Consider the following 144,179-nt stretch of genomic DNA (forward strand, 5'->3'; position numbering starts at 1 on the left):
TTTAACCCTTCCAGGGTGCTGCCTGTCTGACAAACATTCAAACAAACCGTTTAATACCATCTAGTGGTCGGTCAAGGAACTGCAGAGTTGCATTATAGCCAATGAAACATGTTATAAGAGTGGCATGTCTCCTTTAAGAAACTGGGCAGTGAGTGTGTGTGTGTGTGAATGCTTCTCTTCTTTTTCTGAATATTCAGGTTGTGTGTGGAGTAAACTGATTTTCTTCCATTCATAAAACACTCCTCTCTCTCTGCTCCTGTCTCTCTCTCTGTCATCTGTTTAGCTCATTTTTCTCTCTGTCACTTTGTTTCCGAGTGCCATTAATCTCACTGAACACACACTCACACACACAAACACACACACAATGCTGTGTATCCACCACTTTCTCAGGACATCTCATTGACTTACATTCACTTCCTGGAGACCATAAACACAACCTTTAAACAAGTCCTCAGATTAACATGTAAAGATTTATGACGAGGCACCCACCAACAATGAGAATGTGTAAACAGATTTATGTCCCCACAAACTGAGTTATACACTCACACACACACACAGTCACACAAACACACACACCAGGGTAAACTCCTGGTGTGTGTACTCATGCTGTGATTTCCCATGATGCTGTAGGAAAAACAGTGGAGTCATTTATCACTGTGGATGAAGTGTAGAGAGAGAGAGAGACACACTTACACACACACACAAACAGTGCTGTCGGAGCTCTGGAGCAAGTCGCTGGTTTGAATCCGTGCTCCGTTCAGTCGCCTCCTCTCCTCTCGCACTTTGTCATGGATATATTTTTGGAAAAAGTGGGCCACCTGACACTCATGCTGTTTCCATGGCAACCAGCAAACTACCATCAACAGCACATCGATGCACATTCAGACACGCTGCTGATACTGAACTTTACTACGGCGCTGCAGTCTGCATGAATTAGTCATCCTCTGTGTGTGTCAAGAATAACATCAAAGTGAGGTTTAATCATTAAGAGTCAGAAAAGGAGGCTGTGGTGGATTCTCAGAAAAAAAAAAGCTGTGCGACGGCAGCTGGCAGCAGGCGGAGCGTCCAGCAGGGGATGAAAATCAGACAGCAATATTAACAACCTCACCATCATATGTATGCATGTCATGGCACAGGACAGTTTTAAAGCTACTTTCTTTCTTACTTGTCTTCATCTCTCACCTCACTCATCTGAATAAACCCTGACGCATCATCGGTCATGTGATCTGTGTTCATCAGGGTCTTCAGGTCTGGCAGCATCACACGCTTTCTCCCAGGGGACCCTGTCGGAGCTGATCAGGGCACCACCGAGCAGCAACCTCAGGGACTGAAAGATGATGTCAAAAACCGCAGTTCTCCTCTTGACTACGACTACGACTACGACTACTACGGGGGCCAGGGGCATTTAAGACCCCATTCACACTGGGGAAATCAATCCGGTTAGAGCGGTATATAGCGGGATATATCCAGAGTCTGAACAACCTGAATCCGGATATATCCAGATTGATTTCAGTCCACCTCTCGGAGGTGGATATAGCTGGATTGGCTTTCATCTGGCTCAGGTGTGAACGCAAATGCAGCTAGCGAATCCCACTAGCGATGTGATACTTCCGGTTCACAGGGACAGTGTCCGGGTCGTGTACAAAAGCCGCATGTAAACAACCGTCAACTACGACAGCTTTGCCCCGAGTTTAATTTTTCACAGGGCTACAAAGGAGACGCATGCGCACACGTGGTCCTATCACAGCCTAAACAGACTCTGTATATTACGAGGTGCCACCTAGGCCCCGTTCACACTGGAGAAAGTCATTCCAGCTAGAGTAGGATTGAGCCCAGACAGCCTTTAAACTGGATGCAGACCTATTTTCAAATCTGGCTAGCACACACTTGTGTCCACACTCAATCCGGCTTCATCCAGCATGTTTGCGGTCCTCCAAACCACTAGGTGGCACCTCGTAATATACAGAGTCCGTTCAGGCTGCGGTAGGACCGCATGTGCACATGCGTCAAGCCGTTTTTTTGTCCCGCGTCGCACCCCGTGAACCGGAAGTAGCACATTGCTAAACAGAAGTAGCATGTCGCTAAACAGAAGTAGCATGTCGCTAACCGGAAGTAGCATGTCGCTAGCCGGATTCGCTTGCCACATTTGCGTTCACACCTGAGCCACATTTGAGCCAATCCGGCTAGATCCACCGACGGGAGGTGGATCTAGCCGGATTGGCTGAACCTACGTGATTGAAATCAAACTGGATACAGCCGGATTCGAGGTGTTCACACTCAGAAAAAAACACATCTGGATTGATCTGGATGCGGCCGAATCCTGCTTAAGCCACATTTTTATACCCTGTTCACACTGAGGAAAAAAATGTGGCTAAAATGTAGTAAAATGTAGAGGTTTGGAGGACAAACAAGAGGATTAAGCCGGATTGAGCACGGACACGCCTGTGTGATAGCCAGATTTGAAAATAGGTCTGAGTGTATCCAGCTTAAAGGCTATCTGGATTCAATCCTACTCTAGCTGGATTGACTTTCTCCAGTGTGAACAGGGCCTGAGTGCTGTTACAGGCAACTGAATTAGCATGTAGCACAAACACGATCCACCAAGTTAGCAACAGACATTAAGCAGAAGAGCTGAGACTCTGCTGAAGTTTGGTTGTTTCTTCCTGTTTCTTTTGGAAATCATGAAGTCTGGATCAGCTCTCCTCTGTCCATGTGTGGACCAAAGCTGTCCTGTCAAATGTCTGTGGACGCTGCAGTCAGAGACTCCAGCAGCTGTCCATGCCTGGTTGGTACCAGCAGCTCTGCATTCAGGATTTCAGCCGGTAAATGAAGCTCTATGTGATAAAAGAACCAGAAACAGGCAGATAGAAGGTTAACCATGTTTTTAATGTCATCCAATCAGAAAACACAAGAAACCCAAAACAGGAAGTAGGATTAAAGTCTTCTCTCTGACTTCCTGTTCCCTTCAAATTTTTGGTCCAAAGGCTTAATCTTCATCATCATCATCATCATCATCATCATCATCAGGTTGTGTATTTTACAGTGTTTGCTGTACACGGGGCAGGTTTGTTGTGTGTTTGTTGTGTGCTTTATGTCTGTAAACCAAATTTCCCTGACTGAACAACAACACTTCAAAATGCAATAATTAGCATAATAATTTTTTTCACATCATCAACAAATACCATCACAACTTCATCATCATCATCATTGTGCTGCCCTGATCGTAATCACAGTAATTATTTTAATCACGACTGTCAGTCGTCCTCATCTGCTGTTATCTTCATCATCATCACACACACACACACACACGCACACACATCACTGGACACACGTTGTATAGAAGCAGGCAGGCCCATTAATTCATATATGGCTCAATTATTAACATCAAAGCTGGATCTAACAGAAGAGGAAAAACTTCATAAAGTCTCTTCAGAATTCTTAAACGATGCGTCTGGATGGCGGACGTGTTTTCCCTCCGGCCGTGTTTGACTCCACAGTTCAGCATCAAACTCTGAATAAATCCAAGATGCAGGCGAGTCCGTCACGAGCCTCATGTTATACTGTACAATCCATGCTGATGGAAAATCCAATCATTGTTTGAGCTTCCATCAATCTGAAATCTGTCACTCAAACTTCGTCAAACTGAATGTCCCTCACAGGGCAGAAGTCCACTGACATCTGTCCATCGTTTGTGTGGCAGACTTCACCGCAGCCCAAACAAAAATGTTTGTGGTAGAATCATTTTTTAAATCCATGCAGGGCTGATTCAAACATCAGACTTTAGACTGAGTCAACCAAGGACAACTTCAGTTTTTCAACACAAGAACATTCTCATGTAAACAGCTGCATCTTCTGCGTATCATCACACACGCCTTTAATCTCATCGTACCGTCCTCACAGATTAAAACCTAACCACTGATTGGCTAAAAAAATATCTGAGTGTCTGTTGTGTTTGTTGTCCAGCAGCTGAGGCTGATGTGCTTCACCCGACATGTTTTCTACTTTTGTGCTTTGTGAAACCAGAGTTTTTATTTGGTCAGTCAGAGCGGCTGTCAGATTTCTGTTCCCCTGACTCGTCTCAGGAAAGATTCCAACATCCGTCTGTCAGTTCTTTTATTCAATTAGTGCATCTCTGGAGGTTCTGTCAGCTTTTATAAGGTTTCCAGATAAGCAGCAGATTCAGGGGCTGAGGGATTTTAAGGTGGAGTCTGTGGGAAGTCTTAGTAACCCTCTGAACTCTGAGTTTCTGTCTCCTCTGCAACATGATCAGGTCTCATTGCTCGCTGCTTTACAAACTCCTGCTGCTCCACTCAAGCAGCACGATCATGCTAACAAGCAGAGAGAACTTAGACACATCTGTGTGCAGATACACAGTGACAGAAATCAAACTTTAAAAAACAGAACTTTTCTTCTAAAAGTTCTTCTTTCTAACTGACAAAAATCAGATGCTCTCTAAATGTTTGTCATGTAACTCCTCGTCACCTGTGAGTAAATCATGGCTCTGTTTTTATTGAGGGGTGCAGAACTTCAGTTTTTTTTAATACATACATTCATTTTTTTATTGTAAATGGTGTGGTTTTGTAAGTGTTTTAAGTTGGGATGAACAGTTTCAAATTTACACATAAAGGATCCTCAGAAGTGTGAGAGTGGGGTTTCTGTTTTTGGAAGCGAAGTCCAGAGGGTTTTAATAAGTGTAAGTGCACCATGCTAACGTTGGTCTGAAACACGCTGACAAAGTGTAACCTGCAAATATGTGAAACCGGAAGCCACCACAGCCACCACAGCCACCACTAAAATTTAAATCAAATTAAAATTAGATGGATCAGAAGTGTCATATAAAATATGTTCAGCATCCTGATTTATGGTAAATGCTTTGTGTATTTGAACCCATGGAGCGTGGTGCTGTGACACTGGAACAATGGAAAAAGAGGGGAAAATGGTTGGAGATAAAAATGGGTTAACGAATGTGAGCTGGTGCTCAGTGTAAGGACCGTAAAACACTGTCATAAATGAACAAACTGATTACATGTATGGATAAATCATGTTTTACTCTGTTTTTTATGTGTACCTCATAAAGTAAACATTTTGTACAAAGTATTTATATTAATATATGATTTTTTTTGTCAGTTTCTGCCTCCATGAGTGCTCTGCTTGATGCTCTCTTGCAGCCTGAAGCCGTGCTTGTTAAGCTGAAAACACAACACACCACCCGGCTCTTCACTTAGCTGCTGTTCTTCAACATGTGGTGCTCTGCAGCGTTTCTACTCACAGAACATTTCAGAAGCAGAGGCCCAAACAAAAGGCCGACAAACCCTCCGAGTCTGTCATCATGACAAAAACACAGAGCTGCTGTTGTTGTGTGGAGTTAATGAGTGTGAATGAGTCCTCTGAGCGCTGCGATCAGAGGACGGCGGGTTCGCATAGTGTTAATTACAGCCCTGTTCAGTCATCGACACGCCACGCTGACTGCTGGGAAATCTGCCTTTCACTGTCAGTTGGGTTAGTGCAGCCACGCAGGACGGTCCCGTCCAAACCACGTCGGGCGGCTCGTTAACGAGCGATTTGGATCAAAGCCAACAAAGGCTAAAAAACACATGGGCTACATCTTTCATCGGCCTATCAAAATGCACAAAATGACAGGCAGAAGAAAGAGCTCTCAGAGCGTTTTGATTTTCCAGTTTAAAAAGCTGAACCTCAAACAGCAGCTTCTGATGATCAGACTGTGGTGTGAGAGCAGTACGATCATGGCTGCAAGCAGAGAGGGCTTTGTGCAGAACAAGTCCAAACGACAGAAATTTAGACAAAAGGAAACATCACATTTCTTTGATTTATTTAGTCTGGTGGTTGTTTGTTATTTTGGAGACAATCAGGACTTCCTGGCTGTTCTCAAGAATGCAGAATGTTTCGTATTTGTTTAGAATCGTCTTCATGCAAACAGTGTAGAATAAAGTGGTGAAAATATTTTAGTTGGTATTTGTTTTTTTTTTCAGATGCAGCTAAACATTATACATGATGCATTCAAGTACAGTCAGAAAGTTCAGATTCAGATCCTTCCTGCTTTTAGAATGAATTTGTGAAAAATGTGTTTCAGATCTACAGGACGTTAAATCACATCACAAACCAGGACAGAAGTGCCAAATTATGCAGTTCCTCCAGTGGCCACTTGAGGGTGTCAGTGCTTGCGTTGCTTTGTATTTATAATAGAGACATGCATATTAAAATGTGACCAATAATGGATGATGTGTGTGAACTGAATGTTTCGTGGCAACAAAATTAATTTTTTGATATTTGCATCAGTGCGTTTTTTTTGACCTAAAACAGAAACATAAAATGGTAAAGGTGAGTCGTTTTCCTTTGTTTCAGCTGTCACTCCTTTATGACAAGTTTTGTTTGAAGTTAGCTACTAGTTAGCGATGATTGAATGGCTGCTAACTAGCTCACTCAACTAAATGCTCTGAACATTTTCACAGCACAAAAACCAGATTTAAAACCACATCAGCCGATCGCTGAGGACAGAAAAAATCTGTCAAGACTAAAAACTGAAACGAAGTCTGTAAAAACAAAAGCAGAAAAACTCCTCATCCAGGAGGTTTTCTTTTTTAACTCTTTCTGACTACATCTGTAAGCTAGCAGTGCCTTAGCTCAGCTGTCAGTCTGCAGTCACTTCACACTTGCTAGTCGTCATAACGTTAGCCGAGGGCGGAGCTTGGAGGCTTGCGTAGCCACTGGTAGAACTGCCGCCGGTGGAGCCGGTGCCAGCGCACGTTGCCCTCGACAATCTCCAGCGCCCGCGGCAACGCAGGCCCCGCCCCCACGCCGCTGGACTGGATGAACTCCTTTAACTGTGGAGGAAAGCAGAAAACAGGAGGGGAGGAGGAGAATGGGAGGACAGGGAGGAGGTTAGAGGAGTGAGACCCGCCGTGTGTGGGAAAAGAAGGAAGTGTATCTGAAAGTGTCCACAGTTCAAGATGGAGAGGCCTAAACTGACCTTTGACCTCCAACACTGGATCAATTCATCCTCAAGGACAACACCAGGGGGCGCTGTTTAAGTTAACCCTTCCTCTCTCAGGCAGGAATGTCCTCTCATCACTAGAGCTTCAGCACTAACAACAGGTGACACACCTGGATCACAGCTGGCTGGAGGTCGAACCTCTGAGGGAATCCTTCACCCGCAGGGACTTTCAACAACCAATCAGACGCCGAGACACCACGGTAAGAAAACCAGGGCCATAACAGCAAAGTGTGTTTTTACCAGCTGTTCATTAGGAGCCAGCTTTGTGTAAAGGCTGATAATTGGAGGTGCACTTCCCAGAATGAAAGTGGAAATATATTAAAGCAGTCGAAGCTCCTTTTTTGTCTGAGGACAAACTTTGTCGAAGGAGCAGAATTAATTAGATTCTTTTAGAGTTAAGGAGCAGAGAGGAAACTTTGTGTTGTTCAGACTTTGACAGGTTCAGCGGAGCGCAGGACGAAATCCATCCCCAGCGCTCGCTCTGCTCCTCTTACAGTTAACTCTGTCCTCAGGTTCGACTAGGTGTGACTCCCACACACTCCCAGTACAGAGACACCTCAGTCTGTTCATTTGTAGCTTCTTCTTTCTCTTTTGGTCCCATTTTAAATCATGATGGCTGTTATCTGTTACCATGGCAACAGCAAGGCAACTATTCAGCACAGAGAATTTTATTCAGAAAAGTTTTTTATATATTGTCTTTTTGTTTGTTTGTGAAGCGTCTTCTCCTGCTGGGAGCTGATTAGAACCATTAATCAAGCTCTAATTATTGTTATTATTTTTTATATGGAATATTGATCCAGCCACAGGAGCAGCAGGAGTCTCATGTTAACGTGAGGAGATTAATTTGAAGATCTTAGCTAACCATTGTTCTACAGAACAAACAGCGGACGGCTTTCCTGCTCGGCGTATTTTTACACCAAAGCGTTTTTTTAACCAGTTCTGCGTGATTAGAAATAGTTCGACTGACACCTTCTGGCAGATTTGTTGCACCAGTTAGCATGTAGCAGATCATTATCCATGAATGACAGATAATTAGGGACAAAAATGTCACTGGGGTCCAGTGGGTCATGCTGTGGTAAACAGGAGGCTGTGGAGCCTCAACGATAAAGCCACCATGAAGGCTGATGTTTGCTAGCAACAGTCCTAAGTCCTTATATGGACATACATAAACATTTCAGATATATAAAGAGGTAAACATGACAGTTAGCTCCAGGATCACCTGGACCATGTTTGTGTGTTTTTACCTCATTGAGTTCTTTCTCGGTGTTCAGGAACTCCGTGACACCACTGATGAGCTTTGAGTTCATGAACAGCGCCTCACCATACCTGGACAGAGATGACGTGACCGACGGTTAAAACACTGAGACAAAACCTGGTTAAGACAGACCTCCTGACTGCGCCACTCACCGTGAGTTCAGGATGTCCCACTTCTCTCTGAAGTACTTCCAGGCCAGGTTTCGACCCTGAGGGTTCCTGCCCACGTGGATGATGACGTCAATCACATCCTGCTCCGGGACCAGGTCTGAGGTCAGAGACAGGTTCAACAACCTGGGAGACACAAAGAGGAGGACATGCTCAGTGCACTTTACATTTACTAAGTCCATGATGGAGCTGGATGACTGGAGCCCATGTGTGCTAGCATATTAGCATGCTAAAGAATCACCAGGTGTAGCAAGCTAACTTATGCTAGATATGAATATTTAGGCTAGCAGTTAGCACACTAAATTGTACCTAGCACACTCAACATATCAACTGGTAGCTTGTAGACTGTCCTTTTGCAAAGTAGCTACGAAAGGTGTGTGTAACATTTTAGCATCCATACAAAGTCATCATCAGTGCATTAGGCTAACAGTTAGGTCAGGCTAATGGTAAAATGTGGTAAACAACATTTTTGCTGTTTCCGTTTCTGTGTAAATCTACCGACACACAAACAAATGACTGCATGTCTGTGTGTGAACACACACTGCAGAAAAGGTCAAGCCATCTGATGGAAACTGATATTTTGTTGTTTTGTCCGGCCGCAGGCTGTTTCTGTCAAAACATGAATCGCTCCTCTGAAACTCTAACATTTTCAGTGATTATTTGAGAATTCACTCACACACACACACACACTGATCATGCAGACACACAAATGCATCAAGTTTGTGAAGAGGAGAACAAAAACTAAATATGGCATTCAGACTTTACCTTCATCTTTTCATCTGTGTGTGTTTGTGCGCGAACGTGTGTGTGTGTGTTAGTTGTTTGTAGCTGCCGTCTTTTCATTAAACCCCAAAATCAATTTTCTCTTTTCCCACAACCCTCTGTGTTGAAACCATTTCCTGTGTGACCAATCAGTGTGTTTCTGCACTGTGGTTTTTGGATTCTCCTGTGGGTGTGTGTTCATGATAGCCTCTATCTGAACATGCAGTACTACCTCTCTGATTGCAGAACAGTTTACTGTGGCTGGAAAATCAATACCTGACAGACACACACACACACACACACACACACAAACACACACACACACAGCAATCTGTCTTACTGTACAGTCCTGAGTGTATGAGATTTGTCCTCACTACTTTTCTCGATCAGAGATAGCAGCAGTTAGCCTCTGATAAAATACTCTGCTTACAAACACACTCACACACACACAGCAGGCTGGATTTACGTATATGTAAGGCCCCGGGTGTTTTTTCCCTGCACCGCTCACTCAGGCTGTGTTCTCCCTCTTCTGTCAGTGCGTCACAAAAATCAGCTCTCAGACCTGAACATGGCCGCAGGCAGGATTTAATCCCCCCCGTTTGATTGGTCAACATTTTGTTCCTGTCATGAGATAATGAAGCCGAGATGGCAGACCTGTTCTAAAGCTGCGTCTGATCCCAATACACACCAACTGCACTGAAGAAATGAAGCTAATTAAAGCTACCTTGAGACACACTAATCAATATTAATGTTAGGAATGGATCAAAACATGAAGACAGTACACACGGAGTGAGTTTTTTGAAGCTCACGGTTTTGGTTTCAGTTCAGTCTCTCAGCTCTCGTTCATCTTGTTTCCAGCAGAGGCAGACTTTCTCACCGACACACTCACCCTGCTTCAGCCGGCAGGGAGGAACATTAGTCTTTGTTTACCTTCAGAGGCGCTCTGACCATGAGAGGCTCCAGATTTACCTTCAGTCATAAAAGCCTGATCACATTTACAGGAGGCGAACTGCACATCATTCCACTCATAACTCGAAACACCTTTTAAGGCTGAATGTTTTGTTGTTGTGAAGCATTAAAGTGTCTAATTCAGAGTCTGCGTCCTTCGAAGGCTGCATTTGAAGGCCGACTGTAAATGACAGGCTGCTTCAGAAGTGGCTAAAAAAATCTGACAGAACTATCCCAAGGTTGCATGATTGCATTTCTTTTCAAGAGAGTCCATGACACATACTTTAAAGCCAGAGGAGTGCACTCTTTAATGTTAGTATCAACCGCTGTTGTCAAGGAAGAAGAAGAAGAAGAAGAAGACATCATGACAACTGGTGACACATCCTGCGGACCTCAGTGGTTTCTGGAGGCTGGGCCGCTGCAGGCCTACAGGCCCGTGGTGAGCTGCAAAGTCCTGGCCACATCCAACAGTTACACCACCATCAAAAGACCCCCATGTCAGTGGGCTGGCCTCTCTGGTGGAGGTCGGCTCGATCCGGGTAGCTTTCACTTAGAGTCTGTTGTTTCATTGAGTGTGTTAAGCAGCAGAAGAGCAGCTGAATGGATTAAATAAGCTACTGTAACAGTGTCTACTGAGTCAATGTCCAGATCAATGGTATTGATCAGCGGGGTTTTAGCAAACAATTTTCTCACCGAGGATGATGTTTTTGTGAAGACACACAAACAGAGAGTGGAGTGGAGCTACCTGTTGAGGAGAAAGGCATTGTCGGAGCAGGTCAGCGCCTCCAGCAGGATCTTCTTCTGCGAGACGGCGTTGGACGAGTGGAACTTCATCCAGATGAACTCCCACACGTCCTCGTCCATCAGACTGACCCCAGTGCAGTACACGATGTCCCGGATGTTGGGAGGAATCCTGCAGGGGGACACAATATCAAAGTGGACACATGTTTTGGAGATGTTAATGAGTGTGTGATGTGCAGTCAGAGGCGGGATGTGAGCGGATGATAAGACTGAAAGCCTTGATCAGATGGTGGATTAACGGGGACGCTCTCTGGGTGAAACATTCATCTTCCATTAGGGAGATCCATTAACATCTCCCCACTTCGAAATGCAGATATGATCGATTTCCATCAGAAAACTCAGATTATCGGTTAGTTTAGTAACATGCTGCCCAGTGATGAGTCACATGACTTGGTTTGTTTATAAAACCTGCAGCAGAGCTTGGAGATGAGACTCCATCTGAAGCAGCTGCTGTCAGGACTGATTTTTGTTGCAGTGTGTCACCGTTTGCAGGCAGAGGAATAAAAGTGGAACCAGTCGGCCGACCTGCTGGACCCGCTGCTGTCTCACAGGTATCGGTCCGCCGAGGACGGAGGCCTCAGCTGTGACAGAGGGTGAGCGATAAGGAGGAGATCTGCTGCTGAAACAAACCTGGCTCGTCTGTGGCGGCACAAACCATCAGAAAACCTTCAACAGGTGTTTGAGTCAGTCTAACAGACATTCACTAAGATGACACCACATGTTTGTTTGGTTTTAGAGCCTATGTTGATTTTTTGGTGGAATTGTGGGAGCTGGCAGCTCAGAGTCGACCTGCTCAGCCTGAGTTTATCCTTAAAAACCAGCATTTCAGGAGGTTTTTTGCTCCCAGACAGCAGTTTGACTCATGAATCATAATATCCACAGCAACTGCTCTGAGTGAATATGTACCAAACATGTGATGTACATGAGTAATGAAGCCTCAGCTCTTCACGGCAGCTGTTTAAAAACCATTAAATGTCTGAAAAAGAAGCTGTGATGGTGCAGTTAACTCTGCACAGCCGTCAGCACTCCCGCTCCTGACGGCTACTTTAAATGTTTGATAAGTCTGGCGGAGTGAATTCCAGAATTCAGAATGACACTCAGACTGCAGACAGACAGACATATGGACACACAGACAGAGCAGATGGTGGACGGCCATGTTTACTGTCAGAGAGGGAGTCTGATGCAGAGGAACAACGAGAAGGAGGGAGAGATATTTCAGGAGAAAGACGGCGCTTCAGGACATAAAACATCCTCCACAGACTGTTAAAACACACACACACACACACACACACACACACACACACACACACACACACACACACACACACACACACACACACAGACTGTGTTAGTTAATGGGATCTGAGCCATCTGGAGGTTTCCTGAGACTCCATCTTCTGTTCTGCAGACAGGAATGCTACATTATTACTGTTGTTTTTATTAGAAATAAGCGCCGCGGCCGGAGCTGCACAAGTGATAAAATAGTAATAGTGAAAAGTGCTGCAAGGCCTAAAACACACACTTCATGTTTTACATGGCTAATCACCGGGAAGAAGCTTATACATCATGTTGTCTGCTTGAACACACACACACATTCATAAATACACACAGTTTTTGGCAGTCATTGCATAAAGGAGACCATTGCCAAAGTCAGCAATAATGTGGAAGTTAGCCAGTGTGTGTGTGTGTTGAAGCTTACTCTTAAGTGGAGCATCTCTAAAATGATTTCCCAGGTCGGTGAATGATGTAATTGTCCCTGCATCACTCACTCTGCACACACATAATGTATAAACAAACAAACCCACACACACACACATAACATATAAACAAACAAACACACACACGCACACACTGTGTCACAGGTAATTTTTTGCTGGCAGCTGAGCTCACTCTATTGTGAGGAAAGTTTTTAGCTCTGGTTTATTGAAAATTTAGGTCAAGTACACACACACACACACACACTATCATGTGAAGGAAATGTTCACCTTATTGCTTTAGTGATGATTCAGGCCAATAACCAGCTGGGACAGTGTGTGTGTGTGTTGTATAGAGTAGCAGTAGTAACTCATTTAGCTGGTTGACTGTATTTTGAGGTATCAGTTGACACCCTGAAAGGTAAGTCACATGACCTTCATCCACTCCACAGCCAGCAGCTTTGAAAATGTTGCTTCCTTCTTTTCTAGCCAACAATCACTAATTAAATATGATCGATGAAAAAACATCTGGACACAGGTAAGTGTGATAAAAACAAACCAGAAACCATCAAAAGTAAAATAAAATAAATAAATATTTGGAGAGGTCTTTTGAGTTTCTGTTGGTCCCCTCCACTAACATGAAGGAGGCGGGGTTTATGACCTCTACTGCAGCCAGGGGGCGAGCCAGATGTTTTGGGCTCACTTTAGGGGAGTTGTCATGTCATCCATCTTTATCTCCATTCTATAGTGTACACCCACCAATCAAAGCTGAGAAATGAGTCATGTGACTGCAGCCATGTGACACAGAGCCAATCAAAAGGCTGGTGGGTTTAATTTACAGTGTAATCAAAAGTAAATGGACACCATGAGCAGGCTTAGCTAGAACTCTTAATGCTGCAGTCTGCTAGATCTGTAGCTAGTGATTTTTTTCCATTATTAATCGATTGTCAATGATATTGTGTTATGATATTGTATCAGTGTATTCTGACATTTGATGGACAAATCAGTGAAAATGTTCCTGTTCCCAGTCTTTAGAGCAGATCATGAGGATATAGATGATAACTTTGTGTGTCTGTCTGCACAAAAAAAGCTCAAAGATCTTCCTCATCCTCCTTCATCAGACTTTACAGAGCTAGACAGGAAGCAGGTGGGTGTCCACATACCTTTGTCCATTTAGAGTATTTTGGAGGTGACACCAGATTGTCTGAGTGGACTCAAGTTTCACCAGCACATGTTGCTAGTAATAATAATTAAATCAGCAGGGTGGGGGGTTTGAATGGAGGCCCGGCGGCTCCCTGTCGCCCCTGAACCCCCCCCCCCCCAACAGGTTAATCCTCGTGTTACAAGAGACACATTTAAAAACAGATCACATTGTGAAACCGTGCAGACACTTCATTTACAAAGAGAGCCCGGCGGGACATGATTAATATTCCACAGGGACGTGGGCTGCTCTCTGCAGTAATTACACTGTACACTCATTGTTCAGGAGGACTCACATTACAGCAGGCACCTTTAATGCCCAGATCTGCAGGCCGGCTGGTTTGTATCAAAGAGTTTGTGAGGACGTTCTTTATCTGCTGATTGTTATTGTAGTGTTCTGATAATTAACACTGGCAGACATGTCATGGGATTAAAAATCAATGAAAGGAGCATGAAATATTAAAAAGTCACCCATGGAGAGATTAATCCTGCATCAATGTGGGTTTATCCAACACTAAGACTTCATAAATATGCTCTCAGATTTAAAAGAAAAAATGAAGTTAAGAAGCAGTGGCTCACAGGAACACGTGTTGGACATCAGCTCAGAAATCATTCATAGATCCGCCTGGTTCACTTACTGCCTGTTTCAGTTTGGCTCTTATTGCCGGGCTCCCTGCCGACCTATACAGAACACCAGCATCTGTTTCTATTTAATTTGCTGTTTGAAATTTAATTTTGTATATCTCGTTAAGGACCCGGTGGGAGCGAGGCAGCCAGGAGCACACGACAACAATGAGGAGAAAACCTGAGAGAAGAAGAAGCAGGAAGCAGACGGATGGATGTGCATCGGACTCCATTCACTCACCTCACATCACATCACATGTTTCCACCTTTGACCTCTCCACGGTCTCACACCAGAAAAGGATTGTTCTGCTCCAGCTACATTTAAATGAAGGTTTTCAGGCAGAGATGGTAAAATATTGAAATCAAAACGCCGCATTCAGAGGAGCAGCTTTACATCAGTCGGTGGTTTGAGCGGAGCTGAGCTGGTCTGTGGCACAATTAGCACAAATATACGTGTGTGTGTGTGTGTTGTACCTGTTCTTGTTGCTGGAGATCCAATCAGAGATGTAGGCAACGGCCTGACGGTGGCACTGTTTGTTCCCGAAGCTACATGCTAACATGATTAGCTCCCGCTGCAGCTCCCTGCAGACAGACAGACAGAGAGGAGAGCTACAACCTCCAGTCCTGAGAGTAAACACTGTGGATCCATTTAGCCTAGCTTAGCATAGGATCTGTTGACCAGCAGTGTGTGTGTGTTACGCACTCAGTCTGGTAGGATGCTTGCAGGACGCTGCCCTCTGGTCCGTTTGTTGGCCAGCCCATCTGATGGTACCGTGACGCGACCTGCTTCAGCACGTAGTCCTGTTAACGCACACACAATTAAGGTTAAGTCACCACATTAATGATTGATTGACTGATGGATTGATTGATTGATTGATTGATTGATGTGCAGATGGACTGATAGTGACTGAGTGTTTACACTGAACAGCCTGTATTCGTCGGTGCGGTCCAGCAGCTTGTCCAGCTGGTACAGTGCTCGGCTGGCGGCGTGCCAAGGCAGGAAGGACATCTCCTCCGGCAGATAGCCAATCAGCTGCAAGGGGACACCCTGTGGGAGGTACCCGGCCCTGAGAGAGACACACACAGATACACACTGTGTGCCCAGATGATGTGTGCAGATGGAGGTGCATTCTGGGAAATGAAGTCTATGTAAAACAATATCCTGATGTGGATTTGATCTGTAACCCACAGGTGTAACCTTCCTGTGTGTGTGTGTAAACCTTCACACAGTCTTGCCCTCTAAATGCCACCGCAGCTATTTAGCAGACTCTGGGTTACATCCACATCCTCATGCATATTAACAAGCCTTCTTTGTGCATTCATTAACATTCATGATGTTTTTAGGTGTGTGGAGGGGTGTGTGTGTGGTGGTGGGGGGGTTCACCTGCTTCCTGCTCCGACCTTCAGTCCCACCCACAGCTCATGAATATTAACGAGGCGGGGCAGGTGAGGACAGAGAGTGAACTGAGAGCGGCGCTGTTCGTTTCACTGGCTGTGTTTGGATGGTGTGTGAAGCGTGGCAGGCTGAGGCTGAGCGCTGACCTTTACTGAAGGCCTGTCAATCACAGTGAGTGACACGTGCACACTGCGGAGGTGAAAGGATTTAATGTTCTTTCACTGAAGCGACTGTTTTTTAATTTTTCAGGCTGGCAGAGAGAGACCTGCGCTGGAAAGTTAATCTGTGTGAGATAAGAGTCTGCAGCAGCCGGCGAAGCTCCACATTCCAGACCATCATATTTCCATAATCTGCCTCATATCGGACCCGACCCACCTCCACACATTCATCTCCATTCCCATCATGCACCTGGCCTCTGGGACATTACCATAATCCATCCAGCCTGCAGAGACTTCCTGTTTACAACCAAACACTGTAAGGACTCTTCACGAAGGCAGGGGGAGGAGGGGGGAGTGGCGGTGGTCGCCATGGCAACAGCAGCCAGGCCTCAGCTTCCTTGTTTATTCATCTTGTTTTCCTCTAAACATCATCAGTCACCTGTATCAGACCAAGCGTGTTCAACCGTTTGCAGGGAGCCCGTTGCCATGGCAACGGCTGTCAAAATAATACATATTAATGGATTCTATTTAAAAAGCAGTTTAAACTGACTTTTTTTTAAAGACATATTCATAAACATATTCATATAGAAGTGCACTGTCAGGAAAAGCCAGCTAACACATCCAGCACAGAAGGATCAATACTCTGTCTTCATTTCATAATCATGATGCTAAGGTCTCATTTTGTTGTTTAAACAAACTTTGAAACAAATATTTTAAACTCTGAAAGAAATGTGAAAAATATGAAAATATAAAGTAAGAAGTGTGTTTGTTTGCAGTCCCTGTGAGACTTAGATCAGTCCCATGGTTGATTGTTAAATATGTAGCTAGGCTCAGTTAGCTTAGCTTAGCATGGAGACTAGCTTTAACCCATCTTCTGAGAAATTAAGTCAGCATAAAAAAAACAGAACCCGCGGCTCAGTGTCCACTGCACTGCCCACCGAACCTCAAAACGTCTCTTAAGAAACAAATGGGTGACATCACGGAAGCTCTGTCCATATCTTTTACTGTCAATGGTCAATCACAGACCTCCATGTTAAACTCAGCAGACAGAAACATGTTCACAAAACCGTTTCGTCCTAAATATATCCTTATTATTGTGCAAAAATTACATCAGGCTTTGGTCTTTGAATGCATCATGTGGGATGTACCTGAATTAAAAAAATGGAGTTTGCAATAAATTCTGAAAAAAAAACAGAAAATTCTGCACAACCAGGAAGCACATGACAAAAACTCAGAGGCTGTAAAATGATGGTGCTGAAACACACTGATTTCACTTTATCTACATTTTTGTGACACCAATAATCAAAGCAATCCAACAATGTCATGTGTTATAATTGTGCTATAGAGAGTGGGAGAATGTCTCTGATCAGGAGGAGCATCTTTCTTCTTTGAGGATCTTTGTAAAGACCTCGACGTTCCTGCACTCCAGAGGATCCAACCTTTCTACTACTTTGATCCTGTGACTTTAATCAAGCCCAGAATAAACCTCCTCTGTGTTCATACACCCCCCCACCCCCCCCCCCCTGGGAGTTGCTGGCGGCTTTTACAGTTTTTAGTCCAGTTCTTCTGCTCACAGAAAGTGGATTATAGATTTTTAATTTTCGCTCTCAGTTACAGCCTCTGTGTGTGTGTGTCTCCTCCAGTGTTGTCGACTGAACGAGCTCATTAACTTGTTAACATCGTTAAGGGCCAGTTAATTGTTTGTCCATTAGCTATTAGCAAGGCTCAGTGGAGAGCTAACGAGGGACGGCTGCAGTGTCACACACACACACACACACACTGCACAAACATGCACCCACAGTAAAAGAGGCGACATCCATCACTGTTTAAGTGCATATTCACTGAGACACCTCCATTTATTACTGCTAAAGCAGTTACACACACACACACAAGCACACCGCCCTCCACCAATCAGCAGTCAGCACTGTGTGGATTGTTCAGGCTTCAGTCAATCGAACTGTGAGCAGCAGAAATTAGAGATTAAATATCTGTGAACAGTTGAGTGAGCAGAAAAACGCTGAAACAACGGATTTGTAAATAAGACGCATTTTTGTCACAGCGAGCCGGGACGGCACTCAAAGAGCAGACCCACCCTTTTCTCAGTATCTTTGTCTGAGAATCAGTGGCTGTTTGGTTTTCATCCTCATACTTTTAGCCGTCAGTTCTGCTGATAATGACAATTAGCCACTGAAAATTAGACAAAGAGCAAATCTGTCCAAAAGCACAGACAGAAACACTGAACTGCTGGGCCCGTTACATAAAAAAAAACTTTCTTACTGTTAGTATCTCAGCCTAGATGGGTGCTACACTGGTTGTTCTTGCTTGATCGTATTAAATCAATTGATTTCGCAGTAAATCACGTAAATCAAGTGAGCAACAGGATGCTAACTGCAGTTCCACTAATGGCCACAGGGTGTCACTGTTAACATTTTTTGTGTACAGGTTAAGCTATTACACCACCTCACTGAACTACTGTGACTAGAAAAATAAAACAAATGAACAAAAATAAAACTTGCTTCTGATGCGGAGTCATGATGTTACCATGGCAACAGATGCAGTGTTTTCTGCTGTCAGTATGAATATTAATGGGTCTGTAGTTTCTCTCTGTACAGATGGAAACCTCCGGCTGAGCTCTAACTTATCAAAACACACACACACATGGAGGATGACAGCACTTTTGTGTGGAGCTACTGCTCATTCAACATGACAGAGGACAGATGGCTGAGAGCGGCTCACACAGAGGGGGGGTAGATTGAGTTATAGGGCTGGTGTCACAGTAGATTTTGGTTACAGTGCTCAGAGAGCTTCAGGCTGAAAACATCACCATGAGGAATGACTCGCTCTGCTCGCCTCCTCGTGCTCTCTGCCTCATTCATCACACACTGTGGCTCAGGTTGTGTTTGAATTTCTCTGCACAGCGCTCTCACGCAGACAGTTACTCTGAACGCAGAGACGAGGAGCTCCGTGTCGCCAACTCTGATGTGATTCTCAGAACTCTACTTATTAAACGTGTTGGAAAAATGTGCCTTCTGCCTCGGCGCGTCGGCAGTGACACCGACTGCAGCATGAAAATGATTCCGATATTTGTGTTTATCATGCTTACGAGGCTGAGAGCCATCAGACCGAGCTAAAGTGTTGCTAACGCACTGATGTCACATCCTGAAACATCAGAGGCAGAAACTAAAAGCAGCTCCAGTGGCTCGTTTTCAACTCAACCTAAAGCAGCTGTGACATTATACATGATGTTTTTTAATGTTTGCAGGATCTCTACAAACACACGGCTCCAGGAACAATACAAAAACAAACCATTAAAACCAGGATGTGCAGAAACACTGCTGTGTAACTGGACAAAAAACCGATTATACTGAAAAACGTTCTCCACACATTTTTGAATTATTTTGACCATTTTTTTGGAGCATTTATGGTCAAAAATTTTGACTGATTTTTGACCTTAAATGCACTGTATGTAATGATATCCTTTCAAAATACAATGTAACATCAAATAAACTTTAAGAATAAGAGACTAATCAGTGAATAAGATATGAGCAAATAATAGCACCAAATTGTGGAATTTTTCTTAGCCTGATGCTAATGCTACACAAACAGAAATCTTCTTCTCAGGTCTAAAACTGTGGCTTCCATTACAGCACAATGTTGTTGCCATATATGCCCTTCTGGTTCACATCTGTTGATAAATGTAGTCTTTCAGTGTCTCTTCATGTTTTAAACTTCTCAGGGATGTGCTAATGGAACATTTTAACAGGTAAAGTAAACGCCACATGCACAGGCATCAGTCATATCAGAGTATAAAGATGAGGAGGCCGATGTATAACACAGAAAGATGCAGACTCAGAAAAAACCCTGCTGCTACAGAGGCAGAGCTGCTAATCTGCCAGTAGCCAAGCTGCAATCCAAAGCTTTGTGTATGAAAAGCCAAAGGTCTAAACTGAACTGGATAAACCTCTGTGCACAGCTGACTCCACACAGATGACCTGGTTTGACCTGACAGGTCAGGACCGCTCTGAAAGATTTCTGAATCCCTTCCAGGCTGTCCAGATGAACTCTGTTTGACCAACTCACACAACACCACAAGAGGACACTCACCTGGCCAGGTTGAAGGCGTCATCGATGAGTCCCGCTCGGTTTCCGACGGAGATGATCTGAAAGAACAATTAAAAAAGGATGAAAAGAATTAAAGCACAGAGCAGACACAGAGACGCTCGGATGGACACACATGTTTTACCTGAGGATTGGAGTGGAGCTGCTGAATCAGAAGTTTCCAGTTCTGGAGGTCATAGTTCACACGGAAGTAGCCTGTTTGATTGATGTTGCCTAGCAACCAGGTATTGTCATCCATCGGACCCATCATGTGGGTTTCTGTGATTAAAAACACACACCAGGAATTTGATCAAATCATGGACACAACCTGCCTGATAAAAAAAGAGCAGAAAAAAAGCGAGCAGATACGCAGATGACACCCCTCACGCGTAAAGTTTGATTATTATGACCTCATCAATATCAAGTCATTTATATGAGAAGATAGAGAGAGAGAAATAAATGTCCACTGCAGGGAGGTGGAGGAATAAAGTCCAACTCTACCACAAACATGGTGTTTGGTGCTGTAGTCAAAGTAGCTATATTTCTGTGAGATTAGATTTATTTTAGACTTGTAAATGATAAACAACTTTTACTGAAAGTGTATTAAACACCAGAACTGGAAATGATCTAAGACGCCACCTAGAAATGCAGAAAAGACAGAAAAGCTGTTTTCTGAACTTCCTTAGAACACTGAACTGAATAAAACGGAAAGAACCTTCTTCTCCTCTGGGCTCCTACACACAGGTTGCAGCAGCAAATATAAAAATAAATATCAAATATAAGCTGCCAGGACCGCGCAGCCTTTTAAAAGCAGCATCACAGAAAAGCGTCCTCAGAGGAGGTGAAATTAGGTTGTGAGCTGAACAACTGGAAGGATGTTCCAGGTGAAAACAAGGAAAGTAGCTGCTGACCCGGGTCTGGCCCATTTCCCTAACGTGGTCCCTCTGGTTGGAATTAAACCGTCCTGAACTCCAAGACTCCTGCTGCTGCTGCTGCTAACATTACTGTCTACAACCAGAGCAAAGCTTTACTTTCCAAGAAGCAGAAAGAGGAGCTGAGCAGGAGCTTAATTTATTGTAATCTGCTTAATCTGAAGCAGAGCAAATTTATTCTAGGAGCAGGACCTCAGAGACAGGTACAGTTGAGGAATATAATCTGACAATTCCCTCTAAATTAAACTAACTTCTGCTACAGCAGAACCAGAAGGAGATTTTTTTTTACATTTCCACAACTTAACTGCTTTAGTTGAAGGTTTGAGGGAGAACAATGTTCCTAAAGACGGATCCACAGACTCTTTTATTCCACATCCAAAGCACAACAAGCTTTTCTACTTACTTCCTCTCCCCACCAGCAGACCCACATACAGCCGCTCTGTTCTTTGAAAGACAAACAGCGATCCAAAGCAAAGTTTGTTCTACTTTTATTCCACTCAAATTTATTCATGAATCATTTCCACTCACCGTTAAAAGTACACGGCAGAGTTTCAAATGTTTAGACTGCAGAAGACATAAAGCTACAGGGATGCTTTCCTCCTCACTGTCTGACCTCTGACACCTCTGTCATATCTTCAGCTTTCACTTCATTAACCACCAATCAGGAGATAACGAGATGATTAATTAGAGATTATGAGATCATTTTTTGCTCGTTATCTGAACAACAGCCTCACGTGGCGTCAGACGAGCTGTGTTTTACTGTACCTGTCCTGTTGTTGATCCAGAGAAGGCGCGCTAAGCTAGCAGCGGAGGCGTTTCCTGCGGCAACCGTCAGTGGAACCTGCCACTGTAAACTGCAGAGAGAGAGAGAGAGAGAGAGAGAGAGAGAGAGAGAGACTGATGTCAGTAATGGTCAGTGGAATTGGATTGGGCTTTATTGCCTCAGTTATCAGACAGAGAGGCATTAAAGAGAGAGAGAGCGATGGTCAGCGACCACTATTCAGTATCATTCAGCTGGAAATGGAGCAAGCAACACCGGCCCTGTTATAGAGAGAGAGTAATAGCTGCAGCGGCCGGAGGACATCAGTCAGAGGAGGTTATTGTCTCTTTCAGATGGGTTAAATGTCCAGTGACAACTGTGTGTGGGCGGTGAGTTCGGTTTGGCTAAAAGAAGCATAAACCCTCCATCCAGCCCTCCGACTCTGATAGGAAACAACAACATCATCATGACTTGATGATGGAAGGAGATCAGACTTCATTTCAGGACTGGAGGTAACCTCTAGTGGACACTCAAGGAACTGCGGTTTTAGTGCACTTCTGTGTTGACTAACTCTAACCCAGAAAAACTGTAGTTCCTAAATAACCATGTGTGTGTATAGTCTGCTTTTCTGTTTTACATAAAATAACATCAGACTTTGGTCTTTAAACGCATCATGTACTGTTCTGTCTGAAATTAATTTAAATTCCCCAAAATGTATAGTTTAAGTTTATATATATAAAGTTTATAGTTACACACACACACTGCAGCAGATTAAGTTTAATCCAAAGTGAGCACTAATGAGTCTAATGAGCGTCGCTAAAGTGAGTTTTAATTAAACTCATTTGAACCAAGCTGATTTTTCTTTTAATTAGAAACAACAAACCAGCAGCATCACATTCTGCCATCAATCCGTCCCTTTAAGGAGAGACACAGTGTGTGTGTGTGTGTGTCATATCATTGTAACACCATCATCAACAAAAATATCCATTCACCAATCTTTTAACAGGCATTTGTCACCGCGGGCAACCATGGATCGATATCACTGCCTCGCAACCGATCTGATATTTATATCAAGGTGATTGGCAGCAGTGAAGCACCATCACACACACACACACACACACACACATTTACACACAATCAGCAGCATGGAGGGCAGAGTGTGTTTATTAATATTGATGTGTGTGTCCTCAGAGGAGATGCTTTATTCATCAAACACACTGCGAGTGGAGGTGGAGGAAAGAAAGGGAGGCCGTCCTCTCCTCCGTCCCTCCTCTTCCTCTGTTAAAAAAATCTTTGACCTCATTTATCCTCCTCCATTCAGTCTGATCAAATCAAAATTTCATCTTCAGACGTGCACCTGCAGCTCCGCCGCAGCCATCAGAATGCAGCGCGCCCACCTGATGGCGGCTCCACAGACGGCCACTGTCAGGAATGAAAATGAGGGCCAGCTGTGTGCAAGATGACCTGATGTAGCATCCGACAAGCCAGTGCTGGATCTGGGTCACCTCAAAACCTCCAGACACAAAGATCTCCAAGAATACACACAAAACACCAAAAATACTGCACAACAGCCAGAAAAGCAGAAAATCACTCAGGACTGCACAGCTGCTCGTCCTCAGATGCAGTTTCACTTTCACTTTAAATCATCCTCAACCTGTCCGAACGGGGATTTACTGCTGAAAGAGCACATCTGCTCACATCTGCTCAGACTCCCCTCACTTCAAATTAACCCTCAGGTTGACTCCTGTTCTGGTTGCGGCCATGTTGTGAGCTCTCATTGGGTGTTGTGGGTGTTTCAGTTGGAGGAGATTGCTTGAGTATTATTTGGACAGATTATCATTTGTGACAAGCTAGCCTCCACGTTCATGTGAGGGGGGGAGGAGCTGGAGGGAGCTGCAGGCAGGTCTGGGTGTGTCTGCTCCACTTGCTGCGACCCTGATGGATGAAGCAGTGTGGAGAATGGATGGATGGATGGATATTACCATTAACCCAATGGTAGTTAAATAGGACGGTCCATTTATTGTGTTGTGCTGCTCCTGTTGCCTAGCAACCTGTAGTTTATATCGACACTCAAAAGTTTACTCTTCAGCTGTTAGTTTGTACAGTCAGCTGTAGAAAGAATCCAGACATTGGCAGTGTGCAGTGGATCCTGGGATAAGTTGGATCCACCTGATGAGTCTTTGGTTAACAGGGAAGGAGCCGTAGAAATGGTACAGTCATATCTGTGTGCACAATGAGGGGCTGCGTCATTACATTAAGTCACCACGGTGTGACAAACCTGTCCCATTTCAAAGGCTCCTTCACATGCAGACAACAAAACTGGACTCTGCTTGACTGTCTCCTTTAGCAATGGACCTGCGGAGGACTCGGCTTTGCAAGCGGCCTACATGATGGCGGGATAGCGTCCAGTTTTGTGTCCAGTCATTGACTTCTTTAGTGAGAAGTAGGCTTGTGCAAAATCCTATCCTGTGCAATTAATCGTCAGAAAAACTGTCACCGATTAATATTTGTCACTTATCGATTATGGCGATTAGTGTCTCGTCATGATGACGCATTTTTGTGTGCGACGTACTCTTACCATCACGCAAGTGCGCACGTAATAACAATAATGGCGGAAGGCAGTGGCATTCAGTTAAACGATGCGAAGCAGCACGTTCCTAACAGAGGTTCAACGTCTATCCCCATAAGCTGGAGCCTGAAGAAAGCGCGACGAGGACACAATGCCGGCTACAGCTGGAGTATATAGTGCCGCTCATGCGCAACATGCATTAGGTGTGAAACGTGGAGCATTGGTTGTTGCCATAGTAACTGGATGCTCGCATGAACTCCGACTGGAGAAGCTGCCTCCCGATCTTTATTTATGGACTCAACAGCAAGATAGGAAAACATTACAACAGCGAAGTCTCCTCCAGCAGATATTGGAAAGAATTCCACTGAGCCGAGAATCCGCGGTATGTTTAGTCATTGTGCTGCTTACGACCAAACTAAGCGCTGGAAGGAAGTAACGCAGGTTGAGTTGCACAGACATACTTTTAAATGTGGAATTGTCTGGTTTGTTTGTACTGTTTTTTCTGCTGCTGTTCTACAGTATGAGTGAAAACATGCACTAGTGTGTGACATATTACAGTCACAGGTTAATCTGTTTTTTAAACTTTAATAATCATTGATGTGACTTTATTTCTGAACTTATTTGTCCTGTTTAGTTTTAATGTTGATATGCACTGCTCTGTGACCTTAAGATAAGAACATTTGAAGATTTACTTTAAATGTTTACTTCATTATTATTTTGAAGCAGTTTGTGCATCTGTTATCGATAAATATTTCAAACATGGCTAGTTTGTGCCTAATCACTACTTACCAGCTTAACCTGTTAGAATAAAGTAGTTAACTTCACTGATGATTTGACAGTATCATTTTAGATACAATGTGGTGATTTAGAGTCCAAAACATGTAAGCGCAATTGTCATCAATTAATCGTCAAATTAATCATTATCCCCTCCATGGACCGCCACCTTACTGTGGTGGAGGGGTTTGAGTGCCCAGATGATCCTAGGAGCTATGTTGTCGGGGGCTTAATGCCCCCAGCAGGGTCTCCCAAGGCAAACAGGTCCTGGGTAATGGGCCAGACTAAGAGCGGTCCAAAATCCCCTTATGAAGAAAAGAAAAACAAGGACCGTGACGTCGCCCGGTATGGCGCAGCCGGGGCCCCACCCTGGAGCCAGGCCCGGGGTTGGGGCTCGAATGCGAGCGCCTGGTGGCAGGGGCCTTTCCCTACGGGGCCCGGCCGGGCTTAGCCCGAAGGAGCGACATGGGGCCGACCTCCCATGGGCCCACCACCGGTGGGAGGAACCGTAAGGGGCCGGTGCAGAGTGGATTGGGTGGCAGTCGAAGGAGGGGGCCTCGGCGACCTGATCACTGGACACAGAAACTGGCTCTGGGGACATGGAATGTCACCTCGCTGGGGGGGAAGGAGCCTGAGCTTGTGCGGGAGGCCGAGCGGTACCGACTAGATATAGTCGGGCTCGCCTCCACGCACAGCTCGGGTTCTGGAACCCAACTCCTTGAGAGGGGTTGGACTCTCTTCTATTCTGGAGTTGCCCATGGTGAGAGGCGGGGGCTGGTGTGGGCTTGCTTATAGCCCCACAGCTTAGCTGCCATGTGTTGGAGTTTTCCCCAGTATGTGAGAGGGTCGCCTCCCTGCGCCTTCGGGTTGGGGAGAGGTCTCTCACTGTGGTTTCGGCGTATGCGCCGAACAGCAGTGTAGAGTACTTGACCTTCTTACAGTCTCTGGGAGGGGTGCTGGATGGCGCCCCAACCGGGGACTCTGTCATCTTGCTGGGAGACTTCAACGCCCACGTGGGCAGTGACAGTAACACCTGGAGAGGCGTGATTGGGAGGAACGGCCTCCCTGATCTGAACCCGAGTGGTGTTTTGTTATTGGACTTCTGTGCTGGGCATGGTTTGTCCATAACGAACACCATGTTCGAGCACAAGGTTGTCCATCGGTGCACCTGGCACCAGGACACCCTAGGCCGGAGGTCAATGATCGATTTTTGTAATCATGTCATCTGACCATCGACCTTGTGTTTTGGACACTCGGGTGAAGAGAGGGGCTGAGCTGTCAACTGATCACTACCTGGTGGTGAGTTGGATCCGTTTGCGGGGGAAGAGGCTGGACAGGCCCGGCAGGTCCAAACGTACTGTGGGGTGTGTTGGGAGCGTTTGGCCGAACCCTCCGCTAGGGAGATCTTCAACTCCCACCTCCGGGAGAGCTTCACCCAGATTCCGAGGGAGGCTGGAGACATTGAGTCGGAGTGGACCATGTTTTCCACCTCCATTGTCGATGCAGCCGTCCGAAGCTGCGGCCTCGTGGCGGCAATCCCCGGACCCGGTGGTGGACACTGGAGGTCAGGGATGCCGTCAAGCTGAAGAAGGAGTCCTATCAGGCCTGGTTGGCTTGTGGCTCCTGAAGCAGCTGATATTAGCTGATAGCTGGTATTGGCAGGCCAAGCGTGCTGCAGCGAGGGCAGTTGTAGAGGCAAAAACTCGGGCCTGGGAGGAGTTCGGGGAGGCCATGGAGGAGGACTATCGGTCAGCCTCAAAGAGATTCTGGCAAACTGTCTGACGCCTCAGGAGAGGGAAGCAGTACTCTGCCAACACTGTATTCAGTGGAGGTGGGGAGCTGTTGACCCCGACTGAGGGGGTGGTTGGACGGTGGAAAGAGTACTTTGAGGGTCTCCTCAATCCCACCAACACGCCTTCCATTATGGAAGCAGAGGCTGATGACTCAGTGGTGGATTCGTTCATCACCTGTGCTGAAGTTGCCGAGGTAGTCAAAAAGCTCCCCAGCGGCAAAGCACCGGGGGTGGACGAGATTCGCCCTGGGTACCTTAAGTCTCTGGATGTTGTGGGGCTGTCTTGGTTGACACGCCTCTGCAACATCGCGTGGCAATCGGGGGCAGTGCCGCTGGACTGGCAGACCGGGGTGGTGGTCCCTCTTTTTAAAAAGGGGGACCGGAGGGTGTGCTCCAACTACAGGGGGATCACACTCCTCAGCCTCCCTGGGAAAGTCTACGCCAGGGTACTGGAGAGGAGAATTAGGCCTATAGTCGAACCTCGGATTTAGGAGGAGCAATGTGGTTTTCGTCCTGGCCGCGGAACGCTGGACCAGCTCTATACCCTCCGCAGGGTGCTGGAGGGTTCATGGGAGTTCGCCCAACCAGTCCACATGTGCTTTGTGGACTTGGAGAAGGCGTTCGAACGTGTCCCTCGCGGCATCTTGTGGGAGGTGCTCTGGGAGTATGGGGTCCGTGGCCCTCTGCTGAGGGCTGTTAGGTCCCTGTATGGCCAGACCAGGAGTTTGGTTCGCATTGCCGGCAGTAAGTCAGACCTGTTCCCAGTGCATGTTGGACTCCGGCAGGGCTGCCCTTTGTCACCGGTTCTGTTCATAATTTTTATGGACAGAATTTCTAGGCGCAGCGAGGGACCGGAGGGGATCTGGTTCGGGAACCATAGGATTTCATCTCTGCTTTTTGCAGATGATGTCCTGTTGGCTTCATCGAGCCGGGACCTCCAGTGTGCACTGGGCTGGTTTGCAGCCGAGTGTGAAGCGGCTGGGATGAGAATCAGCACCTCCAAGTCTGAGGCCATGGTTCTCGACCGGAAAAAGGTAGTTTGTCCTCTCTGGGTGGGAGGAGAGCTCCTGCCCCAAGTGGAGGAGTTTGTGTATCTCGGGGTCTCGTTCACGAGTGAGGGAAAAATGGAGCGGGAGATTGATAGACGGATCGGTGCAGCTTCTGCAGTAATGCAGTCGCTGTACCGGTCTGTTGTGGTGAAGAAGGAGCTGAGCCGGAAGGCGAAGCTCTCGATTTACCGGTCAATCTACGTTCCTACCCTCACCTATGGTCATGAGCTTTGGGTAGTGACCGAAAGAATGAGATCACGAATACAGGCGGCCGAAATGAGTTTCCTTCGAAGGGTGGCTGGGCGCTCCCTTAGAGATAGGGTGAGAAGCTCAGTCACCCGAGAGGAGCTCGGAGTAGAGCCGCTGCTCCTCCACATCGAGAGGAGCCAGCTGAGGTGGCTCGGGCATCTGGTTCGGATGCCTCCTGGACGCCTCCCTGGGGAGGTGTTCCGGGCATGTCCCACTGGGAGGAGGCCCCGGGGAAGACCCAGGACGCGGTGGAGAGACTATGTCTCTCGGCTGGCCTGGGAACCCCTCGGGATTCCCCCAGAGGAGCTGGAGGAAGTGTCTGGTGAGAGGGAAGTCTGGGTGTCCCTGCTTAGACTGCTGTCCCTGCGACCCGGCCCCGGATAAGCGGTGGAAGATGGATGGATGGATGGATTAATCATTATCGGCTAAATGCCACAATTAATCGTGATTAAATTTTTTGTCAATATCACTCAACCCTAGCGAGAAGCTGTGAAGACAGCGGAGCGGACAGAAGGGAGGAAGGCCTCTACCGACATGTTGTCCTGACCTGATGTGCGTGACAGCAAACACTGCTGCAGCCCTGTGCATTGTGGGTAGTGGGAGCAGCGTATTCATTCACAGAGCTGCTAAGGTCCCAGACAGCAAGAACCAAGTCGAATGAACACACACACACACACACACTGCTGCTGCTGCACTGACATGACATGTTCGTGTGTCTGTAGGTGTATAAAAAAAGTTGCTTCACTGCATGAATTATTCATTTTCCGTCCTGTTTAGCATTAAAGCTCATCAAATCAAACACGCTGCTACTTGTCCTCCAATCACGTCTCTGTTCTCCTGTCAGCTGTTAAATCCTGATTTGTTTTCGTTCTCCTTGTGTCTCTCTTGTGTTTGACACAGAAAATAACGCTGCTGTCTGTTCAACTAAAACTAAACTAGGATATTTAAAAAGTTTAAAAAGAAAGATTTAACTTTCCTGAGGATGATGATGGCTGCCGTGTTAGCTCGACAGCTGGCTGTCTGTGATGCAGAAGGAGGGACTGTCAGTTAGTTATGTTTTATTCATTCAGGAAGTCTCACTGTGAACAACCAGAAATCAAACGGCATAGATCACAGCGAGACAACAAGTCGTCATCGCACACACAGACAGACACTCTAATTAAGACCTTCACAGGTCTTAATTAGAGATATAGATCACATATGCTAAGGCCTTCGAGATGCAGCAGCAGTCCGATCGGTTCCTGTCTGTGTGAATTTATTGAGTGACACTATAATTAGTGGCCAGAGGCAGCATTCAGAATGACTATATTTGGACTAGGGGGCGCTCTGGAGACTGAGATCACTGTGAAGCTACAGAATGACTTGTGGTATACCCCAAGGGTTAAGTTTAGGCCCCCACTTTTTTCCAGATTTTATGGTTCCCGATGGATCTTTAACCAGGTTCAGTTGGTACTAATCTCACCCACACCGTCAGAGCAGCAGCCGCTGATGAAGGCAGGATGGATCTTCATGTTTAAAATCTGAGCCCACAGCAGAAACAGAGACTCATCAGGCAGGGCAACCTTTTTTTTTTCTTCTATTGTGTTGGTGAGTCCTCAGTTTGAGCCCCAGTTTTCTGTTCTTTGCTGACAGCTGCAGCAGCCGGTGTGCTCTTCTGCTGCTGTAGACCACCTGCTTCATGTTGTACGTTCAGAGACGCTCCTCTGCAGACCTAATCTGAGTTCCTGTTATCTTTCTATCAGCTGCAGTCTGACCACTCTCCTCTGACCTCAGAACTGCTGCTCACTGAACATGTTCTCAGTTTCAGACCATCCTCTGAAAACAGTATAGTGTTAACAAGCAGCATAGCAGCAAAGCATTCTGGACATGAGGCGTGATGAGCCTTGCTGGTCACTGTAGCTTTACATGGAGACCAATGCTTCAGTCACAGAAGCGTAGTTAGCCAGTAAACAACTTTCTTCTTCTTCATCTACATGTGTGTCAACGTCAAACGTTGTCATTTATCCTCTTGAGTAACTTTTGCGTCCCATTTGTGTTTTTTAGAAGCCACTGATAAAAACAAAAATGTCATGTGGAGCTTTTCAAAGTTTCACCTGGAAGCCGTTCATCCACAGCAGTTACAGTCCACTGAACCCTGAGCGATGTCCAAGGATTCCCTGTTTCCCTTCGCACAGCTGTGAGTTACTCGAGGACTGCAGCGTAGGCTGGGAGTCATCGGCCTATGTACTTTATTTTCAGAAATTCTATGTGTGAAAAAATAAAATAAAGAACATAAAGCTTAAATCAACATTGTGTAACACCATGGGACACTGCTGCGCTTCTGAACGCAGCTCCACAGGATCAAACAGCAGCCTCTGATTCAGTCCTCTGCCACACTCAGCCGTGATGCCAACTCGACTAAAAGCAACAACAAAAACAACAGCAGCAACAGTCTCTTCAGTGAACGCCCCGGGACCTCTGAGTGTGAGTGAGCACAGCCCCACGAGAGCGGAAAGAAGAGAGCTTAACTTCACCTACAACAACGGCTTCAGCTGACAAGACCTTGGAGGGACTCCAGTCAAAGACAAAAGACAATGAAAGAAGAAGAAGAAGAAGAGGAAGTGGAAGAGATGACAAAGACAAGGGAGCATTTGGTGGGACGCCGAGCGGGACAGAGTGATCATAAATGTCAGCTACAGTGCAGAAACACAACAACAACAGGTAAAAGAAATGAAAAGAGTAGATGAAGTATTGATGTAAGAGAAAGTGGGTCGATAAAAACAGCGAAGAGAATAAACTCCAGAGGTTGTGAAGAATGTGAATAAAACATGATGTGAATCAAATATAAATGGAATATAAATGTTGTAAAGGTGCTAAAGAATGTGAAGAAAAGTGCTTCTTTAGGAAAAAATGCAGCAAGATGACCGAGAGACAAAGTTAGTGCTTAATGTGGTGTGAAACGAGGAGGTCCTCCAGTGAGGAGGAGGAGGAGGAGGGACAGGAAGAGGCTGCAGCAAGCAGCAACTGTCAGGCCTAAAGGTTGATGCTCAAGTGTCAAAAACTGCAGTTCATCCAATGTCCACTGGAGGGCTGGGTCCAAAAGTCTGTCACCTCAGACATGTTTAACCACAGTGAGGGCAAACAGAGCCGAGGAAATAGCTGGCCTTTTTTGAGTGAGCTGGCTCGACAAACCTGAAGCTCTCAATCAGAGATAAACGGTACTATGACGTGTTAAAAGCTTTACTCTGAAGAACTGCAACACCCAGAATGCACTGAACATGCTGAGCTCTTTTACTTTCATTGAAACAAACAACGCCTCACCTGTTGTTTTTCCGGACTTCCTCTCCATACAGGAAGTGCTCCTGGCTCACAGTGATGTAATGAGTGGGGAGCTGCTCTGATTGGTTCTTGCTGATGGTGACGACGGGGTAGCCCATTTGTAGAGTCCACCTGTCCATCATCTCTCCGATGTTGATGTCCCGCCCCTCTGAGTGCATGGCCTGGAAACACAGCACATAAATGACCAATGACTGTGAGCAGACAAGAAAACAAGGCAAAGCTACACTGGTCAAGCATGTTACCATGACAACCAAACACCATCACCATCACTGCCCAGTTCTAGCTGAGCATCTCTGCAGCCTTTGTTAGCACTGTGTCGTTAAATAATAAAGAGCTTTAGTCAGTCTGGCTCCTCTAATGAATAGATCGTGGTTTAAACCCTGCGGCAGAGTGAAACCCTGACAGAGACCTGACAGACGGACAGGTAAGTGCTTACCTGAGACAGTTTGCTCCACAGGTCGTCTCTGGCTGCATTGCTGTACATGTGACTCAGCAGATAGTCCTGAAAACAAACACACAAAGGTATACATGGAATATGTGTAAAGTCTAAGGTGTACATGTAAAGGTCCTAATGGCATGTAAGAAAAGTCGTAGGAATGCATGGAAAGCCTAAGGCCTGCATAGATTGAATGTAAAGCCTAAGGCACAAATGGCATGTATGTAAAAGCCTAAGGCATACGTCTGGTGAATGTTTAAAATCTTTAATACTAAATGTAAAACCTATGTCATATACGGAAAGCCTAAGGCAGAGAGAACAGAAACAGCTTTGTGATTATCTATGATCATCTGTGGAGTTTCCGTGCTGGTTTTGAGTGAACGCTGCTGTCAGATCTGAATGTCCATCACTCAGAGTGTCTCTGATCCACAGAGCCTCAGGCTGTTGAGTTTATCCTCACAGCTGTGGAGCTCTTTTTGACTGAACGAGGGGATGAGTTTTCTGATTTTAAGAGCCAAAAACGTTTTTAAAGAGAAAACATTTCAAAAGAAGTGTTTAATGTTTGAAACTGTGCTCCGATAAGCCAGGAGGACTTCATTTTCTAATCTAACAAACACGCTGCAGACTTAACAGAGACTCTCCCAGTTCAAAAGGGGACTTAGTGGTGTGGTGGCTTCATTTTCAGCCTGGTTGTGTCTGTTTTGATCCCTGCCCTTCTCCCCCTGTGCAGAGGAGTCAGAAACTCATTCCCTCCGCACTGGATTGGGGGTTATAAAAGCTTAGGGAGGTTGCCGGTTTGCAGAGTTCATAATAAAACAACAAAAAGGCAGAGAAGGAGTGTGAGATAACAGACAGAACACCTACAGAGACAGAGCTGTAATCTGCTTCTCAGTGATTCCTGTTTGTGTGTGTGTGTGTGTGTCACGATGAGGTAGGAAGAAAAAGAAGAAACTCTTTATTGGAACAAGATGACACACATGATAGCAGCGCTGTGTGAGTTTGACTCTGTCACCTTCACTGAAGCTGACATAGACAGAGATAACACACACACAGCATCATACTGTAACAGCAGGCTGTTTTCAATGATAAGAGCTGTTGAGTAAAATGTGATGTACAGTGTGAGAGGAGCTGCGATCAGCCTTCAGTCTGACTATAGGTGAAAGACATGCGCTGCTGCTTCCTGTTAATGAAGGTTTGTTTTCCACATGAAGATGAGGAAGTCTTCATCATCATCATCATCATCATCATCATCAACAAGTCCCTTAGCTGTGACTCTCTGCCTTCGGCTTCCTCTTTTCTATAGGCTGATATTTAAATCTATTCCAGCATACACCGATAATTATTAATGAGTTTCTGAGGTCTGTGCCAGAATCAAGTCACGTTGCAGCGACCGTAATTACCACGTTCTGTTTTCTGTTCACACACCACATGAAATATCAGGAGCTGCAGTGAAAGCTCTTGAACTTCTGCCTCTGCAGTGACCATGTTGGAGACATGTCTGTGTCTGTGACATCACAAAGGTTTCGTTAACTCAGGACAGGATCAAAGCTGAATGAATAATCCCCATTGGGAAATTAGGTAAAGAAATGAAGAAACCCTAAGATGAAGAGTCTCACTCACTACTGACTGGGCTCATCGGGCAGATATGAGAAGTGTCCGGTTCCTGTGATCTAAACACAGTCATATTTACAGGAACCAGCTCCTTTCAGCCTCATTGGATTGGATTTACAGATCCTGGACTTCCTTCATTCCTTCATTTTTCTTCTTCACCTCTTCCTCTTCCTTTGTTCTGCTGCTTTCTGTTTTGTTCCTGATTTCTTTTGTCCTTGAATATCCAGAATGGACGTTTGAAGTTTAAAGGAACTACAGGGACAGTTTCAGAGGTTGGAACTTGCATAAAGGCGCCACCACAGAAAGCCTAAGTCTGCTCATTAACAACAACATGGCCGACTGGAATAAAGAACCTGAAGAACCAAATGAGTCGGACTGCTTTGTCTACACTGTGTATTTTTAATTTCACTCCCTGACTACTGCCCCGTGCTGGAGGACTATCTCCCTTCGTGCAGGTGCGGAGCATGAGATAATTAATTAGCTTGTTAGCTGCAGTTTTTGCAGTTTTTGCAACTGTGTCAACAGTTGGCCTTTGTTTTTAGTTCCTGCAGTGGAAAAAAATAAAATGAATTTAGTGCAATTTTTACTAAATACCTGATTAAAGAGCAGGCGCTGCAACTAATGTTCTTACTAAGTAAATGTGGTGTAATGGTTAATGCACAAACACACACACACACACACTCTCTCTCTCTCTCTCTCTCTCCTTGTTCAGCAGTGTTTTATATAGAATCGGGTTCTCAGTGTGTTCCAGGTCACTGACAGTTTCTGCAGGAGATTCAGGACAGTGTGTGTGTGTGTGTGTGTGTGTGTGTGTGTGTGTGTGTGTGTGTGTGTAGGATTCATACATATTTCTGGACTCTATTCATTCTGGAAAAAAAAATATTTAACCCACTTTGCAGCAGTTACATCATATGACATCATCCTTACAGTATCTGCAGAATGAATTCTCTTCTTCTTTGGTGCATAAAAAAGTTGCTTGTCAAACTTTAACATTAGCTGGAGCCTCATACAGCTGAATGACAAATAATGTAACAGGCTCTGTCAAAAATCAAACCTTCAGAGTGAAACGGAATATTAATACTGTGGGATTTCTACTAAATAAATATATTTCTGTGTCCCCAAACGACTCGAAGCTTTTGCTCTGATCCAAGTTTCAGCCAGCTGTTGAATTCTTTGAACTTGTCCTCAATTAAACTGTGAGGGGACTAAAAACATTATTCCAGGAAGTTACGGCGCTTCATTATTCTCATGGATCATACAGGGGATTTAGGGAAAAAGAAATATTATATTAAAAATGCATGCATGGATGTATGTGAGTATTTAGGAGTTTTAAACTGTTTAAAAGTCAAATAAAATCCTGAGTGTTTGCAGAGCAGAAAAAAAGAGCTGTGGTTTTCCAAAACTCCAGCACCCAGAATGCTCTGGGCTGGGTGCTCAGAGCCATTTAACCATGCAGTAACACATACATGTAGAACTGGAGGAAGCTACGATAACATCCAAGTGAAACATGAATCTCACAACTAAATGATCAAAACGTGCTAACATGTTAATTGAGACTGGCCCCGGATGTACACCAGCTGTAAAACAAGTGCAGAACGTAAGCGGCCCTGCCACAGCATCAATTCCCACCATACCCGTTTATGAAGCGTGGTGTACAAAGGGGCTTTTGTTATCTCTCGCAGTAATCTACTGTTGGTTAATGTCCTCTCTACATGTATCAGGCTGGGTTACAGAGCAGTTACTGAAGCCTCCATTTCCTCCATCAACTCTTTTGTTCTGGTGCCTGACTATCTGTCTGCCCAATGCGGTAAATCAACGTGTCTAAGGTGCAACACCGGAACAGAACCGGTGTGTATCTGTCGCAGAGCTACGCTACGTGGCTGGTGTGACTACTCTCATTGACTAAAATGGAAGCGTATTAACCGCGGCTGCAGCTACGCTTACGTTACACATCTTGTGTAAATCTGGCTTGAGCCGGCACTCCGTAGAAGTTGTTGGTTGTCTCTTCCTGTTTCTTTTGGGGATCATGAAGTCTGGATCCAGCTCTCCTCTGTCCATGTGAGGACTCAAATGTTTGTGGAAGCTGCAGACAGAGACTCCAGTAGCCGTCCCTGCCCGGGACCAGCAACTCTGCACCGCTCTGCTCCGAGCGCCTTTTAACTGTTAAAGTCACCTGGCAGACTTTTGCTGGTCAGAAAATCAGAAAAAGCTGCTTCAACATCTGTGAAGTTTCCCTTAAAATGATCAATAAAACACTAACCATGACCTCAGGATTTCTAAAATGCTGGCTGCTGTCCTGAACATCCCAAAATCTATACTGCAACAAAAAGTGCCTCACTGCACCTTCATGGGGATCCTTGGCTGAAGTTATGTCTAATTGATCAAATATATTGACGTGTTTAACTTGAGGAAAAATACCGGAACTCCAGTCTCTGCTGCCACAGGACACACACACACAAAAACCTCAGCAGGAAACTGCTCATGAACTTACATTTAGTCCTTTCTGGAACAGCGGTTGTCCCATTACATTCGCCAGCATCCGGATCAGTGCCGCCCCCTATGGACAGCGGAGAGAAGCACACATTTTAGCTTAACATAAAGTCAATATTACCATATTACTTTCAATAAACGTCTCATAAATAAAAGTCACTTTTATTACTTCCTCAAGCATCCACTTGGTGGTTAGAACACCATGTAAAACCGCCATCTTTACAGCATTATTAAGTCCTCAGTGATTGGTCTGAATGTTTAACCAGGTATACTTGCAGATGTGCAATGTGCAATGACTTACCTTCTTGTAAGCGATCCAGTCAAAGACTCGATCGATGTCGGTCGCCTGTTCTACTTCCTGTGAGATCGGGTGGGAGGAGCTCAGGCCATCCAACAGCATCACCTCATGGAGGACGTCAGTCAGGAAGCGTTGCTTCTCCTGGAAAAGACAAAAAAAATAAAGTCCTCATCAGCTGCTGTGACGACTGATGATGCTGAAGGTGAATGTGACCGGGCTTGGATTTATCTCTGATCGGGATCATAACCCCCCCCCCCCCCCCAACTGCCAAAGAAAGACAAGAAAACAGCATGTCTAATGGACTACATATGTGAGGCCAGCCCTGATCCACTCATAACTAAATACTGAACCCAGTTTATGCCTGAAAAAGGACCTGGATGTTTTGACCTCTTCCTGCTGCTGACGGAGTCCATGCTGGATGTTATCAGGACAGTTGAAAAAAAATGGTTGAATCCCTGATCCCCGATCAGGACTGTTTTTAGTAATGTTTGTACCCCAGCATGTGACACAATAAACCCAACAACCTCCTGTGAACGGTGCTTTCTACCTGAAAAATGTGAGCTGGATGTTTGTCCCCACATCGCTGCTGTGTAAACACAGCTCTAATGAACATCTTTAGTGAGTTCTGGATCTGGGTTTTTGGACTCCCTCCAGCTCTGCCTCTAGTGTGTGAGATAATTAGGTCTGCATGCTGTGGTCAACAGAGGTTCGGATTAATCATTGTGACCTTTGTAATGTCCTCGCATTGTTTTTATTTTCCGTCTTCTAGAACTTTCCCAGCGTCATCCCTCCCGGTGTCCTCCTGATTGTTTTTCTTAGAGCGTCCATTGTTGGTCTTTCAGTGTTTCCTCTTTCCTTTTGATCCTCCATCTTTTAATTTCGTCTCCGTCTCATCTTCTTCTCCTCTCGTCTCTTCGTTTTCTTCTCCTCCTCTGCTTTCTGCGTTTTAATAGACATCTGCAAACACGGTGAGCTCTAACAAGCTCTGTCTAAATTACCCTCGGGATCAGGCTAAATCCGGAGAAGTGCGGCTCGGTCTAATTCATGGATTATAGTGTTTACTATGGAGATTTGGTTTTAATGAAGCTCCATCTTGTTAAGCAATAGAATTGTTGGCTTATTAAGTTTTAGTCTGTAATGAACAGAATGAACAGGAGCCCCCCCCCTTATTTCAAATTAACACTATCTGCAGGGATCTGGCTAATTCTTGGCCCAATGTGGCTCTGTGTAATTTGTGGATTATGGAGTGCACTAAACTGATGTAGTTTAAATTAACATGCATCTTGTTAAATAGAAGTTTCAAAAGATATTAAGATTTAATGAACAACAGGATCAATAAAAGATTTTATTCTACGGCTTCAGCTGGGATTCGACTATTTCTTGGTAGAGGACAGCTCCTTATTGAACTGTAACTTTTAGAGCAGTGGGAGCGGTCTAAACCTGAGATCTACAGAGATTATATTTATGTTCCTGAAGATCAAAGGGGATCTGTATAATTCCTGATACTGTGTTAAAATAATGCAATATTTTTGTTTATTTAGTATGAAGCCTTGACAGAGGAGAGTGGATCTGACTATTTCCTGGAAAATGTTCGCTACTTAAAGGATTCGAATATTGCTTTCATCTGTCAACACACACACACAAACAGCTGAGAGACTCCACCACAAATTACACAATTAGTTAATTACTTAATGGCAAATTTGGATGACTTGGTGAGAAAATCAGACTAAATGAGACATCAGCTTTAATTAGCGGACACTTTAAATCACCTGGAGAGGGAACCGGGAGGAGGAGGGGGTCATTATGAACCAGATGGACCCACATGTGGAGGCGACGGGCCAACAGTGAGTGTAAACACAACTGCAGATGGAAGGACGGGGCTGCGTTCAGGAGCAGCTGCTGAACTTTCTGCTCATTTTCAATCACTTCCACCCTGTCACTCCTCCTCTCCACCTGTTCCTCCACCTCCTCCTCCTCCTCATTGCAGTGTCATTTAAACAAGTTACTCTTCCATACTGAGTTCACCCCTCCACAGCTGCAGAAAATCTGCTTTTTAATTGGCCAGTTGTTGTCTGTTATAATTTGCATGAGGCAGCAGCACCTGGGTGTCAGGTTCAGACTGGCATCTCTGAATCATTTATGAGCAGAATAGGAACCTAAAGAAGATCAAATATGTCCAGTTAGAACTGTTGATGATCATGGCATTTCTGCTGTAACAGCATCAATAACAAGTTTTCTGGGACAAATTTCCTGCAAAACATCTGTGAAAAATGGTAAAAACGAAAGAAGAGTGATGATTTTCAGAAGCTGAAACTACACACACATGGATCAATAATGTTATGTATTACTAAAGGTCCATTTCAAAGAGAAGAGGATGAATATTGATCAGCCTCTGTTCACCTCTGACCTGCGCTCTCTGTGAAAGCAGCACATCCAAGATGTGAAGCTGCTGAGGAGCCAGCTGAAAAAGGAAGCATGGCAGTCTCATTTAGTCCTCCAGCTCCTCCTGTGGGATCCTCAAGTCCTCCAGAGGGGATGTATAATCCCTCCAGCATTGTGTAGGTCGGCTCTGACTGCACCCATGTGACCTCCTGGTCAGATTGCTGCTTTAAAGCCTCCTCTCAGTGAGTTAACATGGAGCAAAAGTCACCCAGGAGGCCTTAACCCTGATCCTTCATCTCCTCCGGAGAGACAGTAAACTCTCAGAACACCAAAATCCACCAGTGGGTATGGGTCGTCAGGTTACTGTTCATCAGAGAGAAGCTTTGATGTTTTATCCAACCAGATATAAATCACCACCAGGAAGCCATGATGGGCTGACATGTGAGCAGCAGTCACATGACCAACATTCAGAGAGTATCTGCAGCTGTTGTCTATCTTTCTGTGTTATTCTGCACACAGACATGGAGGAGGGAGGAGCAGCTGATCTGCAGCGAACAGAACAGTCTGGGGTCTAGAAGGTTAATCAATCCATCTCATTGTGAAAGCAGTAAACAGTCTTCTGTGGGCGTTTCCCTGCTTGACATATTTGTATTTGTGGACTGTGTGCTGCTGCTATTGGCCCCGCAGCGCTTTGTTTTAAATAAAAACCTGCATTAGAAATAAATTATTTTATCAGGAAACGGCGCTTTATCATCATTGTGCTTGTTATGGTAGAAACACTTTGTTTCTATTAAAGCGTCCAGCCGTGCAGAACCACAGTAACAGGGATTTAAAAATGCTATGTCGCTCTGAAGCAGCCTGTGTGTGCGTGCAGCAGATAAGGTGCTTCGCTGTAACACACTCTCTATTGGAAGTAAATCACAACGTGCTCCAGCAGAAACAAAGAAGGAGTAGTGTGTGTGTGTGTAATTTAAAGTTCTGCAGATTTCACTGTTTCTCTGAGAAGTTTGCGGGTGGATTACGGGGGGTCTGGAAGTTTTGAGGAGGAATTTGTGTCTAAATTTACTGTGTTGAATCACTCGCTGCATCATTTTGTTTTTCTGCCTGAGCAGAATGAAATGAAGCTGAATCCCACCTGCTGCAGCGCCAAGCGGAAGGAGGAACCACGTATTGATCCATGCAGGCAGAGGAAGGTGGAAGAGTTCAGGGGGAGGAGGAGGGGGAGGAAGAGGAGGAGGTCAGGACTTCCTCCTCCTCAGCAGCCACTTTTATCTTAAACGCACACTGTATATCCAAATGTATTGTAAGTTATGTAAAAAAGAGGCGTCAGCTGCAGAGAAGCTGGAATATTTTATTTAAAATCCATCACGTCCTCACATGTTAACGCCTCTGTGGATCAAACTGTGTGTCAGACTCTCACCTATAGGACTGTGCATCTTCATCGAGGTGCTTTATGAACCATCTTTGAAACTACCTTGTTAGGCTTCAGTAAAGTTCACGGTTTGGATTAAACCTCAACTGCAACAATCTTCTCCACCATTTTCATGGCTGCCATGGTGACAAACGCCAAACTGACCAACGCATGCTTCCTGGATTGAGGAAGGACGTGACTGGAGTCCAGCACATACACTGTGTGTACAAGGTCCTAAAAGGCTACACTTGGACGGACGCTGAGGACGGGACAAAAACACGGTGCAGCTGGAACACAGGACAAATGTGCCCAATCAGGACCCGGCCTTAGTTTTCCTGAGGATGAGGAGGATGATGGCAAACTTCTTTCAGTGACGTATTGAGTCACAACTTTAAGGAGAAGTTGATTTCATAGAATGTGAATTAGTTATTGTGGAGTATCTACTTACCATCAAGTGAAAATAGTTCTATGATATTCAAGGTAAAGTATATTTCTGAGCTACATACATAGTTATTCGGCTGCAGCCTTGAGCCTCGGCTCTATACAACAGGGTGTGAATAGTCCTTTGGTCACTGCAGGAGTCGAGAAGAAGCAGCATCCACATAAAGTGCTTTTATCTCAGACCTGAAAGAGCTTCTAGATGTTACGTTTGAGCACAAAGGGACTGTAACTTCCTGCAGTGGAAAAGCACCCGTGAGCTAGATTAAATTAATGGTTGGTGTTCTAACAGAAACCAGGTTTTCTGTGCAGATATTACAGTTGCTGCTCAGCCTGTCTTCTGTGGGGTCTGAAGTGTCACTTTATCCAGAACAGCCTTTTGTTCCTGCCAGGTTATCTGACACAGGTCCTGCTTTATGTTCAACAGCACAACGGAGCAGAGTGCTGTTTTGTTTGTGGTTCTCAGAGCGTCCACAAAAAGTGTCCCAGTTCCTCTGGATAATCCTCAAACCTCTGTCACCTTCCACTGGGAACTATTTTCTGCCAAACAACAACCGCCGCACAGGGACGGCCTCTGCGTCCCAGCCGAAGGAAAACATTTACCACGTTTGATTTAATGTCCACACGTTGTGGTGCTCCTCTGTGTTGTATTGGGTGTCTGGAGAGTCTTAAATGTTTTACTCTAAAAGAAATCACATTCAGACCTGAAGCCTTGAGCTGGAATTCTGACTCACATGAAACACTCAAAGGACGCAGAAATTTCATTTCAGATTGAGCAGACGGAGCCCGAGAATATCAGAAAACATGCCGAGCTGCAAGCTTTATGTCCTGTTACTCTGCAGTCAGTCCTGACACACCCAGGGACACAGCCTGAGAGCTGATCAGAGTGTTCTGAGACTGATAATAGCACACAAATCAGAGTCTGAACTGTTCTCTACTCACCATGTTCCACTTTGGGAAGAGGAAGTCGGTCCCGACGTACTCGAAGAAATGAGCAAAACCTTCTTTTAACCAGACGTCCTCCCACCAGACCGGAGTCACCAGGTCACCGAACCACTGGAAGACAAAGAGAGAAAACAACCTGTAACGTTACATGTCTTGTGTCTCCAGCTGCATCCTTCCTCTGTTGCAGGAAGAAAAGGAAGACACAGTTCTTGGCGGTGTTTGGAGGAATCTTCTGAACGTAACAGTGTAACAGGCTGGCCTTTCAGTTCGGCCTGTGAAGGAGGCAGTCTCATGACATTAGCTGTGTGTTGAATTATTTGACTATTCATAGATTCCAGGCTGTGATTATGTTTGTTTTTCTGCTGTAACATTTTGAAGGTCTGTGGGGATTCACTCACTTTTGGAGCCAGCCTCTTGTGGACACTGGAGGAACTGCTCTTTTTCGACATTTCATTTCTTAACCTGTGAAGTTTCTGTTAACTCTTACCGTTTCAATATGGAGTTTTAGCTCATTTTCTCCAAAGTTCTCTTGAGGAGACAATGAATGTGACATCAGTTATTAAGACACAGACCTCCTAAATGCACCAGACAAAACCCAGGAATCTCACTTTTCCTGCAGTCCATTAAACACACACGGCTCTGATTCAAATGGCTTTACTGCGACAGAGAGGTGAAACACAGAAACTCGAATTAAGTCCAGTTGGACACTGAGAACCACCGCTGCTCCCCCTAAAGGACTGATATGTCCTCTGGGTCCAACATGACGAAGCAGCTTAGCTCATCAGCTACACCAGAGGGCTGCCGGCAAACGAAGGAAGCAGATCCTTATTTACAGGGCACGGTTCCCCCTTGATTGGACGGCGATCCTGCCTCAGAGTGTCGTCAGGTTAAACTAGCAGTGAAGTTTAATATAGGCAGACAACTGCAGACTGTAGTTCACTGATAGCAAAAACATGTGACCACACAAGGGCCCGGCTGTTTCCAGGCAACGCAGCAGGAACCAGACCGTCTGAGTCCACATTCACTTCAAACCTTCATTACAGCCATCGTCTGCAGTTTTTATACCTCAGCACTGTGTGTGTGTGTACTGCAGTGTTACTGCAGTAAATTGTCCTTCATCTGATCAAAGTCAGTTCAGGTTGTAACTGTGTGTCTCATTTGCCTGAACAAGTCCACTTTAATTCACATATAGAACAGACCGACAACAGTGCTGCCCGCTGGAAACTTAGGGCATAACACACAGGTGGTAGTTGTTTCTGATGACACTGAGGCGCAGTCGGCGTCCTCCTGTCGTGCTGCAGGGGCAGGGACTTCACAAGGCTGATCCTCAGAGACGAGCAGGTACTGCAGACACTGCAGGTCTTTTCACAGGTTTAGCTCAGAGATTGTTGACACAGCTAAATAAGAAGGACTGTAACTGTGTTAATCAACTTTGTGTCCTTTCAGAAAACAACAACAACCCTGAGGTCATTGTGTGTCTGTGGGTGTTTTACTGTGTGTTTACAGTTGTTTTATGCTTCTTTGTGCTTGTTTTGTGTCTGTGTTGTTGTTTTGTTTTACTTGCTGGCTGTTTTGAGTCTTTTGTTGTCTCTGTGTTTGTTTTTAAACTGTGAGTAATTGTTTCGTGTCTCATTGTAATGTTTTAGTCTGTTTGTCAGTGGAGTGTGGTCGCTGTTTTAAGTGTGAGTTATTTGTTTTGTGGTTTTTACAGTTTTCTCTTTGTAGTTCCTTTGAGGTTGTGTTTATGTTGTTTTTCTGTACTTTGTGGTTGTTTTGTGTCTCTTTGTGTCTCTTTGTGGATGTTTTGTGTCTCTTTGTGGTTGTTTTGGGTCTTTTTGCACTCTTTTTCTCTCTCTGTAGTTGTTTAGCGTCTCCTGGTGTGTTATTTTTTGGAGTGTGTGTACCTGCCAAGTACTTTGAAGGGAAAACATACCTTGAAGCAGTGATGCTGTTTTAAAAACTGAGGGTGGTTACACCACATATTGATTTGATCCAGTTTTTTATCTGTTTGCTGCATTTTGTATAAAGTCAGAATAAATAAATAAAAATAAATAATATTATTTATGGCATTATTTTTTAAAGCATTTACTTTGAACTAAAAACCTCTAGAGCATGAAGACAAAGTACACCAAATCATACCGCCACCTGTGTGAACACACACACAGCTCAGGGACCCTGCTGACATGTTGGAGCATAAGAGTGTGTCCAGAGGAGCACACTCGTCTCTCTCTGGCAGGTTGTGTGTCTGAGTCTGGGCAGGGATTCAAACCGACCACCCTGTGGGACCTGGCAGACTTTTCAGCTGGCTGCTGCTGCCTGGCTCAACAGACGCTGGTTCGACTCCCTGAAGCAGAGCTGCTGTCACACAAGAGTGTGTACGTTTATGGAACCGCCGGATGGAGACGCGCTCGTATGGCTCAGACTGAGAGGTCACAACTGCACAGACGTGAGGATCTGTTCAGCAGGTGAAGCTATATTCTTATTATTATGATGACATCCAGAAGCCTCATGTTTGTCACTTCCTGTTCCCTGCTGCACACACTGGAGTGAAACCGAGTGCGCAATCTGCTGATTCCTGTAATGCTGCTCGATTATCTGCAGTCTTGTGAGAAGATAAAGCTTTAAAGCTACGAGCAGCTACATGTGAGTGACATCAATATATAGCTGGGTTAGCGGTACCATGCTAACAGTAGGTTATGAATCTTCTCGGTAAACTGCCCGTCTGCAGGCTGATTCCACATTTAAGAGGGGTTTACTTACTGACAGACTGGTAGAATGGGAAATTGGTGAGGCTACAGTCAGGGTTGTAGTCTGTTCTCTGCATCCACTATTCAGCTTGACTATAAAGTGATGAACGATGAGTGTTGGTTTTATCTAAACCAAACGTCAGCCTCAGTGTGTGTGTTTCAGTGGGACTGCTCCTTTAAAAGTTCCTGGTGAGTTTGAAAGAGTCCTGATGAAACACGGAGCCTCTGCTGTGAACTGAAATCCGCTCTCAGCTCAGCTGTGTTTTTTTCCTTCTGTCAGACAAACTGCTGCTGAGCTGCTCCTCCATTAAACATGACAGTTTACATCTGATTTCTGTTGCCCTGCTTTGAAAGGATTTCACCTTTTTATCCAGCTCATTGTTGAGTGTGAGAACTTTTCATCTGATCGCTTTCATGCTGCTCCGCTTTCCCCACAAATAGAAAATATAATTAACGTTCAGTTTCTTGGTGACAGACTTAATGAAAAGAACTAATCCTGAGCAGTTGTTACGACTGGTGTGGTAATTAAAAATGACGACTTGTGTAGTTGTTGCAGCACACTTGTCTTCATTAGCTCATCTGTCACCTCTCATCCTGTTCCTGCCTCGTTAGAACATGAAAACGCCTCCAGTGGGTCGTCGGCCGTCTGCCTGGGGAGGTTGACTCGGGTCGCTACCGTTGTGCTGTTGCCGTGGTTACACGTGTGCATCGTGGGTGGGTAAAGGGGGGGGGGATTCAACAAACTGCAGGCCAAACAGGAAGGAGAGCGGAGGCAGAGGATGCAGGAAGAGAAAACATGATGATGAGTCAGTAAAGAGTGCAGGGACGCCTGCTGCTGCTGGACTCCAGAAAAGAGCTGCCGAATGTTAATCATCATTAGTGTGGAGGTCAGAGGGAGTCCCTGCTCCAAGAGGAAAATACGAAATATAATGAAACCTACACAACTATACAGACAGTGCTTTAGACAGCAGTCCGCCTACATGTGGACACTCCTCAGAGGACATCTACAGGGAGGATTCCACCAGGACACACTGCTGCTGCTGCATGTTTGATGAAACAGAACATTTGCCAAATTCCGGTGTCATTAAACTGATCTGGTTCTGATGGTTCCAGACTGCAGACAATCTCCTCCACAAATCCCCTGATTATAAAAACAGTACATGTATTATCATATGAACTGATCTGGGCTGATCAGACTGTTCTAAGAACAACAAGCTGCACTGATCAACATCAGAGGCTGGCGGTGCAGGTGGAGGTTTATCACTGTCATGCACCCGCAGGAAGGTAAACCACAAAGCATGTCGCAGTTCTACCGCACCTTATCACTACAGCTCCACCAGCGACAACTACAGCCTGACAGAAGGAAGCAGGAACAGGAAGGTGTCCACATTACGGTTGGGCGGTATACCCCCCAGTCCACATGACACCAAATCAAAAACCTCACAGAGGAAATCAACAAAAGGTGACCTTAAATGTGAGAGGAGTGAGAGTATTGGCAGGTAAAGAGGAGAATAGGATGATGCTCTTATAAATCAAAAATCTGAGGACAAAGACCATTTCCATCAATATCAAACATTGATGGACAGAGGAGGTCACCCTGAGTACTTCTTGTGAAAGCTGCGCAGGGGCCCACAATGGTCAAGAAAACACTTAACAGGGGTGGAGTGCTTGCCTGTTAATGAGGATGAATATTTGTAGCGGCAAGCGGAGCAACAACAAACAAAGGAGAGGCAAGAGCTCAACAAGGAGGATCTGCACGCGTTCATTCCCTCAGGACTGAGTGGCTGCTCTCTTCCAGTGAGGCCTCTGGTCTCTGAGCCGATCACGTTTTGTTACAGCGACACAGCAGTGTAAGGGTTAACCCAAAGAAAGCATCCCTGATGTGAAACGTTAAAAACTACTCATGCTCACGCCGACCTGCTGCTTCTCTGGCCTGCCGGCACCTTGCTCCTTCCTCCCGTCACCTCCCTCCCACTCAGAACAAAGCAGATCTGTGCCTTTGATCATCGTCTTCCTCCGCTGATAAATATTCATCCCCCGCTCAGATTTTCACTTTCTGTTTGGACAGAGCTCCTCGCAGCTCCACCACAGCCAGCACCAAATGAGTCTTGGTTGTCATTTGGCACAAACATTGTTTGCATGCACACATCTGTGGAGCTATCAAGACTTCCAGCCCAGACTGCCTGAATGTGAAATGAAGTCGACAGCTTCAGTCACAGCAAACTCTCAAACCTCCGGACTGATTACTCTGTGTGTGGCTGCGGTTCATTCTGGGTTTTAAACATGGCCGCCCGCCAAATGAGGAGAAGTTTTAATGTTGCTGTCTGGATGATGCTAAATTGCTGCTGAACAACAGGGAATGAAAAGGTCTCAGCTGCAGCGGGACCAGCTGGACTAAAGTGCAATACTCTGTGTGTGGACAAGCAGGATCTCTGCCTGCAGAGCTTGGAGCCAGGTTTGATCTGGTGCAGAATTTGACTTTTAATAGGAACCACATATGAACCAGGACTCCGTATGATTCAAAGCATTGATCAGTCTGTTCGCTGATCATCGGCCAGGCCAGCTGAGCCTTAAGCACTGCAGCGTGTTGTATCACTTGGATCCCCGCAGACCTCTTGAGCTGTTGAATCTGGAGCAATCACTGTTCTCCATCTGACCTAGTTTAGACCTGGGTCCGGGGCAGAGCAGTGACTGCAGAGTTTTCTGTACCACTTGGATCAGGACTTCTTCTGGCCTTTGGAAACTGACATACCCTGAACCTGGCAGTTCTGGACTTGGTAGAGAATTCTGGACCTGTTCAAGTTGTGATGCTGTGAACTTTAAGACTCTTTGAAGGAGGCTTTAAGAAACCCACTGTATCTGGACCTCCAGTCAAAGGCTGCCTGCAGATCTTAGTTACATCCAGGTCCAGGGGGCTTGGTGTGGAGTTCTGTACTCTGGTTGAGGAGATGTGCTCCGAGCAAAACTGTTCAAAGCATCTGGATGAGCTGGACGGGCTTGAAAGAGAAAGAGTTCTGACCAGCAGGAGGCAAGATGGCTGACGGACTCCCAAAGTCATGAAAAAAAAAAAGTTTTGTAAAATACACATGGTTTGTTTGCATTTAGAAGCAGCAGATGGTTCAGCACAGCATTCAGATCTGTGTGTGTGTGTGTGCTACAGAAAGCCAGCGCATAAAACCAATCTTGAATGAGGACGAAACCTAACACAAAACTGCTCTGTGTGTGTGTGTGTGTGTGTGCTCAGACTCAACCCTACAGTGTGTTCACCCACACAAACATGTAAACAGCATCAATAAATCATCATTCATTTTCAATAAAGTATGACCTCAGGGCACCTGGCTGAATGGTGTTTCTATGACTGAGAGACTTCCTGTGGATCAGCTGACTGGTCAGTGAACCTGTCGGACCCTCAATTTAAAACTGCTTCAAAACAGCCATGCTGGAGAAAATAAAACACCTGATCAGGTCCATATTGTAGAAGGATCACTATGAGCTAGCCATGTTTATTTGCTCCAGATACACTAACGTGGAAGCAGATTTCTGACATTATATGGACACAGGAAGGAAAGCCTCCAAAAGCCTTTAAACTAAACAAAGACGTCAGGTAGTCGGGGTGTAGGGGGTCCCTGCTCTCTGTTCCTGAAACACACACGTCTGTGTATTATCAGCTCCTAATGATAATAATAAACATTTAAACATGTTAATGGTTGTAAATGGTCTTCGTGTAGCTGATCGTTCTTTCTTTGTTTTAAGGAACAAAAGGATCATGTCTGGTTTTAAATATGTTACAAAATATAAATTAAAGATGATCAATATTTAACAGACGAGTCGTCAGCACAGCATTTAGGCAAATATTTTACACAAATGCACTGCCATGAGGAGCCGCTCACACAGTGTTAACTGAAAGCGTCACTTTTTTACTTTCCCCTGGAAACGCTTCAGCTGCTGTTTGCACCACTCTGATCGTGCTGTATTTGCAGTGAGTGTGTTGATGAAGGTGTATGACTTGCTGAGCCAGCACAGGAAGCAGCTGAGCAGCTGTTGCTGGAGACGGCTTTCTGTGGTGCACTAACACACATTATGTGGTGGAGGCCGAAGTAGGACAACAATTTAGTGCTTTTTTAAAAACAAACCATTTGTGGTCCTCAGGCTCCGTCATTGTCCCACAGCTGTTGTCGGGGACTATTTTCAGTGGTGGATGAATCCACATTTGGCTGTGTGGTGAGCCTCTGACAGCAGGACGGTCTACGTGGGATTGTGCTAGATATCATAAACTTCATTTTGACCTCCTTTTTTTTACAGTGCACAGCTTCCACTGTGCTTTAAATAGAAAATAGCAGAGACATTTTTTATGTATGACTTTATATTCACCACATTATATATATATATATATATATATATATATATATATATATATATATATATATATATATATATATATATATATATATATATATATATATATGCAATATATTAACACACACACTGAGATGGAGCATTGCTGTTTGTGGTTCATTATAGCTGTGTGATAGGGTATCATTTTAAATGTGTGTGTATAACTGTATTACTCTCACATGTTATCGTTGATTGGACCCTCCGTCCTTCAGCAGCAGATTGGAGGTAAATGACTCAATAAAACTTCTGAGGTGGCTCAGAATGATCGGATAAAACACCAACATTCATGATGTTTTTAACAAACTAAAACAGTTATTATTATGTTTACTAAATGTTTCCACATTTGTTCCACAGAGGTTCCAAAGACCAAAGACAAGAACAGAAAAATGCTTTCAGGCCGGGTTTTGATCCATCTATCTATCCCGACCTCCACCCTGTGAAGTTTTAACAATGTGACTCCCCTCGTACCACTAGAGGGCACCACCACTTCCATAAAGCTAGAGCTGAGCTAGAGGAGGACGATCAGGAACCAGGCAGAGCTCCCTCCTTAGGTCTGCATTTTCTACAGTGCTTTACAACAACTTCAGCGCATGATTAAGAAGCATCACATGTACAGATTTTCTATATCTCGCTGACTGTTCTGACAGACGGATCGTGAGCTGAATGTTTGCAGACTTTTACAAACTCTGTTTTTTTAGGGATCAACAGCACAACCACTGACGGTCAGGAAGGTCAAAGATCTGGAGCAGAGAGGAGACAACGGAAGAACGAGCTGAGCGACTGCAGACTGAAGTGATGGACGGAGACGGAGCATGAGTCAAGTATAAATGAAAAACAAAGAGAGAGAGAGAGAGAGAGAGTGGTGAGGCAGAGTGAGAGAAAACAATGAGATGATTTATGGCTCTGTGTGTTGTAATGAACTCTATGCAAACGTGGACTGCAGTAATAAATTATCCACTTTGAACCAAAAACACTGCAGAGAAAATATACAGCCTGACAGGCCTGACACACAACAACACCGAGCGTGTGTGTGTGTTCTCCGTCTTTATGAGGACCAGGTGTGTGCAGATGTGACGTGCTGATAAATTGTTTTAACTACTGAACGTCTTTTTGTAATTTTCACCATAAAGCACCTCAGTTTAGTTCAGAAGAACCTCGAGTCCTCTTCAGGATGGCAGCTGGTGTTAGACACACACACACAGAGGGGAAGATGGGTTTGTTAAGACGTCACAAAGAATCACAGTGAGCCGTTCCTTTTCCTCAGTCGCTAACAAACGTTATTGACTCTAAACTTTAGAAACTACAGCAGGCGGTGAGTCCTCACAGACCTCCATGTTACCTTTTAAAGGTAAGAACAAACACATACAAACTGAAAGTGTTGATCTATTAGCTCCCATGCTTGCTAGCTTAACTGCCACTTAGCATGCTAGCATGCTTGGAGAGGTGTCACTGCTGAAGTTTATACATTTTATTGTATAAAATGATCCTCAGAACTAAATAGCAATATGGAAGTTAAAGTGTAGGGGGACTGTTGCCATGGTAACCAATAAAATGGCTGTTCTCCAAATCAAGAGCTGCATCCTTCAGAACACTGACGGCATCACGGCAGTGGGACTGGGTGGACTACCAGGGAGGATCTGCACATTTCACATCATTTCTCAGTCCACTCAGGGATCGGGTCTGTCCTCTGCGGGCTCATGTAGTCATAAACAGAATAAATATAACGGACTTCTCTGGCCAGTAGAGGGAGCTGCAGAAGGATTGACAGTAGCTCGTCTGTACAGCAAACAAATACCTGGTAGCTGGAAAAACACACACACACACCTGAGAGGAGAGGGAAACCCACCAACCTGCCGGGTTGCCAGTCAGTCACCATGCCGTCCTACCCTTCAGGCTAAATAAGGGAAACGAAGGGGTTCTCAAGGAAGTACACTCTCAAGGAAGTCTCAAGGAACTGTGTGAACGTGTGTGTGTGTGTGTGTGTGTGTGTGTGTGTGTGTGGAACGACCCTGACTCGACTGTCAGCCCGCCAGAATGCACAGTATGTTACTTCCTCCTGCATATGGTTGAATTCAGTATGTGTAAGAGGGGAGAGAGATCAGCAGATGAATGGAGTAAATCTGCTTTCCTGAATCTGGTCCCAGTGTTTTTCTTTGTCTGTTTTAATTAACAGACAGCTGATAGGAATACACTGAGAGCATCTCCTGGCAACCAGCACTGCCCTGTGTGTGTGTGGGAGAATCACAGTAACCATTACAACCCCAGCTCCCACGCAGCTACACTAACACAAGGATGCTAATTAACGTACACTCTGCTCTAGCTGAGAAATAATGTTTGAAGTTGCTGCTACAGGATCAAACAAACGGCAGAAGCCAGTCCAAACTCCACCACCCAGAATGCACTGGGCACACAGTAACCTCTACATGTAGCACGTCCTCTTCACTGGGTGAAGCTCTAAAGATAATTTCTGATGCCAAGCAACTACGTTAGCATGTATCAAAAACATGCTAACGATGAGGCAACATATGACATGTCATACAAAAGCTGAAGATTTGTATCCAGCACTCCTCTGTCCATGTGTGGATGCTGCAGACAGAGACTCCATCAGCTGTCCCCGTCAGGTAGCAGCAGCTCTGCATCAAGGTCCTGTTTGAAGCACAAAACTTTGTGAAGCCTCTAAAACGTCTAGTGGCCATCGGTGGTACTGCAGCTGAAGACCTGTTCCTGCCATGTAAAGCTCTGTGTTCCCTCTCATCCACATGTCGTCCATCTGTTCACTTGAGAACAGCAGCATCACAGACACACTGTGGGTCCACACAGCAGTTTGATGAGCAGCTCAGTCAGTTGAGTGGAAATCCAAAAAAATAAAAATAATGAAAGGGATCCTTCAGATTGAGACGAGAACATTAAAGCAGATATCCATTTGAAATGTCTGTGAATCACTCTGTTGTGTTTGATGGATGTCGACATAAAAACATGACAGCAGCAGAGGAGGCTAATCTGACAGATGGTTACAATACATTCTCTCTGACACACACACGCACACACACATGTGTTCTGCTGCATTTCAGGGCAATGACTCACAGCCCCTTACCTGATAAAACCTGCTCATGACTAATTTTAAACAGAAAATAATCCGCCACAGTGAGGCAGACGTTTCACCCACAGCAGCATCCAGGCAGAGTCTGTGGGTTCAGACTGAAGCATCAGTGAAAACTTTGACTGAACATTGATGTTTTTAGTGATAGTTTTTAGAATAAAACCTGCAGTTCCAAGAATGTCCACTTGAGGGCTGGGCCCCAACAGTGACTCAATCTCTAACTCAACACTAGAAAAGTAGTTAGACATTTAAACATGGAGGTCTGCGGGGATTAGCTCACTTACTAATGCACCTGCAGATTTCAGCTCTTCTGAGGTTGTAGCTTTGCTAGAACTAGAAGTGATAAAGCTGATGGAGGAGCGGAGAGACGTCTTCAAGAGGACTCCACAAGTCCAGATGCTCCAACCTTCTGAATGAAGATGAGCCGAGCATGTTTAACCCTCCTAACACGGAGCTATCGCCGCAACAGAAATTGACATGTGCTGTTCAAACTACCGTAGCTCTGGTTATGTGTGCACTATTGAAAAAATCTAAACATATTCTGAAAGCTGAGAAGCAGCTCTTTTGATCGCTATTACATTCATTAGGGTACTGACCACATTGCGTGTGTGCCAGAGGCGGGGGTTTTGAGGAGCATAGGAGAGATTGAGTATAATTTTTGTAATCTCTTGTTGTCTTGTCTAGTCTTGTTGCTGTACATTTATAGTTTGAGGTTAAAAGAAATAAATCAGATGTTGTCCATCCATGGTAACACACACACGCACACAGAGTGTATTCCTCCAAACAGGATTCTGAACAAAAATTCAGTTTCCCAGTTAAAGTCTTTACAACTGAATGAACTGATTACGAGAAACTTCAAACAACAACTTTCCCTCTCGCTTTGTGTCTTTGTGTGTGTGTGAGAGAGAGAGAGATAAATGGCTTCAGGATGAAATGGAGTGCAAAGCTGCAGACAAAACATTTCTTTATCGTTTCCTTTTCTTCTCACGCTCCTCTTTAAACTCACAGAGACGATGGAGATGCTCAGAGAGACAAAAACAAACAAAAACCACCATCACTACGTTTTCAATAATGTTTGAAAAGTTAATTTTAAACTGCAGGCGATCACACACTGAAGCCTTTTATTTCATTTTTTTACTCCCAGCAGCAGCTGAAGCCTGGAGGTATGGCGAGCAGAGAGATGTGGGTTGGAGGCCACATCCTGAAGGAGCCACACTCACACTGCAGCCAGTCAGACACAGTTCGCCTCCATTTCAGCTGCTTTGTACACTTTAACATGCAAATTTGTAATTTGTGCAACCACTCAAATGGAGGTAAGTGGATGTGTGTTTGAGGCGTTTGAAGACTGCAGGAAATTCCACTAATTTCCATTGATGTGGAAAAGAGGCAGGACTCTCACAGACCTACCAACATCTGAGTGGATCTGTCCCACAGACACTCCTCAAGGACATCAGCCAAACCTTATGGAAAATAAGACCAGGTCTGTGTCTGTTAGAGGGCACTTCACTCTCATTTTGGACGTAAGACATCCAAAAAGATAAAAAAACAGAGGACCCAAACTGGAACCCTGGTGTACTCAGGACACAAACCAGCACCTCAGCGACTCATTCCAATAAAATAATCAAACCGTGGTAACTGTTTGTTACCAAGTGGAGGATGAAAGTGAATAGTCGGTGCAGGATTTGCACCCACTGTCCTGTCTGTCAGGCTCTGGATGAATGAAGGAAGACCTTGGTAAAGACATCAGTATCTGAGGTGGAAGTCGAGCTCAGAGAGTCTGTCAAACCGCTGCCAGGACCCAGAGCGGAACCCTGGGTGAGGACACGAAAACAACACTTGAAAGACTGAATCCAGGGTGAGATACTGTAAACATGATGTCGTTGTCACTAAGGCATAAAAGACTGACAAAGGCGAGTTGTGTTTGACCTCAAACTGAATTAAAAAGTGTTTTGAGTGTTGAGTGTTTCTACAGCATCTCGTCTCTTTCTGTGTCTTTGTTGTCAATTTTTCCTCTCCATCACTTTGGCTCTTCGCCTCTTTGTTTCTCCTACAATCCCCCTCTCCCGCTCTCTCCCTCTCTCTCTCCTCTGCATTCTTTAAGCTCACCCGTCCGGCTCTCGGTTCTTTAAATTTCTTTCTGCTTCATCGTGTTTGTCTGCTCGTCACGTATCGGACGTCGTACTGTACAAACAGGATCAACTCTTCTTCTGCTGCTGTTCCTGCCTGAGGAGCTTTGTAACACACACACAAAAACAAACACACAGCTCACTGGTGATGGCGTTGAAGCTGTTTTGACTTCTGTCACTTTCAGTCTGTTTACAGGCGGATTATCTGTTAAAGGTGAATTCTGCTTTTTTCCAGGATTTAAATGTTTTTTGTATTCAGGCAGTTGTGAAGACAGACTTTATGAAAATAATATGTTTTAATAATGTAAATCTGAGCTTTTTTCCACATGAATATTTAAATGTGTGCGTTTAAAATTTGATAAATATGCAAATGTTGAACATGCTGCTGATGCATTTGTGTATAAACTCAAGCAGAATCAGACACGTCGTCTCGAATCCTCACAGAAAAGACAAGTCATTTCAGACAGAGCTGTTGTAACATTTGGTGTGTGATCTGGTTTCACACCAGTCTTTGCTCATTTCAGTCAGACCCACACAGCAGCAGTGGCTGTCGTTTGATTGTGGTGACCTGAATCTAAGACGCACACATGAAGGACTGGTTTCCATCGTCACCTGCTGTTATTGCAGCACAGTAACCCGGACCGAAGCTGAACGGCTTCACCCTGAAACATGGGTTTCCTCGCATCACAGAGGACCTGCAGAGCTCAGAATGAGGATCACAACCAACAAATCTAAGGGCTGGGCTTCAGACCACTTCCCCACCCTCAGCTTTGGTCATAAAATTAGATTAAAAGATCATGATCAGCAGAAATCAGATTCACTCTCACAGATCAGGTGAGAGGTTTGGGAGTCTGGGTATGACACAGGAAATGTTCCGACCGATCACAGCAGCTCTGGAAGCAATCGTTCAAAACTGCATTGAAGAAGAGCAACTGCACCACATTCTACTAAAGCTTTTTGTAGTTTATCATCCTGTGTGTAGACCGACAAAAAGGTGTTTTCTCACTGCATGAACATTTAAGTTGTTTTACTCTAGAAACATTTGAACAGGTTTTTAATGCAGGAACCTAGCCCTGCTGGACCTGAGACCCTTTTCAGGTCAAAAACAGTTTCTAATTCAGGGCATTTACTTTGAAAAGGCCCTAAACATATGTGGCGCAGAACACTGCTTAAACCTAACATGTTGGTTCTCTTCTGTTTGAACAACATCAGACAAGACAGGAAACAGAGACTGGAAGGAAAAGTGAGAAAAGGGCCCAGTTCCTGCAGTGGAAAACAAAGATGATTTAACTTTAGTGAACCTCCTGTCTGAAGGACATGTAGCGGTTAGAGGATGAAGCTCCCTGAGCTTACAGGAAGTTGCCCGCTAATCAGCCTGTTAAGCCTTCCTGTTTCAGCTGTAGATTTTAAACAGTGCATTATTTTTTGTGCTTCTTCCTTTTATCCGAACAGCAGCCCTGACAGAGGAACTTTTAGGAACAGCTCCAGTAAAGCTTCCCGACTTTCATAGTCGACAAAGCTTCACTAGCATCAGACTCGCCTCCTACCTGGTGACAGATCTCGTGAACGACCACCATTGTGAGCTCCATCTGATAGGACGACGACGACACCTCGGCGTCCAGCAGGATCTTCTGCTCCACAAAGACGCTCAGGCCCCAATTCTCCATGGCAGCGTAGGGATGTTTGGGTACCGCTAGCAAGTCTGAAAAAAAAAAACACATGACAAACTCATGACGACTCTGCAGCGCGTTACTCAGGGTGAAACACAAAGGAGGTGGCTGCTGTGACCGAATGAGTGCCAGCAGCGCCGCAGATTCCATTTTAGGTTCAAATTAAACTCATGAGTCATTTTAACAACTTGCCAAAGAACGCTTTTATCCCACAACACGGATAGATGGACTTTTTTAGATGTAACTCTGCATAAATCTGTGTGAAAGAGAGGAGCGGACAGTGATAAAGACTAAAGAAGGAAGACCGGGGTGAGGTTTAGTTTCTGTAACTGAGGACAAAGAGTCACAGAAATGATTTCTGAATGTTGTGTTTCCCTCATTTAAACATGTTCAGTCATCAACATGGAAAAGGATTAATAACAAACGGTCTTTTTCCACTTCGTGCCATTTGAGGGCAGCCAGAATGTTTGTGCAAGTTCTGAATGCAGGAAAGATCTCTACTAGACCATCTTCAGTGGATGAACAGAGCTCCTACATCACAACGTTTATTTTGGATCAGCACAGAAAAACTAAAGGGGGCGGGCTTGATACTGACAGCAGGAACTTGCCCTCAAATCTGCTTGTTGGTTCTCCACAATGAGATTTCACCATTTATCACAAGGGACGTGCAATCTCAGCCAATCAGTGTGTCAAGCCCCGCCCACAGTTTTTTATTAGGAACCTTGTCTATCCCAGCCAGAAAGAAAAAGAACTTTAGTGAAGGTTCCTGCAGTGGAAAAGCCCCAAAAATCAGCCTGTGTTCCCAGTGTGAGGGTTTTATGTCTTTACTGTCGTTTTTTTACTGCCTCACATCAGTCGCTGATGAGGAGACAAACCGGAGCTAAAACACTGTTTATATGAAGGTAAGAAATACGGCTCTTAGTTATTAAAAATGAGGAAGGGGAAGAGGAGGAGCAGAGGTGTTAATAAAAAGAAGATGAAATAACGGAGGGGAAGAGGTGAAAATGAGCTTCAACACAAACCTGTAAAAGGACCAGAGTCTCTGCAGTAAATGAAGAGATTTAAATATAAAACCTTAAACTTTGGCATTTCAGCTGTGGCGACCTTCACCACAGACAATTAAACCAGGAGGACAGAAAGATTCTTTTTTCTCTGATAAAAATATCTTGAAGTGGTTAAACGTTCCTATTTAAACAACCTGCAGAAAAGAAGCTTCAGGCCTCTGTTTGTACATCAGAGCAGACAGCTGTCAATCATCGGCAGGATCAGTGGGTAAGCATCGCAGCGCTCGCTAGGAGGTGTGACACACACACACACACTAGCTCTATGTGAGGACAAACAGTTTGAATCTTTGCTGCTGATCAAACTACCAACGGGGGAGCTCCTGTGCCTGTCACATGACCCAAAGTACTACAGAGCCATCACACTTACCCTACCACAAGCACACATAAACCAATCAGATCCGAGAGGAAACACAACAAGCTGCTAGCTAGTAGCAGTTAGCACGCCTGTTCTACTAAAAACTAAACAAACTATTAGTAAACTAGAAAAGACTTCATAAAGCACACCCTGAATGGACAGAACATCCTTAAAGGACTCTGATTGGTCTGAACCAAAGCTGGTTCCACACAAGCTCATAGCCTGAAGATGGAACTGTTGGAGCAGCTAGCAGTGAGGAGGAGCCTCGGAGAGGATCAGAGAAAGTCTGGCTCAGATAAAACAGTTTAAAGGAGATGAATGCTAATCCATGTTAGCCAACAAGCTAACACCCAGTATTGTCTGACAGATGAGTCTGTACATCTGAAGCAGAGTGTGTGTGAAGCTCATAGAGCTGCTGTATGTTGTGTTACTTGTAGCTGCATCTCTGACCTACAAACAGTTCGTATAACCTGACTCGGTTTGTTTCTGACAGCTGTGTGATGGATCAGGTGTGAAGAAAACAAAAATGTTTGAACTCTGTGAAAAAAAAATGATGATCTTCACAGCACGTCGAGAAAAAAATGGCTTCCTCACATTCCAACAACCTGAACCCATCAGCTGGACATCGTGTCTCACTGCGTGTGCATCCATGTGGACACTACCGGCCTCTAATTGGCTACATGTAAAAGCGTTCCTCCGCCGTGGATGACAGACCTCAGCTACGAGGAGGTGGAGCATGACGACGAAGGTACAATCGAGCCATACATCAACCTTACAGCTGTTACCATGGAAACGAAAATCCAAAACCAATGACACGCTCCAGCATCCAATTGTGCGCAGGCCGCTTTTTTGGAGGCTGAAGGTGATTGGCCGACAGCTCATTATCCGCACGGCTGGGGCTCTGACAGCAGAACTGATTGGCCGGCGGGGGAGCGGAAATTTAAATGTGATGTGTTCAACTTAAGGGGGAAATGCAAATGAGGCATTATGCTCAACAGACATTTACATTAAAATAAAATGAATCGTTTCATTTTACTGCAGAGTAAAGCTCCACACACACACAGTGTGAAATATAAGCAAAATTAGATTCACTTCACACTCGGCTGTCACTCGGCTGCTGTTTCACCTGCAGCCTCAGTTTTATTACTGCGTGTCTGTTGGAAAATAACAACATACATTTTGTTCGTTTGGTTCCAGCAGAGGCATCACATGCTGAGAAGGGGTGCATGAAGAACCGCCGGGTCCATCTACTAATCCACACATTAAAGGGCAACACTGACACACACGTCAGATTTAAAGGTGAGTTTCAAATATATTTTTGTCTGCACAAACTTTATAGAAGAAAGTTGTGTGTGCTTACAAAATACTCGAAGTGTAGCTGTGATGACCAGCAGAGCATTTCCACAGCTCCTGACATTATGCTGTCATAGTGTTTGTGTAATTATGCTCACTGCCAGTAGGGGGAGACACGCATTCTGCCCTGTAGCTTTAAAAATTATTACTAAAAGTTGTAGATCATTTTCTGTGGCAGTAACAGTTAAGGAGTAGATACATGTAAACAAATGTGATTGACGGTGATCCAAAAAGTAGCTGAATGCTGATTGGTTTTTCCAACAAAGCCCAGCCCACTTCACAGCAGCGACACGCCCACAGAAAAAAGAAGTTTGTCACCTCAAAGGACAAATTGCTCCAGATCTGACCGCAAGCTTTTTGTGTTCATGAAGCTCATATGTGTTGTTTGTTATCTCAGAGTCATTGTGTGATAAACGACTAAATTCAGTGATACTATGAACTCCAAGATACGATGTCACAGCATCACAATCCTGAGATAAAAAGATAAATAAGAAGAACCAGCTGTGATCTGCAGATGTCAGTATACATTACGTTTCTATACGGACCAAATGACCTTTGTTGGCTAAAGATAAGGAGACAAATCAGGATAAATTTCAAGACAATGAGACAAACTCTTCCTGACAGACTGACTCATCTGAACATCACCTCGCAGGTTTTCCGTCTGATGACCACCTGAGTGTTTTAAACTCGTCCTGAATGAACTCTGGGCGTCTGGCTGCTGTTAGCTCCAGTCCACCGGTGTCACAGTGACAGGCTAATACAACCAAAGACTCCACTGGTGTTCGCAGAGACCTGGTAAATGTGGTGTTTTTGTGTTTGCTGGACAGCTGATCCCCACAGCGAGTCAGACGTGAGTCATCCTGAAGTCATCATGAACTAAAGCTTGTTCCATACTCCGCGAAAAGTGTGTGTGCAGAACTCCTCATACGGCCCTCCCACACAGCAAATGTCACACACAAGGTTGACAATGCAATTGCATTGCAAATTGTGTGCACAGTCGTGGTTACCTGGCCTAACGAGCTGATAATGTTTAGGGAAGAGGGCGTATAGCATGACAATAGATAAAAGATTAGTATAGCTGACTGTAGAGCAGACCTCTGGTCTGTGTGGATTTAATTCTGTGAATGTGTGGATGACGATGTCTGGAATAATTCATCCCGCACATTAAACACCGTCTATCTCGATGTTTAATGTGCGCATCTAAACTGTCCATCGTCGTTGTACTTCCTCCTTCTGTCTGTGTGTTCTGCACCTGAAGAAGCTCTTGCGCTTCTCCACATTCATCAGGTCCACTAAATTCCGACCAATCACACAATTGTTCTCGCACAGCACTGAGAGAAAAAGTTCTGCCCGGGCCATGTGCACGAGAGAGCTGCAGAACAGGCGCTCCGAGTGAAAAATGACATCATTTTGTGGGTGTAACGTCGGCAGCGAGGATCGAATTCTCTGTTCTCGTGGAGTATGGATCCAGCTTAATGCTAGCTGTCCCAGCTGACTACAAATCCAGCATGGCGAACAAATGAATGAACAGAAACATGTCACCAGTTCAATCTGCAGGTATCTGAGATATAAATATTTCATTCTTTATGTTGTTACCATGGAGACGTATTAGGGTGAAGAACAGGATGAGAGCTCCTCGACATGAGATGGTCTGGTGTTTCCTCGCTGTGGAGGGAAAGCCCTGGTTAAACTTTAATGAAGAACTCTTAATGGAATTTATTTTTGTACCTCGACTCTTTGTGTTGTCCTTCGTCTCCTCATTTCCTGCTCACCCCCCCCCCTCTCCTCCTCACCACGGTTGAGCACCACTTGTCCACCAATTATCTTTAGCTCATTCAGATAAGAGCTGCTCCATATTCAGCAGACAGAGGAGGAGAAAGGCGGGAGGACAGGAGGAGCCACTGTGAATGTTAAAGAGGCTTCAGAGCCAGCAGGCGACCTGTAGCCGCCGAGACGGCCGATAACAAACATCCACAGCCTGAGCCGCTGCAGGCTGCAACATTCATGACACCTCATAATGTCCTGCACTGAAAAACATCACGCTGAGGAAGGCAGGGCGGAGGTCTGTCCTGTGGGGGGTTGATGGGATGAGCCAGGTGTCAATGAAGTCAGCCATCAACATCTCAGCCAACTTATATCCGCAAGAGATCTTTTCACCATTTTCTGTGCTACTGTGTTGACGAGGTCTCATCTAGACATGAATATGTTTACACCCACTTATTCACAACACCTTACGAGGGCATGCAGCTACATGGCTGTCAAAAGAAAACTGCAGTTCCTCCAGTGTCCACCTCAATGTTAAAGTCTGACTTTACAGCAGAAATGAACATGTTTACAGCCCGATCCGGGTCTTCCAGTACCATACTGAACCAATCATCAAAGAGCAAACACAACCAGTTGCTGATGCTCTCTGACAGCTAGCATGTAGCAGCTAGCATGTGAGTAGAGCAGTGGTCCCCAACCACCGGGCCGGGGACCGGTACCGGTCCATGGGTCATTTGGTACCGGGCCGCACAGAAAGACTGAGCAAAACATATATTATTCATTATCTGAGTCTGAAAGCTGTTTCATTTTATAAATCGATCAGATTCATCTGCCTGTGCCTTTAAGCACCTGCCCAGACGCCTGTCTCGGTCACGAGATATGGCCCCCAAAATTAAGCCCACAAGCTAGCAAAAATGAATAAAAAAACAAACGTCTTTGGAGAGCTTCCTCGGAAAGGGGAAAAGGCCTAACGATGAGACAGAAGAAGAGGAGCCTACCCCTTCAAAGAAAAAGAAACCTGCATTTAAAAGACTATATCAGAAGTCCTATTTAAAAAACGGATTTATTGCAACAGGTGATTCTCACACACCAAGTCCGCTCTGAGTGATATGTGGCGACAGACTGGCAAGTGAGGCAACGAAGCCTCCAAAACTGCGAGACCGAGCACCCTGCATTAAAAGACAAGCCATGGAGTTTTTTGAAAGAAGAAAACATGAAGAAGAAGGACAGAAGCAATTAATGACGGCCAAAATAGATTACGGAGTGGACTGGACATAAGAAACACACATAGGGTGTCATTGTCTCCCATTATCCCCAGATGGGACCGCCTCATTGCTGAGAAAGCTCAAAGGCTCCCACTAATTAAGCATAAGAGTAAGTTGTCTGTTTATGCACTTTGTTTTTATTTATTTTTTTTTTCTGTGCCGGTCCGTGAAAGTATTGATTTATATGATACCGGTCCATGGTGCAAAAAAGATTGGGGACCGCTGGTGTAGAGGACTGTTGTGTCTCTGTGAGGACAATATGAGCATAAAGTCACTTTGACTGAAACAAACTGTAATCAAAGCAGAAAAGTCTTCATGAAGCAACAGACACAGACAGAACTGACAGCACTTCCTGACTGGACTCTGATTGGACAGAACTGACAGCACTTCCTGACTGGACTCTGATTGGTCAGAACCAAACCTGGTTCAACACCAGCTCAGAGCCTGAAGCCTAAAAGATGGGACTTTTTTAACATAACAAAGCGGTATATGTGTCTAATTGGAACCAAAGTCTGTTTAAAAATAGATAAAAAAAACTGAAATGAACTTTTGCTAACTGTGGCTAACCGTGGTTTGTGGGTTTTCTTGTCTGCTGTGAGGTTTTCAAAATAAAAGATTTACATGTCTACTGGAATCTCTCTTCTCTGAAACTTAATGAGATGAACTAATCGTGTGACTGATGTTAATTTTGGTTAATAAACACGTGAAATCAATCACTGTGTGTGTGCGCTGCAGGTTGGTATAAACCAGGGAAGTTCACAGTAACAGCCTCTCAATGACACGACTAATAGGACCCGGCTGGGCGGCAAAAGTAATTAATAAAAATTAGCTCCATCTCCCATCAAAGGCCGACCTCTGACAGAACTTCTAAAAATAACATTTTCCACAGAGCGGGTGGCTAATGAGCCAGATCGGCATTAAATTCTACCTTTCCAGGTGTGTTATGATGCTTTAAAGGTCGCCTGTTAAATGTTTCTCAGATATTTATCGCTGCAGGGTAATCAAGCCCTCTGATTGGCCGGGATGGCAGGGAGCAAGGCCAATCACCTGGCCCCGGGCGATCTGATGGTAACTGTCCTCTGAGTCTCCTCTACACACACACACACACACACACACACACACACACATATGGATTTTCCACTTGTGCATAGTGGCAGGCAGAGTTTGCATCAGGACCGACATCTTCACTGTTGGCATCACTTTGTGCGACAGTGCGTGTTTGTGCTTCACCCGGCAAAGACCTCATTAAAGCGTCTCACTTGGTTTTTAAATCAAGTGGATCACAGTGATTCTGACTCTCTGCCTCTGGTTCTGACACAGCCCAGCGGAGCGATCCGGCAGAGCCTCCAAGATGAGGATGAATGTGCTGTGATAAAAACCAGGGTCACATTTACCACTCCAACACTGACAGGCATCAGCTCAGCAGGGCCGGCCCACAGAGCAGAATGGAAGCCCTTCAGAGTCTGTGGGAGTTGTTACCATGGCGACAAACCCTAATGTTTCTAAAACTGCAATATGACCACAAAACAACCAAATCCATGCAGCAGCACCTCCTGACGGGGCTCAGACCAGGCACTTTAAAGTCCACCGTGGCTGCACCACCACCACCATGACCACCACCACCTCCAACTGCTCAGCTCAGACACATGGTCTGGATCTGGTTAGAAGGTATCCTGGAATCACATGATGTGAGAGCATTGAATCATAGGTAGCTGCAGGATGGATCCTGGACAAACATGGAGGAGCAGGTGTTCCCAGCTGCTTCATCTTCACACTCAGTGAGCTTATCCTCCTCCTCATCTGTGGAGCTGAGCGCAGCAGCTATTTTTAGTATATCTGAAGGAAGACTTTCAGTTTATCTTTATGCTTTTGATAGTAAGAATTTTATTTTAAAATCTTTCTTTATTTCTTTCTGTTTTTACACTGTTGGATGGGCGCTGTGTGTGTGAGGACCTATGAAGTTTGTTTTATAAAAATGATAGATCCATCTGGCAATGCAGCAGTTTATTAAACAATCGGCAACTACACTCCGCCGCGGGACTGCAGGACAACGAACGTCTTCAGGGTGGTTGCCGTGGTCACCCCAGGCAGACAGTTGTTGGGGTCATGTGGCAGCGCTTGTCATCAGACACAGGTCACTCTACAGTCATGGCACATCTCCACCTGACGGTAAGGGCCGTGTTAGAGACGAGCGATGAGTTCTCTGTCAGCGGGCAGATGGGCTCTTTATGTAACGTCTTCATTCTGCCTCTCTTTGCTCCATCTGTGATGTCTTTCTGTCCTCTCCCTCCTTACTTCACCACGTCTTCCCCTTGTCTTCGCCTCCGTCTGCTCCTTTCTCTTCACATCGTGTCACATGGATTGCTCTTTTGCTCTGCCATCTGCTTCTCTCTCTTCCCTCCATCACGCTCGCTGCCTCGCCAACTGCTTGCGCTCGGCTGACCCGGGTCCGGGTGTGCTGACCCGCGGTAAACTCTGCATCGTGGTGGGCTGATCGCGCTCCAGATGTTTGTGACCCTGCAATCACAACAGTTTGGCTAACGATGTACAACTTCTACAGATGTTTGACCTTTGACCCTCAGAACTTAGCCCTGCTGTTTTTGGGTGTTCATCCTTCCTTTCACACAATCACTCATTATGTGGACTCATTATTCACTGCAACACATCATCCTACAACTCTATGGAAACAACACAATCCAGGCTACAAGCTGAGAGAACAGTGTTAGCACTACATGCTATATATATTAAACTATTTGCATTTTTACAGCCTCTATAAACCAGTTTTTCACTCTACTCTGCACCGAATGCCTGCAGATCAGCCAAACACTCTCGGAATTGTTGTCATGTGACTGCTGGTCACATGTGAATCCATCATGGCATCCTGTGCAGATTTTTTCCTGCTAGTGCGAACACTTTTTTTAACTTAGAAATCATATGCATCATATGCCCCACACGATGCATTTAAGAACCTCTGGAAATTTTTATTTAGTTTAGTCTGACATCCTGTGTGTGTTTTAAGGAGCAGTTTCAGTGTAAAACCACACATCTAAGAATTTAACCCAGCTTGTTCTTTCTGTTGTTTCTCTCAGGCTGCTCATGGATTATTCACATCAGGTGGGAGGTAAGGTAACGTGAGCCAATGCTGTGTCAGCATGTCGCTGACAGACACACAGAATAATAAAATGATTTCTGGCTCTTCGTGTTCTAATGGAGTCTCTGCAAACAGCCTCTGTAGTCATAAATGATTCACTTCAAACAAAAACACTGCAGAGAGACAGAAAGACCTAATGGAGAAGATTAATTAGCCTGGTTCACAGGATTACACACACACACACACACACAGGAGAGCAGGAAAGTTAATTAAACTTTTTGTTTTTGTGCTTTTTATTTAACCTGAGAGTGAGAGGACAATTAGTGCAAGTTTGTAAATTATAGGGTTAATTGTGATCTTTATATGTTGTATTTTATAGCATTAAACAGAGTTTAGACGGACGTCCAGGTGGAACCACAAACACGTTACTGCTGTAAAACTGTGCAGTAAACTGGCGTCCTGCTACATAAAACGCATCACACCTCATATCAGAGACGTGTCACCTGAACTGGCGCTCTGACCCACATTCAGCCCGGACGACACAAAGATGTCACCACTGCTGCACAATTAAAGGCTACGATTTAATCCACTTGCACGGTTAATCCTGCTCTGTCCAGCCGCCTGCAGGCTAATGATCGCTCATTATGAGGATGTCAGTGCTCAGCTCTACCTCTGTCCAGAGGCGTGTGAGTGTGTGTGTGTGTGGCTCCAGGCTGAACCAGTTCTGTCTCCAGTAACACATATCTGAACATGTTAGGTTAACCAGCCTGGAGGCCAAAGACCCACTGGCTACTCTTCATCATCATCATCATCATCATCGTTTAAACATTTCAGCACCGGACAGCTCCCCAGAAAGTAGTGTCGTGTAAATCAAATTCTACTTTTGCATATTTTAACACTGTTCTAAAAAAAATATCTAAAAAATGCACAAAGTTGTGTAAAAACAAACAATTCTGCACTCTTCAGCACAACAAGGGAGCCATGACTGACTGATATGTGAATATGTGATATGTGATTTTTTTTACTAAAGGCAAAGCTGAAAATGACGAAGTAACATTGAATTTAAAGGAAACAATATATATATATATATATATAGTTTTTTAACAAAACCGTGCTCATATTTTTATTTCAATGTTTGTCTTTTTTCAAAAAGTTCTCCTCCTCTTTTATGTTAAATACAGTTTGTGAGGGTATTGATGAGCCCTGTGACCCCGTTCACACTGGGAAAATCAATCCAGCTAGAGCGGGATTGTGAACACTGCAAATCCGGCTATATCCAGCTTGATTTCAATCTACCTCATGGAGGTGGATCTAGCCGGATTGGCTCAAATGTGGCTGAGGTCTGAACGCAAATGCAGATAGTGAATCCAGCTAGCGACGTGATACTTCCGGTTAGCGACATACTACTTCCGGTTCACGGGGAGCGACACGGGACAAAAAACTGCACAACGCATGCGCACACGCGGTCCTACCATGGCCTGAACAGACTCTGTATATTACGAGGCGCCACCTAGTGGTTTGCACAAACAAGCCGGATTAGCTGGAATGACTTTCACCAGTGTGAACGGGGCCTGAGTCACCAGGAGACACAGCAACATAGAGGTGTGTGTCAGTTGAATATTAATACATATGAATATTAAAAGTGTGATATCTAAAAGTCCTTCTGCAGCTTTAGCGTGACAATAACTTGACTGTACGTGAAATAAAAACTCCTTTCTCTTCATTAAGCGCACATTTTCCTGCTGACATGATCCCACTTTGATTAGAAACACATCAGCGCCGCGCACACACAACCAGCTGTGTCACAGTCACTTCCTTTAGATGCGGAACAATGAATCTGTCCCTGAAGGAAGAGTCCGCCGAGAGCTGATTAACACACATGAGGGAGGGGGGGTGTACATTAACAGTGGCAGTCTGTGTGTGTTTTACTTGACCTTTTTAACGCACAAAGGAAAATATAGTGAGAGACCAGCTGCATGGAGATGGAGTGTTAATGGATCAGTTATTGATGGGAATCTGAACCGACAGGTTTCTGATCAAAGATCTCCACCCTGGGACTCAGAGCAGTGCCCGTCTCCATCATTCAGCTGAGATGAATTGATAAAACCCTCATCTCCTGAATCAGAACACGTTTCCAGGACACACTAACGCCACGGCAGCTCTGACACGTCCTAATTTGGTCACTGACACGTGTCCTAATTTGTCCGTTTGGCCGTGGACGAGGCTGCTAATGAACCAACCGCATGCCGCAAGCCTGGCTGCTTTTCAGCGGCTTGTGGGGACCTTCGCGGAAACATCAGCGGCTGACACACGAGCAGAGATAAGGGGTTGGACAGATGAACCTTATAATCTCTGCAGTGAAAGGGGCTCGTTAAGATGTCACGTTAATCTAATGAGTTTGGAATTAAAGGCTCTATCTGCAAACCGAGAAACTGGGAGATATTATTGAGCTTTAAAGTGTCACATCCTCCATGATAGAACTGAGAACTGATACACATTACCTGGACAGCAGAGATTAAAGTGTTCAATATCTAGATGGAAATTTGTACCATCTTTTCTAGTTTAATAATCATCTCACTCATCTCAGCCAGACAAAAACCCAATAAATCACTAGCTTTGAACTTTCTGAGGGTCCCTGAATGCATCATGCGAGTAAATCTATCCTTAATTCAAATATCTAATCTTTTTTACTTTTTTATTCATAGACGTCTGAGTTAAACAAAATCCTACTCTGTCCTCCTCAGCAACAAGCAGGAAGCCATGATGGACTCACATGTCCAGCAGTCACATGACCAACACTCAGAGCTGACCTGCAGACTGTGGAGCTCCTGTCCTCTGTACTTGTAGCCATGATTGTGTTGCATCCACACAGCTGAAGGACTTTGTGTTGAACACTGAGATCACACTGACTGCAGGTGAACTGTACAGTCAGTGTGTGTCATTATCACCAGTAAACATAAATGATGATGATAATCTTGAGTTTTTAAACTCCTGCTGTTAAGCGTCTCCAAACATCTCTGATTGTCGTAGCTGTCTTATGTAAAAACATTACTTAAATTCATTAAGCAGCGATCACCAACCAGCTGCAGGATTATGGGAAAAGTACGCTGCATTATAGGAATGTTTGAACGTGACTACCTAGTGAACTGCTGTGAGGACGTTTCTGTGTCTTCACTATCTGGACTGATTGTAAACACGCCGCCCTCAGACTGAAGGTGGTGGTCCTGCTCAGCTGCTGCTGCTGCTGCAGCGACTAGAAGGTTCAGACCTTCATTCAACACATCAGCAGGTAGCTTCAGTCTGATCAGCGCTTCAATACAACCTGCAGCACCAACGCCGCACCAAAAAGGCAGCGAAGTGATGGAGATCATACAACTGATACATTCAATGGGTCCCTACCATTGACAGTAAAAACTATGGACAGAACTTCCGTAAAGTCACCCGTTTGTTTCTGAAGAGCCATTTTGAGGCTCGTGGGAGGCTCCGGAGTGCTCCGACCGCCGCCATGTTGGCAGCGTCACAGTCCGCCAAAACTCCAAATATGGACAAAGAGGGGGAGCACAAGCAGAGCTTAGGGGAGCGGGCGATCGTGGAAGCAGGAAACTCGCACTGTGATATGGCAACCGTCTCTCACTCAGAGCAGCAACGCCTATAATTATTTTATATATTATTTTTATATATATTTATATATTTTATATATATATATATATAATCATATTTTAAAATAAAAATCTTCCAATATCCTTCAAAGCTTGGCCCACAAAGGCCAATCAGATAAGCTGTCAAACATCACCATTCAATAATAACAACTCAATTAAAACTGCTACTGTAAAGGCTGGTCTTTGATAAACAGCTGTGAATTGACTGAAAGTTGCTAGACGTACAGAATCCCTCAGAGTACATGGCCATGAAGCAAGAAAATAAACATGAATAACACACAATCCTATTAAAAACATTAGGGTATGTTTAGACACAAAGAGCTTGGATTCAGTGTACAATGACGTGGCCTAAACTACCAAAGCTACGTGTCTGAAATATTGGTTTGACGACCAATCTATCAACTCCAGCTTGCTCCATTTAATACAACAATTTTGACAAAAAAATGAAAATTGTAATAAAAAAAATGTTCACCTCCCTCTCACACACACACACAGAAGAATTTCTTCTCCGTCTGCCAATAAAAAATTTGAATTTCACAGAGAGTGGAGAGCAGATGGATGCAGAGATGGAGAGAGTGGGAGGGACGTTACCATGGCAACAGATGTTGGGTCACGGAGTCGGTAAAAGGGCGGTGAACTCTGAATTCAACGTGTGTGTGTAGCTCTGCGCTATATATATATATATATATATATATATATATATATATATATATATATATATATATATATATATATATATACACAACTACAGAGAAGAAGTGAAACACATCGTCCTGTGCGTGTAGCTCTGCGCTATATATACAACTACAGAGAAGAAGTGAAACACATCATCCTGTGTGTGTATGTGTGTGTGTGACCTTGGTGCTGATGCCAGGGAGACTTTGAATCAACACGCTGGCAACCAGCCGACCAACATTCCAACCAGGCAGAGCACACACACACCCCTGCCCACAGGTATGACTTTGGTCGTCATGGTAACAGATCTGCGGACCCGCAGAGCTGTGGTTCAGCTGCCAGTTGAGCTCCACTGGATCGTCCTCTTAGTGAAAACTCCACCCACCTCCAGAGTTCAGGTCCACACACCCTTCTGACAGACCTGACCTCGGATGACAGCTACCTATTGTGGATTAAAACAGTCCCAGATTAATGTCTTATATCTGAGGGAGGAGAGAGGAGACATTCTGAACTCCGTGCAGAATGTCTGTCTCCTCCCTCTGGCAGGGGGAGGAATGACCCACACACTGCACATGTTTATATGCCTGCAGGGGTCAGCTGTGGCTCAGACTGTGGAACAAGGAGCTAAGCTAACCTAGCTTGTCCTTACAACCCCCAAATTCAGACCAAGGTACTGACACACTAGACTAGCCCACCTAGTGGTTGAAAGTGGTATAACAGTCCTCAGACAGCTCCGAGCTAACAATAATCCTCCACAGACTGGACTCATGTACATCCTGTTGTGTTAGAAATGCACACTGAAGTGGTGAGCTCCTCTTTGAGCCCTGCAGACTAAGGGGGTGAGCTCCTCTCTGGGCTCTGCAGACTGAGGGGGTGAGCTCCTCTCCTCCTCTCTGAGCTCTGCTTGATGCCGCTGCTGAGCAGACCTCAACTAAGGTGTCTTAAAACTTTGGTTTTAAACCCCATGAAGCCTCATTACTGCTGAGACAGAAGGATCCGCTCAGACCACCGATCAATGCTCCGATCGATCGGTGTTTCCTCAGGTGAACCGGTCTCTGTGCTACTTCCAGCGTATCTTCTGGATATCTTTTTGATTTTTCCCCCGTCTCTCCTGAACTGGTTATTTCCTTCATTCTCTGCCTTCTTTTAAATCTATTTTCCGTCACTCGTTTCACTGCTTCTCTTTGATTTTGACAGCAGGATAGCAGCACACACACACTCACAGTGCACTGCTCCTCAGTGTGTACATGAACAGTGTGTGTGTGTGTGTGTTGCATAACAAGCTCTCTCCTCGTCTTGAAGTGACACTAAAATAGCTGCTTTCTGCTTCACACTCTGTCGTCTCTGCGTCTTTAAAAGCACCAATTAGAGACATTTAATCACCACACTGGCTGTCCGGGGGCGAGTCACACTCACGTACAGAGAGAGAGAGAGAGAGCAGGGGGATTCGTTCGTCCTCTGTGGTCTCTGAGGTGAAACAGGAAGGACCTGGATGGCTCTGTGGAAACGTCTCTCCTCCACAGCAGGTGATCTCATTTCTTATGTTTGTCAGGTGCTAATGTTCACAATCATGGCTGCATGAGAGGAGCTGAGCACACGTCAGAGGCCGGTTCATCACGCTGATGGCTGCTACTGTAACATTATATGGTTCCTATCTGCTGGGCCCTGCAGGAACCAGAACGACAGCTCCAGGCAGGTAGTGTACATCCACAGAGGTCTGCTGGGGTTTGTGTGATGCAGTCAGTCAGTGAAAGTTCTCCATCAGCCTCCAAACCAGGATGATGAGCTGTGGAGAGCATCCACTGCTCCACCAGCATCAGATGTCACGTGTAGTCCAGGTTATTGTGAGAGGAGGAAGGTCAGGAGGTAGCGACTGCAGGATGAAGAAAAGCAGCTACAAACAAGAAGATGAGTTAAAAGCAACGGAAGCAACAGAGCGCCTCAGGAGGTCTGCCACTCAGGCTAACAACAGCTACAGCTATGGCTAACTGTCTCTGTTGGGCCGGCTCACCAGCAGGCATTGAGTAGGGATCGATACTGTTCAAACATCAAGTAGCCCGTCTGTGGACCCAGAATGCATTGCATGGCATTGCACAACAGCTGTGTCCAATTCAGGGACTGTGTCCTTCGAAAGAGCGATCTCATTACAAAGACGGCTGGGATAGTTCATCAGAATTCTGCAATGCTAGCTTCAGCTACAAGTTGCTAGCTTGTAGCATTTAAAGGCTGGATTCTTGTGAAAAGATCACAGAAAAATACATTTAGAACAGCCTTACTGCACCGCTGGGACATGATCAGCCTTCCAGTGGTGTCCCCCACTTAGCTATTGACTCATGAGACCATCTAGTGGATCCAAGTGGTATTACAGTCTTCAGCGAGCTCCTCACCATCCTGTTGTTGTTGTTGTTGCTCCTCTAAAGTCCATCAGCAGATCCAAACATGGCCGCTGCAGCTGCCTTCATGATCACAGGCTGCCACAGTGCCTCTCTCTCCTCCTCTCCCTATGAACCTCAGTGTAACTCGCCCAGACAGTACTGTGATTAAATGTCTCTAATTGGTGCCTTTAAAGAGTGTGTGTGTGTTTTGTATGAGCTCTGTGCTCTCTAATAGACACACACACATGTGCGCGCACACACACACACACCACACACACACACAGTAAGTTTTCTGGCTGACAGAAACAAAATAAAATCTTTTGTGCGTCTCATGTTCTTGCGACACGTTTCAGTAGTGATTAATCCGCTCTGAAGCTCCTCATCCCCGTGCAAATATTTACAGTGAGCGTGCAGCCGGCATCCAGCGGGTGGAGGAGGTGTTGGATGTGAGGCGGCTGCTCTGCTGAGGTGCTGTTTGACTTTCAAGAATGGTTGTAGGAGCCCTCAGACCTGTCTGTCCATACGTCTCCTCCATAAGTCACCGGATCAATGATGGTCTGTTTATCAGAGATCGATCAGTGCTGATTTGTCGCAGTGTTCATTTTAACAAGAATTTTTCATTTCATTTTAGTTTTAGTCACTCACCAAAGTCTGGATTTAGTTAAAGTCACATTTTAGTCTTACAGTTTAGTTTTACGTTAGTGTGTGTTTATTGATGGTGCAGTCCAAAAATAAAGGCCCATTCTCTTCAGTAATAACGGCCCATTATTAATGTGCTGCCACCTGAACACCTGTGGAGTTAGTTTTAGTTTTCTTGAAGTTTTCGTTGACAAAATGAACACTGATTTGTCGTTGCTTCACCCGCAACCACCTCCACGCCTAAAGCCGAAACCCTCATGCTTTAAAACTCTGTGTTGGTGTGTGTGTGTGTGTGTCCACTCACCCATTCCCACGTCTGCCCGAAACACATTGCCAACAAATCTCAACACTTACTCCGCACCGACCTAGAAATGCCGATCATCCTGCTACACCACGAGCCAGAGAACCATTCCCCGCTGCAAATGTGTTACACTAGCATGCCATGCGATGAAGTCACTAACGAGTCATTGAATACTAAATTAGTTGTCGATGCATATTGCCCTCGATAATTACTTAAGTACTGGACTAATCGTTGCAGCCCTAGTAGGCAGCTAACCTGAACCCAACCACACTGCACTTACCCAGCATCCTTCAGTTGATGGAACGTCCAGATGGTGTTAGGTGGTGTTGTTTTAGGTAGCGGGTCTTTGTTAGAAGGCGAGCTAGCATCACTGCATCTGATGCTCTCTGACTCTCTGAATCATGGACACTTTTTTCAATAAAGAATAGTTTATGAGCTGATACAAGCTGAGGGGGTCTCTGCAGCCAGATATTTTTCCATCTCAACAAATTTGGTCTAATAACTAATATCCTTCAAGCAGCAGCAGCAGCAGCAGCTCTCAGGGCCCCACAGCTACAGAAAACTCATTTAAACACACTCACTAAGATTCTTTGTTTTATCTGAGCTCGTTAACCCCGAATATGGCGCTGAGGAGGCTTCCTGCTGCACTCTGTGAAATCAATTCACCTCTGTATCTCCTCAGGATCTGAGACACAGAGTCTCATCTGCGGCTGTCGTCCTGCAGCTCTTTGGAAATAATCCCTTTAAACTGCTGCTCTGAGGTCCTGAATGCTTCTGGCTCTGCTTTGCTCACTGCTGGAAATAAATTCCTCACCTCTGGCTGTTTCCCAAACAGAGACTGTGTCCCAAAGAGACCCGCCGCTCATCCCCCCGTCCTCTGAACTGCACACCAGCCTCCAAATTACCTTTCAGTCGTGAGGTCGCAGAAAGGAATTGTTGCTAAAAGCCTTTGGAGGCAGATAACGGCGATAAGATCTTCATTCATTTTCTGTGTTTTGTGCCGCGGTACACAGAGGATGTACTCCAGAAGGACAGAAAAGACCTACCACATCTGTCAGGATACTCATCGGGACATGTTATTGGAGATGTAAATAATGGAATTTCTTAAAGGGACCCTCTAGAATATGAACGACTCACTATCAATCTTTGTTTTTTAGAAATCATCATGCAGTTAATAAACAGAATCTGTCTGTATCACTTTTACCAGAAGGTGGCGGTAATGTGCCAAAAAGCTGTTTACTACTTGCTATTAAAAAAAAAAACAACAACAAAAGAAGAAGAAGAAGGTGCAAAGTGCTAGGCTAACATTTCTGTTTGAACATCCCTATTGTGAGCTAACACATCTAGCCAGTACTTTGCTAACATGACGCTACACAGCTGTGGTGCTGAGCCAGTCCGTTATGATCCTGTCGCTGCTGCCTGCATTCTGATTTGTAGAAATTGATCTTTATTACCATCATGAATGGAGGATTTATTGCAGGACAGCTCACTGTGCCGCTTTAACTAATAAACACAGTATGAGCGAGTGAATCTCAGAAACCTGAAGTCCCTGAGGTTTGGAGTAGTTCTGTGTGTGATCAGAAAGACAGCTGCTGGACGGAGCAGCAGTGATGTATTTACAGCTGAGACTCGTCTCAGTGATGAAGAGCACGGCAGCAGGTGCAGCATGAGGAAGGGTCCAGAGTACACATGCTTATATTAGATTAATGCTCTGTTGTCTTCTCTCGAACAGGAACGGACCGACGATGGCCGACGTTTTCAGATAGTGGTAGCAAGGACCTGGTGTTTGCAGCCATGATAGAAACATGTGTTATTTGGTCAGATGGAAACAGAGCTCTTTGGTCACAGAGATGTTGAGGGGAGCGTCTCCCTCCGTCTGCCTCTCCTGGAGGCAGATCTTCACTAGGGGCTGTGGAGTGGACTAAAGACTAGGGTCCACACAGGAGAGACCTGCAACAGGGGGGAGTAACATGAGGGGGTGGGCACGCATAAAGGTACCAGGTCCCATCCGGTCTATGGTCCCATCTCGCTAGGAGTATAGACTGTTGTAGCCATGACAGAGTGGACGTGGAGGACGGTGAGGACACAATAGCTGTGGTCCAAGCTGCTCACTGTGCATCACACTGATCAGCAGAGGGAGCTGAGTAACTAATAAATCGATCGTTCTATAGTTTATAATTCTGATACCACAGCTCTCATAAATCCTGCCTATAGATCTTATGAATCTAATGAGGCCTTTTGTTCAGCTGATAATCAATGATATGATCACAACACACACATAAATACAGCTCTTACACTATGGAACTGATCAATATCCTGCAGTGTTTAACACAGGCCAAAAATACTGATGACTTATATAATCTTTAGAGAATATCCTCTGCATGCTCCCTTAACCAAACACATAAACAGCCCAAATATTAGCCTGACGCTTCATCTGTCGGGACCTGACGGAGCTCCGCAGGCGCTCAGGTTGGGACAGGCTTCAGTCCCGTGCTGGTCTCACCACGCAGGAGACCGTCAGATCTGGAGGAGCCGGAGAGACTCCACCAGGACTCCTCAGGAGACTCAGACGTGTTGAAAACTACACCAACACACTCCAGACTGCTCTCACACACAGACACACACCTGGCTATTAGCATCAGTGTGGCTGCTGGTTTTAAAGCTTCGTTGTTGTCTCTGGAGGCTGGAGTGTTTGTGTATCGATCAGTGCAGCATCTGACTGAATGAACTGAAAATGATTGGTTTGCTGGAAGTGTTTCAGTCTAAAGAGGCTGAAGTCAGTTTGTTTTATTCATCATTGATCCTGTTTGTTTCCTGTTTGTTAATGAGAGCTGAAACGTTCAGCAGCTCACTTCATCCTCCCACGCTCGGCCTCTTCAGTCTGACGTCTTCGGGCTCTCTGCTTTTAGAACTCCATGCAGACTTGATCAGGGTGCAGCAGGTGGAGTTTCCTCTGTGGCTGCGGCTCTTTTGTTCAGTGGGGAAACTTTTGGTCGTCTTCCACACTTTGTATGAATATTAATGCTGAATCCTTTCAAATGGTTCTGACTGAAGCCGCTGACTGGAAGAGGCTCACCGAGGCAGCAGCAGGCCGACAGCTGACTGGCCCGCAGCTCTGTGTGTGTGTTTTACTGTGGACGTGTGTGTTTCAGTTCAGTCCATCTGCTGCTGTGTGTCACCCCGAGGCGGTGGCGAGAGCGAGAGACAGAGAGAGAGAGAGATAGAGAGAGCACAGGACAAAGAGGGAAGAAAGAGAGGCGGGAAGAAAAGATGAAAAGATACACAAGTAGAGGGATGTAGGTGTGTGTGTGTGTGTCTGCCGGACCTCAGGCGGTGCTGTGTGTGTGTCTCTGTGGATCCCAGATGGAGGCAGAGCTCAGCAGAACACATTAGTCCACTTGGCGTGCTCACACACACGCTCAGACACACTCAGATATTCAGCGTAATCCTCCTGACAGCCGCATCACCTGAGCCTCCGCCCGCTCCGCTGTTGTAAGATTTCTGCTCTGCTGGAACAGCCAGCCAATCCTACGGAAGCCCGGAGAGGCCCGTTATCGCCTCCTCTGCTTATCTCCACTTCACGACTGAGCGGAGCAGGAGGAGGAGCCAGCTCCCAGGCCGGGACCACTTTCTGAGGAGAGTGAAGCCGCTCGAGTGTCTCTGAACAAACCACGTCTGTGCTGCACCAACAAAGTGTTCATATTAGGAGTAGAAAACTTTTTTAACCCTCTGAGCGCCGTGCTTTACTCAATCTCCCTCAGACAGTTACTTTATATTTAGCTTCAATATTCACTCCTCTCTGCCTGCTGATCCTCTCAGAACAGATTTGATGTTTCTCAGTGCGGAGACAGTGATGGCTGCTTCAGCTGCTGGATTCTGAGGCAGAGCTACGTGGGGAGAAGCTCCTCCACCTGCAGGCGGACGGAGACTTGAGGACTTGCAGTGGATCCCCTGCAGTCAGAGGTTTCATGGAGCAGAGGTGTTCCTCACTTCCTCTGGAGTCCGCTGCTGGTCTAGACAGCAGAGAGCAGGAGAGAAGCTGAAGTCTGACAGCTCCTGAAACGTTCTTTCTTAGATCATAACGTCTCTTGGACAGATTATTATATATTCATCCACCTTCTGTGTATGTCTGCAGGAGACACATCACTGCACATGTTGTTAGTCTCTGAGTGTCGTCCCTGTGATTGGCTGGTGGCTTATCCAGAATGTGACACCTCTCTGACAGCTGGGATTACAGGAATGAATTACTGGGGTACTGGGGTACAGGACCAGGTGGTGTAAGAAAATAAGACGAATGGTCACATTCTGCTGGGTGTCCTGGTACACAGTGACCTGACATGGTCTGCTCAGAGGGTTGATGTAGAGGGTTATAAAATCCACCAAAAAAGGGGCAAACCCTGGAAGGCTAGGGTTAAATCATGGAGAATTCTGGGCATTAGGTAAAAGACAGGCTGTAGGTACTTTCAGGTGCACAGCATGGGACAGTTAGACATTAACATCCAGCTGGCTCTGTGGCAGACGGACAGAGCTGGCACATAGGCAGTCGCTTAGGGCGCCACCTGCTGGAGGGGGCACTGCTGCAGGTAGAAAGTCTGTAGGAATCTGCAGGATTAAGTTTGCCTTGAAAAGAAAATTATTTCCGGGTTACACGCTTAAGCTGAAGTCAGAGAGGCGGAGCAAAGCATGGAGAGAGGTAAGGAGTCAACAGAAGTCCAAAGTACTGACATGTACCAGGCACAGGCTGGTCTGCACTGGTAAAACTAGCACATGGTGTCAGCAGAGGGAGGAAAGGGCCATGACTGATGATGATGAATCTATCTGTTATCTAGATATAAATCTCAACAAACAACTCAAGCCTTTTGATTTAAAAAAATAAGATATATATCACAAAATTATATACATAAAGGTAACTGAATCACACCCGGTGATCTCAGCATTTTGCCCTGCTGGCCACAAACAAAGTACATTATTCAAAACTATTTAGCACCGACTCCTTTGAACCTCTGAGCTCATTTATCAGCCAAAGTCCAAAACCTGTCACCTCCAGAGCTGCTGCACACAGCAGAGCACAAATCCAACATTTTCCACATAAAACTTGATGTGAAACTCACAGAAGACTCTAATCTAATCTAATTTAACTAGGAAGCTTCCTCAAACATCTGGAGACAAACTTCATGATCCCCAAATAGCCTGGTTCATAACCTATCCTGTGTTAGCTACATGCTAATTTAGTTGTTTGGTGTCTTTAGCATGGTCTCCTGTTTAGCTGCCTTCCCGGTTAGCATAACCTGAAAAGCTTGTCTGTGACCAGCAGTGCATTCTGAGAGTTAGAGTCCAGAACACAGCAGCCCCTTAAACATGTCAGTCAGGATTTATAAAACCAATCATAAGTCCATCAAACCACACCGATCTACTCTGTGTCACTGAGCTTCATCCAGAACCTAACTAGATGCAGATGTTGGGACAGAAACCAAAGTGTTGGACAAAAAATAAAAAGTGTCTCCATCACTGTGATGATGTGACGCTCTGCCTGTCCCCGTGCTCCGTCCCTTTAAATCTGTGTCTCCACTCATCTTTTCTCTGTGACTCTCTCAGGGGAGCTCGATGCCCTGCATGACAACAGATGGAGCCCTGAGGCTCTGGGACCACACACACACACAGGCAGACACACACACACAGTGCTGGCAGCAGTGGAGTGGGGTAAGAAACAAGCTGTGGTAAAGACTGATGTCAACATCTGCATCAGCATGAATGCACACACACAGTCCATGGTTATGTGAATATATGTAGATGGACAAACAAAACTGATTCATAATGGAAGACTGAATTCAGTCACTGCTGACACACAGTTGGAAGACAAACAGGAAGTGTCCAACTGGATTTAAAACAGAAAGTCAAATCAAAGAACACACACACACACACAGAGTTTGAGAACTTCGGGGTGCTGAGCTGGAGGACATCTGGGGACTTCAGAGAGGACTGCAGGCAACAGTAACCTTCACCCAGCACAGAGTGAGGCATGATGGGAGATGCTGTCCTCACAGGTTTGCCCTGCAGTACCATAACAATATATAACAATAGCTTCATGCATGTCAAAGTCAAGGCCTGCGGGCCAAATCCGGCCCGCTGAGCTGTCCTATCCAGCCTGCCCCACGAGATCCAAAACATGTATGACCCGGCCCGAAACTTTCTTATTGTTTTTTTCTTAAGGTTTCATTTTTATAAGGTACCCACAAGATTCCACAGAACAAAATCATGGTCCAACTACAGAGCAATAAAGGTGTTTCAAAATGAAAAGAACAGTGGACACAGCAAGTTAAGTGGAAACAAACCCACCTGATCTTAAGCCTGATTACTCAACTAAACACCAGAGACCAGTGGAGACAGACGTTTACACCAGAGGCTAACATCTCAGCAAATACACTTCACAAGATGTAAGTTCTGTGGTGAGTGAGTTAATCACCTAACATGGGCACCAAACAGGACAGGGACGGTGGGGACATGTCCACAGTGATATCCAGGGCTGCACCCCCTGAGAGTGAGTCATAAGGGTGACTTCTAAAGGGTTAAATAGTGGACTGATCCTGATGAGCAGGGCTGTTTGGACCCAGTGACTCCTGTGTGAGACTGGCAGAGAGATGAGTCAAACCTTCAGGACACAGTGGACACAGTTGGACAGGACAGCCCAGCAGCCTTCTTGTTCAGCATGTTTAGTGCAGCAGGGAGCGTCCCATCATGATGGGGTGAAATCAGTGGTCTACCTGCAGACGCTGCAGAAACAGCAGATCCACAGAGCCAGAGTGTGAGCTGGCTCTGACCCACAAACCGCCGTCAGTCCTGGCTCGGATGTGGTGGTGCACTGAGGGTCGTTTTCAAAATGTTAGCACCTGGAATCAGACCAGCGTACTTTGGCTTTCTGAAGCCTCATCCATCAGCAGTCTGGCCTGAGCCCAGGAAAATACTGACAAATTACACCAACTGCATAAAACCCTACACATTAAAAACACAATCCTCCGACACCACATCTCACAACATAGCTCCACGACACAGCAACAACCGCTGAGCAACCCGCTGTGACCCACAGGATGTGACATGACCTTCCACTCAGCGTGTCAGCATGGCTATTATCAGTGCAAAGGTGGGAGGGGGGGGTTTGAAGCGAACAGGTCGCTCAAACAAAGAGAGTGTTTAATGTGATGAATGAGCACGGACAGGAAGGAAGTGTCTGACACGTGCAATATGGAGGCGCACTGATCATATTAGCTGGTTTGTGAGTGTGAGGAGGAAGAAGGAGACGCACTGCCGGCTGATTGACTCTGGCAGGACAGAAGTGTAAAACACAAAGACACCAGACGAGGACAATCGACGGAGTCTGACTGTTCTCATCTGATTCATTAACTCCAACAGGAAGCATGGCTCCACGGCGTGGTGCCTTTACTGCTTCCAGAAGGCTGCAGTAAAATGGAAGATTTACAAAACTTTCCCTCCGTCCTATCATCACTACAAGGTCTAACTAGTGCACAAAAGATGGCTGACAAACATCCATCCAAACACTCCCACTTCAACTCCTTCAGGGCTCTAGACTAACTTTTTGCACTGGTTGCACTGGTGGGCCTAACTTTTTTTCTTAGGTGCACCAGCACAAAAATTAGGTGCACCGCATCACACTTAATCTGTATATTTTTGTATGTATGTATAATAATCACATATCATCTTAAAATGAATTTGGACCTTGTATAATGAACACAGTTAAATAAAAAGTATTTTAAATACTGATAAAGTACTGATAGTACTCATTCAAATTATGGACAAACTAGCCAACAAGTCTGCCTGTCAGAAATCCATAATGAAGATTCAAAGTTCATACAGCACTCTTCAGTTCCTTGTTTGCTTTCTCTCTGTATTTTCTGGCAGTCACTCCTCACTTATCTATCTGCCAATGTGAATTAAAAATGATTAAAATTATATACACCATTATTTATTTAATAGTTGTGATTGAGATATATATTTTGTTTTCTTCAACACGTTTCTAATGCAGCTACAGTATCTCTTCTCTCATCTTCCTCACCTCTCTTCCTCTCTGCCTCTGTCTCCTCTCTTTCTAAAGCTGAGCTCCAGCTGACAGACTTTTCATTCTGTTACAGTTTTAGCTGTATGCAGATATCATACTGGCAGACAATGGTCCACTATAGCAGGATAATAACAATACTTTTTAAATGGGCGTTCATCATGTAACCATATACTATAACTCCTTAAAACCAGCTGACTGCTGTCAGTCAGTGAATCAGCCTTCATGGATGAACTACGCAGGTCAGATGATACTGTCCGTCAGACCTGTTGTTCAGTCTGTTATAATGCTACGAGCACGTCACGCCCCCTCCCTGAACATTACCGGCTCGTTATCGTCAGTCATTCAGGTCAACAGCAAATTAGCAAAACCCGCATAGTAGCAACAAATCCTGCTCCTCCGCTGCATGTTCACCTGAACTGCGGTTTCTGCAGCGAAACGTCTTTAATACCTGTCTGTCTGTGTGCGCGCTGCGCGGTGCAGTGAGAGGGGCATATGAGTTTTGCACACACTTTTCAAAAAGTCCAGGCTGAAACGAACTTTGTTCTTGTTCCCGATACCTCTGGGAACAGATCTCTCTGTTCTCATGGAGTATGGAACAAGCTTTAGCGCACAGCATCAGCTCTGCGCAGCATATGTCCGTGTTCTTCTTCTGGATTTCCTGCGGTCTCTGATTGGTTTAGACCACAATATGAGCCTGATGTGTGTCTGTTGTTGGACCACGGGGAGACTTTTGAGAGTTGCGGAGAATGTATCTCCCTCTAACAGCTGGTCGTACCGGTGTGACCTCTGATATTTTTTGGTTGCACCTTTGAGAAATTAGGTCGCATTTACGACCAAAATGGTCGCACTCTAGAGCCCTGTCCTTTCAGTGCATTGCTGTCTACATACTAACAGAACCCTGAGTCAAACAACGAAGCGCCTTTCTGTGGAGGCACACAGCCTGAAATCATTACATAACAAACTGCCTCACTGAAAGCAAAGGAAGAGGGCGCTGACTGCGCAACACTTTATAAGGCACTTACACTCCACTCGACGTCTGTGATTCAAGTTAACCTCTAACCCTCTGCCACCGTTTAACGACTGAATGAATCACTTCTATTTTAACTCCCACTTCAACTGCTTCAAGTGCTCCTGTTTAAACCGCTACTTCAGCATCCTTCAGCTTTACCTCTTACTACCACAAACAAACAATAAAAGGATCAAATGTCTGCATGTTTTTGTGTCTCTTCAGGAAGTAATTTGAAAAAACATGTTTTTGTACTTGATTGCGAAACATGCAGCATTGTAGCTAACACTTCATCTACTTTTACAATTTATTGCATACTGAGGTATCCCTCAGATGGCTTTCAAGGATCAATCGCTACTTCGGCATCTTTCAGTGTTCTTTACACGTACCGATATAACTCACAAAAAACACAGAAACCACTTCCACTTCTGTCAGGGCCTGTGTTTCAAGTACCTCTTCAACTACTTTCATTGTATGATTCAATTACTGTTACTGCCTTTTTCCAACTGCTACTGCATTTCCTTGCAGTAACTTTCAACATGCACTTCAGTTACATTCACTGTATTATGTGTTACTTTCATTTTAATTCCTTTTATTGCCTTTTTTCCAACTGCCACTTCAACTTCTACCAGGACCTTTGGTTAAACTGCCTCTTCAGCAACTTAACTTAATGCCTGTTTCACCTGCTGTTACTGATTTTACCAGCGGCCACTTCAACTGCTTTTACTGCTCCTTTTTCTGAATGCTGCTTCAATATCTTGCAGTATCATTGTTTCAATTAGAACTGCAGCACTTATTATCATTACCCTCAACTGTTTTTACTAGCCTTCCAGCTGCCACTTCTAATCCTTGCAGTGCCTTTGTTTTAACTGCTTTTACTGCTTTTCTGTCCTACTCTTACTTTGACCTCTATGAATATTTCACTCTGAGCTACCACTGCCACTGCTTTCGGTGCTGAAACATCATGTCTGGTGCATTTTCTGCAGTTTAATTGAGTTGCTTATGTAACCGGTCGCCTGATGAGTCTTAAAATAAGCAGGATGAAGGGACACAGTAGGCGCCAAGTTTTTTCTTCAACAAGGTCTTTACTTTGAAACCGCACTTCGCTGAATAAAAAGACGCTTTTGCACGACAACACTTCATTTGACTAAATGAGCTAAAAGCCTGTGAGGGGCCAGCGTTTAATGTCAGTGACAGAAACGTCGGCGAGAGAACAGACTAAGGTTGAATTCCCAGAACTAATCACAGCTCACGGCCCCTCGACACGCTGAAGGAAAAGCAGGACAGAGTGTTGTCTTTGCCTGTTACGAGAACAAATTGATGAAACTCGCGGTGAGGAGCGGGCCTGAGACGAGCAGCGCAGGAAGGGGGACCTGTTTCCTCTTTCCTTTTTTAGACCAGCATGTGCGGTTTTTATTTAATAAAAGCTGACAGGAGCTCAAACTTCAGAGGAACATGGAGTTTCTTTCACCTACACACAGTCTGAACACAGTCTGAAAGCGTCTGAACACACCGAACCCATCCAGACACACAAACAAACAGCGCCAGCCGCCTTACCGAGCTTTGGCAGGGAGTACTGGACTTTAAAGTAGTCCTCATAAAATCCCAGAAGCCTCTTGGTGATGTGGAGAGCGTAGTCCCCTGCTCCGCTTGAAATGGCGTCCGGCCGGGCATACAGGCGGATCTGAAGACACAGACAGAGAAGAGGCATCAGGCCGAAGTTTAACAGAGACCGACCAAATACAGATACAAAGAGGAAATTAAAGTTAGTGAATGCTAAGCTCCACAGGGAAGGAAAAGGAGTCGGCACCTCTTTAACTGACACTTCAACTTCTGCCAGTGCCTTTGTTTCAGGTCCTTTTTTTAAACTGACACTTCTAACTCTGTGGCTTCAGGTTCTTCACTTCAAGTTCTTATAGTACCATTGTTTTAACTGCCACTTCCCTTACTTTTACTGCCTTTGACTTCTTTCAGTGTCTTTGCTTCAAGTGACACTTCCATTTCCATTTCTAGTGGTCACTTCAACTTCTATGAGAACCTGAATTTCAACATCCACTTCAACTTTCTTTCGGCGCCTTTTTCCCCCCAAAGGGGACAAAGACACAGGCATGGATTCAGGCTGATTCTAATAAAGATTGATCTACGAGCTGATACAAAGAGGAAATTAGAATTAGTGTATGTTCGTCTCTCCAGGGAACAAAGTGGCATTTAGCCACTTCTTTTTTTTCAAATCTATACAAAAAAAGGAAATTAAATTTGTCAGAGACAAAACAGAGGAGGATGCCCTGCATATTACCTCCACACAGGAAATAACACAATCAGCTGGTGTTTCAATGGAAATCTGCAGAGAACATAAATTACATCTGAGACATCTTTTTGTCCAAGTGTGCGGAGACACAGAGAGGACTGGAATGAGGCCGTATTGGGCAGGTCAGGTCTACAGAGAGGATCGCTGAATCAGGTCGACTTCAGATTCAGCCGTCCAAATAATGCAGTCAGGTGGTGTTTGGGTTTGAATGTGGAGCAACGAAACAAAATGGATTCACAGCAGAGACAGAAGAAATGGATGACGTGGGATCAAACGGCTGTCCGTTCAGCGAGGCTGCTGCTGTGTCGAGTCAGATGTGATTAATGTCCTTTTTATTAGTTAAATTACAGCACACACAGCACATCTGTCTCCACCAACAACACACAAGCTGGTCAGCTGACCAATAATCAATACAGGCAGGTCACATGACTGCTCTGTCCTTAATGCAGTGACCTCACTCTTGACCTCACTGAAAGATCATGCTAACAGTGTGTGTGTGTGCGCTTGTGTGCGTTTGTGTGTATGTGCGTGTGTGTGTGTGTGTGTGCGGGTGCGTGTCTGGCGTGTGTGTACGTGTGCTTTTGTGTGCGTGCGTGTGTACGTGCATGTGTGTGTGTGTTGGTGGGATTAAAATGATTATCAGTTGTTTTGAGCAATCTTCTATTATTTGGAGAGGATCACACTCGGCTAATGTGACGCTGTGGGTGACAGTTAAATTGCAGGGAGCCTCATTTCACCCGCAGAGAGTCATTTAGCTAATTAGAAAATTTAATATGCAGAGTTTTATGTGGCTGCTGTTAAAAATAATATTAATAAAAGCTCTTTTATCTTTACAGTGTGGACATTTACACAAAAAACATGCAAATGTACGGCTGACTTTGGTGCCTTTAGCTACATTCTAACATCAGTAAACTAATGTTTATACTCAGTCCCGCCCCCTTCATGCATGTCAGAAATAAAACAATATACATACATGTGTTTATTCAAGCACATGTTAATGTTGTAAAGACTAAAAAATTAGCATGCTATTTATATCTAGAAAACACTAAGGGTACAGCTAACATACGTAAATACTCAAAAAAAGGGCCACGATGGCGGCAGTGTCAGGACTTGTCATTTACACTGTTAGCATCTACAGTTAGCTTTATGACAATGAGTTTGAGAGTTGTTAGAGCTTATAAGAGTGTGATCTGGAAATCTGCTAAGCTGTTAGCTTCTTCTTCTTATGCTAACAGGCTGACTAGAGTCAGCTAGTAGCTAGTTGTCAGCTATGGTATGTTTAAGAACCTTCATGATCAGTTTATGATGGCATAAACATGTTTGGATGGCGTGTCTGATCACTGCTTCCATTATTTAGTGAAGCAGCAGCACCATTCAGAATCTGTTTATTTGGAGTTCTAACCACAAAGAGAAAAAGTAAAGTGAGCCCTTAAACGACCTTAAAAAGCCGGTTTGAAGAGCCCAGCCTGCTGAGCCACATTAAAACTCTGTAATCATGTTTTAAATGCTTTGATACAAACTCGGCTTTTTGTTTCTGTGGCATCAATCTCCGGGTCTCTTGCGATTCGGTGTCTCTGTCAAAAACGTCTCACTTCAGTGACTTCCAACTGATTCTTTAAACTCCAGTGATTCTCTGGGGCTGACAGACATCTGCTCCATCTCACTCAATTTTCTTTAACAGTTTGGAAACTGAGCCACTGCTCCAGCTCACATCAAAGCTTTGAGGTCTGCTGGGCTAATCTCTCAGTACAGTCAGGCTGTTAGCAGGCTGCTATCATCACTTCATTATTACACAGAGAAAACAATTAGTCTCATCATTAGCAGAGCAACAGCATGTTTGTCCTGAGGGTGGCGCTGGAGGAACACAATGACTCATGGACTGAGATGGAAGACTTGTTTTGGTTTTTTAAATTATACAGAGGATGTATATGTCAGTATGCTAAAGCTATGTTAGCTTAGCATAAAATCCTGTCCTGGAATGGACTCTTATTTTGAAAAGAAAGCAGCCGAAAAAGACAACTTACAGATGTGAGATCAGCTACTCCTTTCAAAGTGTTTACATCATAAGTCCCGCCCCCCTTTGATTTTAAGTGGTTGACGAGAGGAAGCTGATAGTGACAGGCCAGCACTTTGCCCATTTTGGGTTAAACTGAGAACTAAATAACGCAAACCAAGATAGAGACGCCCACATTGAGCTTCACAACCAATGTGTGATGAATGACAATGTGTCATTCAGAGCGGCCACACCCACATTTCAGAGCATTCGGAGCACATTTAATCCCAGTGAAGCTGCCCTCAAGTGGCCAGTTCAGGAACTGCAGTTCACTTTTCACACTGAACACAAATGGCACAGTTTATTGGCTCATGTTCTGCAGGTGAATAGTCGCTTATGTGGCGCACGCACACACACACACACACACACACACACACACACAAAGGTAAACATCACCGTCCCAGTAACGCCACTCTGTGATCTCTCTGAGCTTCACTTCCGCTCTAATAAATCCTGACAGTTAAAATACTGTAACTCTGCTTCTACACTGCCTGTGTGTGTGTGTTTACAGCAGTGATACAGCAGCATTGCATCATGGTGTGCTCTGCGTGTGTGTCTACTCATATTTGTCTTGTGAAAAATGATATGTGTGTATCTTATCACAGTGTGTGTCTCTGTTGTCCTTCAGCTGACAGTGGAACCACACACACACACACACACAGTTGTAACTTTGTCCTGGAACACTGTTTTATTGTTTCATTTCCTCGGGCTGATACATGCATATTGATCAGTGACATCACCACTGCCAGTCACCATGGTAACCTTTCCTGTCAGCTGACGGTGTTTGTGGGTAATTAGTCTGGTTGCTCAGACTGATTAACTACTCTCCATCCATCACACACACACACACAAACACACACACACACATAGGGCTGGCAGCTCGTTTTAAAGGGGACAATGATTTGCTGTTTGATTATGTCAGAAGTCACAGTTATAAACCCTAACCCTAACTATTTGTATTCACGAACCCATTTTAACTCTGCACAAATCAGCCAATCACTCTCTGAATGTTGGTCATGTGACTGCTGCTCACACATGACTCCATCATGGCTTCCTGCTTGTTGCTGAGGAGGACATAGTGTTTGTTGTTGATTTTCTGTCTGTATTATTGTTTCTTTCCATCCGAGGATGAAGGTACCAAAGTCTTCATCACACCGAGGTGCTTCGAGTACCTCCACATGACAGGTGAATCATGGCAAACTCAGCATCAGGGCTCCCTAACAAGGATCCTATTATGACTCCTGATCACACTGCAGCAGAGTAACATCTTCATTTCCCTGCACCCACATCACTGCATTTGTTTTTCCTTGATACAGAGGCAAATATTAAAAATGTGCATGCATTATCATATGAAATGATGCTACATGTGGATCGCTTAGACTGTTCTGAATACAACAAGGTACAGCATGTATGACAGCACTAACAATGACCAAGATAAGAGCCTGACACACACAAAACTGATGCTACTAACATTAATGTATTCTGTAATATGTGGGTACTATCCAAAATGTTAACTCTATGCTAATAGTTAATCCCTCTTTGTCCTCCTCTCGTCTCAGCAGAGCAGATTTTTCAATAAAAATTCAGTTTTAAAGCAGCTCTCGTCTTCTCTCTGCAGCTTCTCCTCCCTCCAGCAGAACTCATCTCAGTGGCTGACTGAATATCTGCTCTCAAAGTGGAGTCTTTATTGAAATCGTGGCTCCTTTCAGCAGACTGCCAGCGAGTGGCTGAATTGAATATCATCTCCTGAGGATTCCTCAAGCGCCAGCAGTAATGTTCTCCCAGGTGAGGAGAAACCCGGGCTCATCATGGTTTTATGTTTTTTTAGTCGGTGTGACGTCTGCACAACCCCCTGGGACGGTAACATGCGGCTAAAACGCGTCACGCGGCAGCTCGGCGGCTCCTGCTGCCCCTCGGTGGAAGGCGGTCTGACGTTTTAAAAGCAGGAACATGCAGGTCATCTGAAGCAGAACGTTTAAATTGCCTGAAGTGTGAAAGGTTGTCAGCCATGTTCCTGAGCTCTGTGACGGAGCGTTCAGCCTCTTTGTGCCCCTGCTGAGCAGTTTACAGAACGTTCTGCAGGATGTTGGAGCTGCTGCTTCCTGAACCTGAACATGGACTTATCACAGCTACACACCAGCAAAAGTCCAATTTCACTCACACTGCTTTGAGCGAAGCATCTTCAATGGAAATGAATCAACACAAATTCAAGCCGCCTCCGAGGTTAACGTTCTGACACAAACCAGAGTCCAGAGCAAATAAAACCACAGAAATATCTGAACGTCTGGTTCCTCTGAGAGCAGCCTCACAGGACATGAACTGACAGACATCAAAAGACACAGCACTCATGCTAGCCTCTCTGTGGATGTGCTAACAACGCCATGCAAACATGCTAAAGCAATATGTGCAGTGTTTACGATGAGATGAACAAACAGATCAATACAAACAGAGGCAGGACTGATCCTCTGGAGACCATGAACATCTGTGAGGTTAACTGAGCGGACCCTGCCAGCACACCTCCATGATCAGATCACATCCAGTTCAGAGAACACAGTGTGCTCTCTCTTGGCTCTGTTTCTCAGCACTCTGCTGCTCTGAGTTTATTTTTAACTGCGTTTCACCGTCTAAGTCCGAAGGATTCCACTTCTCCATGTGAATTAAAGTGCTGTCGATGAAAACAACACAAACATTTCAGAGTGAAATCCTTTTGAGGAGGTGAAGAGATTATTCCCCCTGAACTGCTGGGGAGCTTTTAATGTAAAACAGATTAACAGCAAACAGCAGCAGCAGCTGCAGCAAACTGGAGCGGATCAGAAACCGACGGCCTCCTTCCAAAACACACACACACACACACCATCTCACAGACCCACTGTTCAAACAAAGACAATTAGACAGAGAGCGTTAATAATAGAAAACAAAGCGGCGTCTTCACGTACATGTTGGCTCTCTGTGGCTGTCATGCTGTTTTCTCATGTCACTAAGAAAATATAATATCTATTAAATAATAATGTAAACACACACTCATCATGACAAACAATAACAACACTGAAACTGCTCCTACTCACATTAAAGTGTTATTCAAGAAGGACGATCTGACCTCCCTCATTTGAATATAAGCTAGAAGCTACATGTTGATGAAGGTTGGAGCATCTGGAAGACTTTTCTTTCAAACCATGTCTTGTCAAACCAACAACCAGCAAGCTATGACGACTAGCGTGTGAGCTAGTGAAATGATTAGCAAGATTAGCAAGTTTTGTAGTAAAAGCAACAACCAGCAAGCTAGCTACTATGACAACTAGCCTATAAGCTAGTTTGGTAAGATAAGCAGGTTTTAGCAAGGCACTATGGCTACAGGTTAAAGTAAAACAGGAACTTGTTGTCCCCTTTATTACTTTTTAGATGAGCTAACTGTCTGCTGGGGCAGCAGTGGCTCAGTGGTGAGCAGGGTTGTCCAATAACCGGAAGGTCGGCGGTTCGACCCCAGCTCCTCCCTAGTCATTGTTGCGTGTCCTTGGGCAAGGCACTTTACCCGCATTGCCTCCAGTGCACTCACTGGTGTATGAATGCGTATGAATGAATCGGCGGTGGTCGGAGAGGCCGCACCTTGGCAGCCACGTCTCTGTCAGTCTCCCCCTGGGGAGCCTGTGGTTACCACTGGTAGCTTACCACTGCCACTGTGTGAATGTGGTGTGAAAGAATAATGCATCTCAATGTAAGTGCTTTGAGTGCCTGCCCAACAGAGCAGAAAAGCGCAATATAAGACCAATGCATTATTATTATTATTATTATTATTGCTGCTTCCTTAATTAAACTGTAAGAAGATGAAGCAGGAAGTTTGAGGTCTGCTTTTAAAACGTCTGCTCATTTTATTCTCAGCAGGAATCCACTGAATGATCCAGTCAGTCAACCTGAGAAATCTGCTCTGACATTCTCTATAAACTCTGGGCATTATTCAGACTTTAGAGAGCGGGGATACAAACAGAAAACACACACACACACACATCTTCTCCGTCCTCCCCCCCGTTCTCTCCCCTTGTTATCTCTCCGACATCTCTCGCTGCGCAGACTGTCGCCCTTGGATGATGGATGGGGTGATGGATGCTCGGTTGCCGTAGTAATTTGATGGATGGTTTACCAACTGATACGAGTGGCGCTGCGACACAGACACACACACACGGTCCTTGACATTGAGATCAACAGGCCTGAGACAGGCACTACTCCCCCTGTAACAACCAGAGCTGACCCGTGACTGCGGCGCCACACATATGTCCAATCATATCATCACTTTTGCTGACGACACCGCTCTGATGAAGAGAGACAGCCAGAGCAGAGATAAGAGTCTCTGTCAATGTCAACAAGACAAAAAATGATTGTTGACTTTAGGAGGAGGAGGAGGAGGAGAAGGAGGCAGGAAGATGTCCACGGCTCCAGCTCTCATCAGTCTGAGTGCAGACTGTGAGGCGCTCTGCAGCGTGGACTCACAGGACAGGTCCATCTCTGTCCTTAAAGCCTCATTTATCAAACTGAGAGCAGGAAGTCTGCTACATCTGTTTGTCAGATGAGAATCAGTATTTATCACATGTATGTGTGTTACGCAGGAGCACAGCTGTGTGCTATTATTAACGATAAATGCCACATGCACACCATTACAGGAGAGGGCTGTTCATTTGTAGAGTTCACATACACACAGCGGTGAATGAGGGACAAATTACTGATGCTTTATTCTATACTATAAAACGCCACCACAGCCCGACGGTGCAGAAACAGGCAGACTTTGTAGTTTCTGATGGTCTCTTAATACATCACATGCAAAATGTATGAAAGGCCCTTTCATTCTGAAGCCTGGACTAAAAATAAAGTACAGAAACTTCTGGATTCTGTCCAAAACTAATAGTTCTGTCCTCAACCAACAGGAAGCCATGATGGAGTCACATGTGAGCAGCAGTCACATGACCAACACTCAGAGAGTATCTGTCTGATCTGCAGCTTTCTGCAGCTGACGGAGTGAAACATTGTAGAAAACCATTACATATCTATAGCACACTGAGCTCCCATTGGCGTCTCTGCTTGTTACCATGATTGTGCTGCTTCCACAGAGGTGCATGACTTTATATTACAGTAAAAAAAACGACAGTTCCCATGATCCCTTTGACGCCTCGTCCTGTCTGTTGTTAAACTTGGGTTCAAGTAACGGATAAGGCACAAAAATCAAACGTTAAAGTGGCCTTTTAATGTTCTAAAATATAAATCTGACCTGTAGTTTATCGTTGGTGTAGGGCATTAGTCTGACCTTTGGTGTCATTATAGAATGTTAATGTGACATTTAGACAGCTCATCCTGGCAGAAGCTGGTAACTTATTGTCAGGAAGTATCATTAATAACACCAATATACCTCAACGACACCATGAGACCACGTGTCTGTGGTGCTTACAAAGTCTCAATAAAACAGAAAGTAAACAGTGTTCTTAGTGGGGACTACTTTCAGTGGAGAATGGATCCACACTTTTTGGACACAGTTTTTGAAAGCAGGTGCAGGACTGCAACTCTGTGTGATGGAGGACATGTCACACTGATGTGTTTTTAATGGTGTTAGGGCAACACACACACACACACACACACACACACACACACACTTAAATGGCTGCTATTATGAAGGTAATAACAGTGATTTACATAATAAATGAAAGCGAGGTGTTTGGTGGAGGTTTGCTTTAATTAGATTTTGTTTGTAGCTGAACCTGCTGGCTGTGTATGAAGAGCTGTTGCTAAGGTTACCAGGACTATAGATTAAATGGTCGACCAATCAGAGAGGATGTGATTGTAGCGATTAAAGTTGCATAAACTCGAACGGAGGATGAAACTTTCAGTGTCTGAGCATGGCGCGGTGATGAAACACTGTCACAGTCTTTGGTGCTGAAGGCCTGATTGAGGTTTTTACTGGCTCAGTGGGTCATCACACACTTTCTGTTTGTTTGTTTGTGTGCTTTGTGACAGACTTTAATCCTCCCCGAAGGAAAAGCATCTCATTACAGAGATCCTGACAGACACATTATTCTGACAAGAATTAAGAAGAAAGGAATTTGACAAAGAGGCCTGGACGCCTCCCAGACTGACTGCTGCTTTATTCTGACATGTTTTTACAGCAAACGTTTTGTTAATAACAATAAAAGCTTTTTAAGCATCAACTCAGCAGGATCTTCTTTTTCTGACTGATGAACACGCGCTCTTTGGAAGAATCAGGAAATCCCTGCTGCTCCTGTCACTGTGCTGCACTCTGAACCATGCTAATGATGCTCGCTAATGGGACTAGCAGCTAAAAGTGTCCAAACAAGCCTGTTTTGATTGACAGATGGAGGGATGAATGTTTCTGTCAGAGGATGAAGGGGTGAGTGTTTCTGTGAGGATGAAGGAATGAAGGTGTCTGTGAAGGGATGAGTTTTTCTGTCAGAGGATGAAGGGGTGAATGTTACTGTCAGAGGATGAAGGGATGAGTGTTTCTGTCAGAGGATGAAGGGATGAATGTTACTGTCAGAGGATGAAGGGATGCGTGTTTCTGTCAGAGGATGAAGGGATGAATGTTTCTGTGAATGGGGTGAACGTGTGTGAAGGGATGAATGTGTCTGTGAAGGGGTTTTTTTTGTCAGGATGAAGGGGTGAGTGTTTCTAGCTGCTCTGCGCAGGCTGCAGCATCTGGCTGCCTTCAGGCTGAAACGGGGATTTTTATGAGAGCTGCTGTCAGAGACTCGGAGCCATTTGTAAATATAAAAATATTCATGTGCTGCTTCCTCAGATGGTTTTCATGCTCTGCTCACGTATTGTCTGTAAACAGAGTCACATCCTGTTTTCTGAAGCACATTATTCTCTCTGTTCATCTTCGCAGGGCGCTCTGGCTGCTGATGAGAGGCTCGCTGAGTGATCACGGTGTAACGGGATGACGAGCCAACGTGAGCTGAAGGAATGGAAATCATTTATTCATCATTCATCACTGGAAACACTGAAGTATTTGATAATCGGGAGGACCCAGTCATTCACCATGTCTCCACAGCTCCCAGCAGGCAGACCTGACCCGGTCTGAGTGTGTATTATTCTTACTGACTCATCCTGACCCGACAGTGGACTTTCCAAAAGTCCTTAAATGCATCATGTGATGTTTAGTTTTATCAGTAAAATTATAGAATTTCATCAATCATGGGTTAGAAATCCTCCATCCAACAAAAAGTTCGGCCCTCCTCAGCAACAACCAGGAAACCATGATGGACTCACCTGTGAGCAGCAGTCAGATGACCGACAGCTGATCACACTGTCAAATTACTTAGTGAGCACTTACCCAGAATGGGCTGGGAACCAAAGGGCATTATAGGTTTCCTGATAAATGTTTGTGGACACTGCAGACAGAGACTCCACCCTCTGTCCCCGCCCGGTACCAGCAGCTCTGCACTGCTCTGCTCGCCGGCTGTGGCCGTCACTTCCTCCTACTTGTTCTTCTTCTTCTGCTCATTAAACCAGCTCTGATCAGAGTGATGGGTGATATTTACACACACCGCACACACTTGTTCTGGGCTGTAGTCCCAGCTCCTCCAGGAGAGAGCTCCATGTTCTCAGAGGCCCACGCAAGCTGCAACTTCTGAGACTGAAAGACGTCCACCAGAAGTCCTTCCAGATTCAGGTTCACAGGTAACAAAACTGAGACTACAAGCTCTACTTCTTCTTCCTCAGTGGTGGTGAATGATGAGTATGTGTGTGAGAGGAGAGGGGGGGGGGGGTCAGTGCAGCTCTGGACGTGGTCTCAGCCCCTGCAGATCCAGAGACCCAGAGGCCGGGTCTCCTCATTCATCACACCAAACTTAATGTACACTGACCCCACAAGTAGTGCCAGTAGTGCTACATCACCGCGGTAATTACACACAGAAACACACACACCTCTGTTGTCTGATAGACGCTGTAGATTCTGTTTTTGGCAAGCGAAAATGGAAAATAAAGATTAATTTATTCATTACAGAGATGAAGACTCACAAGGCTGAATGTATCCACACACACACACACAGAGTGGTGCAGGCTGGTGATGGTTATAAATGACCCAGATAGGATTTGTCATTAAAACAGCATTTCACCAAAATTATCTTTCAGTAACAAGGAGACCCAGTCAGGGTGTGTGTGTGTGTGTGTGTGTGTTGGACTGCTGTCCTTGAGTTTCTGGCAGACGAGATGGATGAGCTGTAATTACACTGATAGAGAGATGATCGGAGGAGGGGGAAGAAGAAGAGGAGGAGGAGGAACAAGGTCGGGTGTGTTTGTCCTTGTGTTGGAATGCGGAGGTGTGCGTGCGTGAGCATATTTCTGTTTTAAATGTTACAATTGTTAAAAGGATGATGGCGTATCAGTCCAGCAGGAGCAGCAGCGGCGTCGATAATTCTGACTTTCAAATCAAAGCAGACATGATGGACATCACAAATACAAACAGAGTGTTAGCCTCCAAACTTGTGTGTGAGTGAAGAATAAGAACAACTGAAGTCAGTAAACTATAAAGGATGACGCTGCCACAGCTCTGACTGCTGCATGTCACCTAGTTTGATGTTTGTGAATAAGCAAAGATGGCAGAAAGGAACCTGGGAGGGAGCACAAAGGACGCTTCCACCAGCATCAGGAGAATTCAGCAAGTGTTAAGAACACCTCGCAGATGATTGGATGAACCATCTGTCAGTCATTGGGAACACAACAATCCACTGAACATCACTGACAGCTAGCATGTAGCAGTTAGCATGTGTGTAGAGGATTAATATGTCTTTGTAAGGACTCACAAACACGAGCAACACCAGCTCATAGCTTGAATTGTGGGAGTGTCATTTTTTGTAACTGGACATTTTAACATGGAGGTCTGACGGGACTGTCCTAGTAGTTTTGGATCCAACCTCTAGTGGTGACTCTGGGAAATGCAGTGTTTAGCACAGTGTTAGCTTTGCTGCCTCTGAGGTCAGTACAAGTATTGTAGGGGTAGTGTGAGTTGAGTATCTGAGTTGGTAGAAAAAGATATATGAGTACAGACCATTTACCATTTATACCATTTAGCTGCATGCAGTTAGCTTAGCATTAAAATCAAGCAGCTAATGTAGTTGCGATCAAGGTGACCAAATTCACCAACAAAACCAGGCAAGTATGAACCAACTGAGAACTGACAGCACTTCTCACAGGACGCCAACTCCTCTGAACCAACAGTTGTTAAAACACAAGCTTGTCTCTAAAGTCTGGAAGATGGAATTATGGGAGTTTGTGATGTCGTCAACACTAACGTAAACAACGGTAGCAAAGGCTACATGTGTTGCAGGGATGGGGAAGAGTGACAGTGCCACACTCTGGCACACTCAGACTCTCATCTGCTCTTAATACAAGCTCCAACAACTCAGAGCTTCACACTGAAAACTGACACTGGGGTCGTCTGAAGCATCAACGCGTGACCACTTCTGCTGTGTGATTTGTGGAGAAACATGAAACAACTTTCAAACACGTGTAAGTATTTTCAGCTCAGATGGAGTCAGAGGAGGAAAAAGAAGCGATGGCACGGCACTGACCTGTAAGGAGGCAGGCTAATTATCTCATATCTCCTCAGATACCGAGCTGCTATCTGAGGTTCACGTCTTAATTACCGTGTAAGCCTGACATAACAAATGTTATTATCTGACTTAATCACATCATCTGCAGACATTAGAGTGTTATCTTCAGAGGTTTCCCTCTCTCATCACACTTAAAGTCCTGCTGCATGTTGTTATCTGCAGATATTAAGCATTGTTTTCCTGCCACAAGTTTAATGTGTCATTTTATCAAGATGACAAACTGTGTTCTCAAGGCCGCCGTGACATTATCGCCTCATTATCTCAGGGAAAGACAGAACTCTGGCATTAAGCTGCTTAAGGAGGCACTCCAGTGATTTAGAGCTGCACTTCCACAAAAGTCAGAGGAAACACGGCCAGATTAACCCAGGCAGCACAGGCCCAGGCACAGAGATTTCCCATGATGCAACTCAGCTGGGTCTTCCAGTTAGAACTCAATCACACCCTAAAAATACCAATCAGTGTGAGAGTCAGCTGTTCCGAACAGCCCATCACTAGAGAGGCACACTCAGATCGAAACGATCAATATGTTACCGTTCATCACAGACAGAGGCGGTGATGAACAGCCTTTGAATGCATCACGTGTCTTCCACAATACAAATGTAAAAAATATTTAATTCAAATGTATTCTACACTTTCTTTATTTTAAAAGAATTAAATAAATCATTTGACCTAATAGTTCTTTAACCCTCCTAAAACGGAGCAACAGAAATTGACATCCGCTGTTCAAACTACCGTAGCTCTGGTTATGTTCATACTATTGAAAAAATCTGAAAGCTGAGAAACGGCTCTTTCGATCGCTATTATATTCATTATGGTAATGAGCACATTGCATGTGTGCCAGGGGCGGAAGTTTTGTGGAGCGTAGGAGAGTTGATGTAAAATAGTTTGAGGTTAATTTTTCTAATCTCTTGTTGCCTTGTTGCTGTACATTTATAAATGTTTATAAAGAGAAGTGTGAAATTAGTAGTGAAAGGGTTAAAGGTTCTGCACTTCACAGCACAGCCAGGAAGCCATGATAGACTCACATGTAGCATTAAAAAAATGTAAACTTAAGAAACCACTTCACTTAAAACCACTAAACATGAAGCAATCTCTATCAAGTCTCTGTAAAAAATGGCCTTTCTAATTATCCTTGAATGCATCATGTGTCATGCAGACCTCCATCAGGAAAAATGCAGCCAATCTAAACTCCATCCATCCATCCATCTTCAACCGCTTATCCGGGGCCGGGTCGCGGGGACAGCAGTCTAAGCAGGGACACCCAGACTTCCCTCTCACCAGACACTTCCTCCAGCTCCTCTGGGGGAATCCCGAGGCGTTCCCCGGCCAGCCGAGAGACATAGTCTCTCCACCGCGTCCTGGGTCTTCCCCGGGGCCTCCTCCCAGTGGCACATGCCCGGAACACCTCCCCAGGGAGGCGTCCAGGAGGCATCCGAACCAGATGCCCGAGCCACCTCAGCTGGCTCCTCTCGATGTGGAGGAGCAGCGACTCTACTCCGAGCTCCTCTTGGGTGACTGAGCTTCTCACCCTATCTCTAAGGGAGCGCCCAGCCACCCTTCGAAGGAAACTCATTTCGGCCACCTGTATTCTCGATCTCATTCTTTCGGTCACTACCCAGAGCTCATGACCATAGTTGAGGGTAGGAACGTAGATTGACCGGTAAATCGAGAGCTTCGCCTTCCGGCTCAGCTCCTTCTTCACCACAACAGACCGGTACAGCGACCGCATTACTGCGGAAGCTGCACCGATCCGTCTGTCAATCTCCCGCTCCATTTTTCCCTCACTCGTGAACGAGACCCCGAGATACACAAACTCCTCCACTTGGGGCAGGAGCTCTCCTCCCACCCAGAGAGGACAAACTACCTTTTTCCGGTCGAGCACCATGGCCTCAGATTTGGAGGTGCTGATTCTCATCCCAGCCGCTTCACACGCTGCAAACCGTCCCAGTGCACACTGGAGGTCCCGGCTCGATGAAGCCAACAGGACAACATCATCTGCAAAAAGCAGAGATGAAATCCTATGGTTCCCAAACCAGATCCCCTCCGGTCCCTCGCTGCGCCTAGAAATTCTGTCCATAAAAATTATGAACAGAACCGGTGACAAAGGGCAGCCCTGCCGGAGTCCAACATGCACCAGGAACAGGTCTGACTTACTGCCAGCAATGCGAACCAAACTCCTGCTCCGGCCATACAGGGACCTAACAGCCCTCAACAGAGGGCCACGGACCCCATACTCCCAGAACACCTCCCACAAGATGCCACGAGGGACACGGTCGAATGCCTTCTCCAAATCCACAAAACACATGTGGACTGGTTGGGCGAGCTCCCACGAACCCTCCAGCACCCTGCGGAGGGTATAGAGCTGGTCCAGCGTTCCACGGCCAGGACGAAAACCACATTGCTCCTCCTGAATCCGAGGTTCGACTATAGGCCTAATTCTCCTCTCCAGTACTCTGGCATAGACTTTCCCAGGGAGGCTGAGGAGTGTGATCCCCCTGTAGTTGGAGCACACCCTCCAGTCCCCCTTTTTAAAAAGAGGGACCACCAGTCCCTGCCAGTCCAGCGGCACTGCCCCCGATTGCCACGCGATGTTGCAGAGGCGTGTCAACCAAGACAGCCCCACAACATCCAGAGACTTAAGGTACCCAGGACAATGGAGGTGGAAAACATGGTCCACTCCGACTCAATGTCTCCAGCCTCCCTCGGAATCTGGGTGAAGCTCTCCCGGAGGTGGGAGTTGAAGATCTCCCTAGCGGAGGGTTCGGCCAAACGCTCCCAACAGACCCCACAGTACGTTTGGGCCTTCCGGGCCTGTCCAGCCTCTTCCCCCGCCAACGGATCCAACTCACCACCAGGTAGTGATCAGTTGACAGCTCAGCCCCTCTCTTCACCTGAGTGTCCAAAACACAAGGTCGAAGGTCAGATGACACGATTACAAAATCGATCATTGACCTCCGGCCTAGGGTGTCCTGGTGCCAGGTGCACCGATGGACAACCTTGTGCTCGAACATGGTGTTCGTTATGGACAAACCATGCCCAGCACAGAAATCCAATAACAAAACACCACTCGGGTTCAGATCAGGGAGGCCGTTCCTCCCAATCACGCCTCTCCAGGTGTTACTGTCACTGCCCATCACTGCCCACGTGGGTGTTGAAGTCTCCCAGCAAGATGACAGAGTCCCCGGTTGGGGCGCCATCCAGCACCCCTCCCAGAGACTGTAAGAAGGTCAAGTACTCTACACCACAGGGAGAGACCTCTCCCCAACCCGAAGGCGCAGGGAGGCGACCCTCTCACATACTGGGGAAAACTCCAACACATGGCAGCTAAGCTGTGGGGCTATGAGGAGGTCGGCCCCACGTCGCTCCTTCGGGCTAAGCCCGGCCGGGCCCTGTGGGGAAAGGCCCGTCCACCAGGCGCTCGCATTCGTGCCCCAACCCCGGGCCTGGCTCCAGGGTGGGGCCCCGGCTGCGCCATACCGGGCGACATCACGGTCCTTGTTTTTTTGCTCCATTAGGGGTTTTTGGACCGCTCTTAGTCTGGCCCATCACCCAGGACCTGTTTGCCTTCATTAAGCCCCCGACAACATAACTCCTAGGATCATCTGGGCACTCAAACCCCTCCACCACGGTAACTCACAATATTATTTATTTTTATATAATCTGCAGCTCTGTTAAAAATCCTCCATAAAAAATAAAATGATTGTACTTAAAAATTTCTGTAAAATCTAAAAGTTCTGCACTTCACTCCACAACCAGGAAGCCATGATGGACTCACACGTCACATGACAGACATTCAAAACTTCAAATTATTTTTTCATTCAACCATAATTGTGGTCACTTATCTCCCAGAATGCACTGGGATGGCAGGTGTTATAGTGAGGTGAACCTCTCAGCTTGTAGTGAACCACGGGAGGGGAAACACGTGTGAACCGCTGCTGTTATGATGAAAGCCTCTTCTCTCTCTCTTCTGTCAAATCTAAAACTATTATTCCCCCATCAGAACTTCATTATGTCAATAACTGTTTGCTGTGAGTGAGTGTTGTTAGCCCAGCAGAGGATTTAATGACAGAACCGCATCACGTTGTTCTTTTTCCCCGCGGAGGCTAAAGACAAACAGACAGAGTCCCAGTAGAGAACGGAGAAGAAGAAAGGAGGACGCACAATCAACAGCGTTTGGTCCATAATGAGAACATTAAGTCAGGATCAGAGCGGCAGTGTTTTAAAAATAAATAAGGAAACGCAGCTTAGCTCAGGAGACAATGAAGTTCTTTTAAAAGATGATTTTATCTGCATCACTTCAGCCTGGCTTCACTTTTATCAGACATCTTTATGATTTACAGTGAGGTGTGGAGTTTGGGTTCAGAGTGTGAGTCTGGACTCACCGTCACGCCGCCGTCGGTCTGTGTCTCCCTGTAGGTGAAGTTGCAGACGGCCCAGGCCAGGTAATAGGTGGACATGCGGGGCGTCCGGGCGAAGTGATTGGTCACCCAGCCGTCCTCGTCTGACAGCGAGCTGCTCTCCACGGGCATGTTGGACAGAGAGGTGTACTGCGGGTCATGGCGCAGCGTGAGGGAGAAGGTGGCCTTGTAGACGGGCTCGTCGAAGCACGGGAAGGCCTTCCTGGCGTGGATTGGACTGAATTGGGTCACAGCCAGGTAGCTAAGAGAGAAAACGGACAGGTTAGCATGTTCTGGGTGTCAGCATTACACTGCAAACCCATGGCTCCATGGCTCCTCCGGCCGCCCGTGTGTCGAGCAAGCCGCCTCCTCCTACAGCCAATCGCGAGGCCGAGTGCTACCACGAATCTACCACGAATTGACCAATGACGGAGCCGCCCTCTACCATGATTCGCCAGCTCCCGCCTACCTCCGCCGACGGCCAACCACGAGGCCGAGTGCTACCACGAATTGACCACGAATTGACCAATGACAGAGCTGCCCTCTACCACGATTCGCCAGCCCCCGCCCCTGGCAACGAGCCGGCCAATCACAGCTCGGACCACTGCTTGAGGCGGATGTGGCCCGGTCACGACGCTGTTGCTATGGCTTCGTCATTGCCTTTTACCGAGCTACGTCGCCGTGGACGGCTATCAGGATAATTTACCCCAGTAACCGTCTGCAAGATTAATTTCTACCGGAGATTCCGACGTGTCGGTGAGTGAGTGTCGTTGTGTACATGCTGGTATGTGATTGTAAAGCGCTACGTTTGTGTAGCAATGTATGTATGAACGTACCTAGCCGGTGCTCTACTGGCTAGGATAAATTCACAGTTACCGACGGCTCAGATGGAATAATTGATCATAGACTGGCCTCTGTGTTGTTTACACCTATAAAGCATTTGACTGGGAGAACGCTACATTTAGTGTGTTTTAGCAAACATTTCCATTTACAGCGTTAGCTTCGGCTAATCAGCTACAGACAAGCCTCTTGTTATTGTTAGCTTTAGTTAGCTCTCTCTTTGTCTTCAGTTAGCGTAACTTTCAATGGACTTTTATTACTGCAGTGTAGTGTAGTATTACTGTGTCATAGCATCACTGTATTGGTTTTCAATATCCTATGATCATGTAGTTGTTATAATTAAATTATTGTTTTGTGTTAAAGTGAGGAACTCTCTCTTAGTGTTCTGATAAACATTATGCTTCTCCTCCTTGTTCTTCTATTGTTGTTCTTTTAGGACTAGTTACTGACAGACATGGATCCTGAAGCTGGTGGACTACACACCACCAAGGAAATACACTGGTACAGTTTCCTAATGTCTGGAAAAACTCATTTGTATTTAGGTTTAGTGCATATATTAGTACATGACATATGATTTGATGTGTTTGTGTGTATGATTTTCAGGAGAGCTTATGGGGTGGAGTATCTATATGACCAGACAGGCTACGCTTTGCTGGAGCCAGAGGAGTTTGAGGACGGCACTGTCCCCTTGCTGGATGCTCCTCCACTCACTGGTACATCTGCCACAGCACCTCCACTCACTGCAGGCTTTATAATTGTGAATTATAAGACAGCTACTGTAATATCTGGTCATTATTTTTCAAACTAGCATGTACACTTATCTTTTACTGCTATATTTCACACTGCCTTAATTTTCCAGGTGTTTCATCGGGTCCCAAGGGCAGCCAGACCTGTTCGACTCCATTCAAGAAAACTCTACAAGTCCTTGCCTTGCTTCAATCATCTCTATGATTATGACCTGGATGACTGAGACTCTTCATCAGCATACACCAGTGTGTTGTCAACAAAGCCTGTGTGATGGCTGAGACCACCATCCAGCTGCCTGAGGTGAACACAGCAATGCTGGCATGACGGTGAGTAAATCATGAAGTATGTGAACCATGTCAGCTGTATTTGTGGAATATATTGCTTCTGTAAAACTACTGTTTTGTTGTTGTTGTTTTTTTCAGGTACAACAAGCAGAGTCGGGCTCGGGAGACCGAGGTGCTTCAGCAAGCCATTGAGTCTCCAAAGCCATCCACACCTCAGAGAGAAGCTCTCTTGACCATGGCTGCAGGGGACAACCTGCACAGCTTTACCGTGCCAGCCAATACAGCAGAATGGCCAGGTTTAAAAGGCAGCTGGTGTTTGGGGGAGACAGACCCCCATCTCTTCTCTGAATCTTGAGGCCAGCCCGGCATCTGCTTCACTGCAGCATCCTGCCACCAGCGCAGCATCTTTGCTGCAGTGTATATCAGTGTGTATATAGTGTAAACAAACACATTCTTTTGGTATCAGTTTCCCCCTCTGTGTAATTCAGTTAATGATAATGTTCAGGTAGTTGGGCATGTACAGCTTCATAGAATGATAGTAGATTGAACAACAGGTCTGCCAGACAGTATTGTTTGACCTCTGGAATGTGTGGATTCTTAAAACTGTGAATCTGCCTTTATCACAATTAAATGAGGCTATAAACATTACAAAAGCTTTTGTTCGGTTTTTACAGGATTTGTAAATACAGTCTGATTTCAGTGTTTGTAAATACCATTTAATTTCACAAAATACTTAAAAAATGATGTTTATCCAAATATGAATTTAGACTAATATTAAGAGGCTTTATGAGCAGTAAAGACTGCAAATAAACTCCTACTGGTCCTTTACATGTGCTCAATGTGAGCAATATTCCCCCCAAAAAGTTACTGAAATGGTAATAACACCTAAAAGGTTTTTTTTCCATTGTTCTTATATATTTGGGTTTGTGGGGGTTAATCAAGAGTCTGGAGCCATTGATGAGCCTTATATTGCAGACAAGGTCGGTATACAAAAAAGGATGTTAAGAAAAATGCAGATTAACACATTACAGCTTGTTACTAAGGATACAATTATTGTATGCAATCCTGTTCCTCTCAAGCTCTTTCCATATTAGCTAAACAGCGAGCAGATTGCATTTATCCCATTCAATGCATGCATGTGCAATTGGACTATTACAGCAAATGACACGTGAAATTTGTCACATACAAACGGTGTGCATCACTCTCCTTTCGCTTTGTTTTTAATTATAACGTCACCTCGGTAAAATGTCATACAACGACCGATATGTTTCGCGTAATTTCAGTGCAAAATATTAACGCACCTAGCGGGATTCGAACCGGCGCTCTCGGCGCGATTTGTGGCGCGATTTGTGGCATCAACGTCAAGACATGGGCGCTAGCCTTGGCGCAGGAGTTAGAGCACTGGTCTTGTAAACCAGGGGTCGCGAGTTCAAATCTCGCTGGGGCCTGTGCATCTTTTCACAAATTTTGTTTGGGACCTTCCCAAAGGGATTAATAAAGTATATTATAAATGTTGATGAAGATTCTCAGTCATCCAAGATATAATACGTATCGAAGATTGAAGCAAGATTGAAGCTTCAATCTTCTATACATTCTATTCTAAAATTACAACAGAAATCTAAGAAGTAAGACCCCATTCACACTGGGGAAGTATCTGGTATCTGGATATATCCGGATAGTTTTTTTCTGAGTCTGAACAACGAGATTTCAATCCACCTCTCGGGGTCCTACCCATTGACAGTAAAAGTAAAAACTATGGATAGAGCTTCCGTGACGTCACCTGTTTGTTTCTGAAGAGCCGTTTTGAGGCTCGGTGGGAGGTTCCGGGACGTGATGACCGCCACCATGTTGGAAGCGTCACGTCCGCCAAAACTTCAAATATGGACAAAGAGGGGGAGCACGAGCGGGGTTTGGGGGGGGCGGGCGATCGTGGAAGCAGGAAACTCACGCTGTGATAGGTCAACTGTCTGTCACTCAAGCGGCAACGCCCATAATTATGCGTAATTTTAAGTCCGAATACAATTGAAATGAGTGAGTTGTAAAAAAATTCACCCCCCCGTACAACTGACACTAGAAGGGAACCTATCAACTGAGACCAGAGTGGTTTTTTGTACCAGGCTGTAAACATGTTCTTTTCTGCTGTGAAGTCAGTCATTTTAACATGGGAGTCTATGGGAAATTACTCGCTTTTGGAGCCAGCCCCCAGCAGTTGCGGCGTGAATTACAAGTTTTGACACTTCCGCATGGGCTTCCACTTTGAGCCCCGAAGGTTGCCGCTTGATCCTACCACGGCCTGAACAGACTCTTTATATTGCGAGGCGCCACCTCGTGGTTTGAAGGACAACAAACAAGCCGGGTTAAGCTGGATTGAGCGTGGACACGCGTGTATGATAGCCAGATTTGAAAATAGGTCTGAACGTCCAGACTAAAGGCCATCGGTATTCAGTCCCACTCTACTGGATTGACTTTCTCCAGTGTCAACGGTGGCTAAGAAGGAAGACCTGTTGCGTGAATTTTGTATGTGGAATGTAGTGGATGATGCTGGTTGTTTTGACTCTCAGTCTGATGGAGGCCAGAGTGTTCTGCTGTGATTGACGCCTGTGTGTCAATTTTGCTATGAAGTGAATAATAAGTGATCTCTGACCACAGGTCACAGCCTGAAAACCTCAACAAATCAAATCACAGAGAAAATAAACGTTTAAAGACACACATGAAGGTCTGAGATGATCAGAGCAGCAGCTCATGAATCACCGAATTACCCCGAAACAACCTGCCGGTGTTAAACATGGCACGTTAAGCAGACCTGCTGCTTTAAACGAGCCATGAAGTGACCTTTAATTCTTCTCATTGGTCCTCACAGCCGCTGACTCTGAAGACGTGGAGCTGGATGGTGTTTCAGAGCAGCAGTCTGCGGCAGGATCAGAGTTCAGCAGGCTGAAGGATAATCCTGTCAGCAGGAAGACGTTCTCACACGTTCTGTCTGACAAACAGACAAACAAACTTCTGCTTCCTCTTGATGTCTTTAAGCCGAACGTCTCCGTATCTGAGCGACGTCACGTTCGCCTGTCAGTCACCTGACGCACAGGAAGAACTCCAGGAAATAATCCCACCAAACACTTTGTTATCACACACAGGTGTTCTACTGCGAGGAAGGAGAGATAAAAGGAAAAAAGGAGGACGATAACACATGAAGTGACAGCAGGAAAAAGGAGGAATGATCAGAAACACCGAGGCAAAATATAACAGGAAAGGAGGCGCACAAGACAGGGAGTGTTGGGGGGGGATGGTGGATGATGCAAAGTGAGGGGAGAGAAGGAGACAAGCCAGTAACAACAAGAGGAGGATAATAAAGGAGGTGACAGACTGACCGAGGAAATGAAAAGAGGAGCGAGAAAGAGAGACAGAGGAGGTGCAGGAGGGAGGAGGAGGAAAATATGTCATCAATGTGAAGAAGAAACAGAAAAGGAGAGAAGGAAACAGTAAGAGGAGATAAGGAGAGAATAGAAGGTGTGGGTAAAAGAGAGAAAGAAAAGGAAGGAGGAGGAGGAGGAGGGTGAAGATTGAAAAACTGAAGAGGAAGAACAAGGAACAACAAGGAAGAGGAGAAGAAGCATAAACCAAGTGAAAATAAACCATGTGATGAAGAGGAGGGAAGAAGGATGATGTGAGGCGGAGGGGAGAAGAGGAGAAATGAGAAGAAGGACTGGAGAATAGATTGGGAAGGAGGAGCAGGAGGAGGAGGAGAAGGAGGAGGAGACACAGGAGAGGTGACAGAGAGAAAGAGAGCAACGAGGAGGAAGAGGAGTGAAAAAGAGTGAGGAATAGGAGCCAAAACAAGCTGCAGAGAGAAGGTGATTAGGGGGGAGAAGAGAGAGGAAAAATGGAAGGGGGGGTGAGAGAATAATAAACAGAGGACAAGCGAAGAAGACTGACAGAGGAGAGAGAGAGGGAAAAATGGAGAAAGCCTGAGAGGGACGAGATAAAAAGAGTTTCTATTAGAGAGGAGGAGGAGTCTGTAACACACACGCACACACACAGGTGTGCATTAAAACACATGCATGCACGCACACACACACGCGCGCGCACGCGCTCGCAGCATCATGACATCCTGCAGGTTGCCAACAGTTGTCACTGCCAGAGTAACGCTTGTTGTCACAGTAATCCTGATTGACAACCCCGGACAACCACAACACACACACACACACACACTCATGCATTAATTCAAGCTGCATCTTCTGAAGTTGAAAAATTTAAATGACATCATTTCCTGATGTAATGTTTGCCATTACCTTTTCTACAGACACCACAGAAGAAGAAGAGAAATGCAGGCGTCTGAATCACACACACACAGAAAGAGAGAGAGAGAGTAACACACACCTCATTTAGATTCAGAGATGTGACTGAAGGGGAAACTGTTGAGTCAGGTACTCCTCTCTCACTGTGTGTGTGTGTGTGTGTGTGTGTGTGTGTGTGTGTGTGTGTTGTTTCTATATCTATCTCTAACACACACATCATAACATCATACTGGACACACTGATCTCTTTAAGCAACGGCTCAGATTGCAATTCCCCGCTTTCACATTGAAAAGAGAGCAGTGTGTGTGTGTGTGTGTGTGCGCGCCTGTGTGTGTGTGTCTGTGTGCCTGTGTGAGTGTATATGTGTGTCTGCCTGTGTGTGTCTCTGTGTGTGTGTGTGTGTGTGTGTGTGTCTCTGTGTGTGTGTCTCTGTGTGTGTATGTGTGTGTGTGTGTGTTGCTGCGATACTTTTACACAGGAAGCTGCTGAAGAGGCTGATTCATCATCTTGGATGTAAAATATGCGACTGATGGAGGAGATGAGGGTTCGTTTAGATTTCAGCTCTGGTCACTTGTTTGGGGAGCGATGAGGAGGAGGAGGGACAAGACAAAGAGCAGGGGATGATGATGATGATGAAGTATTAATTATTAGTATATAAATTACTACAAGAACTGGACTACACGAGAAGTCCAGTTCCCCTCAGACCGCAGGAACCAGCAGGGTGTTTTTAGCTCGGGCCTGGAACCTTCCCTGTAGGTTCTCTTTAAAGGAAAGAAGAACCAACTCTACTGCTGAGTCACAAATGGGCTGATTAGCGCCTGAGTTCCTGCAGGTGATGGTGTCAGCCCAAAGTTCCTGCAGTTGAAAAGGATCGTTTGACTCCCCACATGATAACATGGCACATTTTAAACTAGCTTCTACATCAAAAGTCATTAAGACGCTGAATGAAGAAGTTATTCTGCTGAAGTTTGATCAGCCGTCAGGACGTGTTAGCATCAGAGCTCAGATATGTACGGCGCCTCAGTGGAATGCTCGGATTCTGCTCTTCCTCATGATGTTTGTTTCATATCTGAGCAGTGAGGAGTTTCTGTGTGATTAGCCTCAGAGTGATGTGGGAGGAGACGGGCACAGAGCTCTGTGCTGAGCATTATTATAATAACAATGAGATGATGTTTCATACACTGATTTCTTTGCCACCACTTTGTCACACACACGAGCAGCACAGACTCTCACAATATCAGGTCATGTAGTTTTTTGTCTGGTATGAAGACTTCCAAAGACATTTGACAGAGAAGAATTAGACAGAATAGATCTGTTTCTGCATGTATCTCTGGAGTATTATGGCCAGCTTGAAAAAAATATGAATATAGAGTTCATATATATATTTGAAGAATAAAGTGGAAATATGATTTAGAATTATGAGAACAAAAAAAGTAGCTTAAATCTTATATAAGTGATAATATGGATTATAATGTTAAATAGTTTGTTCAACAGGACAACATGGATGATGATAAGATGAGATTTGTTGTAACCCTGCGTTTACACCAAGAGCCACTAAAGCTGTAAAATCACAGGAGGTCATTCACTCTCTACAGGCAGGAGCAACTCAGGCTACAAAAGGGACGAGCTACAACAGTTAGAGACAGATTATGAGGTGGCCCTCATATTCTGTTGAACCATAAGAGGCTGCAGCAGGGACCAATCAGCTTCTCTGCCCCTTGTTAAAAGGTAGTGCCTCACCTAGCCGTTGTTAACCAGCCGTCCTCCTCATTAACACTCTCTGCTCCCTGTCAAACCTCGGCCTTGTTAGCTGCTGTTCGTTAGCATCTCATTAAAGAGCAGCAGCTCTGCACAAACAGCTTCAGCCTGGGTCCCGGTTTAAAATCAGCTCTGCCGCTGGCTTCCTGTTCCAACAAAGAACTGATCCAGCTCCCGTTTCAGAGCACAGGTTCAGCTTAACAGGGGCGCCGTTCACTTCACAGATCATCCTCATGACAATAAACCATCTGACAGCTGATTGGATAGTCCAGGCTACCTTTAACCAATCAATGAATCCAGTCCAAACCAGTCTTTGTGAGCACAAAGTATAAAGCATAAAGTCTCTTTGACTGAAACAAACTCTTTATGAAGCAACAGACACAGACAGAACTGACAGCACTTCCTGACTGGACTGTCATTGGACAGAACTTACAGCACTTCCTGACTAGACTCTGATTGGTCCAAATCAAACCTGGTTCACCAGCAGCTCACAACACTAGACAGAATCCAGGAAGAGGAACTGTGAGTTTGTGATCTGTGCCATTCTAACATGGAGGTCTGTGGGAATGAACTCACTTTGGGAGGCAGCCTCAAGTGGTCACTTGAAGAACTGCAGTTCTAATTTCTCACTTTAACATGCCTGTAAAAACATGAAGACAGGAAGTGACAGGAGCTCCTCACTGTATGTATAAGAGGTATAAAAAGCACCACGCTGCCGCTGCACTCTGCTCCACTTCCCTATACATTAGCTGAACATTGATTTGTCTGTTTGTATCCTGATGTGATATCATCATGTGTCATGTGAGCAGCATACGGCAGGTCGACAGTGTCTCCACACACACACACACACAGTGCTGGGATCAACCTGAAACAAACTGGTTTCACTGGGAGCAGTCATGCTAGCATAAAGATCAATACTGAGCTTAAACACTGACACTGTGTGTGTGTGTGTGTGTGTGTGTGTGTGTGTGCTAATTAATTCTCTTCCCAGCATTTAAGCGTTTAAGCCCAGCCTGGGGTTTATAGTAACTCTGGATATTAAGCAAATCTCACAGTGCAGCGTGTGTGTGTGTTAGCATTAGCCACATGGCTGCATCGAGCTAATCCTTAAGCTAACAGTCAGCTTTGTACACATACACACACACACTCCTCAGCAGTGGATATATTGGAGAGTCCCTGATGTTTCAGAGCTTTTTAAAAATGCTCAGCTGTGTGTCTTTGCTGCTTTAGTCATCAGATTAACATATTTATGAAGTCAGACTGGCACCTTTACAGAGCGTTACAGAGTCTTACTCACACACACACACACACACAGAGCATGAATTTCCCCATAATCTACTGCTTCACATTTATTCATCAGCATTAATTCTAGAAACTCTGACTCCACATTCATCCACATTTAAGGAAATCCTGTAATAAACTCCACTGTAACCAGGTTTGTGTCGGCCGCAGCATTAAACTTTAACTAGCAGGTTGTTGTGTTGAGATCGAGCTCTGCTGGTCCAGCAGCTGCTGTATTGATTCGGTATTGATGGGAACAGCAGCTGCCGGTGAACGTGGTGCTCAGTGGTGGAGAAAGAGAACAGACCTGATTGGCGGGCATTTCAGCTCAGCGTGTGCTGTAAACGCCACAGTGCTCGAGCTTCACAGACACGCAAAATAAGCTTTTGTTTACCTGTCAGGTCAATTTGCATGTCAAAGAGGGAAATCCTGAAGCCTGGTTTGAAACGTGGATGTTATTTACATTAATCTTTATCATAAACACTTTGTGTGTTTTTTTTACTGCTGTCACATGATCAGTCAGCATGGGCTGAGTGTGCTCTGCAGCTCACAGTCCTGCACCTCAGTGCTAACAGAACCATCATGGAAACAAGCAAAGAGAAGAGCAGGAGCTCGATGTGCTACAGATGTTCATGGTTCTCTGCAGACGAGGCTGCGTGCTGCACAGAAAGCCTGCACATTCTGAGTGTTGGTCATGTGACTGCTGCTCACACATGAGTCCATCATGGCTTCCTGCTTGTTGCTGAGGAGTGCAGAGTACAAATAAAATGATTTTTTAGCTAATATTTTCCCCATCAGGTGATGCATTCAAAGCCCATCAGAAAGTCCTTTTGATTTTCTTGTTTAGGCTGACTCCACACCTCCACACAGAGACAGCAGCCATTTAATTCTGGCCTGTTGTCATGTTTGTCACAGAGTTAGCATTAATTAGCGACAGCTGCCAGCAGCGCTTGTCATTTCAGAAATGACGAACGTGATAATCTCAAACCTGAAGGTTTCAGTTTGACAATTATTAGTGTTTGTACATCGCAAGATGTCTGAAGTCACTCACACAGAAACATATTTTCACACTCAAACGAGGTGTGAATGCCCGCAGCGTCGACTTTAGCAGGTACTCATTTATTAAAATCATCATTTTTTTCGCCTTCTAGTAAAACAACATATCACACAAACTAATTTAAAATTTAAAAGCCAACTTTATCACATACAGCAGCCAATCAGAGCCCAGTAAAGACCCATAACAGACAAGTGAGTGTTCATTGGCTGCCTGAAGCTCACAGTCCTTATATGGTCGTGACTTCCTGCCATCCAATCACAAGTGAGCTCCTCCGATTTTATCAATTAACTACGACTTTTGTGTTTTGGCACTAAGTAGAACAGGCACTGATAAAATGTTCTGTTACCGCGGTAACACACACACACACACACACACACACACACTCACACATAAGCTCATGCATGAAATAATAAATGGATCAGCACACAGTCTGCTTCCCATCAGCACCGTGGGGAAGAAATCTGATGTGGAAACAACTCTGCAGCAGAGGCTTATGGGGAATTCATAAGATGGGAGCAACTGTGTGTATGCGTGTGTGTGAGTGAGAGTGTGTGTGTGTGGTGTGTGTAACAAGTGGAACACACACATAGACACTCACATGGTGTGTGTGAGTTAATCAATGTCGTGGATGTGAAGCTTTGACCTTTTCTCGCAGAACCACCTGCTGCTACAGGAAAACAAGTGTGTGTTCCAGCATGTCTGTGTGTGTGTGTGTGTGTACCGTCTCTCTCTCTGCAGGGTGTAGGAGCTCCGGAAGAAGCCAAGCAGCTCGTCCTCGATGGCGGCGTCAAAGCTGACATTCAGCCTGTAGACTCTCATCGGCTTCAGCTCGCGGTGCAGCACCACCACGTACATCTGATTGGCCGGGTAGGGGAAGTGGCGGTGCACACGCATGACTCCGCCTCCAGGTCGGTTGGCCGGACGGCCGCTGGCGCCACCCTCAGCTGTGACAGACACTCGGTCCACCTGAAGGAAGGAAAAAGAGAAAAAAAAAACTGTGACGGGACGTAGGCTCTTTGTAGACGAAGCAGCTAATTTATCAGAAGTCTCAGAGCTGATCTGGCCATGAAAAGACACAAAAATGACCCAGGATGTCAGCTAGCTGTTAGCTAGCTTGACATTATTTGTCCAGCAGAACATTGTTATGTGATGTAATGATTGATTTGTTATAGAAAAGGCAGAGGTCATTAGCCTGCTAGCTTTAAACTCACTAAGCAACACGGATTTGTTATCTCTTTTAAAGCCTATGCAACAGATCAGAGCGCACACCCTGCTACCTGCAGTTCACCTAATGACCTGAGGTGTCACTGTTACCACTGGGTTCAAATAGAAAAATAAGGAAGCAGAATATGGGAACATATTCGTTTGGTAATTAAAAATCAATCAATCAACTCCTGCATATACTTTAATTACATTTTTGTATTATTAGATAAATTAAAACAAAATCAGTTTCCGTTCAGTGTCAGTGACGAGAAAACTTGCTGGACTTAATGACAAAGTCAGCGAGCAGACATCAGATATCAGATTCTGTATATAAATAAATAACAGCAGCTGAAATTATTCAGATTAATTCCTCCCCATTAGACTGTTTGCTGTTTAAACCTCCAAACGTTTCACACATTACTGTCACAGCGGGCGCTCGCGCTCTGATCCGCCGTTGCCGTGCTTGGCGCCCTCTGCTGATCACGACAACCATTTAGAGTATTTCACACTGTTGCCTGGCAACACCTGATTCCTTGCCAGCTGTTGCTGTCTGTGTTGTCGCCATGGTGATGTGCGACAGGAACCACACGTGAAACAAACAAATAAAAAGTGTGTGCGGCTTGAAAAAGTGACAGGAAGTGTTTGTTCGGCTGCCAGCTTACCAAGCTCCATCCATAATTCACTGTCACACCGATGAAGACACCTCCTCTGTCAGTGACTGAGGAGGACTAACTGTGAATGGGACGGGGGGTCCTGAACGCCTCACCACTGTTCTCCTGCCTGATGGGACCCAAGCTCAGGGTCAAGATGTCAGTAACAGCACGTCTGATCTGTAAACACCTCTAAAACCTCTAATGATCAGATTATTTAGTTTCAGAAGTTCATCAGGATTAAAAGTGGAAGACCAGGTATGACCAGGAACGTCCACAGAGTCAGGAAATGTGGCTTTCATCCTCGTTTCTGGGAAAATTCACAGTGAAGTTCAGTCAAAAGTCAGTCATTAGAGTAATCATCATCAAGTACAAACATAGCTGCGGTCTGAGCAGCAGTGCATGATGGGAACATGGCCGACAGCAGAGGGAACAGTTTTAAACCTTCGGGCCTCTCCCTATTATTACACATCAGCAATCTTCAGCCAATCAAACACAGCGTGTGTGTGTGTGTGTGTGTGTGTGCGTGTTTGTTTGGGCTTTGATGAACGGACTGATCAATACGAACAGAGAGCCTGCTGACACAGAGAGGAAACATCGGAGATTAAAAGAATGTTTTTCAGGTTTTTCTGGTGAGTCAGCGAATGCAGCGCGGCACTCTGAGATGCCTTCAAATGTTACGCTTAAAAGAAAATGTGTTTTAATTGTGTTACTGCTTTGATTTCTCAGCCGGACCCATCTGAACAGCTCGTATGCCTTTTTTTATTACATTGGAATAATCACAAACAAAACAACGCGCCGGACTTCCTCCAAACATCACAGAAGAAGGTGACGAAGGTTGAAGCTTTAAACTGCATGATGTCTCCTCTGTTCTGTAATCTGAGGATTCATCAGGCTGAAGAACCCGTTTCACTTTCAAAGTTTTCAAGGTGACAGAAAAACAACTGTGACATAGCATTGCATCGTCAAGTGATTAGGAGAATGAGGGGCAAAGGGCATGTCACAATGGTAACCAGGAACATGGTGGAGAAGCTGGTTGAAGGTTGGGGAAATGGTCAAACCCTGATGATCCTGAACCATAAACAGTAACGAACAAACTACAAAGAGACAAATGTGAGACAGGAAACACTGTTCAGGGTTTAATTTTATAGTTAGAGCAGCCATCTTGACAACAAATCTTTTTTTGCCGCATAGACAGTAAACTAAAAATCTGTAGGTTAAACATGTCCTTGCAGGCCTGCAGCTTCATTGTTTTACTCCCTACTAGGGTTGGGCAATTAATTGAAATTCGATTTCAATTTCAATTTTGGCTTCCTACGATTATGAAAACAAGATAATCGACATAAAACGATTATTGTGCCAAACGACTTGCTTAGGTATTGCTCTCATTCTCTCCTGTGATGTAAACGTAGCAGCACACACTAGCTTTACAGCGGTGTGCCGCACCCCGAACACAAACAGTGGCTTCACTTTCAGCACGTTTTGAGACGAGGGAGTTGTTTGTGACCAAGCGATAAAGGAGCAGAAAAAGCCACAGAAAGTTAACGTCTCCTCGTCTCCTGCCACCACCTGTCAGGCATCCATCGACTGCACTCTTTATAATGCAACAGACCATTTAAGCAGCCCCTGGAGACACCAAGAAATCACCGAGGCCATCACATTCATGCTAGCAAAGATGTGCACAATCAGCACCGTTAGCAACCCGGGGTTCGAGAAACTGGTGACTACTTTGGACAAGCGTTACACACGCCATCTCGTCACATTTCACAGTCGCACTGCCTGCGCTTTTTGATGAATGCTGTGAGAAAGTTGCACAAGATGTTCATACAGCAGAATATTTCACTGCAACACGGACACAGACTTCACCCTGAAGACAAAGTGTCTTCAGACTTCTTTTTTTCCTGAAAAACATTGACGAAGGCCTGATGTAAGTGATGGCTGTGTGGGATTTAAAGCAGGAGAACCTCGTCTGTATCACCACAGACAATGCCTCAAACGTAAGACTGGCAGCTGAACTCAATGGCTAGATGCAGCTCTAGTGCTTCAGGCACCGGCTCCACTTATCGTCACCTCTGCGCTCATCTCTAAAGCCAGACCGTGTAAACAGACTGGTGTTTCTTGCTCAAAAGGTTTTATGAGGAAGATCGGAGGTTTTTCTCCTACATTTAGTATTTTGAAACGTGGTTCTGATTGATTGCGTCACATCGTGAACCTGGTGGGTCTTACACCAGTAACGAGGCCAGGGGGCAGAGGTCCTGTAAATGATCGCACCATGTCAGGTCCTGTTTGACGGGAGCATCCGGCCCCAGGAAACCTCATCAGGGTGTCTCAGGTTCTAACCGATAGACGATCTGTTTATTGATAACCTGACAAGGTGGAGGGCAAAGAAATCTATGATCTAAATGTAAGCCTACAGAGCTGGAGCAGTCCTGACTCTGAAGCTGGTCTGAGCTGCATCCAGCAGCACACACACCTTCACAGCAGCAGGCCGGTGCTCTCCTGGTTTTTTTCAGCTTTCAGCTGAAGGAAGCAGAAATTCAACAGTGAAAAGTTCACTGTCATTGAACCGCTGTCTGCCTGCAGGACCTGGATCTGAGAGCTGACACTTTTATAAGCAGTAAGCAGAAACTTCAGGCCTGAGACATGCAGCCTTAAAAGCGCCTCCATGTTGTGCAGTTTGTTCTGGGTGACATTTCTCAGAGTGTCTCCCCTCTTCATCCCACCAGCTGCTGCTATTTTTACCCACGTTTTGGGTTTTTTTGTTCTTGTTTTTGGCCTCTTCACATCTCAGCAGTTCCTCTTTTCATTATGCATTAACTCTGAGGATACCTTAGGAGACCTGCCTGGCGCCCAACAACACCTCTTAATTCACAGACCACAACACAAAGGAAGGCTGCAGGCTTTTAATTGGCCTCTGCCCAAATTAGACAGATTTATCCCTCTCTCACATTAGCTGAGATGACCGGCCTGAAAAACCCTGTTGCTCAGGCGTTTCTCTGAGGCTTTCTCTCACCGCACGCTCGTCTCAGAAATGGGGCTGAAGCAGCAACTTTGACGGTTAATTAGCCTTGTTAGCGAAATCTCTGAGGCCAGATCTGGAAATAAACATTCTTTGTTAGAGAGCACAGCTTGTTTTCAACACAGAGCCCACCGCCAAGTGCAAACAAGGAGGATGGTTTAAAGGAAGTCACCAAAACATCAACAGGAAGCGGCGTGAGGGGGAAGAGGGCGGAGCTTAGAACAACACCGCCACGCACCGACAAGTACTTTTAGACCACGTCTCAATCCTATTGCTGAGTTAGCTTGCTGCAGACGACTGTTGTTGTCTTATATAAAAATAAAACATGAGCAAAGGTCAAAGGTCGTTTCTCTCCACTATCAGCACAGGCCTTTATCGCACCTGAAACATGCATGACCATCCCAGAGCGCGTTGACTGGAACTCAGAGGCAGAACCCTGCAACCCTGCAGCTAGAGGCAGTGTGATTCCCACAGATGGCTGTTAGCAGCTCCACACGTTAACCGTTACAGTGACGGGTCTCGCACACATGGGTACACATGCTCCCTCTAGTGGTAGAGGAGAACTTTTTAAAATATATTTTTAACCAATGAACTAAAATTCTTAGTAGGTTACCATTAGGAATATAATAACTTTATTCATATCATATAAATGTCAGTTAAAGTAGGTTTTAAATGTGTTCATAATTAAAAACAGACCTGTGATGATCAGCATAGGGATTTTAGCTGGAGGACTGCAGATCAGGACAATTTAAGCAACGGAGCCAAAAATGTGACAATCGTTAATGTGTAACACTGGTGTAAAAGGTTTTTAAGAGATAAGACACAACCCAGCACCAAAGCAGACCACGGGCTGAATCAACATCCTGACAAATACACTAAGACAAGTCTGGACTTGGTGGTTTTAAACATGAACTACAACCACCTGCTGTGTGCACACATCTGATCGGTGCACCTTATGTGGACTGTGTATCAGGACTTAGAGCCCGGTTGATGTGCAGTCTGAATAATTTGTACATTTGTGTCATCACATGCTGCAGCTACGCGGGGTTCATGTGTGAAGTGTGACGTTCACTTTTTGTTTGTAGAAGGGTCTCAGAATCAATCCGTTCAAAACAGTGACACAGACTCAGAGCTATCTCAGGAGTCATTTTGGGGTTTTAAGGTGAGAATGAGTGTAAACTTGAGGTGTGCTTCATTGTAGAAGGAGCTAAAACCTACATGCTGTTGTGGTCTCTGTTCCAGTTCAGATCAACCACATTTTGGATCAGGCCTACTTGTGGTTTGTTTTGGCTGCTTGGGTCTCTGTTTTTGGGCCAAACAAAATTCTGAACTAAAAACACTAAACATTTCTCCTGTTAGTTTTACTGAAACATTATTGTCCAACCTTGGAGCATCACACTGTACACACAGATTCAGACCACCATACCTCAAGGCGATCTGCGTGCAGTACGATGAACCGGGTGGCGTTGATGCACTCTAGCTCAATGCTGACCTCCCCGGAGAAGGTGAAGTTGTCCATGTAGACGGCCAGCCGAAGGTCGTAGTGCCGCGGCCTCACTGAACCCGGCAGCCGCGAGCTCCTCCAAGGCTGCGCCCCTTCCTCGTCCCCTCTCTCCCCCGTCCTCTCCCCTCTGCTGCCGTTCAACTTTGCTGACCCTCCAGGACCTCGAGTGCCCGCCTCCCCTGGAACTCCTTCCCGGCCGCCGCACTCCTCAAAGCGGACGCTGAGCACCACAGCGACTGCCGTCACGATGATAAGGGTGAGGATGGACAGGGCGAAGCCCAGCACCAGGCGCTTGTGCACCGTGATGTGGCGCTCGGTGGTTCGAGGTCGGACCACCACAGACTCGGCCCACTGGTCCGAGAGGCCACGGCCATTCCGCATGGCTCCCGGGCTGCTGTCGTTCAGTCCCATTTAGCTCGAAGAAATGTCAGAATCCCTTCAGAGAAATGAGCTCAGACACAGAAAAACTTTGACACATGCTCAGGTCAGGTCCACCGACGGGTCCAGGTGAGAAGTGTCTGATTCCGCCTGAGCTGCTCCAGCAGTTCTGTCTGTGAGAACCTGACCTCTGACCTCAGCTCTGCACCGATACAAACGTCCTTCAGCTCTGGAGGAAAATCAACCCTGCGGTACGTCTTACATTTCAGGCAGCAACACTGACAACCCAGAATGGATGAGATGGTCGTGTGCCTTCTGGTTTTGCGGTGAGGAGGAGAAAAAGAAAATCAATGCAGCATGGCTGGATTTCAGGAGCGCAGGAGGAGGAGGAGGAGGAGGTATGCTGTTGAGGATGTGGCTATTCAGTGAGTGTACCATCCATAGAGTTTCAGCACAGATCAGCTGGGTAAGCTAAAGCAGTGGCAGACAGAGGCGCTAATAAAGCCGGTGTGCTGAGAGAAGAGCTGAATCTGCACTTTAGTTCAGTGATTACATTCAAATCCTCTGAAACAGAGAGGGAGCTTCCTCAGAGTTCACCTGCTCCGAGTCAGAGCTGCAGCTACGCATAAATAAACCCCTTCAGGACTATTAAGGGGTTGATAACAGCAGGAGGCTCCACCTGCTGGGGTCAGACCAGCAGCAGCATCACACAGAACCACTCTGAGTCTGAGGTTAAAGGTTCAGGTCTGGTTTTACATGAGGAGACATGTTCATGAGTGTGTGAATCCTCCTTCTAATGTTCAACACGTGATGACGTGCAGCCGCTCCGCTCTCTGGAGGAGGTTGAGTGGTTTTAATTTACGGCCGCGTGCGGGTTTATCTCACCGCGGAGCAGATCATTTACTTCACGAGCTCTGCTCGGTCCCCGCGCGCTTCCCCAGCTCGTGAGCTCTGACAGAAGAAACCCGGATTACCGTTGACTGATAACACAGCGGGACGTCTGTGTGTTTTAATCCAACAATCAATCCATCCTCCTAATGAGGTATCGATGACGAATGCGGCTCCGGTAACTTCCTTTTCTCTCTCTCTCTCTCTCTCTCTCTCTCTCTCTCTGACAGCTGCCGGTCCCTCCGGTGTGTCGCCGTTATGAGTGCTTCTGTCCTCTCGCTCAGCTTTAGTGCACCGTCTCTTCTTCTTCTCTGGTACCGGGAGAGACGGTGAGGTTACCACCGGTCAAACAGCCCGGGACAGTCCCGCTGGAAAACCAGTACAGATGTCAGAAAAATCCCGGTAAACCTCAGTAGATGTTATTATTGATCAATCTGACAAACACCCGGAGAGCCCGTTAAACCGGCACACATCGGAACACACAACAAACAACAAAAACATCAGACCCATCAGAGGCACCGGATCCGTTTCCATGGAGTCCGGACTGGAAGGTGTCAGGCGGGATTATCCCGGGATCAGGATTATCCCGCCGCGCGCGAGCCCTCTGGAGCTCCGCTTTCAAACCGGATCCCTCCGTTAACTTTTAAAACCGGCGGCGGAGAGAGCTCCTCATCCCTCCGCCTGCACGCGCTCCCCGTGACGATGAAGATAGTGAAGATGAAGCTCTCCTGTTCAGCAGCCCTCCATCCCCGGAGCGCGCGGGAGGAGGAGGAAGAGGATGGTGGTGGTGTGGCGGTGATGAAGAAGAGTCTCGTGCAGCCCGTTCAGCAGTGACTGCGCTCGCGGTGTGCCTGAGCACGAGCTACTGCTCCAACTGAGAGGAAGAGGCACGCGCTGGCCGAGAGAGAGAGAGGGAGAGGGGGAGGAAGAGAGGGAGAGAGAGAGAGAGAGAGAGAGAGGGAGAGCTACACCCATACATCCTCTGTGGATATTTTCCAAAGCAGACAAAAGAAAATTAATGATGAAAGACAAGTGAAGCACTGAGTGTCTCTCTCTCTCTCTCTCTCTCTCTCACACACACACACACGCACGCACACACACACACACACAGGTAGGCGGCAGTAATTGAGCAGTGCAGATGAGGCTGGTCGCTGTCTTTTCTCTTTAAATGAATGAGATGAGTTTTTCATTACAGCCCAGCTGCTGTGCGGTTATCACACTTTTAATGCTCTCTAACTACAAACACTGAGGCTCTGTAACAGGAAGGAGCGACGCCTCCACCCATTTACCTCCATACAGCTCCTGAGACAATTAGAGACGTGTGGAGACACCGCTGAGAGCCTCCTGCTGCTGACCAGGAAGATGAAACACACACACAGAGCTGCAGCACACACTATCTGTGGAGGACACACCGCACTGCAACTGTATCATCCACCGCAGGCTGCCACAGATACAGCACTTAGCAAATTACCCCTTGTAAAGGTGGAGGGGGGAAAAAAGAGAAGTGCCCTGCAGGTGCACACCTCCACCAGCCCATAACATCTGTGCCCATAACATTAACATGAAATAAATGAAACATAACAAAATTACATTCATTTAAAACAAACATAAGTCACATATATAATTCAATCTAATTTAATATAGAAAATTAAAATGATCTCCTGTTGGCTTTGCCATTATTAATGTATAAGTGCACTTTGTATGTGGAACACCTTCCTGAGGTATTGTTGGTTTGCTACAAAATCACAATGACCTTTGCCCTCTAAATTCTACTCTGTCAGTGTCATACAACAACATACATGTTGCTATTAATCCATCACACTTACGTTAACAAGGAACCTTTTGAGAACACACAAGTGCCAAAAACCTGCAGTTCCTCGAGTGGCCACTTGGGGGTGGATTCAAAGCTGAGTCACACTGCTGTCACACATGGTTCATCCATCTTTGTTTGGAGTATGCGGCCCTCACAAAGCTGAATGAAATAGTGGGTTTTCTCGTAGCTGTGCGCCCCACTGTGGTCATTTTAATAAATGCATGTAAACACTACTAGTCAAACATATAACGCTGCCTAAAATGTGTATTATCCCTTTAGAATGTAACAGCCTGTTCTGTTACATGAAGATAAGTGACAGAAACCCTGATATAAACCTGCATTAGCATTAGCACCACTTTAATGTGTCCCTGTCATCGGCCACCTCAGGGTCCCTTTGGTAACCAGCCAATTAAAGCAAAAGGTGAGGTGATGAAGGTCACGTGTTCCCCTGATGTTACCAAGGTGACACTGACACATGTCCAGCTCATCAACATTCATGCCGCCAGGTGTTTGATTGGCTGTGGATACAGGCTGCCGGCTGTTTGATTGGCTATCACATGAGCCATTAATTTTACAATGGTTGGTGTCTTCCCGCCATCTGCCTGTGTGTGTGTGTGTGTGTGTGTCCGTTACACACATGGTCAAAGTGTGTGTTCTGTCATGTTCACTGAAGCTAACTGCTCGTTTTAATGTCTCTCCCTGTCAGATGCTTCAGTGCTCAATGCTTTTGTCCAGCTAGTGGCTAAAGTATTAGCGACCATGTGGTCAGAAGTACAATGACACACAAACATGTCTTACTGTTGTTGGAGCATCTATCTGCTGCTTGGAAAGCCTCCACTTTGCTGTTGTCACGAGTCTGGACATAACACCCCTGTTTGTTCCACATGGAAACATGGCTTTGCAACACATTGTGGGTTCATAAGTGAAAACACCATCTTTGAGGTTTGTGACATCATAAATCAGTTCTATAGGCTTCAAGCTGCTGCAGGCCAATCAGAGAACCATGTATTGCATTGATAGCTACTTGACACCAGTGGCGTAGGAAGCATTAAAAATGTGTGTGTGGGGGGGGGGGGGCACCTTCTGTGGGTGGGTGGTGAAAAAATACATTAGTATATTATGAAATATAATATAATAATATGAAGTAGTTGTGATTTCCTGCGGATTTTAACAGGTTGTTAAACACCTACTTTACCTACAGAAGTAAACACTTAACTCAATGACTATTTCAGAGGCAGATTCAACAAAAACACATTGATTCTAAAACACGGTACATACAGAAACTAATTCTAAGTGAAACAACAGTTTTGTCAACCATACTGGTGCTACTATACTAACAGATGATACAAAGCCTCCATATCTGCCGCCTTCTCTTATTTACAGAGACAAAACACTGATAGAGTTTTCCCGTCATCACTCACCTCAGCAATAGAACTTCCTCCACTGGCCCTACATGATGGCCCTACCTCCAACTCCAACTCATATTTGAAGTACCAACTTCAAATATGAGTAGCTAGATGGAGATGGATTGTGCTTTACTTTTCAATTAACAACCAATATAAGTGAGCTTTAAAATATATATATCATCAATGAGATAACATCAGCATGTTGATTTAACACAGTGGTCTTCTCATCATCTGACTTTCAAAAAGCTGTTAGACCATGAACCAAACTGCTTAATGCAGATAATACTGAATACTCTATTTTTATTTGCTTATAAAACTGAATTCACAACAAACCTTGTGGATGTGTTTATAATGATGTCCTGCCTTATCTGCTACATCAGTGTTTCCCTGTTAATACAGTGCACCACTGTGCCCTGACAGTCGATTACATTTATTTTATTCTTGCTGATAAGAATAGGAGCAGGTGGTTGTGCACTGGCTAGGCGAGGCTGAAGCTAGCAGGCTAACAGGGGCTAACCTGGCCTTATTACAATATGGGTTAATGCTGAAAACAACTCTAACTCTCCGTGTCTTTGTTAGGAATCTCCTCATGTCCATTGTGTGTGGGGAGGCAGCAGAAAAGGCAACAACATGTCGTCAGACAAATAAAACTGTCTACTGTAACTGAAGTAAACAGCAGCTTCCTCCCAACTTTTCTAAGTTGATTTTACATCAACCTAACATCACCTGGGGCCATGTAACAAAACAGTAAGGCTTCAGCATGAGCTGGACTTTGTGGGATGACACTGATGTTACCTCCTCCAGCTTCGAGCAGCACTGACGGTTCTCTTTGTGGTGTTTTACGCTCGCTCGAAGAAAGCCACTGGCTTTGTTAGGTCCGTTACTATAGTAACGGTATTGCAGCGCTGTGGAAAACATGGAGTGGATTTCAGCGGTGAGGTTATTCTCTAATAAACCAAGTGGAAGTTTTTTCAAGAGCAATCGAAATCGAATTTCCTACTCAGTAAATGTGGGGGGGGGGGGGACATGTCCCCCTCTGGTATAATGGTAGCTACGCCTATGCTTGACATGCTAACCAGCTAACAGTGGGCCATACGTGACAGTAAAATCCAACCAAACACAAGCATCACTAGGCAAGCAAGTAGCATCTCTATTCAAGCAAAAGCATTTCCAAGCTAGCAAGTAGCAAACAAAGCATGTCTAGAATAACAACTAGCGTGTCTGGAATTCATTTGCAGATAGCATGTACCATTTCGTAGCTAGCTACTAGCATCTCTAGGTAAGCAGAAGCTTTTTAAAGCTAACAACTAGCATTCGAAGGATCATGAACATCACCGCTAAGCAAGCTGACGCTATTTGAGAGCATTCACCTCAAACCAACCTTGTTGTCCAATTTAGATTAAAAGAGGGCTTTAGGAGGCGGAGTAAGGAGGTGACACAATGGTGAAGGCACTGGAGCTGCCTTTTCATGAACCCTGGTGTGTGGACGGTTCATTCATCTTTACGAAGTATTTACTCTCACTGCCAGAAGTGGGAGACAAATTGTGAATTTTTTTATAAAGCACGAGTTTCTATTCAATGTAAAAATACACAAACTGCCCTCCTGTATCCAGGATCTCTATTGTCACCAGCAGCCTCTAATCTGCAGGTTTACCTAACATCGCAGGGCTTTGGCACATTAGTCTGTATTTTAATGGTCAATGCACACACCCCATCAAACACACACACAGGCACAGTCTTTCTAACATTGCACGGCCAATTAAAGTCCTATTTCAGCCAACTAGATCAAGGTGGAAGACAGCGGGGAAAGAGAAAGTGGGAAAGAGAGAGAGAGATCTAAGTGGGCGGCACACTCTTCTGCCTCAGGGTAGATTGGTGTCAAGTGCAGAGAACACACACACAGTGGGCAGAAAATGTAATGAATGTGTATCACTTGTTAGGAAGAACATCCGTCCGTGTGTGTGTGTGTGGTCTCTGCACTTGACACCAATCTAGCAGCAGCAGCAGCAGCAGTAGAGGAGAAATAAAATAAAATATAAAAACAAAAGTGAGCATGTCAGAGGGAGAACAGCCTGCCCAGATGCAAACATCAATATTTCAAAATTCCTTGAAAGCACAAATCCATCCATGATTCATGGTGGCACAACATGAAAGAGACAGCAGTGCAGAGACAGACTGACGGAGCATCCTGTGGTCAGCCACACAAACACAGCCTCCATGTTCCTCCCTGTGTGTTTGATGTGATTACAGCAGGATGAACGCTGCAGCGTCGGGGGACGTAACATTGCTCCGTGTACTGAAGGGGCGGCTCCCGGCACGCAGTCTGGATTATACGGCTTTAATCCATCTCTAGTGACCAAAAGATCTCCACTCTGGATGATCAGCAGCGGACGACGACAGATTGATTCTTCAACACCATCCCAGAAACCCAAGGATCGAGTGGAGCCCTGGCCTCAAGAGACAAGACCAGGCAAGTCCTGAAGGGTAACCATTTCTAAAACCAAAACTACCAGACTATTATATTTAATGACACTTGATGCAACCTGGGTGGTCTACACAGGCCAAGCCTACATTGGATGTATCCTTCAAAGGCCACATTTGAAGGCTGACTGCATCACAGCAGTGAATAAAATCATCTTCTTTCTAAGGCTCAGGTGCAGACATGTAACATTGTCGTTTCAGTTCAACCCTTGTGATCTACGAAAGCCAGGTCTACATTACTTGCATCCTTCAAAGGCTGAATGCAGAAGTCACATGATGGAGGCGGATCCATCATGACTCCAGCTATCCCAAGAATTCATTGTGCCACTAGTCACAGTGGAATTTGGCTGAGGAGTACCTCACCAGAAACCGCTGGTGATTCAAACAGGAACTTAGCTGAAGTCTGCCAAGGCCAGGTCCATGTAGGCCACATCTTGCTGGCTCTGCAGCAAAGACTGCTGAGCGACGGGGGGGCCTCAGATACAAAATCCTGGATCCTTTCAGTCTGTGACACACACACCTTCATTAAGCCTCTGCAGCTGACCTGATCTGACACGTTAACTGGCAATAAAAGCTGATTAATACAAGGTAATGGCTGCAGCATGGGGTCTGACTTGGTGATGATGAGGCGGTGACTGGACGTCCTTGGAGCCTGTCGCTTGGATCAACAGCGTGCACTTGATGTTAGTCGTATTTAATAGGATTAAACAGGCTGCTTTCTGCACACTTCAGGAGAGTGGCAGGTATGGACTGTGTGGAAAGAAGCCGCCGCCTGCAGTCAGGAGGCTCCTTTAGTCTTTAACTGTCAGATTTTACTCTGTTTGGTTCTGTTTATTTCTGGGTTTGTCTCCTTTTTATGTATTTTTTTGTTGTTGTTCTGCCTCTGCAGTCCCAGATCACCTCACAATGCTGCAGTGTGTGTCTGTCTGTGTGTGTGTGACAGCTCAATGTAGAGAGAGCTCCTGCTTTTTGAAAGGTGTATCTGTCTGTCCCGTTGCTCCTCTCCTTTATCTGCACAGCACCGTGGCGCTAAACATGCACCAAATGTTCATGTGTGTGTTTACATGCAGCTTCTGACAGCCATTTATTTCTTTAATTTGTCAGGTGTGTGTGTGTGTGTGTGTGTATGAGCATACTGGAGATGTCAGACTGGTTTACAACAGGCGCTGTGTGTGTGTGTGTGTCGCCCTGTGTGACGCTGATTAAAAGTGAGAGGTTTTTGATTGCCTCGACCCTCCATGGAATTATTAGCATAGCACCCACACCCACACAGACACACACAGGAGTAATTGAGCATTTCTCTTCTACATTACATGTAACAGGATCCAATCCAGGAGGTGAATGGCGAGCTAACAAACTAACACTTCACTGTTTACTCCTCATATTTAAATTTATGCAAATGAGGACGCAGTGAGAGATGAATGAGCTCGTTTGTGTTTGGACGCGGCTGACTCCAGTGAAACCTGCCTCTGACTGGGATGCTGAGAGCTGCCGGGCCTCCTGATCGTTCCACATCAGAGCTACAGGACACTTCAGAGAGAGGGGGCTTTTACCTTCCAATTGATCGCAGAGACTTCATCCGTGAAAAGTGGCTTCAGCCTCCTGCTCCACATTGGAGTTGAGATCTTACAGCACAGAGCTTTCATGCAGCTGCTGCCAGTGTGTAAAATAACAGACATGCAGGTACAATACAGATAAATTAGAACAATGTTAAAAAATACAGAGCAGTTTAAGAGAAAGATCCATGAGCTGATCATTTTTTATTAGATTAATCCACAGATTTCCAGCTGAAAAGCATTGATCAGCTTAATCAATGAAAAATGTAACATTCAAATGTTTAAGCTGAAGTGGGCAGTACCTTCCATTTTATCCAAGAAGCCACAGAACCAAATCCTGAATGATATTTCCACCCAAAGGACCTGGATCTACCAGCTATGAGCTTGTCTTCAACCACAAGTGGTTCAGACCGGTCAGCTCCTTGTGAGGAAGCACTTCCAGGTATGGACGTGTCATAGGAGTGGAGGCAGACATCAGTGTGAGGAAGAGGAGATTTTTGGACAAACATTTGACAGGACAGCTTGGGTCCACACATAGACAGAGGAGAGCTGGATCTAGACTGCATCACCCCCAAAAGAAACAGCAGCCTGCACCAGAGTGCTGTAGAGCTTCAGCTTTCATATGACAAACTGTCTTGCTGTTGGAGCTTGGTGGGTTATGCAATGTTAGCACACTTTTGCTACATGCTAATTTAGTGGTTAAGTGTCAGACTGTCGGGGTGAAAATCCCCTTGTTTCCTTCTGATCACCCCCTGAATTAGTTTGTAAGGAAGGAGTGGATAAATTGTGGTCTCAAAATTATAATTTATTAAACAATGAGGCAAATTCTGAGTCGCAGAGCTCTGGGTTGTTGCACACAAAGAACCAAACAAGAACAACACAAGAACAGGACAACCAACAAGAACAAACAACCACACAGCAACAACGAACAATGCAACAACAACTGGACATGGGATTCACACATTGATATACCCCATGGGCGTTCCTGCCTGCCGGCCCACAGGGGCATCTACCGCCCCCCCTGCAGACCCTGGTTCATACAGCAACTAGACCATTAGTGTTTACTGCCAAATAAGGTAAAACTTCAATTCCTCAAATCTCATAGGTTGTGAGTCCAATCTGGGGGTGACCATAAAACTGGGTACTCAGGAGAAAAACACGTTCCTTTAGAATCTGGCTTTTATCAGGTCAAAGGTGCTGCTGTCCTTAGTCTGAATTTATGACCATCTCGTACCAACCGGAGCTCTCTCCAGAGAGCAGAAGAACAACTGATCTCATCTGCCACAGCCTGAACTGCAGAAAACAAAGTTATATGACACACTATGAAATTACTTATTAATACATTCAGTATCCTCGAATTACTTTGATTTTCTATAAAATTTCCTAACACATAAACACTTATGAAAATCACATTATTAAGCGCTAAACACATATAAACAAACATCTGAACACACTGCATGTTAACACCATGCAGAATAAATTCTTTCACCCAACACAGACTTAACTTTATTCTCAGGGAAAACTACAGCCCAGTAAAAAACAAAGTCAGTTCTGACCTGGACTAAGACCTTCACCTAAACCCAACCATGTAGTGTTAGTGTGACTAGCAAGTGTTGTTAAGCTAGCAACAAGTCGCGAAGCAAAACATAGTCCAACACGGCCCCTGGTCCTTAGCCTCCTGCAGCTGATCACAGCCCTGATTGACACCTCTACCTTCTGCCTTCATTGGGATTCTTTCTGCAGACTTGTGTACTGAGGTTAATTCAGTGGTTCTAACATTTCACCACACAGGAATGACCATTTTAACACTTCCTGTTGCCTCAACAGGAAGTGTTAAAGTGTTAAGCACTTAATCCTTATCCAGGCAAAGAGAGAGTAAGCTACACAAGTAACTGCATGACCTTAGATGGTGTTTGTATCAGATGTGAAGATAGAGGGACTCCTCACTTTAACAGAGGGACTGTGGAGTTTGGAACATCAGTCCTTTGCTCTGTTCGGTCTTCCTCTGCTGTTGTTGGAGGATTCCGGTCACAGCTATATTTTGTTGCAGGTTTTTGATGCAGACCCTCCGGTGGGAACTCATCTTCTCATCATCAAGACATCATGGGTGTATCTCCACACTGGATGCGCAGACATGAATCCGATCTCCTTGTGTGAGGGATTAGAAACACTCACATTAAGTGCAGCTTGAGCCTTGTAGTCCCGTTAATCCTCCGTCCATCCGGTCCTGTTTCAGGTGCTCAAACGGTGCGTATGTACTGTTTATGTTTGTGTGTTTATGGAGGTGGAAACAGACAGTTTGTTCATTATTCTAATTTCCTCCTAATGACTGCATGCTTGATGCATCACCATCTGGCACACACACACTCACACACACCAACCACTGTGATAATGCAGCCATTGAATCTAATGACAACACACCGCTTGTCATAATGAGACTCCAGTTTGTTTCACACAAATCCAGAGCAGAGCATGATGGGTAAACTGGCTGGCTGGCAATAATTAGCATCTCGTCGCCATGGAAACGACTCAAGTGTTTGTCCCGACAAGCAGTTTAAATCTCAAAGGATGGATGCTGCTGGGGTCCAGCGTCTCCTGAATGGGCTCAAAGTAAATGTGATGTTGGGTTGCCAGATAGTAAATAAAGAAACTCCCGGGTTTCCAGGTCATCAGTGAAACTCTTCCCCTGCAAATTGGGTTGTAACTCAGCACGGTGAATCATGACTAGTCCGTGTGTGTGTGTGTGTGTCGTGCTCAGACAGAGGCACTTGAGCTAAATTGCCCCCTTGGTACCCACAATGCATCTGGAGCTGGCAGGAGCGTCTGAGTGGCTGTCTGTGTGTTTAAACCTCAGTGTAACACACAGCTGCTTCTTTTTGACCCCGTCTGCCGTTTCCTTGGTAACTAGCAGGCCTGATGACAGATACACTACAGGTTCTGGAGTGACGTTCAAGTATTTATTCTTACAGAATCTGGGGTTTAAATGAAAACATTTCTATGGTTCATAATCAAAGCAAACTAACAACACATCAGGCTCTCTCTGAGGTTCAATGAGCTTATCCCAGGGACTGCACCACATTATATGACCAGTCCTTCTGTAGGCATACACACAATGTGTGTAACTACAAATCAACAAAACCTACACAAAGTAACAAAAACAAATGCAGTTGCTCCAGCGGCCACTCGATGCTGACTCCAAATGTGAATCAGTCTCTCCGACCTCAGCGGTTGTTTCATAGACCTGAACGTCTAAGTACAAACAACATGATGGCAGCTACACAAACTTCCACTTACATCATCTAATGACAAAACTTGCACCAGGTGGGTCATACAAGGACAAATATGACACCTGCAAGCTAGAGAGAGATGTACACCTGGAAAGGAGCGAGCATGTCTCCAAAAGGGAGTCGATCCTCTTAGAACTCCATGTTAAAAAGTCCAACGATAAAGGGCATCTTTACTGTGCTGGTACAAAAACGGTTTGAGCGGTGGAGTCAGGAGCTGCCAAAGTCTCAGTTGTCACTACAGGTCCACACAGATGGACAGTTACACTTTAATTTCAGTGTGTTGCATCAATATTGAAAGAACCCCTTTAAATGTAAGCGCCCCATTTTTCACGGGTTCATGTGTAAAAAAAAAAAAAAAAAAAAAGCTGTCATTTTCTCCCACACAGTTCTTAATATATCAATGTAAAAATACCCAAACTAAAGCTGAGATTCAGCACTGTAATGTAATCTTTATTTCTTTGTTTCAACTGAAGCACAGAGAATATGTTAATATTGGTGTGTGTGTATGTGTGTGTGATTGTTCTGAACTGTCAAACACAACAAACCTTCACTGCAGCAGCCTCCATCCTACTGAAAGACAGCAAGAGAACAGCATCAATCTATGTGTGTGTGTGCAGAGGTCATCTCTCACACAGCACATTACAGGAGTCTTGACTATATGCAAATAAAAAAAAGAATAACGCTGATGTTCAGGTCCATTTTACATGGATGTAGTTACTCAACAAATGAACACACACACACACAGTTCTCCTTTTCTTTCCGGCAGCCAGTCACGTTGCCTTTTTGCTTAACCTCTATTATATCCCTGAGTGTGAACACACACACACACACTCGCTCACTCTGAGTGGAAGGCGTGGGCTGTTTCTTCAGGTTACATCTCTCTGCAAAGATGATGGATGGAGGATATAAAATCCATCTCTGCAAGCCATTTAGAAAAGAAATGAACACAGACTGACAGATGGACAGAAAGACAGTCGGACAGGCAGACGGACGGACAGGCAGAAAGAATTCAGGTTGAGGCAACAGGAAGTGTTAAAATGTTGTGGTTGAAATGTTAGAACCACTGAAACCTAGTACACAAGTCTGCAGAAAGAATCCCAAAGAAGGCAGAAGGTAGAGGTGTCAATCAGGGCTGTGATCAGCTGCAGGAGGCAAAGGACCAGGGGCCGTGTTGGACTATGTTTTGCTCCGCGACTTGTTGCTAGCTTAACAACACTTGCTAGTCACGCTAACACTACATGGTTGGGTTTAGGTGAAGGTCTTTGTCCAGGTCAGAACTGACTTACTGACTTTACTGGGCTGCAGTTTTCTTGATGATGAATCCCAGCATGCACTACACTCATGCACCCACAGGAGGGCGCCTGATGTGTGAACATCATTCATTTCAGTGACGGGAAGAGCTAACGCTGTCCTACTGAGGATGAAATTTAGATTAACGGACACAAATGTAGAACTAATGATGCTCTGACTGAGTGTGGAATGTTCCAGCAGTGTGAGCCAAGAGTTAAAGCAGTGAGTGAACAGCCTTCCTGATGGACCGGTCACTACTGCAAAGTGTTTGTGTGTGTTTCAGAGAGAGACTGAGGGAGACAGATCAGTATTGGATTTTGAGTCGTTTATATTCAGCAGGGGTTCACAGATACTCACTGCTACAGTACAACACACACACACACAGCCTGCTGGGCTCTTGTATATAAATCCATTAGAAGTTATTGTTGGTTGGTGCAGTTCTGCGGCGGCCTTTGCTGAATAAAAACCTTTGATTCAATTCACAACTTTACTGTCCTGCGAGGACGATTTGGTTTCCAGAAACACTTTATGATGGAAAAACAATAAAGCCCCATAAAAACGCAGCAGCAGATGCAGAGCAGCGTGACACGCTCCGAGCCGAGTGGAGGTTTAATGCAGTTTAACATGGCGGGGATGGAGCAAGGAGGAGGACAGATGGGTGACTTCTGATGAAGTCAGTTCTGTGTTTATGGCAGGTTTTCAGGCAGCTGAAGTGGAGGTCTGACTCTGAATGTGTCGCATATGGACACTTGGTCAGGACCAAAGACTCTCACGGTAAGACCAGTCACATTAAAGCTAAGGTGCTTGTTCAGGAAGTGAATCGACAAGTCCTCGCCACTATACCTAAACCATTTCCTCAAAAGAGCCAAGTGTTTGTGCCAAGACCAAACCAAAGCAGGACAAAACTTACAACTAACATCCTCATGCTGCCTTTTGGTGACCAAAGCAATGCTCTGATCATCAATGACTGACACCTGCCCTTGAGCAACAACATGGCCTTGATGGCCTCCATTCCCCAGGAGGAGCTGAAGGAAACTACAGGAGACGGGGAGGTCTGGGTGTTCCTGCTCACACTGTACGCCCCAATAAGATGGATGGTGTTCAAATTCCTCTGATAATAAAGGAAATGCTGTTCTGCATTAGCGTTGTTGCCCAGGTGCTGCAGCTTAGTGCCATGTCATCATGGACATTTCCTCCGAGGAAACACCTGGTTCAGAGTGTTTTACAGTGACACAGAAACAATATAACACTCCCAAACTTCTCCTTCGTTTCCTGTGCTGCCACAGTCCTGGCGGGTCAAGGATGATCATCATCAGCGTGATGATGTTGATGAGCAGAGCGCACCGCCAGCAGGCCGATCATTATCTGAAAAGGAAGGAAGCGAAGCGAAGAGAGTCAACTTGAAGGCTGCTTAAGTGAAATAAATGAATTATAGGACAGAAAAATTCTTCTGCAAGCGATGTTTTCAGAGAGCGAGCGACTCATCTAAGCGTCTGAGCAGGAAGTCTGAAAAATTTACATCCAACTTCTGCTGTGATGAAACATCATCAGTGAGTGCTGAGGGGTTGGAGGAGCCTTCTGACTGCTGTGTGTCCATGAGAAGCATCATCAAACAGGAAGTGATATTAATGACTCCAGTTTGTGTGTTTGTGTGTACAGAAACAGTAAATAGTGATGAAGCAGCAGAGTTCAGTTCAGTCAGCTAAATGCTAATCAAATGTCTGAACCAAAACTGCACTCATCAATCCTCCTTTCATTCCTCCTTTCCTCCTCTCAATGTCTCCTTCGTCCCTTCCTTCCTCCTCTCCTTTATTGCAGACCTGATTACTCTGTTCTTTTTGTACTCTTCCCTTCACTCCTCCTCTTTCTCATTCCCTCCATCATCTCCAGTCACCTCCTCTGTTTTCTTTTCTCTCCTTTTCATTTGTTTTATTTCTTCCACCCACATCTTTTACATTGATGTTTGTAATGTTCCCTTCTTTCCTTCCTTCTCTTATTCTTCCTCACCTCCTCTCTCTCTTCAGTTCTTCTCTTTCTATCTTCTTTATGATTCCTCCTCCTCTTTCTTCTTTGCTTTATTTTTCTTCTTCTCTGGCACCTTCGATCATTTCTTTCTTTTTTTAGCCTCCTTCCTTCCTTGTTTCCTCTTCACTTGTATCCAGCTCTATCTTCATCCTTTCTGACCTTTCCTCCTCTTCTTCTTCACCTTCATGTTTATTCTTTCTCTTGTCTTTTTTCGTCTCATCTCCCTGTAGTCCCTCTCTTCTTTTGATTTTTCCTCACTCTTCTCCTCTTCATCATTATGTCTCCCTACATCATTTCTCTCTCTCTGGCACTCCTCCTCCTCCTCCTCCTCCCTCTTCCTCACCTCTCTCCTTCCTTTGGAGGCAGGAATTGATTTGATCACTAATTGTGCTGAAACAAACAGAAGTTGATTAATTCATGTTTGTGCTGATAAATGAGCCAACGATTGGAAAAAAAAACAACTTGTTAACATGAAGAGAGCGAGAGACAAAGAGAGAGTGAGAAAGAGAGGGAGAGAGAGACTGTAAATGTGATCACTGCCTCGCTTAGCCTGCTGGCTAATTACAATTCACAGTGTTTGTCCATTTGTTGGTATTCAGTGAGTGTGTGTGTTTATTTTCATTGTGAGTGTGTGTGTTTGTGTGTGTGTGTGTGTGTGTAGTCATTGATCAGGCTGACAGAGACTTATTATGGTGTCACTTTATGTGACCCCTTTTGACCCTGCTGGCAGGGAAAAGTGTGTTTATGTGCGCAGAGTGCTGGTTGTGTATTTATATGTGGCTGAGCGTTTGTCCTGCTAATGACTTGTCAGCTTCCACCACAAGTGCTAAAGGTGACGCTTCCTCCCCAGAGACCCACACACACACACAGAGGTGCACTGTGTTTTCTCTGGCATCGCTCCCTCTCCAACACAAATATCAACAAATGCTGGAGCTGCAGGAGGAATTTTTATTAAACAAATTAAACCTTCCAGCCTCAGGAGCTCGACAGCTGCAGCTGCTGTTTATAAAAGAGTTTTCAAGGCGAAGCAGATATTAGACAAACTCATCACACACTGAGGATGAAGATGGACGGCTCATCAGGACTGAAGAAAAGCAGTTTATCTGCATCCATGATCAGCCCGTCCTCACCATGAGAGCATGATCAGAGGTCTGCAGCGCTCTGTAGGGACTGTGTTTATAATTCATCACCGTGGCAGCAAAGACAATGGTGGACAAAGATGCGTCAGTTACAATGAAGTTTAAACCTGAAACAAAACAAACTGCCTCTGTGCATCTTCAAGAAACCCAGAACCTGATCCCTGATGGGCAGTTCAGTGGCAGAAAAACCTTGAGCCAGGCCTTATAATGGTGGGACCCTCCCACTGATGGCATCACTAAGGCAGGGCTCTAGACTAACTTTTTGCACTGGTTGCACCGGTGCGCCTAACCTTTTTTTCTTGGGTGCACCGGCACAAAAGTTAGGTGCGCCGCATCACACAGCAGTTTGTTTTTTAAATGCTGTCCATATATTTTATGGATCAGGCCTTAACTTGACACCTGTCTTAATGCAGAAGTTTTCTGCATCTTCTCTCATCATCTGCAGCTACATCCACTGTTTACCTGATGGGCCTCGCAGGGCTGTAGCCAAAGTTTTAGAAATACTGAGGTCCAAAAATTGATGTCTAGGAAATATGAACGGGCTTAATAATCACATATCATCCTAAACTGACTTTGGACCCTGTTTAATGAACACAGGTAAATAAAAATAAATAAATACATGTACCGATAGTACTTATTCAAATTATGGACAAACTAGCCAACAGGTCTGCCTGTCAGAAATCCATGATGAAGATTCAAAGTTACAGCACTCTTCAGTTCCCCGTTTGCTTTCTCTCTGTATTTTCTGGCTGTCACTCCTCACTTATCTATCTGGCAATGGGAATTAAAAATTATTTAAATTATATACACCTTTATTTATTTAATAGTTGTGATTGAGATATATTTTGTTTTCTTCAACACGTTTTTAATGCAGCTACAGTATCTCTTCTCTCATCTTCCTCACCTCTCTTCCTCTCTGCCTCTGTCTCCTCTCTTTCTAAAGCTGAGCTCCAGCTGACAGACTTTTCATTCTGTCTGTTACAGATTTAGCTGCTGTATGCAGATATCATACTGGCAGACAGTGGTCCGCTATAGCAGGATAATAACAATACTTTTTAAATGGGCGTTCATCATGTAACCATGTTCTATAACTCCTTAAACCAGCTGACTGCTGTCAGTCAGTGACTCAGCCTTCATGGATGAACCTCACAGGTCAGATAACACTGTCCTCAGACCTGTTGTTCAGTCTGTTATGATGCTACGAGCACGTCACGCCCCCTCCCTGAACATGACCGGCTCGTTATCATCACTCATTCAGGTCAACAGCAAATTAGCAAAACCCGCATAGTAGCAACAACTCTTCCTCCTCCGCACATGTTCACTTAAACTGCGGTTTCTGCTGTTCAGCAGCGAAACGTCTTTAATACCTGTCTGTCTGTGTGCGCACGCTGCGAGCTACAGTGAGAGGGCCGTATGAGTTCTGCACACACGTTTTAAAAAGTCCGGGCTGAAACGGACTTTGTTCTCGTCACCTCGGTAACATGAACAGATCTCTCTGTTCTCGTGCAGTATGGAACAAGCTTTAGCACACAGCATCAGCTCTGCGCAGCATATGTCCGCGTTCTTCTCTGAATGTTCGGTCTCAGCTGACCGCAGCAGACACGTTTTCAAAGATACACACACGGAGGTCCCGCCCTTCACCGTCTCTGATTGGTTGAGACCACGATATGGCCCGATGTGTGTCTGTTGCTGGAGACTTTTGAGAGTCGCGGAGAATGTATCTCCCTCTTACAGCTAGTCGTACCGGTGCGACCTCTGATATTTTTTGGTTGCACCATTGAGAAATTAGGTCGCATGTGCGCCCAAAATGGTCGCACTCTAGAGCCCTGTAAGGTGAAGTCATCTTTGTGATGTCATGAAGCAACAGGGTACCTCAGCCAGCACCCTCCTTGGTGAGACACTACAGCCACCATCCACTGGACTTTTGGAAGGTCAGCAAAAGTGACCTGGGTGTGGAAACAGCCAGAGTGAGGTGTGCATCAACCAAACAGCTACGGGATGGAAACCAACAAGATCCAGACCACAAGTCCACCATCATCCAACACCTGATCTACATCCTGAGGCTGACACCTCCTCAACAGGATGGAGGAGGAGCTTGGTGGTCAACACTTCTGTGGACTTCCTGGAGGTCCAGGGTGCCAGCTTTAGTCCCCACAGCCGCTGGACAAAGTGAGCACATGTGAAGGACTGTGTTTAAATATAAACATGCCAGATTTCCTAAAACTGACAAAAATGCAAATGAACTGATCTCAGTTTGCGCCACGATCAGAACAGAGGTGTAGCAGACTGTTTGTAGCTCTGATCAAAGCTGTGAACAGAAATAAATGAAAGTCATCTGAGCCGAATTGCTGCGCCTCCTCTGCAGCCCCCGTCTGCTCGGCCGCTTTCAAGTCAAGACGTTCAACGCTGCGTGACGACCTCTGACTTTAAGCAGGCTGACCTCTCTGCCCCCTCCTCCTCCTCTCTGTGTGACTTCCACTCCGGTGGGAGTAACCTTGTTAAATAAAGCTTCATCTAAAATAACTCCATTCTGCCTGTCTGCTCCGCTCCGCAATAAATCCTTTATCAAACACAGAGAGAGCCGATCAATATCAAACCCAGAGCACTGAAACACATCTGTGTGTGTGTCCTCTGCTTTATGCTTTGACTGATAGCACCAATGATGTTGCATTATTAGCGAAATACAGCTCAGTCCGGGTGCTGCATCCACACTGTTTGTATGTAAATTGAAACTTGTGGGTCGACACGGGTAGGAGGAGGAGGCCACCGCGGGCGGCGCAGAGCTGGGCTGGGACAGCTGGTGGAGTATCTGGACAGGTACAGGTACATGGACAGGTTGGTGCTGGATACAAACCGCACTCTTAGCATATTTTTGCTACATGCTAATTGATTAGCTTGGTGTGAGGGCACCAAATTAAAGGAAGCTTTCTGTTTTCTCTACAGACAGAAACTTTTCATTGACAGATATCCAAAGGCCTTTTGAAGCTGAAGCGACACTCTAACCAAGAACCTGCAGCAGAGCGGAGAACAGCTCATCAGATCATTCATCCAAGTGTACAAAGACAATGTGTCCAACAGGGAGGACAGCAGTGTCCACAAGACAAAGCATGTATTTACCTGTTGGATGAGCAGCGCAGGCAGATCATGTACATGAACACAGTTTATTGCCTCAGTGTGTATTTTATCTCTTGATTTATTACACAGAAACATAGGTTGTACTTCAGCTTTTTGGCACATAAAACACTGATTGATTTGCTCCTATTAAAGGTAGGGTAGGAGATTTTCACATCAGCCAATCCTACGAGGCGCACCTGCGCGTATAGTTGGCTGGTTGTCACTCTCTTCCTGCTCTGCGCGCACCAGAGAGGTACGTGCATGATGGCCGAAGTCACAGATTGGTTGGGAAGCGTGGTTTCGGGGTGAGCTCCGAGAGAGAGGGGCATGTGTTTACTTTCAAATTCTGGCTGACTCACTGAGTTTTCAAAATCTCCTACCCCACCTTTAAACCTGTATGTGAGACAGTGTACATGTATTATTTATAACAGGGGTTCTCAAAGTTTTGATAGCTGAGGGCCAATTTATGAACCCGACACTGGCCTGAGGGCCGGCAGTGTAATCATTTTAATGACCCAGTTGCATCTGTTTATTGTTCTGTATACAGTAATGCGCAATAAACACATACGGGATAAACATTGTTATTCACAAAAAATCCCTGGTGATTAAAGCTGGGCGGTATGACCAAAACTGTTTATGTAAACTGTTTATAATGTATATATCTTTTATTGGTAGCCTATTTTATATTGTATATATCTTTTTCCTAACTTATCCCTTGCTGTCTGTATGCCGTTGCAAAAATGCAATTTCCCCATTGTGGGACTAATAAAGGTTTCTTAATCTTAATCTTAATCTTAAAATTCTATATCACGGTATTTTTATGATATTATAACGGTTTCCGGTTTGACAGGTTTTTTTCCCCTCATGCATGACATGTTAACTGCATTGACTGTGAGAAGAATTACTGCAGTAGAGTGGTTACCCTATTCCACAGTCATCAGAACTGTATAAAAAAAATCCACATTAGTATTACATGTAATACAGTAGGACTGTGGGTTATTATTTAATAACCAGTAATATCGTGATCACTTGAGGGTTTTTTTGCAATTACGATTACAAAACAATCATTTTTATTGTTTTAAAAATAATTACAAATAATTGGGGGGGGTGTATATTTAAATTATACTCAACTTCACTCGTGGCTTCGAGTGAAGGCAGACTAGATGAAGGAGGCGGAGTGATGTGACAGAAGCCTGTTAAATACTCTACGAGGACAGAGAAATCTGTTCGTGTTCCTGAGGTGGCAGAAATAAGAGCAAGATCCGTTTGGACCGGACATGAGAAACGAGTGTGCAGAACTGCTCATAGGGAGCGTACGCAGCGTCTCACACACGCATACAGGTTTTGCCGCTATTTTGCTGCTAATCATCGGCAGAAGCAGCAGTTCAGGTGAACATGTATGAAGCGAGATATTTGGCAAAGCCATGAAATACCAATCAGTAGCAGCGTCTCCAAAACCTGTTTGTGTGTGACCGCGATGTGCACTGAGAGCCGTGTGAAGGGTTTTACACATGTTCCTGCTTCAGAACGTCCCCTGTCCATTCTCACCAACAACTCCACTAATACCTGTGCTCTGATCCATGCGTGAGCAGCGGTGCAGCAATGAAAAACGCCCCCGTGAAACAATTCACTACCGCGCTGAGTTCATTTAAAATTCATATCATAACACAAATTCATATAATTCATTGCGGGCCACCATTGGCCCGCTGGCCGCACATTGAGAACCTATGATTTATAATAACAGAGAGGAAAATGATCGCTCATAAAACAACAAAATAAAAGTCTAAAATATAAAGAATTCAAATATGATTCAAATCAATCAGCCATGCAGCGCTCATTAAAACTGTATTATGTGTCTTATATTGTATTTGATGGCGTTCCGTTTCGAGCAGTCAGACAGACAGGTGGAGGCGTTTCATTGGTCGCTGTAAACCAGCCAGATGAGACATGATGTAATTAGCACCTTGTTTAACAAATGCTAATACCTTCACTTTTGGCTAACCTGCTTGGTGAGTTAACGCAGAGTTGTTCTTTTACATGCATCATTTACCGACTTATCATCTTAATTCACTTTCCACATTAAGCTAATGTTAGCTCTACTGGTAGCTAACGGCTACAGCTACACATCTTTAGCAAAAGCTAGTGTTTTTGTGTAAGATGGAAGCAAACAGCAGTGGGGGTAGTTTTTGCATGGCTACCATCACAGCCAGGCCCGCCTGAAGACCCTCTCAGACGGTTTAAGTGCAGCTCCCTGGAGTCTGACCAGTTATCCTTGCAGAGATGTGACTCTAATTACTGCAGAGTTGGGCTGAGCATGCTGGACACAAACCAACACAACAAATCAAAAACACTAGGTTTGATCCAGGCTGCTGGCTTGTTCAATGACACTTCTTCATTTTTTTAATTAATTTTTCAGTTTGTTAGTTAACTACTAATTTCTGTACAGAGATAATGACTTACTAATTGTTTTTCAAAACAGGCGAGAGGAAGAGGAGGAGAGCGGGGAGGATGAGTCCGGCCTCAGTCTCTGATGACGCCACAAATTTGATTTGATTTTTGTCCAGAAAGCCCCATCCTATTCATCGCCATGGAAACGGACACACCCTCATTATGGGATGTTCCACTCCAAATGGACCCAGGAGCATCTGAATGCCTGTGTGTGTGTGTGTGTTGAAGTTTTAGGTGTGGTGGATGAGTAAATTAACTGTGTGTGTGTGTGTGTGTGTGTGTGTGTGTGTGTGTGTGTGTGTGTGTCTCCTCGGGCAATGGACCAGCCCTCTCATCCTCACTTCCTAATGAGATTTAATGCCAAGTTGTCGAGCTAACACACACACACACACACACACACACACACACACTGATACAATCCATCCAACACAATTTAATAACCTCCCGTTGGCTGTCACACTGCACATACTGCTGCACTGACACTAACTGACCTACTGAGGGCACTACACCATTGTTATTGAGAGCAGCAAGATCTTCTTCTATAATATTGCTGTCTATATTTTCATCCGGCTTCTTAAATTAAATCTTTACGATGTTTACACACTGTGTGAAAATGTCATGCTAAATTAATTTTTTTTAATCTGCTCCTTCTGAAAGTGGGAAGTTTATTTAAGGTGATGTTTGAATTGAATAACTGTATATTTCTCTTCCCCGCCTGTGTTTGGCATTTGAACGTGAACTGTAATTTAAAGGAGTGATGTGTCTGCTGTACTGCCATCTAGTGGTGAGGTCACAGATTGCAACATTGTATAGCTTTCTTACCAACTGTGCAGGAGCTAAATGTAAATGTGGGAGCTCATCTTCAGAAATGTCAGCATGAACACTGTAAACAAAGATTCAGGGCCCAAGCCTTGAGTGGCCACCAGAGGAACTGCAGCTTTCAGCACATAAAGGGTTCCTTCTGATTTTACACTGAATGAAATCACCAAACTGAACACTGGTAATTGATTGACTGTCATACAGACTGAAGCTGAACTAATCCCTCATCAGATTATGTTCCACAGTGGATTATCCCACTGTTGGTGCTCTACTGAAGGGTGTATGAGATGGAGCACATACACCGGGCTTTACGTCCACACACACTTGTTAGTGCGATGCCGTTTGTTGTCTTTTGCTGGGATTTGTGGAAAACTCTGCAGGTCAAACGGTTTCTGGAGGAATCGCTCCACAAATCCTCTGAGCTTACAGGAAGACAGTTCAAAGGTTCAGCAAGAGTTGGAGGCACTGTAAGAACAAACGGAGATCCAAACACCTGCGAGCTCACAGACAGCCACTGACCTTCTGTCAGACCGTTTTTTGTTTCTGATCACGGACCTGCAGCAGTTATTGATCACACAGATTTTGTGCAGCTGGTTTCTCATGAGAGCAGTGTTAACTTTTCATCTGGACTCTTAAAGGAGTTAAAACTTTTAATTATTACCATTATTATTTTCTGTGGCGACACAGAGTCCAATGCGTTGGGCTGATGTGCACCTCCAAAAAACTGTAGCTTTGCGAGCGCTGTGATTGGTTGGCGTGGTAGCAACAGTGTTTCTGCTATTTCAGACAAGGCAGTGCTGTGCCAGCATTTTTAAAAACCACCTTTTATTTGGCAGAGGCTAAACAATCTTTAAAGAAAGAAATCGTAGTAAAGTAAACCGACAGTGTTAGCGATGCAGATGTTCAAAGGGTTCACGATGGCATCAGTGGGGGTACAGCCTCGATTCGACGCAGAAGTATAAACCAGGCTGTAGCGTGTCACAGCTCGTGGCCATTATTGGAAATGAATAAAATATGGAATATTAAGCTTCATGAGAGCTCATCTGCTCATATGTTGTTTAAATAAAGTTATTGATGACATCATTTGTTCGGCTGCACAAAGATGGGGAAAACTAAAGAAGAAGAAAGAAAGAGGCTGACACCATACAGTAAGAGAGGAAGAGAAAAACAGAGTCTGACAGCAGAGCTTCAGGGATCTACCCCGAGGAACTGAGTCAGCTACCACACACACACACGGAGCACTCCGGCTGATACACACACACCCGGAGAGGCTCGTATCACCGCAGGGGGTTGACAAAAATCCGTCATGACACACCCATTGACTCAAAATGGGCTTTGAAGAAGAACCATGCTGTCTACACATACACACACACACTGCTGACAGCTCTGACTTTCTCTCTTCTGCTGTCACAGGTTCATCTCTGTAAGAAGCTGAAGGAGCAGCCAGCTGATGGACACGTCTGATTGTTGGATTATTGGCTGCATCACAAGGCGATCACTTCTTCCCTCTTTGTCACGTCGGCACTCACACGCGGCCGCTCCCCATTAGTTATTAATATTTCATGGCCGACACCCACGCGCTGCTTGTAGGTGTGAGGATGAAACACTCAGGAGTGCTGAGAGCTTTTCACTCTCATGGTCCTTCACTCTCCAGCTTATGTTGTCTTCTCTGCTGCTGCCGCATGCCATTTTGTTCCATCCTCAAGACCTCGAGTCCAACCAGGAAAGTTTCAGAAGCTTCTGATGGCAGCGGGAACCACAGGTCGCGCAGCTTGCTTTGTGTCCTCTTTGATCTGATTGGTTGTGACAGGCGTTGACTAACAGATGGTTCATCCAATCAGCCGTTGATTAGTTTTGCATTGATCAGGATCAGCTGTGTATCTCAGGGTGTCTGCTCCTTTAAAGAAGTTATTTCCACATTTTCTTTTTACGTCTCTGCAGCAGGAAACAGCTCTGTGCATCTGAGGTCATGACCACAGCTGTCACAGTGCAGAGAGATGCAGTGTGTGTGTGTGTGTGTGTGTGTGTGCCAAATGAAAAGAAAGCTTAAGGTCACAAAGGTCTTTTAAAATTTAAACTCCATTTACAGTGCTGCTGTACTGTCACAGAGAATACAGCCTGTAAACACACACACACCTTTTAGACCTGATATTGGGTCTGACAGCTTAAAAAGGTTTCAGTGTCTGCAGTGAAACACGACTAAGTTCCACCTTCAGAGAGGCAGCGGAGCACACGGAGGATTACAGCCTGAGCAGCGTGACAGCTGTGGTCAACTCCCCAAGCACAGACACAAAGAAACGTGCAGCCGAAGCAGAAAAACAGATGAAAAATAAAAAGAGAACGGTTTACCGCAGAAAATCAGTCAGTCAAGGTGGTTACCGGGACTGCTTTTCCCCATCCATTACTGTACATCCTATTGAAACAGATATTAAAGAATGGCATGTCTCCTTTAAGCAGAGATGTGTCTTATAACAAACCTGGTGATGACTACACAGGTGATGGAGGCTAGCTTCAGCTGACAGTAACACACATGCAGGCTTCACTGCAGAGTTGTGATGCTGCTGCAGCTGTTTTGGATGAAGACACTCTGCCTGGTTACACACTAGAGGATTGTACACCTGATTTTTGGCACTGTGCTCTGCTGGAAGGTGTCCCCCATGAGGAGTCCTGAGTCACCTGGTGAAAGGTGGAGTTCTGGAGAAGGTGGGGAGATGTCTGGGAGAAGAGCAGGAGGGACAATGAGGAAACGATCAGATTTTTGAATAGGAAGAGTTCATGCAGTGATTGGCTGAAAAATGGTAAGGAGGCTGGAAGACTAAGGAGAGGCGGGGCCAGACTGCAATGTGAGGGGAGAGGCTCAGTGTAATCTTTAAATCCAGCAACCGGATCGAGACCGATGGTTATTCTGCCCTCCCTGAATGTGGGCGCTTAAGTTTGGCAGGTAGCTAAACAGTTCTTCAATAGAAGACAATGACTGCCAGGTTTCATCTGAGCGTTTATTGCCTCCCAAATAAAGGCACTGTAAAACTACAAACACACACAAAAAAGGCATAAATAAAACATGTGTCCATTTCTCACACAAATTCAAAAATTATTAACCTTAAACTAAAACATTTATAATCGTAAATACACCTACTGTAACTACCAAAAAGTTAAAACAAAAGTTAGCGCACAGACTTTAGCATTACGCTAATATAAATGGGGAATCCCACAGACAGGCTAACAAAACTAGCATATGTCCCGCGACCTCATTAAAAGAACTAAAACACCACAAATTACTCACAGTACAACTTACACCTACACATAGATTTCAACATGAACAATACTTTCAGGCATATATTTCTCCTGCTCATAAAAACCATTAAACTCCTCTGCTGTAATCCGCTGCCATCCTGGATGTCTCTGTTACTAACAAATTAAAAGAAATCAAAATGCCACCTACTGGGCGTGGTTGGGATATTGCACCCCAAGGGCAGCAGCACAATCCCAGATGAACAGCTTCAGACTGACGCCAGACTCCACCCGCTGATGTAGCCAAACATGCCGGTAAAGCCTTGAAACAGAACGGCCCGCCACGTTAGCCTCCTTCTGCCCCCACATGGACAGAAACAATAATAGCTTCTCCAGTATTGAGAGGAAAGTTTGCACTGTGTGCAGCCTCGCAGTGCTTCTTCTCTCAGTAAAGTTTTAATGAGGACGCCTAAAGAAGTGGCTTCTGTTCCAGCAGGCTGCTCCCACACAGGCTGGAGCTGGAGCGCTGGTACGAGCTGGTGGCTGAATTAATGCGATGACTGATTGTTTAGTGGGATCATTCAGTGTGGGCAGCACTATTCAATCATTTCTTTCTCATTGAAGGAGAACGGGAAACACATGGTCAGGATTCAGGAAAACAACCACCAATTGCTGCCTCCAACAAAAGACAGAAAACATGTGTTAAACGTAAGGAGGAGTCTTTAGGCTGCTCTGATTCACAGTTTGTGTCTGTAAATCTGCAGCAGTCTTTGTTGTCAGTCTGCGACAGTAAGTGTCTTTTCATCCCACACAGCGTCCCCGTCACTCTGCATAAAACTGTCACTGTGAGCTCTGCTGGAACGTCCTCACAAAACGCAGAGTCCTTCACAGAGACAGTCTGTGCAGCCGTAAACCTGCACAGCCTCAACATGTCATCATTCCAAGACTTTAAGTGACATTCCTGGCTGATGCTTTTCACCAGCACCTAAGAAGAAGCTAAAACCTGCAGCGTGCATCATAAACCATCTTTGAGGAAAAAAATTTAAGTTTTTAGTTGGTCTGTGTCCCATCCTCTAACATGGGGGAGGCGGGGTTAATGACCTATACTGCTGTCAGCCACACGGGGGCGATCCAGATGTGTTGGTCTGATTTATGTCGTCCATCAGTATACAGACTCTGACAACACAGCTGACAACAAGAGGAGGAACTTAGCAGCAACCACCAGGGCGGAGCAGGAAAGTAGTGACAATGCTGCAGTTGGATAGCAGACTATTCGCACTAGTTGCTAATGTGTGAACAGTCAACAAGATGGGGTGCCTGTCAGAGCACCGGTAGAAGAGCCAGGAGTCCGGTGTGGATTTTCAGGAGTTTAATCCACTGATATCAGCAGCTTCAGCAGTCTGCAACAGTGAGTAATAATACATAAACTATCACTGTTTATAATCGTTTCAGTAAACACAAACATATTTAAGCATCGCCGTCTGCTTTACAACATAAATACAGCTTAATGGCAACACTAATAATTCACAGCGTTATTCACGTAACGGGAAAGGTTACGTCGACCTAGCAACCATGAGGGTGCAGTAAACAATACAACAAACATTGCACCTCTGTAAGCTTAAACGAGCCTTTATAAGCTTTTATAACAGCTGCAGTTCCTCCAGTGTCCACTGGAGGGCTGGCTCTAAATGTGAGTCCATCCATGTAAAAACGTGTGACTTCATGGCAGAAATAAACATGTTTACAGCCTGGTATGAAAGCTGTGGATGATCAGTGCATAAAAGAAAAATGTGTGAACAGACTGGAGAGCAGCGCTACAAAAGAGCCTGAAATATATCCATACATACACATATACACACAAAGGAAGAGCCAGGATGTGCACACACACACACACACACACACACACACACACACACTGTTTGTGGATGTAATGAATAATTTATGTCATGTGAATGTTGTGGGTTGAACACAGTTAAATGTAAGAACAGCCTGCAGGGAAAACACAGTCAAACATTTCCTGTTTGTCTGTCAGTGTCTCTCATCCTCCATCCCTCTCTCTCTCTCTCTCTAATTCC

General features: G+C 45.2%; 1 protein-coding gene and 1 long non-coding RNA gene across 2 annotated transcripts; one reads left to right on the forward strand and one right to left on the reverse strand.

The window, feature by feature from the left end:
* Positions 1-5,211: 5,211 nt before the first annotated feature.
* LOC114432102 (thyrotropin-releasing hormone-degrading ectoenzyme-like) lies at positions 5,212-116,640 on the reverse strand. Its single transcript, XM_028399892.1, has 20 exons — positions 116,152-116,640; positions 110,575-110,819; positions 99,577-99,853; positions 82,783-82,909; positions 55,485-55,639; positions 41,567-41,680; positions 36,397-36,534; positions 36,097-36,162; positions 31,995-32,060; positions 31,541-31,719; positions 21,813-21,901; positions 20,261-20,394; positions 20,122-20,177; positions 15,383-15,530; positions 15,167-15,264; positions 14,938-15,045; positions 10,890-11,057; positions 8,420-8,560; positions 8,257-8,338; positions 5,212-6,842 (listed from the first exon to the last, which is right to left on the reverse strand). Exons 1-20 carry the CDS (start codon positions 116,638-116,640, stop codon positions 6,690-6,692), a joined length of 3,033 nt encoding a protein of 1,010 aa, XP_028255693.1. The 3' UTR covers positions 5,212-6,689.
* Positions 61,462-72,688, forward strand: LOC114432129 (uncharacterized). Its single transcript, XR_003670226.1, has 4 exons — positions 61,462-61,633; positions 65,701-65,704; positions 71,362-71,369; positions 72,675-72,688. It is a non-coding gene; the product is annotated as an uncharacterized LOC114432129 (long non-coding RNA).
* Positions 116,641-144,179: the final 27,539 nt, after the last annotated feature.

This window comes from Parambassis ranga, chromosome 2 (genome assembly GCF_900634625.1).
Source record: "Parambassis ranga chromosome 2, fParRan2.1, whole genome shotgun sequence".
NCBI classification, from domain to species: Eukaryota; Metazoa; Chordata; class Actinopteri; family Ambassidae; genus Parambassis; species Parambassis ranga.

Bases quoted from the DNA above. Each gene is read 5' to 3' on its own strand.
- LOC114432102 (XM_028399892.1), bottom strand. From the start codon at position 116,640: ATGGGACTGAACGACAGCAGCCCGGGAGCCATGCGGAATGGCCGTGGC. The intron at 110,820-116,151 runs GTATGGTGGTCT...TCCTTCCTTCAG, and splicing joins TGCACGCAGATCGCCTTGAG to GTGGACCGAGTGTCTGTCAC. The intron at 8,561-10,889 runs GTAGCTCCACTC...TGTGTCTCCCAG, and splicing joins AATGCCTTTCTCCTCAACAG to GTTGTTGAACCTGTCTCTGA.